At 34.5% G+C, this 118,509-nt stretch overlaps 11 protein-coding genes and 1 long non-coding RNA gene across 19 annotated transcripts in view; 7 read left to right on the top strand and 5 right to left on the bottom strand.

The window, feature by feature from the left end:
* The first annotated feature begins 6,393 nt into the window (after nucleotides 1-6,393).
* Nucleotides 6,394-9,977, top strand: LOC120330945 (microfibril-associated glycoprotein 4-like). Its single transcript, XM_078113680.1, has 7 exons — nucleotides 6,394-6,412; nucleotides 7,507-7,776; nucleotides 7,990-8,073; nucleotides 8,190-8,341; nucleotides 8,669-8,765; nucleotides 9,010-9,106; nucleotides 9,426-9,977. The coding sequence occupies exons 2-7, from the start codon at nucleotides 7,524-7,526 to the stop codon at nucleotides 9,748-9,750; spliced, it is 1,008 nt and encodes a 335-aa protein (XP_077969806.1). The 5' UTR covers nucleotides 6,394-6,412; nucleotides 7,507-7,523; the 3' UTR covers nucleotides 9,751-9,977.
* An 880-nt stretch (nucleotides 9,978-10,857) lies between these two features.
* Nucleotides 10,858-13,340, top strand: LOC120331446 (uncharacterized). 2 transcript variants are annotated; one of them, XR_013476791.1, is made up of 2 exons: nucleotides 10,858-11,333; nucleotides 12,403-13,340. XR_013476791.1 is itself a non-coding variant. In XM_078113998.1 (2 exons), exons 1-2 carry the CDS (start codon nucleotides 11,093-11,095, stop codon nucleotides 12,663-12,665), a joined length of 324 nt encoding a protein of 107 aa, XP_077970124.1. In that variant the 5' UTR covers nucleotides 10,858-11,092; the 3' UTR covers nucleotides 12,666-13,340. The 2 variants fall into 2 exon arrangements, 1 of the variants encoding a protein (XP_077970124.1); XM_078113998.1 differs by having other exon boundaries at nucleotides 12,583-13,340.
* Nucleotides 13,341-17,897: 4,557 nt separating this feature from the next.
* On the top strand, nucleotides 17,898-21,591 carry LOC120330723 (uncharacterized). Its single transcript, XM_039397626.2, has one exon. The coding sequence runs from the start codon at nucleotides 17,994-17,996 to the stop codon at nucleotides 20,103-20,105; it is 2,112 nt and encodes a 703-aa protein (XP_039253560.2). The 5' UTR covers nucleotides 17,898-17,993; the 3' UTR covers nucleotides 20,106-21,591.
* A 37-nt stretch (nucleotides 21,592-21,628) lies between these two features.
* On the top strand, nucleotides 21,629-24,539 carry LOC120330722 (PRA1 family protein 3-like). 2 transcript variants are annotated; one of them, XM_039397624.2, is made up of 4 exons: nucleotides 21,629-21,813; nucleotides 22,710-22,793; nucleotides 23,095-23,228; nucleotides 23,390-24,539. In XM_039397624.2, the coding sequence occupies exons 1-4, from the start codon at nucleotides 21,629-21,631 to the stop codon at nucleotides 23,515-23,517; spliced, it is 531 nt and encodes a 176-aa protein (XP_039253558.2). In that variant the 3' UTR covers nucleotides 23,518-24,539. The 2 variants fall into 2 exon arrangements, with proteins under 2 accessions (XP_039253558.2, XP_039253557.2); XM_039397623.2 differs by having other exon boundaries at nucleotides 23,092-23,228.
* Nucleotides 24,540-27,770: 3,231 nt separating this feature from the next.
* Nucleotides 27,771-32,402, top strand: LOC120332085 (solute carrier family 28 member 3-like). The gene is made up of 2 exons (XM_039399289.2): nucleotides 27,771-27,952; nucleotides 30,516-32,402. The coding sequence occupies exon 2, from the start codon at nucleotides 30,546-30,548 to the stop codon at nucleotides 32,400-32,402; it is 1,857 nt and encodes a 618-aa protein (XP_039255223.2). The 5' UTR covers nucleotides 27,771-27,952; nucleotides 30,516-30,545.
* Nucleotides 32,403-34,529: 2,127 nt separating this feature from the next.
* Nucleotides 34,530-35,922, top strand: LOC120332086 (mediator of RNA polymerase II transcription subunit 30-like). The gene has a single exon (XM_039399290.2). It carries the CDS (start codon nucleotides 34,532-34,534, stop codon nucleotides 35,060-35,062), a length of 531 nt encoding a protein of 176 aa, XP_039255224.2. The 5' UTR covers nucleotides 34,530-34,531; the 3' UTR covers nucleotides 35,063-35,922.
* On the top strand, nucleotides 35,894-56,434 carry LOC120332083 (uncharacterized). Of its 3 annotated transcripts, none has more exons than XM_039399287.2 (28): nucleotides 35,921-35,997; nucleotides 36,749-36,902; nucleotides 37,679-37,793; nucleotides 38,139-38,308; nucleotides 39,071-39,182; nucleotides 39,998-40,140; nucleotides 40,839-40,992; nucleotides 41,683-41,883; nucleotides 42,188-42,300; nucleotides 42,888-43,065; nucleotides 43,814-44,014; nucleotides 44,579-45,227; nucleotides 45,618-45,721; nucleotides 46,678-46,807; nucleotides 46,954-47,081; nucleotides 47,546-47,756; nucleotides 48,571-48,634; nucleotides 49,246-49,360; nucleotides 50,160-50,409; nucleotides 51,399-51,576; nucleotides 52,656-52,861; nucleotides 53,449-53,559; nucleotides 53,982-54,154; nucleotides 54,513-54,594; nucleotides 54,875-55,025; nucleotides 55,591-55,723; nucleotides 55,874-55,942; nucleotides 56,225-56,434. In XM_039399287.2, exons 1-28 carry the CDS (start codon nucleotides 35,955-35,957, stop codon nucleotides 56,378-56,380), a joined length of 4,494 nt encoding a protein of 1,497 aa, XP_039255221.2. In that variant the 5' UTR covers nucleotides 35,921-35,954; the 3' UTR covers nucleotides 56,381-56,434. The 3 variants fall into 3 exon arrangements, with proteins under 3 accessions (XP_039255222.2, XP_039255221.2, XP_039255220.2); XM_039399286.2 differs by having other exon boundaries at nucleotides 51,396-51,576; XM_039399288.2 differs by lacking the exon at nucleotides 36,749-36,902 and having other exon boundaries at nucleotides 35,894-35,997; nucleotides 51,396-51,576.
* Nucleotides 56,435-57,566: 1,132 nt separating this feature from the next.
* Nucleotides 57,567-59,933, bottom strand: LOC120330788 (calmodulin-lysine N-methyltransferase-like). Its single transcript, XM_039397704.2, has 2 exons — nucleotides 59,377-59,933; nucleotides 57,567-59,102 (listed from the first exon to the last, which is right to left on the bottom strand). Exons 1-2 carry the CDS (start codon nucleotides 59,620-59,622, stop codon nucleotides 58,437-58,439), a joined length of 912 nt encoding a protein of 303 aa, XP_039253638.2. The 5' UTR covers nucleotides 59,623-59,933; the 3' UTR covers nucleotides 57,567-58,436.
* A 989-nt stretch (nucleotides 59,934-60,922) lies between these two features.
* Nucleotides 60,923-65,348, bottom strand: LOC120330787 (uncharacterized). Its single transcript, XM_039397702.2, has 7 exons — nucleotides 64,827-65,348; nucleotides 64,027-64,156; nucleotides 63,339-63,427; nucleotides 62,713-62,841; nucleotides 62,501-62,621; nucleotides 62,015-62,178; nucleotides 60,923-61,741 (listed from the first exon to the last, which is right to left on the bottom strand). The coding sequence occupies exons 1-7, from the start codon at nucleotides 64,989-64,991 to the stop codon at nucleotides 61,565-61,567; spliced, it is 975 nt and encodes a 324-aa protein (XP_039253636.2). The 5' UTR covers nucleotides 64,992-65,348; the 3' UTR covers nucleotides 60,923-61,564.
* Nucleotides 65,349-66,145: 797 nt separating this feature from the next.
* On the bottom strand, nucleotides 66,146-88,173 carry LOC120330786 (VWFA and cache domain-containing protein 1-like). 2 transcript variants are annotated; one of them, XM_039397701.2, is made up of 26 exons: nucleotides 87,968-88,173; nucleotides 87,620-87,682; nucleotides 86,436-86,594; nucleotides 85,810-86,015; nucleotides 85,059-85,221; nucleotides 84,675-84,819; nucleotides 84,105-84,179; nucleotides 83,782-83,931; nucleotides 82,991-83,070; nucleotides 82,477-82,621; nucleotides 81,494-81,646; nucleotides 80,936-81,053; nucleotides 80,641-80,752; nucleotides 79,870-80,035; nucleotides 79,133-79,266; nucleotides 73,438-73,616; nucleotides 71,920-72,030; nucleotides 71,539-71,667; nucleotides 70,777-70,960; nucleotides 70,393-70,554; nucleotides 69,442-69,545; nucleotides 68,394-68,548; nucleotides 68,200-68,282; nucleotides 67,791-67,835; nucleotides 67,351-67,401; nucleotides 66,146-67,090 (listed from the first exon to the last, which is right to left on the bottom strand). In XM_039397701.2, exons 1-26 carry the CDS (start codon nucleotides 88,133-88,135, stop codon nucleotides 67,001-67,003), a joined length of 3,330 nt encoding a protein of 1,109 aa, XP_039253635.2. In that variant the 5' UTR covers nucleotides 88,136-88,173; the 3' UTR covers nucleotides 66,146-67,000. The 2 variants fall into 2 exon arrangements, with proteins under 2 accessions (XP_039253635.2, XP_039253634.2); XM_039397700.2 differs by having other exon boundaries at nucleotides 66,147-67,090; nucleotides 83,782-83,934.
* Nucleotides 88,174-93,092: 4,919 nt separating this feature from the next.
* Nucleotides 93,093-106,041, bottom strand: LOC120330729 (VWFA and cache domain-containing protein 1-like). Its single transcript, XM_078113517.1, has 24 exons — nucleotides 105,830-106,041; nucleotides 105,342-105,404; nucleotides 104,546-104,704; nucleotides 104,017-104,228; nucleotides 103,545-103,704; nucleotides 103,192-103,333; nucleotides 102,530-102,604; nucleotides 102,242-102,424; nucleotides 102,086-102,159; nucleotides 101,516-101,654; nucleotides 101,147-101,299; nucleotides 100,946-101,063; nucleotides 100,646-100,757; nucleotides 100,109-100,277; nucleotides 99,723-99,856; nucleotides 99,232-99,410; nucleotides 96,120-96,230; nucleotides 95,758-95,856; nucleotides 95,244-95,427; nucleotides 95,011-95,163; nucleotides 94,761-94,861; nucleotides 94,212-94,372; nucleotides 93,894-93,970; nucleotides 93,093-93,297 (listed from the first exon to the last, which is right to left on the bottom strand). Exons 1-23 carry the CDS (start codon nucleotides 106,013-106,015, stop codon nucleotides 93,900-93,902), a joined length of 3,138 nt encoding a protein of 1,045 aa, XP_077969643.1. The 5' UTR covers nucleotides 106,016-106,041; the 3' UTR covers nucleotides 93,093-93,297; nucleotides 93,894-93,899.
* A 10,912-nt stretch (nucleotides 106,042-116,953) lies between these two features.
* The window catches only part of LOC120330730 (uncharacterized), a 5,080-nt gene continuing 3,524 nt past the window's right edge, over nucleotides 116,954-118,509 (bottom strand). For all 3 annotated transcript variants that reach the window (XR_013476624.1, XR_013476625.1, XR_013476626.1), the window contains exon 4: nucleotides 116,954-118,134. This is a non-coding gene — a long non-coding RNA (uncharacterized LOC120330730). The remainder of the gene's footprint in view (nucleotides 118,135-118,509) is intronic.

Here is a 118,509-nt window from a genome sequence, read left to right as displayed (position 1 = left end):
TACCTGAATATCCCGCCTTCTTTTCCACAGACGGAAACAACATCTTCGCCTACACGAGGCAATATAATGATGCCGGAAACCGCTGCATTATTAGCATAATCTTGGACAAAAGTGATAGCGATAACATAGCATACCCATTTTTAATTACCAAAAAAAAATTTTTTTGGCCATCTCGGTAACTCTGCAGTAGGCTTATAGTCCGACAGAATCGGGCTTTAACATTGTTTTGGGACATAAAGTTTTTTTTATTGTTTTTTATTGTTTAGATATAATGTAGATGCCATAAATAATGATACCCAGGTGAGTGTGGAGTATATAATGTTGAGCAATTTTTTTTAAATGGATTTAAAGTATTTGTACCAAAATGACGCACAACCTGAATCCTAACCTGGTACCAGGGTTGCCATATTGGCTTTTTTAACGCCAAATTTGCCATTTTTGGCTTTTTTCAAACGCGTTTGGCGTCAGAATTTCCGTTTGGCTTTTTGGCGTTTTTTTGGCTTTTTTCAAGTCTATTCTAGTGTCTACTGAACAATAGTCTATTACTTGTACTTATTAGCTACTTAATTAACATTAGGATTTCCTGGAGCATCGATTTCCTTGTTTGTTACATTAACTCTTAACCATACGCAATAAGAAATAATTGCAGTTTCTGCAGCTGCTCAGACAGATGTTCAAGCAGGGTTGTAAACATTGCCTCGTTTTTATAGTGTTGCGTGTTATTTGTCAGTTTTACGTTCTGTTTCCAAAAAATAAAATAGTTGTGTAACTTAATTTTCATTATGCCTGATATGGTTTATGTGAGCTTTAGTTTAATTCTGCAATTGCAGTAACGATGTGATTAACTACGCTAAAATTACTGAATTAGATATCAGTGGTCCACCTGTGAGCGGCAGGGGGTTAAATAATTTTTCAATAAAATTGATGGTTTATAAATTTTAAAAGTGAAAAAATTTTCAATCGTAAATTACGATATAGGAAGAATTTTTTGAGGTATATCACAATTTTGGGTAGAAACATGTAGGTATATTACATCCTGACAGAATGGTAAAATAATGCTGTCCGTTTGATATTTATTTTACTTTCTTCAGTTCTATAGGAACTTTACTTTTAATTCGTGTGCCTCACTGAATGAACTGATGGCTCTACATCATCATCAGTACGTTGCCAAGGGCTTAAAATCTGACAAATCATGGGGCTTTTGTACTTAGTAAAATTGTTGGCTTTTTCTGGCTTTTTTTATGTCTTGATTTGGCTTTTTTTGATCGCTGGGGTCTGGCAACCCTGCCTGGTACACATGCAATGTTCAGGTTGTGCGCCATCTTGGGACGAATACTTCGGGAGCACATTTTCGTTAAAAACAATTATTTTATAATTACATGGGTTAGTTTTGAATACATAGTAACATTGCATCTCCTTACAATGTCAGAAATTCAATTTTAGTAGAATAAATGATAGTTTATTTCACTAATATAAGCCAAGATCCATCGACAGCATTTAGCCACTTTCTTTTGCGCTCGTCAAACTACATTTGTGTTGCTGCGGGCATTTCCTTTTCCTGCTCAAATCTTAGGGACTTCGGAAATATTTTATTAGTTGAAATGGATTGGAATATTCGACCTCGTCTTTTACTCCGAACAAGGCCATATAAAACCATCCACTGGTATCTAACGATGTGTAACGTGTTTTCTTTTGGAAGAACCGTAACCTTTCAGGTTTATCATTGACTTTGGCCAAATTAAGATATCCTTGTGGGGATAGAAGTATGCATATGCGAAACCGAGATGTGCACCTGTTATGCCAAAATAGTTGAGTCAAACATTTTGATCACTAGTACATCACACACATTTTCCTGCGTGCTTGGGTTGTACGTAGTAACGCGCACATTTTTGCGAACAAGCATCAAATTCCACTTGTTTATTGAGCTATAGGTTTTTGACGAGCTTTTGTGTATGATTTCATTCCATAGAATTTGTATGCTGTTTTAAAGAATACTAGTTTCAGCTTTTCACTCATTCAAACCGCGTGTTGGAAGTAAGTTTTGTAATTCTGCGTGTTGGTTTTCAAATGGTTTATTTATATCCATCACTTGACATCCTTAAATCGGTGATGCCAGTAAATCTTAAATACAAAAAAATCAGTATCATCTGCAATAAAAACAGCAGTAACTACCTAAATGACAGCTGGGGGATGGGATACTCATATCATCTGCTCCATCGCGTGCCTCTTACCAGTTTACATGAGTGCTAATTGGTATCTAAGCTCAGCCAGAGACAAAAAGTTTCGGACTGCGGTTGGCGTGACGAAATGTTTTTAAATATATATTCCCCAATAAGATTATTTGATGCATATTACTGAAAGTTACGCCTTATATGTCTTTTCCCATTGCACTATTCCTTTACTGATATTCAATAATATGACGCTCATCTGACATAGTTTTTCAAGTGTGTAGATAGGTATAATCTTTTCCACGCTGTTCAGATGGGAATGCGCGAATATATCTGAGAATCGCTAATATTAGTTTGCAATGCGATGAAATCCCACCTTGGCATTTCTGCCTCTCGCAATTGCTGCGTATATATATCGGAGAAGTTCTGTGGCGTGGTTATCAAATGAAGAACACATGGGAGTATTTTTTCCACTTCTTTCAAACCTTGACATTTCGTCAAATCATTTTTCCATTCAACCTTTTTTTTTGAAACATCCCCAACAACCACAATTAATTCACCGTATATATATCATTCATTGTCGAGAATGATAATGAAATCATAAAATCTAAAACCCGTTTTCGTGAATTTTTTTGTTGTAGCTGAATTCGAGGGACAGCATGACAACAGGCAAGAGAAGCACGGTAGCCTCTCATAGTTTATGACAGGGTTTCCTAAAGAGGGGACCACGGCCTCCTTGGAGGCCACTGATCGGTTATCTGGGAGCACGAACAAACAGATGGAAATGAGAATATATAATAACAATGTATTTTTATAGAAGAGAAGAAGCAAAAGTGTTGAAAGTCTTTGGTAGTTTGAAAAGCATTGGCATGGAGCATAAGAATGAACTACATTCTTTCCCAGGGATATACTATGACATGTAGCAATTTTCTCATTCTTGTTCTCGTGATAGCATTATCTTTCACTGCATCGTCGTGATCATCAATCGCTGCATAACAATCCTTGCTAGCAAATAATTGACTGTTTTCCACGGGGTGTATATCCACTTGAACCACTGCCGACTGCATTAGCAGGCTTGTATTGTTAATTGCAACAAAAGCGGGTATTTTGAAATAGTACTCTTTATTTTACGCGTATGTTTCAACAGTATTTCCATATATATGGGTCGCGACCCAAAGCTGGGTTCAAAAAATACCTAAAAGTTATTGATTTTTATTTCCTAGTAAATTTGGTGCTTCCGTAATTTGTGCACCAAGATGGCGCACAACCTGAACATAGTATTGTAACAGGATAGGTTTCAGGTTGTGCGCCATTATGGTACAGAGATTTGATGAAAAACACTAATACAAATATCAAGCCGTAAAAATAATTGCTCAAGGTTGCAAACTCCACACCCATGTAGAAATGATGGGCAATAACCCCAAGATGAATAATCACACATAAAAAAAACTTTATGTCTGAAAACAAGGTTGGACCCAAAAAGGTCCCTCATCTGCCGGACTATTAGTGCAGGCCTCAGAGAGGCTTCATTCGGAATTTGAAGACATTGAAACGGTTGGGCAAAGGTTATAATTTAATTTTGGGGGGAAATAATTCTTTTTCTCCACAGTCACGCCCCGGGGATTTTAGGGTATTTCTCGAGAATGGTAACAATATAGAGATGCCATATTTGGGTTATACAAGGCGACTGAGGTCAACTTCCGCCATTCGCGTGCGACTCTCCTATGGATTCCCTCCCAGATTTTAGTCAATAAACTGTGAATGTTGACATAACTATGCTCGTTTCAACGCCCGATATTGATTAGGGGGCCCGTTTGAATAGCCGCCCGTGTAAACAGGACATATTAATGAATAAGGGCCGGTGCTTGAATACCCGCCCGATGTAAAAGCTGATTTTTCAGCGGTAGAGAACAATAGGAAATAAGAAGCGCCTTTGTCACAACGCTGTTGAATTGTTGAATTTTCGAAATGTAATTTGCAGTTTTTGTTAATTTGTGAATGGCTCCCAGACCTGGATGACAAATAAACGCAATTATTGATGGTAATTCAGCCCTCGACTCGGGGAAAAAACGCTGTTTTTGCCAACGTACGATTGCCTTTTGCTAAAACCGCCGAATGTTTTCATCGTTGTGACGTGTATTTAGGCCATAAACGCCTTTACGTTGACGTTTATTGTCTCTAAATCACAAATTTGTACCACGATTACAATTATATATTTTATTTGTTACTCGCACGGAATTGTGCATCCGGTGAGACTTATTATACGTTCATCGGCGGCGAGATTCTAAACTAAAGACAAATCAATGAATAAATCCACGACCTAAATTGTTCGATTGAGAAGCGGCAATATTAAATACTGAAAATAAAACCGTAAACAAGTGTTGTTGAGGCCCGCGACAGTCTAAAAACGCTTTTCTAGGCATTGAAAATCGTAAAATTTCGTCTGCCTATGGCATACATTGTGTTCGCTCCGCGTTTAGAACATATCGTCACTAGAATCGAAACACGATGAATTGTGAGCGGGATTTACCTCGTTATCCATTACTTTAAAATTGTTGTCGCAAATGTTCGTGTTAACATTAAACAAGGTTGAGAACGCGACTTTTCCCGGTTTGTGATGATGTATAAGATAAATTTTCTATAAAGTACATTCGAACAAAATTTATTGTACTGAAATAAAATTTATCCGTGAGATTTTAAAGCAGAATTACGGATTTTTCAGAACGTTTTATCTTTAAAAATAATCGGAGTGGCAGCATTGGGATTGAAAGGAGTCAGTGTTACAAGTACACAATTTGTGGAATTTGCAAAAAAGCAAAAATACGGATCAAAACAATATATAATCGGGCAGTTTATCACACATTTTTATGCCCGCGGAATGCCGTGGTGGTTTAGAGTGGCTCTTGTTTTGTCGACACAACCACAGTTTAAATTGATGACAATTAAATTAATAAAGCAAGACATTTTAAATATGCCCGTACCGGTCATGGATTGATTACTTTGCACAACAGAAAATTCATTTTTCGTTAAAAAAAATCGGCTCTTTCAACAAGTGGTGTTACCGCTGCGACGGTTTGACGTGGATTTCGAGGCGGTGAAGGCGGGTGAATATGTGTATTTGATTTACTGATATAACCTACTTTATATGTATTTTCATTGTATGAAGTAAATTTGTACTACACGGATTTTATAACAGATATTAAGATTTTTCTATCGGCTATAACGAGTTCGCAAGATTGCAAAATTACGTATTAAAATTGAATACATCAGTCAGCTTATCTCATATTTTTATGTTCACAGATAGCCATGGTATTTTAGAGGAATAATATTTTTATTTTGACGTGAGAAGTCGCAAACGCTAGTTACATTGGACACAATTAAATTAATATATATATGAGGACATTTTCGAAATTCGTAGTTGTCATGGATTGAATAATTTAAGCAACAGAAAAATCATTATACGCTGAAAAGGCGACTCTTTTAACGAGCACGTACTTACACACGGTAATTGGAATATCCGATTTTGAAACCCCACCCTTTTGAAAGTCCTGGCTGCGCGGCTGATTACTTAACACCATGGTTCTCAAACTGGGCGTCGCGACGCCCAAGTGTCTCGTTTCAACATTGATAGGGCGTCGCAAAACTTTATCTATTATTTATTGTAACGATCGAAAATAACAAGCGCCCATGCTTGAATAAGGGCAGGTTTGAATAAGGCCCCGGTTAGTGAGTTGGTTGAAAAAATATGGGCCCGGGCTATAAAACGAGCAAAAACGGTATTTATAATGTTGCAAACAAAAAATCGTGCCCCGACAAGAGCTATCAAGAAAGCAATATCAATTCATTGAAGTTAGCAAAAACTTGCGCCAGAAATTACAAACATGATTTCATTGGCAAGAATCATTTAGGTAAAGGTAAAGGTAAAGGTTTTTAAAATTGCATGGGTGCTGTTATCTGTGATAACTTGGAAATGCAACTCAATGTATCTATCTGTTTATACAGCTGCAGTCAAGCGATGATTGCTGTGGCGTTTTAAATCAGACACCAATCATTGCTGTGCTGTAGATGTAGTGTGTTAATTCTTTCAACTTTATTCATTTAACTATTGAGCCGCTTGCTGTTAGAATCAGCAATTCGATACGTTTTTGTTTTCTTGTTTAATAACATTTACTTGTGTTATATTTTACTTTAGATTCATTCTAAAGAGTGCTTCAAATTTAAGTTGAATAAAGCCTTATATCAAGGTACTATATTTCTCATTCATTACATTATCAATGTACTTATAGCGTCTGAGTAACAAAATAGAGTTGATAGAATTGTTTGCCATGATTACTGTTAAACAGTTTCGTCTACGTTAAATTAAGCTGCAAATTGTATCGAAATTTATTTATACGTGCGGTCCACGAGGAGTTTTTGCCGATCTTTAGCCAGTGATTTATAGTAAAACCAGCAACATTTTCCGAGTAGGCAATAGCGTTGCTCAGATAAGTCACGGTGGCGGATGGTGCTTGACCTTTCCAATTTGAATGGGCAGTACCACGTAAGAGGAGAATAAAGCGGTCCTGAGATTTAAGCAGAGTGGGGAAAATGGCCCCACAACGAGCCGTAATCAGCGACACAACAATGATTCGTGACAAGTGATACCAGAGAAACTGTCTGTTGCGCTCATGATTATCCCAACCGATTCGATGAATTTTTGATTTATATTATTCAATAAAATAGGTAGATTTTAGATTTATTTTTCCGATAGATTAATTTGAAAATCTTATTCGTCTTCATTGAAATCGCCAAATTAAGAACAGTAGAAAATAATAATAAAACTGTCGGTGTTGTTACAAAAATCTTTATTTTGAACTCAAATCTGCACGTTTAGTTTGAACGTTGTATTAAATTTGGCTGACGAGGTCATGAAAAAGTTTAAAATCGATTGATCCTCATTTTCATTTTCGAAGTAACCGGATGTCTTAAATCAACTTAAATCTGCACGTTTAGTTTAAAAGTTGTCTTAATTAAATTCGGCTGACAAGACCGTGGAAACGTTGAGAATTGCCAGACCATACATTAGTTAGACAGACTGGATTATAGGGCGCATGATTTTTGAAAATAAAAAAAGGATTTGAAGTGCGACTTATGGCCTGTAAAATACTAAAATACGGTACATATTTATTACGTATATATATATACTAATTGTGAGTGGGTTCGGTGAGGATTCATATTTGATTATTTTATTTATCTTTTAATTCCAAAAATCCTGATGATTTCTATCTACGCGGATACGCTTTATTTCTTATCAATTGTAATATTTCTATGAGGTTCAGGAAAATATAAATCTCTACAGAAACATACTGTGTCATTATGCTACTTCGGTTTGCGGCGATCCTTTGGGGGATATTTGCCGTAGTAAATGGCAATATTTGTCGGACAGCAGGTGAATTTTGTTCACAAGTCAATCAGTTTTGCTTCCAACAAAGTACAGACCAAATAGAACCTTCGTTTCAGCTACCAAGGGTCGGAAAAGCAGGACCGCAAGGCATAAAGGGTGATCGAGGACATCCTGCTGTGGTAAACTACACTGCCATTGAAGAGAAAATAGAAAAAAAGTATCGAGGTGATCTTATAACTTTGTCTAACTTGTGTAAAAAAGATATGACTGATTTTTGTTTGCGTTTGTTTGGTATTTTAATTAAATTCTAGTTATCATGCAGTTGATAGCTGAAGTTGGGAACGAAATTCCTTTGAAGACAAAACTTTTGTCAACCCAATATACGGTATTTCTCCTTCGGATGCCAAGTTTTTACATAAATATATTTCATAACTCCAGAGATAGAAGATCGAATTGATGCAAAATTATCAAAATATGACGCAATGCTAAATGAAAAAGTTGCAAAAGAAGAATTTAAATATGGTTTGTTTATATTTCAAATTATAGTTTTATTTGAAAATTCGTATCTGCTTTTTAATTAATATATCGGATTTTTGACAAAATATATAACATGGAACATCTATTTTACAATGTAACAGAGCTAGACAAGCACCTGCACCACGACTGCAGCGAGGTGTCAAATGAAGAGGCAAAAACTTGGAACAACAATGGTGGAGTTGTTGATATCTTTCCTAATATAAACAAGTACGAAGTTTATTGCGATATTTCCACTGATGGTAACAAGTGGACGGTGAGGACATATTCAAATTTTCTCGGCTTATATATTATAGCATATCTGTATATAGTAATTGTAATAGATACCGTAATGCTAAATACCTAATGTATGGTAGCATATTACTCCTCTTCACACTTTCAAAACGGCGGGAGTGAACGTTTTAAATTATATATATAATATATATATATTTAAAATCTATACAAGTTGCTCCTCTTCAATCGGAGAGAGTGAAAGTCATTAAAAATATTATGAAATAATTTGATCTATCATGTAACCCATTGATTTTCGGCATAAAGTCAGATAAAAATATTCTGATAAATTTCAATAACAACCAATTTTTAGGTAATTCAAAGAAGACAAGACGGTTCGGTAGATTTTAATAGGAATTGGGCGGACTATGTCGCAGGATTTGGAAATAGAAGTGGAGAATTCTGGTTAGGTAAAGGATTTAAATTATTTTTAACAACTCAACATGATATTATCACACGAGCAGAAGAATAAATAGTTAGTTGTACACATGAAGATATTTGGGTCGGAATATAGCGTTTTTGCAAATTTATCATAGTCTTGTAATTTCGGATTTCAGGATCTCAGAAATCTAAATTATATATATATATATCTCAATTAAAATAATAAAATTGGCAAAGACAGAGTTTTTTTAATTTACTTTGTTGCTCTTGAAGGTCTGGAAGCCATTCGCAAATTAACACAAACTGCAAATTACGTTTTAAAAATAGAGTTGACCGACTGGGCCGGACAAACTAGATATGCCGAATATGGGTAAGTCATTCCCATTACTTCTTGCTGATAAAACCAGTCAGAAAACCCGTAAAGCAGTTGTCTGCGTAATATATGACAAATCTATCTATATTTTTCGTTTTTTGCTAATTCTTAGATGATTGTCAATATCGAACATAAATCCAACCAGATGTTACCGCTTACAGGCCAAATATCTTAGACACGACTGTTCATTCGATCTATGCCTGCCTTATATTTGCACGTTAGCGGATTGTTTTTTTAGAATAGCTATTAAATATTCATTAAATTTTTACACTTTTAATATTTTTATTTTTTAACATCCTCAACGCTTGCTTTATAGATCTTTCGCTCTTGGGAGTGCTGAAACAAAATATCGCCTGTCTGTCGGTGGTTTTTCGGGAACAGCAGGTGACAGCTTGTCGTACCATAATAAGAACAAATTTTCAACTGCGGATCAGGACAATGATCAACATTCGAGTAATTGCGCTTCAGTTCACGGTGGTGGATGGTGGTTTAATGCTTGTGATCATTCCAATTTGAATGGACAATACCACGTGGGTGGAGCATATAGCGGTTCTGAGAATGGAGTAGAGTGGGAAAAATGGCCCCACAACGGGCAGTACTCGATGAAAAAAACCGTCATGAAGTTGCGACCAAAGATATAACGGGACATTCAGATCATAGACATTTAATAATTAAATGTAACCCACATGTGTATAAAAACAACGCAACAACCTTTATACAAGATAAATGTGATAGCTTGCCCTATTTTAGCTATCTTAAATACAAAATAATATTTTTCATTCAATTACGTGTTCTAATTGACGTCAATTCTAATTTTTTATAGGTTTGTTATTACCTGTTCGTATTGAATATATACGAACATCTCATAGGATTTGAATGCACTCTATTGGCTTGATTTCCTACACTAGCAAGACACTCTACGATGGCCATGGCTCGGTGTTCAATTTATTCATAAATCGCCCTTATTGACTCGCTCTGTCTGTGGCTACGATAACTCTAACTGTTGACGATAACGATAACTGTTGTGTTGGGATCGTGATAATGCAAAATAAGTTCAAAAATGAATCAACATATTTTATAAGTCTACCAATCTTATAGATTTTCGTCTCTACGAACAGGCGAATAAATTTTGCATATATATATATATATATATATATATATATATATATATATATTTGTTGACATTGTCTTAAACAAACGAGTAGCGATCAGATATTTGGATATGAAGTTTTAGTTTAAAACACTTGAGTTTGCTGAAGAGCTTAAAAATGTTCTCTTCTAACTAATAAAACAGCAAAATATTGAATAAAATAACGGGTCCAATATGAAATATGACTCGGACGAAATTTGAAGCACTCGTAATAGCGTTTTAACGACTCTATGAGTAGTGACAATTTGAAATGGCTAGTTCATTATATTAGTATTCGGGAAGAAAAACGTTTCTCACAACAACAAAAACGATAACTGCAACAAAGTTAACAACAAAACGAACGATAAGTCTATTTCGTATCCAACAACTTGAACAGTTGCATTTTATGTAATAATGACTTCACAATAGAGTGTAAGATATGGTTATACTATTACGTCACTGATATACCAGACTTATATGACTGGCATGGCTTTGTTAACACATATAAAAATGCACGGCCCTGTTGGTTACCGGCACTGCCTGCAAGACTCTTCCGTCGCCGCCCGATAGCGCGTGATTGCCAACAGGTGTGTTCATATCGATAGTAAATAAAGCACAACCGGTGTTAGCAAAACTATATAATTGGCAAATTATACCGTTTTGCTAACACCGGTTGTGCTTTATTTATTATCGCGTGATGATGTTGTAGGGTCACGGGGCCTACCACCAATCAAGGCCCGTTCGTTCAGACTATTTTTGAAAGGGAGTAGTTAACCGAAAGAGAGAGACCTGGAAAATATGAAAAGTCGTATTCTATTTGGTCACAACACTTCAATTTTTTACCTTCTAGAAAAATGCTAAGAAAAAATAGCAGGAACAAAAATGTAACGATAATTAACATAGGCAATAGAACCATACCCCAAGAAACAGCTTGGGTTTCTCAATTCGAAATCATTTTTGTGGGGGCTATTCTGATGTGCCTCCTGAACCTTCGATTACAAATTATGAAGAATTTGAAAGATTTTCATCTTTATAAGGACTACGAAGATTGGACGATAACAGCGAACGCTTTTATCACAGTTGTTACGATAGCAGGTAGGTCTCATTGTATTAATACATTGAGCTTAATGTTAAAACGCAAGTTACAGCCAAATAATTGACGTCTCATGCTGCATCTGAATACAAATACCCGTCAAACTAATCCCATATCTGACATGAACTAGTAACCGGACAAAAGGCCATGGCCCGCCATATGCTTAAGCCATCTTATCGGCTTTTCTCTCATTCGGTATAAATATGTTAATCCTAAATCCAATATGTTCGACAGATAAACCGAGAATATCAGTCAGAGACCGGAGACTTATCGATCGAAAGTTAGGGTTCCCCCAAAACAGCGCTCTTACTCCATAGTGACACTTTGTGTCCCATCACTAATTAATTGATAACTCGCTAATTATACGACATAATTCGCCCAAAATCAAGGGCTTCTGGTACGAGATATGATGAATGCACATGCAAAATCTGCAGCAGATCCAATCTCGCTTTCGTGAGATATCGCGTGCATCTAACAGACAAACAGACAGACAAATACCTCTCAACATACTTACCGATTAAAATCGATAAGTAATAAACTACTGACTGACTGACAATCCAAAGCAGAATTTCATAACCTTGAAGTTTACACCATGCCAAATTCCAAAAGAGAAATTATTTCTCATTTTCTTTTTATGTTATCACCACCGCAAATGATGCAATGAAATCGTTGAGCCTATTTTTGTAGTCGGGAAAATGAAAAATGTGAATTTCTTGCCTCCAAAACTTACCCCCAAGGCGGATTAATTTATCCTCGATTACGAACCCGACTCTGAGTTATGAAAACTGTTTGCAGTTCAATGAAAAGGGCTATTACTGGCACATTTTGTTAATCGCGTACAATCCATTCAAATCAAGGAAACAATGTTTCACGTTATTTGTTAAATAACATAAATTCACAATAATGAAAAATTTAATTTCTTACAATATTATTTGATGAAACCTTTATTATTTTAACTGACCACTTAAGGTCATATCTGTGTCTCGAATATAAATCTCATTATCAGCAATGCATGATACATATAAATATATATATATCAACTCGATATAATAGTTGTTGTTTATATTTCAGCTGTAATTTCATGCAGAATTGCACAAAAAAAGCGTGGAAAAGTGAACAAAATTATTTACGTCTGCATTGGAATCTTAGCTATTTTTGGACTGATCAAGTTAACTACATTGTATTGCACGTTCAGCTCAAATTACTTGCTCGTGTACATTTCTATTATTGACTTTATTTTATTATTCTTAGTGGTGTTCGCTGGTGGATTGATGGCATTTAGTCAACAATACATTCTAAAATTTGATGACGGACCAGAGACATTTATTACATAGATTCAATTTAGCAGGGTTTTATATTTCACTCTTGTTTTTTCCGAGTCGATTTTAAAAAATACATATTTGTCGTTTTTTGAATGGCAATTTATATATTTTGCGTCAGTTTCGTCGTTTTCCGCCATTCTCTTTCACTCGTTCAAATACAGTTACAAATAGATTCTCGAAATGGGATCATTACGTTACATGGGGTTTTTCTGTAATAGCTAACGCAGTGTTCGTCAACCTTTTTTTTTTATTGCGGTATACCTTTTACAATATTTCAAGAGCTTTGTATACCCTACAAATACCAATGTTTATTTATGGCTCGAATAAACATTAAATTTTAAGCACATATTGTACTGCAATATCATCATGCAATCTAATAGGCTAGTGTTCGCAAGTTAAAAATTTGACTGACGTCCTTGACGTCAATGGCAATAATGTATAACGTAAATCAAACGAAGTGCATGGCAGCCGAAATCACCGACACGTGACCGCATTATCTATACAATTTGTGATGTAACAATGTGCTCATGTCGGGTGTACACCCTTCGTTTACCCTTTATCAGTTGTATACCCAACTCATGGTCCGGTATACACTTGGGTATATCGTATACCCGGTTGAAGAGCACTGAGCTAAAGTTTAGTTCAGTGAATAAATAAGCTTATAAATGGATAAGTTATAAAAACTGCTTAAAAAGATGAATATCCTTCTAACTGTTTTTTTAGGTATTTCATATAATTCCTAATTGTCTGCATGGTCAAGGAATGTCTTCTTGATCCTCAAAAATCTGTTTACACTCTATCATTGCAAAATTTTTGATGCTCATTTTGAGATTGTTATCACAAGTTGGCGCTAACAGACTGTGTTAAACCAAAGTGACTATACCCCCAAAGTCCTTTTGGGTTAAAGTAAACCATTCTTTTTATTTATATTAATCACCTACCTACTATTTAAAAGTAGGCCTACTGATCGGAATTTATTTTGATTGCTGCTGAAACCCCTCGGAAGACAAAGTTTTGACGAAAAGATAGCAAACCGAACAGCACGTCAGCAAGCTACACTTGACCGCAAAAATTGTCTAAAACAGCGGTTCCCAAATGGTGTGCCGCGAATATTAACAGGATTGTGTTAAACATAACTAAAATATGATTCAATATTTTACATATTGTATTTATCATAAATGTGTTATTGTTTCTTATTCGAAAACGCACATAATTAACCCCGCATGTGATTTTGCGAACCCACGCAGAGTAATCAGAGGTGCGGTGGCGAGCGGGTTTATTCGCCACACCGCAGTGCTATAATAATAATGTAATTTGTGAGCTGCAGTTCAATTATCCGCTGAACCGTGTTTGGCGAACATGGGTGATTTTTTTTAGTGTTTTGAAGAAAAATCGGACAAAGATGTCTTTATCCCCTAGGCTCACATGCTTACTTTAAAATGCATAAAAGTAAACATTAATGATCAGGAATTGCGATTCAGTTTGCAAAAAATCTACTTAAACATTATTCAAAAACTTGGCACTGAGTTGAAAAAGATAATGAAAAAAATTAAAAGAATTTACTTCACAATTACACTATTTGAAATCCCCTTGGATTGAATGCACAAGCTATTGTGCCTGTTGTCCCAGCATAAAAACTGACGTTTGTGTGTTTAAAGTAAGAAGACTTTACCTAATTCATTTATTTCTACGATATGTTTTTTCATATTTATGTTTGTAAAGAGACACATGGTCTGATAAACCATGGACTTTTGCAAAGGTAGTTAATAATTTACCGGTTAATCGCTTAAGATGAATAGACAGGGTTGATGGAAAAGGCCAAATCTGACTGAGTATTCTAGTCTAGGTTGGTCCCACGATATTCAAAAGTGGGATCGGAAAGAATTTTTAATTCTTTGCGTGATGTTGCAATCTGTTATCACTTTAATGTCATCTCTTTTGTGGTATTTCTTATATGTTGGGCTTTATTTCGAGAGTTTGAGGTGTTGAAATACATCTATCATCTAGAATTCTATTTGAAATTCACATCAAATATAATCGTGATATATAAATACCAAATATGGTTGAAGTAATTTTAGCATAAATAAAAAATTTACATAAAAAGAATATCCATTATCTGAATTCCCGAGGTGTGTCTTTGTGCTGATTTCTGAATTTCATTCAATATCTCTGGTATGTCTTCCTGAAATAAAGCAAATATAAAAGTAACAAAGTTGAAAACCACTGTGATTGCAAAATACAATATATCAAATCAATGCCACTAAATTCCTTCAGTACGACGACTAGTCTTGATTGCATATTTGTAGACAAAGTGAACTCACTAGTTCAACTTAGGCCAGATGCAATAAAGGGTTCGTGCTACACTTAACAATATAATTTAGGACGTGGCGTATCTAATCTCAGGCAGTTTAGGTGAGTAAGATACAGCAAAATTTTCATGCAGAAGAAATACTAATCAATCTGTAAGCGTGATAGTTTATACATACTGCATTGGTCGAAGGTCATGCATTGGGATACCATTGGCAGATTGGTGCAAGGGCAAAAGTATTTATTACCTTTGGTCTGAAAGACAGATTTTCAACTGTTTGGGACCAAATGTCCGAAACTTATATTATTCAGTGGCTTGCAGCAAATTAACAGCATAAAAGGCAATATGTTAAGTGTTCCCAATTAACCTCTGAATCATTAAAAATAAAAAACAAAACGTGGTAAAAGTATGCAACAAATTTTCTAACACAGTGTAAATTTTCAATACAAATGCATTCTGGCCGTTGACAACAAGCTTGTCCAATGCCAATATTACTAAGAAATGTATAGTAGCATGTTTGCTGTTGAAAGGTTTCAACAGTAAAATACACAATAATATTGGCACAAAGAGACTAGGACACCATCTGGTGAATAGATGATTGAGGTTGGATGATTGTTTGTTTTTTATTTTGTGGTGTGGGCTTCATTGATTGGCATTAGATCATCAAATTGTAGTAAAGTATTTGGAGTTGACATTTCTTTCTCACCCGTCAAATTAATTGCAAGTTCCGTTTTATTCTCCTGAGCTGGCTCAGAGTTTGATAACAGTAATTTTCTCATTCGTTTTTCTGATTTCAATGAAAGTTTCCTTCTCTGTATTTCCGCTCTTGTGCGCTGCACATTATCACCCATTTTTGGTCTTCAAATATTGTGCTACCATTTTTTAGTGTCCGTCTCCCTCTGGTCAGGAGTAACTCTATCGAGTCCTGGTTAGTCTCTGATTTATTCTGTTTGAACTCTATCGTTGCCCAGTGTGCCATATACTGTCGATCTCTAAGATCTTCTATTTTGTAAATAACCCGGACAGTGTCACGTGTCATAAAGATTCAGAACCTTCTGTCTATGGATAAACTGTTTCAGAGTCGGAGTTTGCCCAGGAATCTCGGATGCCATTCAAACACTATTTCCAACCTAACTAAACAAATCTGCAAACTCAGACCACTGGCGGGACTGCCAAGAAAGAGAGAGAGATTTTATTTCCGCAAACAATGAAAAACAATATTCATAATTTTATAGAATTATCCAATTTACGCATTGTTTTTGTGTTGGCCAGTATGCAGGACCGTTGAAGGTCGTCGAGCCGTTTTGAGGCACAAAGCCATGATGATTAGAATGAGATTTTCCGCGATGAAGAAAAGGGTTTATGTGTGGTGTTGGTTTGGAGGTATTGGTATTTATTTACGTTTTTGACGCGATTATTGACTTCACTAAATTTCATTTTTTTCATCTAATTTGATAATGTTTTTGTTGATTGAAACGATTTGAGTTCAATATTCTTTTATATTCTTTTGAGTTCAATATTCTTTATACTTATACTTATTCAATATGCGGCGCCCGAGAGCTGCATGATTGGCCCTTTTTCACGTAAAAACCCTTCCGATTGCCATTTGTTTGTCTTTTGCCATATCGAATTGAAGAGCAAATCCAGGGTCCGTGAATCAGAAGTTTAGGTTGTGCACGTTCAAGAGGTTTTGAGTGAATATTTCCCAGCTTCGGCTATGGTGATTACGGTATCTCTACCCAAATATATATGTTGTGTCTGTTTAGACAAAATCTTAATAGCGCCGTATACCTACCGTACCTACCGTAAGTACCTGTACTACAATATCCGTAACTTACAGGAATAAATTTAAGGTTTATTTCAATCATAATTTTATTAGGTCCAACACCAATATTCTGATATTACTCTCGGACTGTCGTGTTGGTTTATGTCAATATGTCCGCATGTTGTATTCCTAACTTGGAACTTATTGCAGTATTGTGACTGATGTTTGCTCTCTGATTTTGCCTGAACTTGTCTTATAGTATAAGTTAAACTATTACTGTATTAATTAGTTTTAATATTGTTAATCCTCAATGTAAATATCATTCAAGAAATGCTCTATATACAGATGTAGTGTCATCTAGCCTCATGACTGTCGAAATGCTGATTTATTTATTCACTATTTTAAATAAAAGTAACATTCAGGATTCACACAATCACAAATTGCAGAGTTATCCATTTAATACGAAAATAACACGAACACCATAGAAAAACACAAAAGATATTGCGTAGCATTCAAGATGATTCAGTGAAAAATACAATTAAGGTCCCATGAGAGTACGGCGCACTTTTCAGATTGAGAGACATTGTCTTGTTTCATAGAATCCCATTTTGCCGATGAATGAACCCCCCTCCTTTGGGGGATGTCTGGACATTGTTGTCCGTCAATATTGGTAAAAATACAGTAAAATGAAGTTGCGCAAATACTACGCAAAAAAAGAAGCGCAATCTAAAAACGTCATCATTGAATTCCTCAGGAAAAAATAATCGGATTTACAGAGGAAAAAATATACATCTGTGATGTCGATCGTCGAAACGACCGCATTGCCCAAACAATCAGCGATTACGATGAAGTACAACAGAGAAAAAAACACGCTATGTTACAGACTTCTTAACAGACTTAATGTTTCTTATTTATTTACAATAGGAGTATCGACCTTCCATGTCTGCATGTTCCAGACTCCTGTTGTATATTGAAAATATTCTTTACTCGACTATTCAGTATTCGTTAAAAATAAATGGTAACCAGTGAATTTTTAGAGATAATACTTGAATTGGGCTCATATAGGGTGATTCTAATATTAGGAAAAGTTGATTTATCTATTTCCATGTAGACCATGTCTTCTCCCCTGCATTCCCTCCCACATATAGTGTCATAGTTCATCCATCAAGTTATGATTTTGATAATTATAGAATATTCATCTTCTAATTTAAAATTATTGGGATTTTAATACTGATATTTGGACATTTTGCCCATAGTTTCGGGCATCATGTCGGAACCTGAAAAAGGGATAGATGGCCCAGGAGAAAAGGAACAAAAATCACAAATTGAACCGGCAATTCCGCTCGAAGAAAGTCGTGAAGTTCAAGATGTTACACACGATTTAGAAAAACCTTCGCAACAAGATGATGTAGACAAAAATGCAGAAGTAGAAGTTGAGCAGAATAAAACTGATGAAAAGAAATTGGCAGAATCTATGAAACGAAAATTAGAGGATGATAGCAATTCTGGTGATCCAGAAGAGGACGCAAAAAGAATGAAAGTAGAAGAAGTGGATGTGGATAACAATCAGGATCAAACTGTTGATACAGAGGAAGGATTCTTGGATTCTGATATTTCCAAACCGGAACAAAATGATAACGATTCAGAAATAATTGCAAAATCAAATCCAGAAACTGAAAAAGTGCTGGAAACTGAATCTACCGTTGCGAAGGCAAAACCATTACTAGATGAAGTTACAAACTTAGAGAAGAAAGAAAAGGAAGTTGAAGACAATAAGAAGCCAGAAATGACTGATATTGAAATGACTGACAAATCCGTAGAAAGTATTGTTGACTTGAGCAAATCCAAGGAGCCAAATGAAGATAAAGAAAATGTTGTGGTCAAAAAATCTGACGTTGATGGTATCACTGATATTATAATTGCTGATACTGGAGATGCTGATGTAATTGTTGTTAGTGATGATGAACTTGGACTTAGTCCAGGAAAGAATAGCAAAACAGAAACATTGATAAAGCTTGCAAGAATGCATAAAACGCAAGAGAGTCGCATTCGACAACTTCGTGACTCTGTTCGAAGAGAAGAAGCCAAGTTGGTACTACTAAAAAAACTGCGGCAAAGTCAACTTTCAAAATATCAACAGTCGACTACAAATGTCGCAAGCACAAAACCTAGCACAACACCTTCTCAATACAGTTCGTCTAGCAATCAACGTAGCACCAATGTTTCTACAAACTATTCTTCGAAGCAAAAATCTTCGAGCACTATCTCATCGCAGAAATCGCAAGGATATAAAACATCAAGTTCTAGTAGTAGTAGCAGTGGAACTAGCAGTGCTCAATTACAAGCAAATCGCAATGCGCTCGCGGCCATGATGCAAATGCCTCAGCTTATGCAAGCGGGAAATCTGTTGCGTGGCTCACATGGCAATAATCCATTACTTCTTGGACAAGGTGACTTGGCAGCTAATATGCAGCAATTTTTATTACAACAGCAAAAAGCTTTACAGCAGCAGCAAAAACGACCCATTGCTCCTGCAATGTCTTATAAACAACAACAGGCGGCTGCGAAGCTTGCTCTTCGTAAACAGCTTGAAAAAACACTTCTTGAAATTCCTCCGCCTAAACCACCTCCACCTGAAATTACATTCTTACCAAGTGCTGCAAGCAATGAGTTTATATGCTTGATGGGTTTGGAGCAAGTCGTCAATAAGATTCAACATTTGCAAAATAAAAATTTGCGCAAGGAAGAAAAAGAGAGAGAAGAAAACATTCCTGTTCCGCATATTTGCATGCAGTGCAAAAAAGATTTCAGTCCACTTTGGAAAGCAGTAAAAGATAAACCTGATGAGGTTATATGCTTGAGTTGTGTCAATACTAATCAGAAAAAGGCACTCAAGGCTGAACACACCAATCGACTGAAAACTGCTTTCGTCAAAGCTTTGCAGCAAGAACAGGAAATTGAACAGAGGATGCAGGAACAACAAGCGCAGATGCAACAGACTCAAGCCAGTCAATCTGCCCAGGTCACCAATCAAAGCCTGACTGCCGCTGTTGTAGCCGCGGCAACACAACTGCAACAACAGCAAGCACAATTGAAGAAACTTCAAGAAGAACAGTTGCGTCGTCATCAGAAAATACTTCAAAGAGCTCAACAGGAGTACCAACAACAACGCTCTAACACAAGTTCTGGTAGTTCAAGTGGGGGATTTCGTCCTCAAAGTCAATCAAGATCATCAACAACGCTGCCTTTTCCATTTAATACCAGTTCATTGAAGCCAGAAGAACGCCAATTGCTTCTTGATATGATGCCACCACGAGCTCGGGCGGCAAATACTGGAAGTCAAGCCGATAAATGGAAGCAAGGCTGGAAATGGAAATGATATGTGCCCTTGTCCTATTCCATTGTGTGCTACAATTAGATCAAATCATGAGCATGCGAGACACATAGCCTTCAATATAACTGGAAATTCAGATGTATTTCTATTCATTTTTGATCAGAAATCAAGTGCTTTGATGTCATTTAAATGGTGGATTGCTGTTATGCATTACAGATCAATGTTAATTGTAAGGAACTTGTGTATTGTTTTTGATTGTGGTCCTGTTCTTGTGCATTGCATTCCTATTTAGTGAATATGTATCACTTCAATTCAACAAACTGATCTGATACACATTTATTTAATATTTTTATGTGTTATATAACCAAGTTCCCCTGTGGAAATATTAAATTATGTTGGTTTGTGCAACACATTGAATTATGTAGATTTTATTGGGTATATGTACTTATTCTCAAGCGGTGCCAAAATGTGGGTACTTTGTGGGTATGTAATAAACCTATTTTTCACGCCCATGCAAGGTCTGAGTCTTCACTGATATTGCAAACATTACAAGTTATAGGCAAGACTGATTGGCTGAGGCCTATATAGTTGTTGATACATATTGATGATAGTTTGGAATAAATTTACTGTATCAGTTACAGTATTTTTAGTACTAATAAATTAGTGTTTTTCTGGGTGTTGTATATAGTGAGAAACCGATTTATTAATGAGATATTGCGTTAAAAGTCATTTGTTGATGTAAAGATGAACATGGTATCAATAGGTTATTTCTTTCACACTCTCGTATTTTCGATTTCTGTCGGAATGGTTTATGCATAAATTATTAATGCCTTGTGAAGCTTGTTTCAATAACGCTTTGATTATTTTTTGTGGTTTTTCTGTACATAGCTAGGAAATTGTGGTGGAGAATTTTGTGTTAGCATGATATATGCTACTGGCTTGATACTATTATAAGCTAGAATTTTTTTGTAAGAAATTGTATATGTTTTTGCCAGAAACTCGAACATACTCAAACCACCGGTAACCTAATACATTAGGCCCTTTTTTATTACAGCCTGGCAATTATCTGGTAGTAATCTCATTCGATTGCCGGTGGTGATTGCCTGCCTTAGAATCGGAAGTTTAAGCAATGCTCAAAAATGTTATTCAACAGTCATTTTGGAAAGATACAGACAATAAAAATAATTTACTAGTTGCATTATAAGTACATCATGTAAACCAAATCATAATGGCTTTTATCGTGATTTTGGGGTGACAACAAGAATTATGTTGCTCACCTTAAGTTTTCTAGAAAATTTGATTTTCTTTGGGCTAATCTGGTTTGTTCTTTCAGGGATGTTCAACCAAGTGGTACGAAAATTCAAAACATTTGAGCTTATTTTTGAGTGAAAAAACGTTTTTTTTTTAACTTCCTGAGACTCTGAGAGGGCCTTCCTGTTGGCTGTGAACATCCCTAATTTGTGCATGTTTATAAGCATTTCTCTCTAAATGGAATTTGTGAATTGTGTTACAGTTTTTGTCATTTTTCCAGGTTTTTACTTAAATTAAGACAAAAATAAAAACTCAAAATGGCAGGGAATGATGTACAGTTTGCTCCTATTCGTACCTTTCAAGATTATCTTCTTGGGTCTGCAAGGTTTGGGCTTCCCGATTATCAGAATAAAGAAAAATGGAATTACAGAATCGTGAATAATTTATTGTATTATCAAACGAACTACATGATATCTGCACTTGTGATATTTTTGATCGTTGGGTAATAGCAATATTATTGTTTTTTTCTAATATCAATTTTCTATTTTAATCAGTAGGAATAAAAATTTGACTTTGAAATGTGGTGTACATTTAACAACTCGAAATGTTTTGATTTTTTCAGGCTTTCCAACACTTTCATGTAAAATCGTATATATATTTTGATTCTCCCATAACTATCAGTATGAAGTATTAACATGATATTATAGGGCAGGGCTACTCAACTGGCGGACCGCGGTCCGAATCCGGACCTTTCGGGTATTCAATTCGAACCGCGTCTAATTCTTTATTTTGGATCATTAGCCCCACTTTTGAAGTTTCCTTTTATAAAATCACTTATATAGATTTAAATATATATGGGGAGGAACTATAACACCATAATAAACAATCTTGATTAGCTTATAATCATTAGTCGACCGAGAAAGTGCGTGTTTAAAGATGCCGAAATATAATTTCTGGAAAGACCGGACCCAAATATTTTTGAAGTTCTGTATGCGGATCTTCGGTAAAAATAGTTGAGTAGCCCTGTTATAGGGTACTAGGGTATTGCAGATGTTATTGTCATCAACGCTCTGCCCGGCAGTGAGGCACATCGTGCTAGACGTTAAGAATACGCTTGCTACCGCCACTTTGATTACCTTGTGTGAATTCGCAGGTTCGAATTATGTGGGAGAGGATTTCTAGATTCCTATCCACGCAGGGTGAGTTACTGCTTGCTCCACTGTTCAGTTGATGGCTGATGCATCTGAAGACAAACAATAACTGGCTAATTAATCCCATGCCTAACATAGACTGGTCACTGGACGAGAGGTTGTGGTTTTCCGTAATATTAGGCGTTCCTCCTGAAATAAATATGTAAATTTTATCCTAGTATCTTAAATTGTACTCAAATTCTTTCAGTTATGTCAGACCATACGAAATGATACTCGGCGGAATTTTGGTGGGCGGTACATTTGCAGGGACACTGTATGTTGCTTCAAATAGGTAATTTCACTGCATTGCTTTAACAAGTCTTTTTAGTCGATTGTACAAACTTCCCATTTTGGCACATCGTCAATATTATACAAAAAAGTAGGCTAGGCTGACCTGTATCTTGCAATGAGAGTATAATAACAGATGTACAAAGTGTTTGATAACATGCAAAAAATGAAACTAGTAGTATAAAAAATGAATATTTCCTAATGGTTAAATTTACCATTGATTTAGAACTACTGGTTTAAACAATAACCTACAATGTTAAATTGCTCTGTAAATAAAACATTGCTTTTCTGATCATTTTTAGCAGGGCTGAAATTCGAGATTTTAAAAGGAAATATCCTGGCGTTGTCATTGGGATGATTATCACAGTTTCTACTATGCTGATGTATGCGTTGGGATCTGTACTCGTGTTCATATTTGGAATTGCATTACCAATGTTCTGTAAGTTCAAATTTATATTTTTATCCTTTTTATTATTTTTTAGGTGAAATATTCCAGTAGAATATCCGTTTTTTTAGTGATTGATTTCAAAACTTTCATTGGGCTTGCTTCGATCTTTAATTAATCATTTGTATATTTATATATTTTTTTTTTATTAAAAGGTATTCTTCTTCATGCATCATTGCGGATGAGAAATTTAAAAAACAAAGTAAATAATAAAGTGGAATCTGTTGGCCTTAAGACCACTCCCATGGGAATTTTAATGAAAGCCATGGATCAAGAATTCTGAGGATTTCTTTTTACGTATTATTGTTAAGCATGCTTGGTATAATAAATTTGGTTAATGTAGACAATTGCAAGCTATTTCAACAGATTTTTCGCCAGTAAACAATCATTTAGAGATATCAGAAATTTATCATTTTCTGGAAGTCTTCGTTGCCATATTCTTTACTTTATTGTGATCAAAAGCAACCACTCCAAAGGATTTTCTTTGCCCATTTCTCATAAGTACACTTGAGTATAATCATCCTTCTTTAATTAGTTGGGACTTTTCAGAGTATATAAAAGTCGATGGCTTTAGGGTATGGTGGACCACAACCTCTTGTTCGGTGACTAGATAGCGGTATCTGATTTGTAAGGTATGTCAACCATCTGACCTGCTGATCCAGGGATGTCCAAAGCGAATCTAATATTCGATTACATTCAAAATTCATATATATTTAGGAATAATTGACAGTATTTTTATTTCAAAATTAGATATTTTAAGCGGTCAGATAAACTAATGACCTTTATATTTATGTAATTTTCCACAATAAATTAGCCCCAATTTTGAATGTATACCATAGTCGAAGATATTTTCCCAGGATATATTCGAAATAGTGAAATATTCGGTTTTGGTCATCCCAGTGCAGAACCAGTATTTTTTTTAAATTAGATATTTTTCAAAAGCAATTAGCACTTGAGATCATTCACAAACGTGGCGATTAATTTTCTGCCTATAATTCTCTAGACTAGATTATCCTTCATGTAGTCAATCGTTTAGATATATCTTTATTAGTTAAGTAATTTATCAACATTATATTATTCTGGTTCTTTTCTTTATAACCTTACTTAATAGTTGCATAACTCAACGCTTCTTATTTATATATGGTGCTGCAGTATTTTTAGAGGTGTTCACTGCTGATTTTCCAGCGGCAATATAGATGGTTGGTTTTTGTGTTTCTTATGTATTTAATATGCATAATATGGTTGTTTCAGTTGTAATTTGATATATACATATCGTAATAAAGATGGGTTGTATATTTTCTTTCACACTCGGTTATTGAAAGATGATGGTATGTTTTTTAGTTCTTAGGGAATGGAATTTGAAAGCGTCATTCACCACAAGAAGTAGCAACATTATTCAATTGGAAAAATGCATGTCATGAAATTTATCTGCTTGAATTTTACTTTGGTACACTTAATTGTTTACTTGTATTACGCCCAATTTCTTGTTAGAAGCTAGCCACTATATATTCACTCATTGTCGCAGGGGAACCATATACTGTAATTAGCACACAGTTATGAAATTTATAGGCTTTGTAGTGCAGCGATTTAAAAATCAGTCAAAACTTTTGTGCAGTCCTGGATTCAACCGCCTTGGTCTTGCAACTGCGAGTAAAGGGACGCGATATTACATGAAGATGTTGCTGGTTATTTAGCATTGACTGAGTCATTGAATTTGGACATTCTTAGGATTTATTTACAATCTTGTTTTTACATTCAGGCCAGCGCTGGTGGTATATTTTATTGTAAGTTGTGCTTCAGAAAGAGTTTATCTGGGAAGACCATTGGCGTGAAACATACTCTAAGACTATTTAAAAATTATATCGTACTCCCGAGTCCAAAATCGCCGTTACATTTCATATCTGGTGGAAGACTGGTGACTGGTGCCACGGTGAAACTTCATGAGGTGTTTTTCGCTTCTCTGGACGTAGAAATATCTACAAATCTGCTGTCTCATTAACGAGTGGTGCTGGATTTCAACTGCTTCAAGGACTTATAGGGTTGCCAACCGTCCTTTATTTCAAAGGACAATCCTTTATTTAAGATTTTTGTCCTTCTTAAGATGATAATTGTCCTTTATTTTTTCCAACATCGTTTTGCCCGATAGTTATAGTACTGTGTTTGATATTGTTCCGTTCTTAAATCGTCTCCGTTTATGTATTTCAAGCTTCCTATTATTCTTTTTAATTTCGCTTTGGTCCGGCTCAAATGGCCAAAGAAAATGGTTTAGCTTGGAACATGGCACAGTTACTTATATTATTGATTTCTTCTAGAATGCAGATGAAAGTGCGGATGGAATGTTCACTTGTTTGAAAAACGCTATGAACAATTTACAACTTGATTGGAAAAGAGTTTCTTGTTGAGTGCAGATTGCAGATTTGATTGCAACTTTGGAGAAAAACATTCTCTTTATACTAATGTTCGCACACTAAATGATAGTATTAATACGGCTAACTGCAGTGCACACATTGTACACAATACATTGAAATTTGCTTTAGGAAATTTGAATGTTGTCTTGAAAATTTACAGTCATGTCTCAATGTCAGCAAAAAGACGAGAAACTCTTATAGACATTCATATATTTGTAGAGACGGAATTTCATAAAATTCTGCGTCATGTACCTGCTAGGTCGCTATCTCTGCACCCATGCATCGAAAGAATCTTACTTTCTTGGAAAGCCCTATAAGTTCTTATTTCCTGAGAAGACCAGCTGAATGTTCCAAACAATTACCTAAACTTCCTAGGATTGACAATGAGTCAACAGAAGTTCCTCAGCTTATTGAAATGTATTTGATATTCTCACAAATTAGCTGTTCAAGAACTGGAAAAAAATGAAACTTCAACAGCATATGTTTTCATCATTCTTACTAAATTAAGAAATAGGTTAAAATCTTCATCTGATGAAGAATTTTTTGGGTATGATGTTCACCAACTTCTTGCAATTGTGAGTGCTGCTGAAGCTCGAGAGGCAACTGAAGATTTTAGATTATTTCTCAACTCTGCAATATCGTATTTAGAAAAAAAAATTTGACTTTAATGAAAATTCAACATTTGGAAAATTATCAAAATTATCTCTTTTGGATAATCTTTCTCCAAAATATCAGACACTTGTAAAAATTGTAGAGCATTTGAAGCTAAAAGACAAACTTAATTTGAATATGAATGATCTATTTGATGAAGTTGCACGCATTCAAAAAACTTTTGGCGCGATTCAAAGCACTAAACCAGGGTCGTCCAACCCGTGGCCCGCGGGCCACATGCGGTCCGCCGATGAGTTTTGAGTGGCCCGCGCTGTATTTTCGGAATTAAATGAAAAAAAATGAGTAAAACTTCTATTTTTCGAGTGATGTAGTTAATATAAAGTTTTGATACAAACAATTTGTTCATTTTCCTGAAATGCGCTCTGCTAGCCCTTTCAAACCAGCCACGAGTGCGCCATTTGGAATTGAAACCAACTGGAAGATATCGATACATAAATAGTCGCTTATACACTTGGGCAGAACGGCAGTTTTAATGACCTCATTATTTGGCAGCACTTAGCCTACTTGTACAAGCAAGTTTTTTCACAGATGAACCATGTCAAATCCCCTGTGAGATCACTAATTTCTAGCATTCATATGGAAAATTCGCTTCGCATTGCTACATCGTCCATTTCAGCGAATATTGACAAACTTGTTAGCAGAAAACAGTGCCAAACTTCACACTAAAAAATCTACGTGTAGAAAAACTTTGTTGACTTAACTGTATCTTTGTTTTTTTATTGTTCTTATTATTGAGAAAGTTTGGTGCGAGGGTTTTGTTTGTTTTTTCATTAACTTTTAGTCAGTGTAGCAAAACTAGAACATAATTACCATGTTAAGTGGCCCGCGCAATTACTAGTGAACAAAATGTGGCCCGTCGGCCAAAAAGGTTGGCCGACCCTTCACTAAACTGTTCACAGAATGCAAAACAACAAGCAGTAAATGCCGATCTCAAGTGTGTTAATGTTTTCAAAATAGTTTCATTTGTGCCCTCTATTCCCGGAACCTCAGCTTATTGTGAACGCAGTTTTAGTGTGATGTCAGCTAAATGGCGCAGTGAAAGGAACAGATGCTCCATACAACTAATGAATAGTGAGCTTTCAATATACTTCAACTTGAAAGACACGTGTCGTGAATTTTCGGAAAAAACAAAACGTGACCCACAATTGCTGAAGTCAGCAAAGAGTCAGAACAAATATAACTTTGAGAAATATAAACTTAAGCAACTGCAAAATTAGAGCTAGATTGGGCCAATGTTAAATGAACACTAAATGAAAAACACATGAAGATTTTCAATATATCTTTTTAGTTTGTATATAATTTGTATTTTATTGTTTTATATTGTTCTTTCCTGCAAGTTACGAAATAAATGATGACGGTGATCTATGTCCTTTATTGAGACTTTCCATAGTTGGCAACCCTATTCAAGGTGTAGTTTTGGATTAAGAGGCGGGGGATTGCATGCGCCAAACTAGTTAACATGGGTGATATGCGATTGTGATCCCAATATGAATCGATGTATTTCGTTTTTTACTGGTTGGAAAAAAGTAAACTCTGGCCAAATACATATTCTGAAAAGTAGTAACTGATCATGCTTGAACACCTCATTAGAATAACAAAAAAAACCTTCGTTCGTGATCAAAATTCAAACAGAAGAAGGTATGTTCGTGTTGCTATAAAAAGTAGGATAGCATATTTGTTTATCTAGGCTGCACGTGTTGACCACATTCACCAAAAATGTACAGGTAATGCAATTTTTGGAGTCATGTAGTGTAGATGAAGAAGTACAAGGCTTTTCGATTGACCTAAGGCAGGTAGTTTTATTTTATGCCACTAGCTGATGTACATTGCTAGAAGGGTGTCTCATTCATCGCGGCGCGCACGTTGTTTCCCGCTTGGAAAACCGGTTGAAAATATGGCGCGGGAGGTTTGGATTGAATTCACAGAATATATAGGCGGTTTTGTTTTTTGAGAATTAGGGAGTGATGTTGACTGTTGTGTCTCGGTTTGTTTCATCTCTGCCCTTCTGTTTTCAATTTTTATGGCAGTTATGGCTGTATGGGATTAGTAGTTATTTGTTCCAGATGCCTGGATTTAATATTGCTGTTATTATACATGCAGTGATTTGTCATTGTGAGAAAGTAGGTACCGTAATCTAGTAATGCCGAATGCAAAAAATGTTCACTCTTGTTTGGGGATTTTTACAAAATTATTAAAATGGTGTGGCAAACAATTCTTGTTATTTATTACATTTCTTATCTTTTTTTCTCTCTTTTTATGTGTTTATTTATTTATTTTTTTGGTTACCATATAATTTATCTGAATCTTCTCTCTTTTTTCTAATTTCAGAATTTTATTAATGCCCTATGGTTGGTTGTGTGCGTGTGAATGATTTGATTCAGTAGTTTTAGGTGAGTGAACATGTACCACTTCTTTTTGGCAATACCTTCCATCTTTTATTCTGTACTTTTTAAACCTTATCTAAGGTTTTGTTTACTCTCCTGATTTCATAATCAGTTTTTATTTATTTGTTTTTATCTACCGTTTTATCGCCTTTCTGCTGATTATGGAGTCGAAATAAACTTATCTTATCTAGCCTATCACTGAGAAAATTCAAATATTATCAAGTAATTCCATATTCCAGTATTCCTGTATTCAGGAGAACTTAAATCAGTACCGTAATTTGGTATGCAAATATCTACGGTAGATAGAAATTTTATATTTGAAAACGATTAACTTCTGAACTTATAGCAATACAGACTTAACGTTAGACTGTTAGGTGTGTATCATACGTTCGTACCTATGTAGTGCGCGGCGGTGTGGCTCAACGGGCTAAGCGTTAGGAATACGCTGGCCACTGCACCTCTAATTACTCTGCGTGGGTTCGCAGGTTCGAATCCCATGCAGGGATGGTTATGTGCGAGAGGATTGCTGGACTCCTCGTCGTCGTTGGGTGGTTCACGTAACTGCTGGTCGGTTACGGCTTCCTCCACCACCAAGTCCATGCTTCCGAAAACAAACAATATAACTAATCACATACCCGACTTGGAATGGTAACCGGACGACAGGCCGTGGTTCGTCATATGGATAAGCCGTCTTATCAGCTTTCCTCTCCCCCGGGATAAATATGTAAATCCTATCCTAATACAGTATTACAGTAATATCTAGAATATCGATTTTAACTAATTCTTCTCTTATGTTACGGTATTTTTCATGCTTAAATTAGAAAAATTGAATGAAATTTTGGAACCTATATATCAATAATGATGTCAAATATGGGATTCACAGATTTACAACAACTGCTGAACTGCTTCATTGTCCAGATGTAATGTGGATCCAAATCTTCAATTTACAGATTTAATTACAAAATTATTATGTTGATTATCTTCAACGTAATGATTTAGGCTATGTTATATTATTTCTGTATTTTATCGGTCTTACAGAGGCACTTTATCAGTAAATTGGCCTCATTCAATTGGCACACTACTTCGGTTCCAGATTTGGGGCTATCAAAAAAAGCATGTGCGTCTTCGAAACGAGGGGCTTAGATCGGGCAGGAAGCTCGATGCATGGGAATGTCTGGGTTTATGTCACAGAAAGTCATACACAGAATGGCGTGTCTCTCGAATTTTGCTAATTTGATTTTCGCTTTTGCCCTATATTTCTGAACCATTTTTATTCAGTTCAATGTCGATAGTCTCGGCGATGCCTGTCAAAATAATGGTGCGTAAATACAAAAGTCGGTAAATACAAAAGTCGGTAAATACAATAATTAGATCAAAGGGATTCAAGATTATGTGTTTCGATTTATAGGAGTCGAACTGATTTTTTATAAATTTTTGTAAATCCATGACATCAATTAAATTATCGTATAACGAAGTCAAAAAGAAGCCCGAAATGGACAATGGATTCCGATATCATCTAACATGGCAATTTTTATTTTATGGACACCTAAAATTATAGAAAAGTGAATGCCATTAGGCTTTAAAATTTCAGTGTATTCCGTTTTAAGTCGAAATGAAGTCTCATACTGTCTCGTGAAGGAGGGATTTTCCTCCACTTCTTCCTTCCTGTATAATAGATGTTTTTCAATGTGGAGCTGCTCTTGGAATCGGAGAACTGTGCCCCACTGTATTCCGTGACTTTTAGTAGGCCTATCCAAGTTTATGTTAAACTGAATTTTTTATGAATTTTGTTATTATTCCTGTTATTGTATTTATAGCGTTGAAGTCATTTCAATATAATATCTAGCATGGATGGTAAAGGAGACGGAAGTATTCCAAGTTATGGAGAAGTTATAAGTGATGAAAAGAGAAAAGTTTCTGAAGGGAGTGATGATGTTGAGATAGAAATGGATGACAAAAGCATGGAAAAGGCTCCACTCGATTCTTCTAATAGCACCGAACCCATTGATGAGCAGAATAAAGGAAATTGTTTCACTCAAATGCTACTAAAAGGTGTTAATGAAGCGACCACTTTTGTAAAGATGAATAAAACCATTTTACGACATGTTTTTTTTGGCTTATTATTAGCAGGATATTGTGCTTATTTCATTGGTGCGATGGTCTATGGATTCCAACAAGCGATACCTTTGATTGTATTAACAGTCGTTGTACTTGTCATTGTTATTTTGGAAGTATGCTCTAAAAGAATATCTGGATTGCTGAAGAATACATGCAACTTGAAAGCATGCACAAAATCTGAAAAAGTGAAAAAAGTTCTGTTCTGGTTGCAAGTAGTTTGTGTCTGTGCTTTTTTTATTTGGCTGCTTGTTAGTATAATAATTCAGAGTCCTCGACAATTAGTTTCCTTACTCGGACTGTGTCTTATCATCTTTGTCTGTTTCATCTTCTCCAAATATCCAAATGATGTATCCTGGCGTCCTGTGCTTTGGGGAATCATCATGCAGTTCATTCTAGGCTTGATTGTGCTTCGTACAAAGGTGGGATTCAATGCTGTTAAGTTCATTGGAGACCAAGTGGCAACTTTCATGAGATATTCCGACTATGGATCAAAGTTTGTGTTTGGTGATGCATACTTTGTTCATATGTTTGCTTTTAAGATTCTTCCCATGATTGTTTTCTTCAGTACTGTGATGAACATGTTGTATTATATAGGAATCATGCAATGGTTCATTGGAAAGCTATCATGGGTGACGCAAAAGACTCTTGGTACCTCGGCTATCGAATCAACAGTTTCTGTTGCAAATATCTTTGTTGGAATGACAGAAGCTCCATTAGTTGTTCGGCCCTACTTAAATGATTTGACAAGAGCCGAAATACATTCCGTTCTTACATGTGGACTAGGTTCGATCGCCTTTTCTGTTTTCGGTGCATTTGTGGAAATGGGAATTGACAGTGTTCATTTACTAACAGCTTGTGTAATGTCTGCACCTGCCAGTCTTGCAATATCTCGGTTGCTGTTTCCAGAACGTCAAAAATCTAAGTTTATAACAACCCATTCCTTGAAATTAACTGAAGGATCTGATCGAAATATAGTAGAAGCTGCTGCTGTAGGAGCATCAATGTCTATTGGCCTAGTTGCCAATATTGCTGCAAACCTCATTGCATTTCTAGCACTGCTTGCGTTCATCAATAGCAGTCTAAATTGGTTTGGAGCATTTGTTGGTTACCCTGATTTCACTTTTCAAGTTTTATGTGGTTATCTCTTCATGCCTCTTGCTTTTTTGATGGGTGCAGATTGGGAAGATTGTGGTACAGTTGGGGAGTTATTTGGTGTAAAAACATTTTTGAATGAATTTATTGCTTATAAAAATATGAAACCACTGGTCGAAAATAGACTTCTTGGTAACGTTTCAAAATTTAACAATGGAACTGCAATGTTTATGTCTGAGAGATCTGAAGTTGTCGCAATTCATGCTCTGTGTGGTTTTTGTAACATAAGTTCTCTGGGAATCATTATCGGAGGATTGGGAAGTTTGATGCCGGAAAAAAAAGGGGATTTAGCGGAATTAGCAATGAGAGCTTTCATGGGAGGAATTTTCACTTGTTGCATGACCGCTTCAATTGCCAGTTTGCTATTTGTGGAAACCATATCTGCACCTACAACTGGTAATAACACTCTCGGCATGAATAACACCGGATTCTAACATTCGTTTCTTAGTTAGCCCATGTTTTCTAGAGTAAGAGGCATTATGATTCAAACATGTTGCATTAGTCCCGAATGCCTTAAATGCTTTGCTATTCTTCTTTGAAAGTTATGAAGATTACTTTCCAGTCAATGTTCCAATTTTTTGTATCTTTTTAATTGAATCTGTGTAGGTTTCTCAATGTGTTTGTTTGTTATTTGTAATAATTTTGTATGGAGTAAGTCTGTGAAAGTTTAAAACTTTCTGTGAAAACACTAAAAAGAGATTTTATTAAAGTAGTCACCAGAATGAACATTTCAAATCAGGATTATACTAGCCAAATGAAGCATATTGTTTTGGAGTTCATCATTTTATGATAATATTCCAATTCATGCTGGGTCATGAAGTCACCACACCATTGTGTTCGGTGACTATCCTGAGGAATGGAAGCCATCAGAGACCCCAATTTACTTGATCCAAATACCAGCATTGCACATTATTTAAAACAAACCACTGATTTTTGTGTATCTTCTTATCATAAATTATTTGCAAATTTTGTTGTTTTGTCTCAGCTCAACTTGAAGGAAATTCATTGTCTTAATCTAACTTTTGTACCTTGACACTATCATGATAGCATTAGATAGATTTTACTTAGTATCTCCGTTGTATACCTTTGTGCTTTAAATTGTCTTTTTTTTGTCCAATTTTATTTGTAGCATTCTTGTATCAACAGATAAAATGTTCCTTATAAAAGCAGACCACTCGTGATAAGAATAAATTCTTTATTCCAGTCATTGGCAAATTTATACCAGATGACTTATAAGCAATCACTCACCATTCCCATGACTTCTCTTCTAAGCCATACTTTGAGATAACTTGGATAAAAATAAAAGTTTTCGAAGCATTTCATCATAGTATATTGATCCTAAATATGAGCATCTTAAATTTATCTTGATTTCCATGGTCTCCAATTTTTTTTGAATATCTTGACATGGAATTTATTTTTTGGAATACCTATTTTGGTAATCGTTTTTGTGCAGAATGATCAGCAATCGTTAAAGCTATTTTGGACATTGAGATTTAATTTTTTCAATTACTATTTTCTATACAGTTTCATTTTATCTTGATCAAACAAACAAAAATATTGCATAATGAATCATTTTTTTGCCAATTTTTCAAAATTTGATACCTGTGGGATTTACCTTGTACTGAACATATTTTATGATTTTCTGGATGTTAAATAACGATCTCAAGTCGTGACACTGCCAAGCAGCTATTTTTATTGAAGCTCATATGTTTGATATTTAGCTATTTGGATTAATAACAATTGACGCATTACAATTTTGCATATATAGTTTTTTGGATGTAATATTTACCAGTAATTAAGATTCAAATTAGATTTCTGAAAAATACATAACATCATAATGAGTGATTTGAATGGTTATTTTGTTTCTAGAATAACATTGCCACATTTTGTTTTTAGAATAACATTGCCACAGTTGTTTAATTAAACCAAGGCATAAACAATATTCGAATCAATTAAATTTAGATTATTTTTCGGTTGTGTTTATCGGGGGCTATTTATTAATCACTTACCGTACTATATTTTTCAATTTTTTTCATGAATATTTTTTCATTACTGAAAAAATGAATGTTTTCATGACATGATGTCAATAATTGGCATTTGTTGTCTGTGCATAATAATTGCTAAGCATAGAGGGATTTGGTTTGGCATAAATGAGATTGAAATGGTTGCCTTCACATTTGAAATATTGCTACCTGTTGGTTACTGTATATATTTGTTTTTGATATCAGCGATACAGCCTATTCAACAATGCCACTAAAGTGCCTTTTGTTACTGTTTCTACCAAATTTTCAACTGCCATTTTATTTTACTGACAAAGATACACAATTTTAATTTATTCATCAAAATATCAGTTCCAATATTTTCTTGTCCCCAATATTATTTATGTGTTCCATTAAGCTAAATCATTAGCTTGTATCGAAATTTTCAAGTCAGTTTTTTTTGTTTTTTATTCTTCTTTTGTTTCATTTTTTTGTATAGATGGGTGCGAACTTGATTGTAAAATACTGCAAAAAACTGTCACTTCTTAAACACAATTTTCTTTTTAGAAATAATATTATACAATATGGCTAATATTCCGGGTGTACCCCCTGGCCATCCTGAACCATTAGGGCCTAAACAACCACATGAATTGAACATAGCATCTCTTTGCCAAATGGGGCAAGATACAGTGCAAGAACTCGTACAAAAAGTCAGTGAAGTCTTCCAAAACTTCAAACTAATGCAACTTCCTAATGGAACCCAACCTAGTATGAGAAACACACAAAATGTATCGAAAAAGATTGCAGACAGTCTCGTGCAAATTGAATCCCATTTTAAAAGACTGAAACATGTATATAGAGAATGCCAAAAGAAACTTCCAGATGACGTAGATCCGTGTGTTTTAATTCCTCATACTAATCAAAATATGGATTCTGGTGAAAGTTTAGCCGATGAACTTCCGAGAAGTCAGAAAGAAATTTTTCTTGAACAAAAGAAAAGTGAACTTGAAACCATTTTAAATACCAGAAATGAACAATTGAAAAATTTATTAGAACAAATGAGAAATTTAGTTTGGGAAGTTAATTCAGTATTGTCAACGTTAGACAGTCTTTGATAATCAGTTGATTTGTGGGTTTATTCTATTGCTTTGTCACCTTTAAATTTGCAAATTTATTTAGTTTTCTATTAATGTGATTCATTGGAAAGGTGGTTCCCAACCGGGGGCAGGTGGTCTTTCTAGGGGTTCACAATTTCTAGGGGGTGCCAAAATGATTTTAATGTGATTTTGTTTGCATACTTTTTCTTTCAAAACAAATATTTTATTGTTTCATTATTTACTGAAAAGGTTATTTTCGGTCACAGGAGTTTTTCTCTTTATTTGTGCAAGAATTGTTTGGTCATAATGGGATTTGGCATCTACCAATCACAATAACAATATAAATTCTTCTGTGTTCTGCAAATTTTAATTAACCTTTGTAATTGGTTATATATTAACCACCTTTGACTTTTTGTCCTTTGGTTTATAAATATACCAGTCTCTAGTAGGGGGGAATCAATTGGATCAAAATGGCAGCTTTATATTTTATCATCAGCATGAGATTATTTGATCATGGCAACCTTTTTATCTTAACACTTCAATTCTTTGAGTAGTGGAGAAATCTGAACCCCACTGATTTTAAATGGGAAATTTGATTAATATCATCTTTCGGATTAGGGCCATTGCAAGTCATATGATGGATAAATATGTTCCACTCCATACACCGTGTTGAATTTACTTTACTTTTTCTTAGTGATTGTGATTTCAAACTTGGTAAATACATCAGTCCTCAAGGTGCTCGAAATGTGTTACAGCGATACATTTATTATTTGCCAGTGCCTACTATGATTACAACCTTCCTACAAGATGCAAATTTGATTTGTAAGTCATCTCAATCATATATAATTTACCATGTTTTCATTCTTTTTATATTACAGCATTCAATGTATTAATAAACTGTGCATATTAAATGTTAATAAAGAGAAATATGGAGAAATTTTCAGTTGGTGCAGGTGAGGTCCTGACTTTGGGATTAGTAGGTTTCTACTCGAATTTAACTTGAATGTTCGTATCAGAGCCTGACTATCGAAAATGAAAAAACTCTCACAAAATCTCATAGTTATCAAAAATTTTACTACAATGAAATGATGATTTTAAATGGATGTATTCAGATGAAAATACTCATCTCCCATTGTAAGGTTGTTTCATCAGTTATGGTGGCTAATTTAGGACCATTTATTATCTGACTGCCTAAAGTGATGTTGGCAATACTCATGAATGGGGATCTCAAAAAAAATCTAATATGGTACAATTATACATATATACAATACAACTGCTAATTTCAAATCATATTCCACACGTTTTCTCCCTCTTACGACTCTCCGAGCATTATCAAAATAGTTGGTACAGGGAGAAAGATTATTCTAGAACAGAAGTGCGCAACACATGGCATGTTGGTCATTTAAGCCGGCCAAGGATGGCCGAAACTGGATATTCTAGTAATTGAAATTTCATATGTTTAAATCTGGTAATTCAAAAAATTAAAACAAACAAACAATTATTTGACTGAATCCTCGGAAAATGGAAGGGTTGGAAGCTTTTTTTGGTTTTGCCGGGAGATGTAGTAGAATGGAGAGGTTGTGGAGCAACAATTTTCAAAACGCATGAGCAATAAAAATATCAGTTCAAGTGTCTATGTGTATACGAACCTCTTTTCACTCTCGTTTTAACATACCTGTCAATTGAATATATAATATTTTATAGACTCGTACCATCTTTTGAATGATAATGAAGTTCCATTTGCTTCGAGATTAAAGCTCTGTCGTGTCCTTTGGATTTCAAATGAATTCGTTTTGGCAAGAAAGTATCAGTTGCTATTGAATTGGCTGGGCACTCAGTTAACATCTCTTGTATCAAAGTGAGTTTATCCCACCTAAGGTGCTACTACCTAAGATGCGTTGATCAGATCTTAACTAGTTGCTTCATGATAATTCCTATTAAAAAATTGGAAATTTTTAACATTATTCACTGGACCCTTCAATGAAATTTTTCTGAAAGTAACCGATCTGATAAGTATTCAAGAAGTGTGAAATGAAACATGTAAGGCATTGCTGATTAAAGACATGAGATGATTCGAATGATAAGTGTTTAAAATAAGAGAATCGAATATACTTTTGATATATTCCTTTGTTTGCCTATTTTGGATTCTTTATGCCCTCCCTGCATTACTTTTTTAATCTTTATAGCATCATTAACTAGTGTTACATGTACCTTGCACTCCAGCTTTCGAATAGTTTATAATGTGTCCTTATTATTAGGCTTCCCGCTGCTTGTCAGCAGGGAACCTATTGTATTCCTGTGTTTTATTATTATTATTATTTATTTATTATTATTTTTTCAAATTGGTCCTACAAACTTGAAATTCACCTCAAATGTGCAGAAGTTCTCAGCTAGCAATAAAATGCAAATTTTTTTTTACGCGGGAAGCCTGTTAAAGCTGCACGCAGCTCTAGTTAAATACGTATTACAATAGTACTATATAACTACGGTAAACAATCTTATTATGGCTACACCAATTACAAAGTATTTTTGTAGTTCCTCTCCCAAAACAACAAAATTTCTCACGGGTTGGGAAACGCTGAAATATCCGAATGTTACAAATAACAACATCATTATTCAACTTTATCTTTGTAGTTCTTCAGATTTCACTGCTGCTATACACACATTTAAAGATTTTTTGACTTCAAAATGTCTTGTTGAAGAATTGCCTGATTTAAAAACTGTGACCGTCAAGCCTGCTGTTACACAGGTGGTTTTGAAGACACATATTTAATTCATCCATATTGAATTCGCAAAATGAAGCATGAATGAATGCATATTGTATAAATTCGGTTCATGGCCATAATTCATTGAAGTCTTTTAATCCTATTGTGATTTAAGTGAATTCTTTTAGTGAATAAACACTGTTATTTCGCGATATCCCTTATGTTTCTATTTTAATAAAATATTTCCTACTCAAATTTCAGTTACGAATTTTTTCTAGACTGTGGGGAACAAATATAATAAGATGAGGGAAAACCATGTGGCAATAGATAACTAGATATATAACTTTCAAAATACATTAGAAATATTGTTTATTACATATTTCATTTAGACTATATCGGAATATCTGCAAAATCAAGATAATAATTTTGGCGACATGAGAGAATGTCTTCGATCAATTGGGGAAATCTTACTGACGAATGATAAAATAATATGCAATATCTCATCACAGTTTGAGGCGTTGTCAGCCTATACTTCAACCTGGATCAATTTTGTCAAATTGTAAGTTCTAAAGTTTTCCTTCCAAATTTTCAGTAATACTCTTTTCCCATGAGTAGTGAAGTAGATATTGCTTTTTTGATGCAGGTTTGGTGAAATCCATTCTTTTCAAGTGAATTATTTATTATCTTGTATCTTGAATAGGCATGATCTAGTAATCGTTTCACTTTGAAATAAATTAGATTGAATTTCCAAAGCTTGATTTTTACACAAAATCGCTAGTATGTTCGTGAGATTTTGATGAGTTATATTATGTTTTTGTCAGACAAACAGCGTGCGGCGCAGCTACAGAGGCTATAGGGCTGATTACCGTCAGTTGAAAGACTAAATGCCCATCCCCCTACCAAGGGTGTAGAAAATTAGGTAAACAATGCCATACTGGAAAAAAAATCCAAACTGAACTAACATACTTTTAATCAAATCACTTTTTATTTGGTCTTGATTGGAGTGGTTTAGATGGATGGATGAGGTAATATATGACATAACAAACGTGCAGTTCAGTAAATAACTTACAATAAACGCAAGTACAACAACAACAATCACCGCTCGCAAAATTTAATGTGGAAACCTCATTTAAGGTGATCTGCGGTTCTGATTTATCGTTATAATGACAACCACATTTCTAACGCTCAAAGATTTCTGTCACTGCCATCACCATAATCCTGAATATTGAGAAATATACCTCATTGGAAATTGAAGTCAATTTTATAAAAATTGTTTTTCTGCCTTTGAATTCCATTGTTCATCTTTAATGTTACTATTCAGACAAATGAAGAATTCTACAAATCACACGGAACTCAATGACTTTTTAGATCATGTTAGATTTCTTTTGGAGAAGAACTTGAAATTGATGAAAGGTTACAATGCCAATAAAAAAGTAAGGTTTAATTTATCTTCATCGTAGGGTTTTCCAAATTAGAAAATTCGAGCTTATTAAAAATTTATTTGGTATTTCTATAAGTTTTTTCAATTTGATTTTATTATTGTTGGTAATAAAATTTTAATTCAAAAAGCTTATAAAATAGTGGGGGTATGTTATGGGATGCAATGGTGGAAAAACATCAAAAGGTTATTAAATCATACCACATGCCTGTATTTCTTGAAATAAAGGGTGACCCCCAAAAAACAGCACCCAAGTCATTAGAAACATATTCTAGAAATAACTTAACTTTATATTTCATGCACAACTTCCTAGATCAGTGGTTTCCAACTTTTCCACCCCCACAGACCGGTGACATCAAATTAAATAACCTTACGGACTGGTAACAAAATATCGAAATATATAAATAAATATCCTGAGTAATATACATATTTTGGTACAGAACATGAAAACAAAGAATAACAAATCACCAAAAAAATCTCAATTTGTCAATCAGATTTCAAACAAATTTTGACGATGATGAATATTGGTGCATAACTTTTAAAAAATTCGAGCGGGTCCTCCAGCCATGATGTTTTGCAAAAGTGAACTAGAGTTATGTGCGAAGCTTGGTAGCTAGAATGGGGTGGAGATAATGACCAGCGGTTAGGAAACACTGTCTCCTAGTCCTAGATTACTTTAGGGTACGATCACCTTGTAAATTTGATTGTTTGCTAGTTTGTGTCAAATTATTTTTGTATATACATAGATTACATTCTTTTAACCTTATGTAGTGTCATCATAATGTTATGTTAACTTCAAATATTTTTCAGTCTCTCATGCCATTTTGCAAGCATCTGTTGCTGCTTGTGTTGGAACTGCATTGTGATTGTACTAATATAGAAAAAACAGAGCATGATGTCATTGCACTTTTATCAGTGTTGGAAAAGACCATTTTAACAGCATTATTTTCAGAGTTGGTACTTTATTGTTAGAATGATAATAAAGAAAAATTTATGTTCTCTGAATAAAACATGGATATAACCAATTTTAGTATTACATTTGTCACATAAATTTTCTCACAAATATTACAGTTTTTCTGCTCCTATTTTGATAATCCCATAATATGTGTACCAGGTTAGGGTTAGGTTATAATTTTATTCCAATTTTCCTTATTTTACTTCTATTACGGGTTCGGGGACTGTCTGTGTTAGCCAAGTGAATATCCCCCCTGCCCATAGGTTTCAGTTCCTTTACACAACTTAATGTAAAATAGGCGAATAAAATTACCTCCATATCGGTACACATACTTCTGGAGCGCCCTTTTTTATCAAATTGCAATCCCATTCACTTCAAAACAGTATACTGATTGTCATATGTCAGCCTGATGTCTTATTTCCGTGTCACTATTTTTCCATATAGGAAAACAGTTTATTATAAGTTATGAAAATTAAGTCGCTGAATGAAGTGGCTATCTCTATCCCCATACCCAAAATCAACCGCAGGCTGGAAGAAAGGCTGTGGTTTGTATTCATATAAGGTTCTAATCTAATTTTTTATGTCATCTGACATCTATATTATAATGTGAGATGTAGAAATACTCAAATTGCTTTTAGCTGTTTAGTATTTTCTTAATTTGCATATGAAATTGTAAATGATGTTAATAATTTTCAGAGAAAATATGAAAATCTATGATGACCTTATTTCTGATGAATTTGGCACAAAAAATGATGTTGAAACTGATGAAACGAGACGCAGGTCGAAGAAATTTCAAAGATCAAAGAGACTTAACTTGGTTATGGGTGTGCTACAAAATATATCTCAAAAGGTAGTTAGCTAATTTGATTTTATTGCGATTTTGTTTGTATAATTTACCCTTTATAAGAAAATTCCTCGTTCTCTATAGTTTTATCAACTGGAAAGGTAATTTTCGGTCTGAGGGTGTTTTCACTTTCTTGTGTAGGAATTGTTTGATCATAATGGGATTTGGATTCTATGAATCAAAATATCACCTTGGATATTTCAGTGCTCCGCAAATTCTAATCTTTGTAATTGGTTGGCACTGGCAGGCTATCTGACCTGCAGAGAGATAACCATTATAAATCTATTATATTCGTATATAGGAGAAGAAATTTAATTTCTAGAAACGGAAATATGACGACAATTACGTTGGCTTTGGCTTTATCAAAGTAAATAGAGATGGCTTAGAATGTGCGCAATGTGTGCATTGCTCCATTGCTTGTATATTTGTAGTGGTAAACAAGGGTCATGATCTTATAAAGCCTTCGAAAGAGGGCTATGAGACATAAAAGGTTGGGGCAACACTGTATTCGAAAATAATATTTTAGGTTGTATTTGGAATCGAACATTATTTTGTATCGGCCAACTCTGGTCATCGTACACACTGTGGTATGCTTAGATGTCCCGGTTTTCGGTTTTAGTAGTTTTTGTTACACAATTTTAATTTTATAAAGCATAATTCTGTATAAATTTCTATCTGTTTGTCATATTTTCAAAGGAGCAAACTGATGGAAAAGTTGGTGAAAATTGTATTACCTTATTCTTCAAACTTTTCCTCATTTATGCTAAAGTAAAGTCTGAAGTGAAGATCAAAATGTTGAAGGAATTGACTAATATTGCATGTGTTCATCAAACAAAATGTCGTGATATTACTTCTTGTGACAAATTGAATATTGCCCTGCTTTGTGGACTATTAAAGGTTTGTCTTATTTTCTACTCAATCTAGGTAATAATTTACGCTAACTGTCCTGCTGTATCAAGGAATAGTTTCTGAATTATCAATTACCGGTAGTATGTCTCATAGGGTGTTCTACTTTTAGGTCAATGTATGCTGGCCTCGTTTTGAACTAAATTACGCTAAAAAGGCTATCAATCGTTTAGAAACTTATTATCCAACATGATTAATAAAAGAAAATGAAATAAGTTATAAATTATAACATTCATATGATCATAAATAAATTTTACATACTTTCATCGGAATCTCTATTATTTTTAATTGATAGATGGCAGATTTATACAGATTATATCAACCTGCTGTCGATAAAAAGCTAAGTGAAGATTTACTGCAATGGATGAAGAAAATTACAGAATCTCTTGTCACTAATTATAAGCCGTGGTAAGATTAACAGTATTGGTGTTTTTGGTTGTATGAAGAACATTTGTAATGCAAAAAGTGCAAAGGGAATTTATCGGTACCATGTAAGCAGTGGTTTCCAACTTTTTATGCCTCGTGGCCACCTTCCAGTTGGTTTTGGCACTTATGGCCCCTCTATTTATCATTCCTGTGGTATTTGTAGTGTGATTTTGACTGGTAGATTCCAAATCCCATTATTTTCAAACAATTAAAACACTTGATGAAATAACCTTAGCAAGAATTTTATCAAGGAAAACGAGGGTTTTCTTGCAGTAAAAAGAAATATCAGTTTTGCGCCTAAATATGTTGAGAACTGATGTTAGTAGACTTGATGAACACCTTGTAGAGTAGTGTGAAAATAACTTGTTCACAAAGATACAGCGTGCAATTTTTATTCAACCATAAAAATTACCTGGGATTTTAAATCTTTTTTTGAAATTAGTCTAAGGGAGATCAAGTTCATATACTAAACTTATCGATATGTTATAGGAATCCCGGATGAAAATCAACTTTCCTAATGTGTTTATCCTGTCAAAGTTTACTCAGAAAAGATCACTTTCTTTTTTCAGTTGCCAGTGGTTGTCTTGTATGATGGTAATGGCTGAAATTGACAAATCAATTGTTGAGCCATGGATGAAGTCAATCATAATCAAATCCGTCAGTAAAGACTCATCCAATAAAATTCCTTTGAAAAATATTTTTGAAATGGTTGACTGCTTTGTTGATGTTTATATTAAGATTCGACAGGTATGCTTGTTTGCTAGTATCCTAATAAATAATGTCTGTTTAATGGATTTTAAATTTAATATTGATTTTTCCTATAACTGTCTGACCAATCTTTTTCAAATCTTCAATAGACCAAGTACTAGGAGGCTATTACTTTTATATTTTTTTTCTAGGCTCCTCATATGAATCATTTAACAAATATATAATTTTTCCATCTGTTATGTTCCGTTTTTGAGTACTGATAAATTTTTGATTTTCATTGTAATACATTACAACATTACTCTAAGACAGGGGTGTGCAAACTGCCGCCCAAATGCATCTCACAAGAAAAAAATTTGTGGCCCATGGAGAAGTGCTAATTTTGAATGGTGTGCGGCTAGTGAATCGAGTTTTAATTTAGTTTAATCTGGTACGTGAGAGTAATTCCAATCCCATTGCTTTGCAAAGCCTATACCTAAGTCCAGTTTATTATCTATAACATTACAATGCCCTAACAGCTAGTTTGTGCGAAGGACACATGTCATAAGATCAATAACTAAAATTTTTGTGCTTGCAACTACTAGAAAGCCTATGTTAAGTAAAGGTGCGGCCTGTTGTTTCGCCCAGTTATTTGTATCTGGCACTCCTGTATTAAAGGTTGCAGACCCCTGCGCTAAGGTATGAATATTGACAATTTCTGCTTTCTAAACTCGTATGTAATTGAAAAAGCGATGGTTTTCACCAATCCTATTATGTTTTTAAAATACGGACTACGGTATTTCTATTTTAGTCTGTCAGATTGGTCAACATTGTGATACTTGTACTTGAAAGTGCTGTTGAATATGATACAGCACGAAACATTGATACGAATCGTTTAATAAACATTGCTGAGGAATTTGGCAACTGTCTCGGAAAAACGTTTACTTCAAAGTTGTCTCCAAGTTTAGTTATTGAGATTTGGTCAACTATTCTTGTAAGGATTTCACAAAAAGTGAGTATTTCGATTGTTGTTTGTTTCAATGATTTATTCTGCTCTTTTATTGTACAGGAGTGTTACAATTTCAATTTTATTATGAATTCATTTCTAAATATATCTTAACCAGGATTGTTTGTTTTAATAATCAGTTTTCATTTGGGTATTTTTACTTTATTTAATACACCTATAGGTGCAGATATATATATTGGTAAATTCCCTTTGTAAAATTTTTAAAACTTGTACTGCTGGCTTCAGGTTTTGTTCTTGTGATATCAAGAAACGTCAATTCGAATAATTAATTTTTTTAATTTAGATTATCATTTTTCATAGTAACATTATGATTTTTAATATCATGCATGATACATCCCTGATTCTGGTTAAATGATTTTGCTACTCGTTAAATCAATATATTGAATTATTTTGAATATGACTATCATTTTAAAATTCGAAAAATTCCGGTGCAAGTTTTTTGCTAAAGCATGCAAGCATGATGCTTACTGTTAATAAGAAACTTCATCCACCGGTATATGTGATACTCTAACAACCACACCCTCATTACTTATTTTTGTCATTGAAAAGGTTGAAGAAATTTCGAAAAATCCAGTGGAAGGTTACAACGAAAACACTCAATCTTCCACTCTTGGATTCCTCAATATGTTGTTTAAATTACTTCACAAAGTTGTTTCAAAGACACCTATATTTACTCTTTGGAATCATTTGACAGTTCGTGAAAAATTTAAAGAAAACATTTCGTCTTTGAAATCATCAACAAAGGCTTTGCAAGAAATGGTTTTGAAAAATACAATCGGTGAAAAATTGATTGGAAATTTTTTATCAGCCACTTTGATAGAAACACAGTTATCAAACGCACTGGAAAAATATGTTGTTGTTGAATCTGATGAAGTGTTACCGGGAATTCAAAATGTGCTATACAACAAGAACAACGACAAAACAACATTTGCATCCAGCTCGCTCTTCACAGATGACTTCCCTTTGATCGAGTTTTCTGCGTTATCAACGAATGACCCAAAACTTAATTTTGTTCTCCTTATTTTAATAAAGATTCAAAAATTAACTCAAAATCATAATGTGATAGAAATATCACAAAAATCAAAAAAACTTACACTTGTGGAAAATGCTGATGCAGTGTGTGACGCCTTGAATGATTTATTAAAACAGTTAGAATTGTATTTGCAATCAATAAACACAGGAGAATTATCACAATCAGGTAATTGATGACTGGAATTAAATTGAGCCACTTAACTCCCCTTTTTCTGTGATGCAGGCCTGATATTTCAGCCAAATTTCGCTTTTTCAATTATTTAATTCAAGAGAACACCATTCTGACAGAAGGCTTTTTAAGCCTATGTATTTGAGCATTATTTCTTTGTTCTATTATTGTTTCCAGTAGGTTTATTTAAAATGATTTCTAAATTGATTTTAAGAGTTAGAGTCCTAAAATACTAAACCACTGGTATTCTGTAATAGATATTGCTAGTTTAAGGTATCTTTTTTAATATAAAGCAGAATTTGATTTGACATATAAAAAAATGACAGACTATTATAAATTCGTTATTCTCTTTTTTACTTATATTTTGACAAAGTTTTTATTTTCTAGGTGGCATTTTGATTCCTGTATTCAAACATGTTGTAGACTTTTCACCTGTACTTTTGAATCATAAGGTTATAAGAAAGTGGATGATCAATGCAGCAGTCAGTTTGGTAAGTACGACTATGCAAAATATTGTTCAGGCCTTATGTAAGAATTCTGAAAGTTATAGATTTTATGTCGTATTTTATCCTTATGCGATTAAATTTTGATAGGATTAATGGCTGATTCGATTATCCAAGTGTTTAACCCTTTCCGTGCGGTGGGCATGTATACGTACCCACGACAAAAGTCGCTAGATTGCGGCGGGTACGTTGATGTACTCCACTGTTTTATTTAGCAATCGGTCGCAAACTGTTGGTCTAGTTTTTCCGGATTTTAGTTTATTGATAAGTCTTCTTCGAGATTAACATAAGCGACGGTAAATCTCGCTTTCGCTTACGACGGGAATTTTATTTGCGGCGGATCGAGGAAGTGTTTTTGAAATTTATGCAAATTTCGGTGTTTTGGGTGGTAATAGAAGACATATTATCCATTCCATCTACCAAAGTATTTTGAGTTAGATCACGAAATTGCTACAGCAATATTATGCTATTGTTTGCCAACCACGAAGCGGTAACAGTAAAGGATTTAGCGAATATTTCTATTTTTTATCACGGTTTGAAGTTTCAACTCCCAAGAAAAATAAATGCCTTTTTTCTATCCGGTTTGTGACTCAGACCACCACTTTTTAAAAAACTTTTTTTTTTAATCGCCAATTGCAAGCTCTTTAAATAAGCTTCCCAACGAGCCGTCAGTGGGCAGCAGAGGATCATTAGTTTTTTGTTAGTCGATCGATTAGTTGTGGGGGTACAAATGCATAAAATCGGCGTAGCCAATACGATTATTTAATAAAAAATAAAAATCGCATGGAAAGGGTTAATATATATTTGCTTGTGTATATTTTGCTGTTTTGTGTTCAAAGAGGGATTATTCTCATAACACTGGACTGATTACAACTTCCTATGTTCTGATTTTTATGTATCATCTATTGTAGTCTACTCCTAAATGTGATCTATATTATATTCAGATGTTCTGTAATCTAACCTGGTCAGATGACTGCAAAACATTGCTGGAGAAGGCTTTCGATTTTTTCCCAGATTCTTCTCAAGATGGAATTTCTTTCTTGGTGTTAAAGATTGCTGCCAAGAGGCTGTCAGGTTTGTTCTGAAAAATCTTTTTTCAAGAGCAAATGTTGAAATTCTAAATTTCCTGCTTTTATTCTGGTATATATTGCTCTTCAATAAGCTAACATGAAATTACACCTAATCCTTTTCTAAATACTGATTCAATAATATATTTTCAGAATACATTCCTAACAAGATGCTGCCGCCATTTACTTCGCCACCACCAAAAATGGATCCTGCTAAAATGGTGACCGGCATCCTTCAGAATAAAAAGCTGTTGAAAATAGACAGCTTTGATGAAGTGAAGGTTAAATATTATAATTTTTTTTAGTTATATTTATTTTTTATACATTTCACACACCGTTTTTCGAGTTTACTAAGATGGAGTGACCACACCGTAAAGAATTTTCAGATGACATAAAAATTTCTACAAAAAAATTCAAATAAAACAGATTCCAAAAGAACACGAGTTTCGGATTTCCGAACTAGACTTTGATAAGTATTGAAAATAACAAGCATAACTGTTAGCAAACTCTTGGAAGGGATCATTGGAAAACATAACACATGATTACATTCTCAAAATTTTTATTAAAAATGCCTCTTAAAGAAGGTTAGCAATGCATTTTGTGTGGGTAGAATATTTTATGCAGGGATTATTTTCAGGGAGAAGTTTTTCTGGGTGATTGTTCCCATTTTTCGAAATGGTAGCTTGGTAGGCAATAGGCATGCTTTGTTACATAATTAAATTTGCTTTTCTCCTTAAATTTTCAGATTGCGTTCCAAGGAATAGAAAAATACATGCAAATATTGAGAAAAGTCAATATTGAAAGTTTGTCTTTGGAAGAAACAGTGCCAGTCTTTGGTCATCTTTTATCCTGTTCCAAGATTTTGGAGAATATTGTAAAGAAATATTGTGAAATGGCTTCTACAGATGATTTTTCAATTTTCAAACAGCTGATCTCATTCATACTAAAAATAGTCGGTATGTAGAATATGTAACTTTCGCTATTGAAAATTTCAAATTACCGTATTTGCTCGTTTTGTAGCCCGGGCCCATATTCTTTTAACCAAACTCACTAATCGGGCCCTTATTCAAGCACGGGCGCTTGTAATTTTTGAAGTGAAATTATTCACAAGTATAATTATGAAAGTATGATTCAAACGAGAATAACGAAAGTTTTGACTTTTGGACGCCTAAGGCGTGAGTGTTATCTACCAGCGCTTAAAATTCAACAGCATTGTGACAAAAGCGCTTCTCATTTCCTATTGTTCTCTACCACTGAAAATCATCAGCTTTTACATCGTGCGGGTATTCGAGCACCGGCCCTTATTTATTTTTATGTTCTGTTCACACGGGCTATTCAAACGGGCCCTTAATCAGGATCGGGCGGTAAAACGAGCATATACGGTATTTATAGTAATTTCCTGACCCTCCTACTATCAGGCCTATTGTTGAATTATGATTTTAATTGTGGCGTACCATCAATAATTCCATATTTAATACAGAAGGGATCTCGGTAACCAGCTTTAGACTGACCACTTAATATTTTTTTTGAGTGCACAACCCAAAATTTTGGCAAATTACTGATTGTGTGCAAGACTCATTTTTGGAGAGAATTGAAGCATTATTTTCAGTGGGATATACATTATACAATAATAAATGTTTTCTGATAAGTTAGTAGTTATATTTTCAAACTTTTTATTGATTCTGCTCTGGTTCAGTAGTAATTCGGACAAAGGGCGTCACTTGTCATTCATCAGCACTCTTATCTTGCATGTTTATTTGTTGGTTTTAGGAATTAAAAGAATTGATTTGCTTCAATGTTGTGAACCTGTAGAAATCTTGAAATATTTTATCGGGTATGTTTTTATTATATCATTATAAATAAAAGATGTGGGTGGCAAAATCTGAATGATTGCCGCGATGGCCTTCTGAAAAAAGTGTTGGCTATGCAGGCTACACGTCATGGTTTTGAATCCCATCCTCACCCAGGGAGTAATGATTGAGATTCCAATAAAATGACTCGTTACATATTTTCGGATATCAGTGCTTTTTTCTATCCAGCTTGAAGAGAATGGTGTGAATAAGAATTGTATTACCGGTATATACTTGCAATAATAATATTTTTGAATTTTGAATATATGGTCATGCCTTACAATGAATTATGACAAATCATTGTATATTATGTATAGAGATTGATTTTAATAAACCAATAAAGTTAAGAAAAACGGTTTGGTATATTTTCTATACCTAAAACAGTCAGGGCAGACCTGAACCCAAGATACCAAATGCACAGAATCATTTATTTTACAATAAAAATATTCTAAATTATTCCTCAAATCAAAAAATTAACTACAATAAGTATAACTATTTTTGAACGTATGTCAATATTAAAATTACTTTTGACATAACTGATAATAGATTTATTTTAATATATGATTTTATTTTACTAGATTTTTTTATTTTTTAGAATCAAACAGTTAGTTGATAATGATCTGCAGGACTCATTAAATGCATTGCTTCAAGAAACCATATTTACGTGTTATCATAATTCATCAACCAATGCCAGGGCAATATTGAAGACCGTAAGATTTTGTAATGACACCTAATATATGATAGGGGTTGGCGAACCTTTTTTAATGAATGGGTCAAAATTTATATATATTCGTTTCGTTAAAGAAGACTGTGGATCCTAGAAATTCATTCAATGTCTGTACCAATGAGAAACTTATTGTTGAATTTTTTTCTTATAATCATTGCATGGTATTATGTAGTTTTGAGCACTTATAGCAGGACTATTCCTTCGCGAAAATACGGATTCGCAAGCATATGAATCATCTTTCCATTCTTCTGAGAAAAAATTATATTTTTTGATTGGCTTTTGACCGCATTAAACCGATAAACCAAATAGCGATATGCTGAAGTAGTTCGCCTCTTATTAAATCGTCCATCACTAAAATTTTGGTATATTTCGTAAGTCGTGTCTTAGCGGGTCACCGAAAAACCATGGTTTGAAAAATAGTTTGAAGCAGATCATGTCAATACAATAAGGAATACAGCTAAATACACCTTTAATGTGCTTATTAGTAGTGCTCATTCACTGAAAAACAAAATTGATAAATTACTCCATTATATTCATTTAATGTTACGGCTTCCCTTGTTTATTGGCAAGTAGCTGTTCAATGTCTATTGGAATAGTGGATAATGCGCGATGATGTCAGATAACATCAAGTCATATTCATGCTTTAGATGGGATTTTTTATTATTTTTACTCGTGCATTTATTTACCCCTGTAAACAAAACAAAGAAATTCACCCCAGATGTAATAATGCTGCCTACTCTTATGATGCTTATGGTATAACTTAACGAATCCTTTTCTTTTAGTTTTCAAAAGCAGCTGACAATGATGTTTCAATGGAATTAATTTCTGTACAAATCCGTGCTCTGATCAGTCTTTTATCATTTGATGATGGAAATGATTTTTTATACGGAAAGAAATTTCAGTCTGGTTGTAGGAAAAGAAAAATGAGAAACGAAATTCAAATTTGTAAAAAACTTAAGCTTGATTCCTCTGTAGAAGGCAACAATTTTTCACCAAAGATTCTTTCAGATGATTTGAACTCATTGTATCAAGGTTAGTATATGTATTCCAAAACTTATGGAAGTTTCGTGATTGCGATGAATTGTTAGTTAGCTTTATGAATCAGAGCAAAAAAGAACAAAGTTTAAAATTATTGTGGTTTAAGAGTTTTGCTGCACACTAACACAAATGTATTTACACATCTGACCAAGACTTTCACAGACATACATAATTCAACTACAACAGAAAAACTGCATTTTCAAATAATGAGTGTCACTCCAAGGCGGTTTTGCATGTTATTGGATCAGTGAAATGAGTAATTTGTTGCTTGATAAGCAGTGGGAAGCGAAATATTGCAGAAATATATCTGTGTTAGTGTGCAGCAAAACTCTTGAATCACTTAAAGTAGTTATCTTTACTCTTACTTCAGTGCCGTTGCATTGTATCCATGCAGATTAATATTCAATCTATGGATCGTGAATTCTTTATGAATTGATTAATAAAAATTTGTTTTTTCCCCCACCCAATACATTTAGTGTCAAATAATGTATGAGCTACTGTAACATTAATGTAAGTATCGTACTAAGCCTGACTCTACAATTCCATGTTTACAAATTCAATCTAAACTTTGAACTTAGTACTTTGACTCTAACTATGGCATGTTAAAGCCCCGTGACCACTGACTTAATAAAGGTTTATGACTGATTAAGTAAGATTCTGATTCTGGTTCTTTTTTTACATAATAGTCACAGGCCCACTTATATCCACTCAAAAGGGTCACTCAAAACAGAACCCATAAATTTCCTAATTATTTATACGAAAATGAGGAAAATTTATGGCCTGCGTTATTTAAAGCTTTGAATAAAGCGAAACTCCTCATAAAAGAGAATATGAAAAACACATTTTATATGGAACATTATTTGCGCGGAAGCTAAAAATGAATTTCATCAAAATTTAAGTGAAATTGGTTGGATTACGCCAATACCATTCAAAAAAAATTCAAACATTGCACAATATGATTTTATTATCTTTAAATTTAGAAGTTTGTCAATTGTTTAACAAGAAAAGAAAAGATTTGAGCAAAAGCCATTTCGCTGTATTATCATCTTGTATTGATGCTTACAATTTACTGATCTCTCATGAAAATCAATACCAAGTTAGCATTGATGACAATGTTGTTGAAATTTTCAAATCTAATGTAAATATTGGAACTGATGACAGGTATACTTGGTAAAAGTTTCGTTTTTTCAATATTATCAGTTCTTTGATAAATTCCTGTCTAAAAGATATACCCGTTGGCCGTTGTTCATAAAGTCGTAATTATTTTTCAAATTGCAAAGGAGGTTTATCAATACCATTTATAGTTTGTTGGCTCCTACAGTTATATTAAAGTAAAATGAACATAAATAAAACTGATTAAAATAAAAATCTAGTTAAGATGTTGAGAATCGACTTCGTATTGAAATTGTAATGATATGTTATGAACGCTCTGTATATTCAAATAAAGTATTAGGTGAAAAAGTAGCCGAGTTATCTAACATCAAGTCGTAGATAATGATGCATTTATGATCATCTTCTCTCATTTTTATATCTAAAGTTTTTTTAAAGAAAAGCTTGGTGTTTGGAATCTCTGTCACTAAACTGCTTGTTTTTTCTGCCATATTGACTTACATCAGTTTAGTTTTAGAACATCAAAGATTGAATAACTTTGTTTTGAGCCAACACTCTGGAAGAAATTTTATAGACCTGCGATATTGTTCGACCCACCACTCTTATGCTATCATTTTCTATATGATGATCATAATCCAGCCGTCTTTGCTGAGGGTCGTCTTTGTGTGTTGTGCCTTTTAGAACTTAAATTTTTTATAATTTGGTTTGATTTGCAATACTACAGATCATTTATTATAAATATTCTTTTATTGTGCATGAAGTGTAGCCTACATATGGATCGTTCCGATAAATATTTTGATAAAACTGACTCTTTAAAAAAAACTCTTTTTAGTACTGGGAGAAATTTACTAAATGGCTATATTGCTCTCTATTTTATCCAAAATAAGTATATTGCTCCTCCGCATGGCATTACATCACATGTGTCCTACAACTGTTTGATGCCGACTGTGCGCACTGCTCAGCTGCGGGACTTGATTTTCAATTTTGATTTGAAGCTATTGAATGATCAGATAGATATTGGATTTTAGTATAAATCCCATCCACTACCGGTACTGCTGTAAGTCAATGAACCTTTATGACCATACAATTGACCATTCCTTTTTCTAATATGTGATCATATTTTAATGCAGTAAAAATCAAGCCTTCATTGCAAAGCTTCACTTTTTGGGGTCCTGTCTTCAGTTGAAAGAAATAGAATACACGTATGATAAATCTCATATTCTGAATCTGGTCAAATATTTTGGAAAGGATTGTCAAAATGCTCATTTCCAACATGCGTTGAAAAGATGTATTTTATGCTTCTTATGGAAAACACCACTCCAGTATATTCAAAAAGGTAAACAGTTATTTTTGTATTGAATTTAATTTTTGTTTGCGATTTTTTTAGTAATGCCAAAAGCAAACCATTTTTTTTTATAAAGGTTTTTGTGGTATATCGAGGGTCTCAAAACTAAAAGGCAAATTCAAAAATTTTGAAATATATATGCTTTTGAAGCTGAGAACTCCACATTTTTTATAGCTCAGTTAGTTTTCACAAAATTTTGAAAAGCGGGAATGCAAAGTCGAAAAAAATGCAAAATCAATTATAGCAATTTTTCATTTACCCGAAAAAGTTAACAAAACCCATGGTTTAATAGAGGCATAATTAAACACTGTAATTTGGGTATTTTCACAAATTTGGCTCTTGTTGCGAACTGTCGATATCAACAAAAACAATGTGTAGCTTGATATGTTGCTACCTTTGTTATATTCGTTTAACTGTTTTTTTAAAGTCTAACGCATACTGTGATGATAGCTGTTTCTTCGAGGTATTCAGTCTATTATTTCTTTCATTTTTGTATACCATTATTGGTATTACTATTACTAACTCCAAGCTACTGAAGGCTACTTGGCATTTTTGTAAAATAATTTCAATTCATTCAGATGTTTTTGATGAGGTTATTTTGAATTTGCGATGTGGAGATGATGAAAATATTGAAAGTAATATCAAGTTTGCTTCTCTTCTGCTCGATTCTGGTTTACTCAATGAAACTGGTGAGATCTTATTACAAATATCCCGAGAGTAACTTTCTAGGTCAGATATGAGGATATATAAACAGTTGAATATTTCATATACATGGATGAAAATATATCTCATAGTAACCTTTTTTAACCACTGCAATTGCGAGATAGATAAAGTTAGATATGATATGATAAATGAAAAAATACTTCTGTTAATATCCGTTACAATAAAATTAAAAAATTGTAAGTCAATATATCATAAATTTGCTTGGTGTCGGATTGCTGGAGGTTCGGGTTGATTGTTTCATGACTCGGGGGTACTTAACAGGAAAAAGGTTGAGAACACCTGCCATAGACCATCGAACTGGGAGGATTCAGCGTAAGGCCAGTAAACGATTATGACATCTTTCATATTTTTTGACCCTTTTTTTGGTATTCTGGTTATGCATCACAAGGTCAAGATGATGATCAAAAAGTATCGAGAATTATCAGTTCGAGATTTGTCAAGTCATTACTCGAGTCTCTCAATGTTTACTCAACTAAGGTCTCACTTGACATCAACACTATGAATGTTACAACATTGATTTCCGCAAATCAAATTGTTACAAAAATTGTCAAGATTAAATGGGTGAGAAATTGTATTTTTAATAGTTTTTTATTATTGAAATTACTCTTCTAACTATAGTTCGAGAGCGACATGCTCCTCTAAAATAAATAAATTGATGTATGTTACGTCTACCAACAAGTTATTGTTCATGTTTCTTTTTCTCCTGGTACAAAACATTTGTTTTAATCGAACTACTGAACCTCTGTTTGTGTATGATGGTACTCAATAGTTTCAGAAATCTTTAATGCTTTGCACAAAAACTATGCTCTATCTAGAATATGTTCCGAATGACCTGGATTCTGTATTTTTAGGTTATTATTGTTTTTTTGCATCAAATTGCGATATATGTAATTTAAGATCAAACTTGTAATGTTATCAGGTGAGACTTCAGGCAATCGAAATTTGCAATATTTTTGATGCAATTTTTGGAATCCCTCTCGAAAAAATACATGAGTTGAAAGGTTTGTTTACTTTTCATTTCTGTAAAAGACCAGACAATTATTTTATTACCTACCTTGAAGCATAGGATTGAAGTAGAATAGATTTACTATAAATCGGCTGCTTCGCTTTTATTCTTTTTCATTTTGAAATATTTCAGTTTTTGTACTTGTGAATAACGTAATGCTCTTTGTTATTTTCTACAATAAGGTAACGTGGACCTTGCAAATACTGCATTGACCCTTTTTTGCTCATCAAATGTTCCTGTATATATTACTAAAAAATACTAAATACCATTGGCAGGTGCTATTGTGATGTATGAAGCATTCCATTCATGCTATGACGTCATTCATTGCGTAATTATCCATCACAAAGACATCGGACACCTTGCTGCTATCTGTAATTCTGCATTTAGAAAGATGTTGAAAGCTGCACTGCATCTCGGAAAACAGAAGTACTTTTTAAAAATTCTTTGTGATTATGATTTATCATATTTGTCTTGATGGAGACAAGTTGGTAAAATGGTGTAATTTTATTGCAAACCATGGCCTATTGTGCAGCAATCATCCCACACAGGATTCAAACTTGCGATCCAAGCAGGGTAATAAGGCTTGCAATGGCAGGTGTATTCCTAGCACTTAGCACAGTGTACACACAGTCATCCCCACAGGATTCGAACCTGTGAACCCAAGCAGGGTAATCGTAGATGTGATGGCAGACATATTCCTAACACCTAGCACAGTGCATCAACAGCAGAGCCACAAATTGATTTCAAATTTTTAATTTGTGAATATGGTTTCTCTGGGCCCTGTGGTACTAGTTATGTGAACAACTTTCTAGTTTTTGTATAGTTTCCACTCACACTCTATTATTTCAAACTAGACTTTTTAATTTACCTATTCTTATATTACAGATTCCTAGCCATAGCTTATTTTCTGTATAACAGTTCACTATGTATTTTACTTTGCAAAGCCAACAAGATTATATTCCAATCGTTATAGAATGCATAATCTTTTTAGGTCGGATTCCATTATTGATTCTTCTGAACTTCTGCATGATAATGAAAATTATAATAAATCAATAAAATGTGCAGGATTATTGGAAAAACTGTTTCAACTTGTTGCTGACAATTACAAGAAAGATTTTTTAAAGGTAACATGAATGAGCCTAACAGTTTAACAAATTTCAATTTAATATGGCCCGATATAAACTAAAGCAAGAACTGATCATCTCTTCATTGTATAAGTTGTAATCACAGTAGAGACTAGAGAGGAAGGGATAAAAATATTGTTTTACTTTCAGTGCATGTCATATGTTGTGGCAGATTACATCTGTATCACTACTTCGGATACTATTGTTCCATTTGTGAAAGTGAGTATTACAATAATTTGGTATTTCATTAATAATCTCTGCTAATGTCCTCCTGTGATCATGATCTTAGTATAACGATGTGCGGAATATAGTTTTGATGTACATCAGTGATCTGTTGAACCTTGGGGTAAATCATTGATTTACAAGGAATAATTCTTGACCCCTTCATCTGAGTGGTGGGTGTTCATGCATAAAATGTATCTCAATCTACGTCTTCCAAAGAAATATATTTGAAAGGGTTATAGTAACGAACAATCAACTATAATATATAAAATGTTACAGAAATTCTTCACTAGAGCAATTTACCATCTCATATCTGTGATGGATGAATTTGATGTTGCTATGATTCGGAAGGCTTTACCTGCTGGTGTTCGCGATGTTTTTCAGACATTGTATATTGATTATGGTAGAAACTTTAAATACAAGGGATTTGTTTGAAAGTTGGTTACCGATATCTTTGGGGGCCGTAACAAGAATAAATTGGTTCCTGTAGTCGTTTGTGTTTAAATTATGTCGTTTTAGAATGCTAAAAGAAAAAAAACTCGCGAGAATTGGCAGTGTTAGACAGAAATGATAAATGAGTGTTTTCAGACTTCTCACATTTCAGTTACACTCAACACACCGTGTATGTGGTCACAGACCCAAATTTCAGCAGCTCCCTGACTGTATGTTGCTCCAACTGCATTTACATGCAAACCTAAAGTCACCAAGACACTTTCAGACTATCATATTTTGTTGCACAGCACTCCTTTTTCCATTCTAAAAAAAACCATCATATTTTGTTGCACAGCACTCCTTTTTCCATTCTAAAAAAAACCATTCTATATAGAAATTTTATTTCACAAAGTTAAATACTGCAGCCTGTAAAATTGACTCGTTTGTGATCTATTTCATATTACAGGAAGTTGAGCTAGGTTTCAAAAACTTTATTTCACATTTGCCATTGTTAACAAGCCTTAAGTTTTCTGTAGCAGTCTTAATTTAGCAGGAAATGGCCGGTTGATAAGATATATATTAGTAAAATGTAAAAAAACAATTAGTTATTGTTTAGATAGCAATAAAAATTCACTAAAATTTTTACAGTAAAGATCCTGTTTTGACTCGTTTGTGATTTATTTCAATTGAACAATAAAATAATTTCATTTTGCAGGAAGTTGAGCTAGGTTTCAAAAAATTTTATTTACCCTTTATATTTGAAAATATTAAGCAGGCAATTTTGAATTACGTTGACGAGATATATAAAAGTAAAAAAACTGCGGCCTGTACAAGTTCATTCAAATTTTTACAGAGAAAATCCTGTTTTGACCAGTTTGTGATGAAATCATTTCATATCATTTTTATTCACACTTTATATTTGAAAATTCAAATATAAAGTAATTCTTGTCAACGAGGTCAACAAAAAATAAATTTTCTTTCGCAGTCTTGATTTTACTCGATAATATATATGAGGCGGCAGAAAAGCGTTTGGCAGGGAATGATTATATATATAATTTCGCTGAAACTTGCTTTCTGAAAGGAAATCACAATCTTTGATTATAAATTTAATCAATTTAATAGCAGTATAGACCCAAATTTCAGATTATATTTTTCTTCAAAAAAAAACATGTGTTTTTAATTTATTTAATAGAGTTATAGAGAATAGTAGATAACAATATATATGCATGTGTTGAAGTGTGTAAAACTATATTTATTATTTTTCATATGTGCCCTACTGAAAAGCAACTATAAAAAACCATAATAAACGCACAATGACAAAATTCAATTGCCACTTGGAAAAAAAAATACACTCTTCTGACAAAACTGCTAAAGGGTTGAAATAATAATGATTGCAAAAAATAAGTAAATATTGATATGATTATACAAAACTGCATTGACACTACAAAAATTAGAACTATATTTTATTACATTTTTTTTTTCATTTTTAGAAATTACAGTAAATAAAGTGCATAAGTCCAACTTCTTTTATTTATATATATAAGGAACGCAAATTTAATCTTAATTTCATGGTTAAAACTCATATGCACATGCTTGAAACGAACTGGAAAGAAGTGGCATATCAAACTTGGGTTCTAGAATGTCATTAAATACTGGGTTATGGGTCATAATCATGAACACAAATCTATGTACTGGACATACAATTGCAAAATCACAGTGCAAAGCAAAATTATAGAAAGGAATGTGAAAATAATCGAAGTGCTAGATAATTATTGTATGTGATGTTGAGATAAGAAACAGGCATAATAAAGCAGCCTAAATCATATTATGATATGAAATAGAATTTAAATATTTAATTAAATTCTTAATATTGGGCAGTAAAGTTGATACTATTGCAAATTGGCAAGGCTTCTCAGAATCAAAATTACAATATTTAAGGAAGAAAATTTTCAATCAGATTAAAATGTTTAAGGGATACAAAACGAAATTAACCTTGTTATTATTTAATTTTAAAAAGGTACAAAAAAGTCTAGTAAAAGGCAAGGATTGGTAAAAACCATCATGCTGAGCTAGCTGCTGTAAGCAAACTAGGATTCTTCAAGCTTTTAGTCAGCTTGATAAGGTAGGGATAATGTATATCTTCATTATATGAGGAAACATTTAAATTAGACAGATGAAATTGCCAAACTTTTTCATCATATTTCTGTATGATTGACACTCCAGAAATACCAAACAATTCCTTAGCAAGCTTGAGAAAATCATTCATAGAATTTCCACGGCGAGGGGCAAAAATGATAGCTTCGCCTTCTGATGTAAGCAGCCTAAATATAGCTAGGGCAAGATGTCGTCTAATATCATCTCTGAACAGACAATCGGCACAAAATAAAAAATCGAATTGTGCGGCGTATTGGACGAGAACTTCTTCATTATCCCATTCAATTTGTACAGCTTCAGGAATTTTTAAATTGTCCATTTTATTACAAAAATTCTTTCTAATGATGGAGTCTACATTCATGATTGCCCTATTATTTCCATCAGACAAAACAACCCTCGATGCATTGCCATATTTTGCAATGAATAATCCAGCTAGACAACTCGAACCTCCTCCAATTTCAATGACAGACTTGTTATAAAACTGCTTCATGTTTACAACACAATATCTTGCCATCACTTGCTCTGAAGCCCAAATGCAGACATTTCCAGTGTTGTCACCTTCGATCAAATCCTAAAATATATAAAAATTAAAACATGCCACATTCACGAAATTCAGAAATTTAGCAAAGAGCATTTTTACACTCTACAGATGTGAGATATAGCAATTGTCTCAAACTCGATCTCCTATGAGAAATTCATTTGACATCTTACAATTATTTTAGATCTGATATCTCGATATAGTTTGACATCGCGGTATTTCTATTTTCCCAGCATCAAGAGTTAGATTTGTACCGTACCAGAAGTCTAGTTCAAACAAAAAAATTATATCAAATACAATACCGTACCTCCATAGACAAGATTGAAAGAGGTCTTTTGATTTGTACAGTCAGCGGTGGTGTGCCATCATGTTTATAATCCATCCATGATTCAAGGTCGCAATTCCTCGTTTCAGTTATGTGAAACAATGCGACACTGTTGTGAACGCGGATGGATCCTTTGCTTGGAACGTCAGAAGTTCTTCTGCCTAACAGGGCTTTTCTTAAAATGAGCCACCGATATTTTGCTAGATTTTTCCTTTTTATAGGATCCATGAGGCAATTTACCGACAAGTCAACGCATTGCCGCACAAAGTTTTATAGAATTATAATCTAATTCACGCTCTCTAGGACAACACCCCCGCCAGCCAAGTCACAAAAACAAGCGACAGCAGATCAGATTTAGTTATTGATTATTTTTATCACGCGCATTTAATTTGTGTTCACATTCATAAAATAGTGCACGAGATAAGACGAATAAATAATAATAAAAAGGCAAAGCACATTAATTGAATTAAAATGGAAAATTCAAAGCGAGACGACAAAATTCATTAAGTCCTATCGTGAGCAACAAAACTGACTGAAGATGATCACTGTTCTTATATTTCTTTTATCTGTGCCGCCTTTCGCTTGCTACTGTTTACGAAAGCGTCTTCCGCAATTCGCATGCAGCAGAGCCTATATGGCTCTGGCATGCAGTGTACGCAGAGGCGTTGATATTCGAAGCTCTTTCTCGCGCGTTATGCATATGGATATGTTTCCCCGAGCATCAACATCAATCAATTATTTATTTTGGTTCTCTGACATAAGCAATACAAAAAGTAAACAGACAAAACAAAACAAATAGATACATGGGAGACAGACATAACTAAAAATAAAGTTAAAAAGCGTTCAATGGACCTTTCCTCGATCTTTGACCCACGAAAAATTATTCCTATACTTCACCATTGCAACATTTTCGGGGCTTATTTTGAGAGAGGTTCCGCGAGTTGGCCCCTGTAAAATAGGTATTTGTTTCAAACCATCAATATGATTCATCGCGTACAATAATTTGTTTTTTAGAAGTACCGGTAAGGAATTTTAGCCTAGTCTATCACTCTTTCTACTCAATTCTTTATTACTGTGATTAAATTAAAACTTCTAAAAAGACATGGTGAACATTGAAGTATTTGATTTATATTTAAATTTCCGAAACACAACTGTCAAATATGAAGTAGATAATTGAATGTAATCCTTGTTTAACTTCGTAACACTGGCTAATCATCAAGATGCAAATCGTGACGTAACAATAGAGATTTAGCGGCCACTCAGACAGATTTTTAGACATGATAACATTACCTCGTTTTCGCGTTATTGCATGCTATTTGTTAGTTTTTAGCTGTGTTCCGGAAATTCAAATATTAATCGAATAGCGCCATGAACAGTTTGTGTTTTTAGGGTCTTAGTTTAATTGCAGTAATCAAAATTTGTCAAGAAATAGCTATGATAGCCTACTAGGCTGAACTTTTCCACCGGTACATTTGAATGTTTTAATACCATACAGTAATTGTCTGCGTTATCGATAGTCAAATCTTGAGAGGATAGTTTTATTCATTTCATGCCACATACAAAACAAAACCACAAACATTACAAAACCGCGTATTTTCGAGCCTCGTCGGATTTCCACATATGATTGGATTTCCTTTTACATAGGTGTAACTTGTGCGTTTATCTCAAAGGCTTGATTACTAATTGCACCTAGCCATCCAAATGATTATTTTTCTCAATATCCATTTCAAATACAGACAGCAAATCAGAGATAGCAGTTTTAATGTCGCACATGAGACAGCAGGTCGAAGAAAGTAAATTCATCTTTTTAATTGTTATTTAACACACATCATAATAATAACTCCAATACGACTTTACCCAGCACTACCTTAATTAGCGAGAGTGATAAAGATATATACGTTTACAACTACTACTCAGTGTAAAAGTATTTTGAGAGAGAGACATTATATTATCGCAATTTGCATTTGAGTCAAAATAGAGATAATTTAACAGTAGATGGTCGGTCGTTGTTTTGTGTAAGTCAGTGTGCAAGACCGATATAGGTCATCGTGGTTCATAACCCAACTGTATATGCTGTCGGTACAGTGGGGCAAAAAATTAGTTCAAAATGACGTCGTTTGATCAATACGAATTGGTTGTGCTTGGGAATCAAAATCGGAACCAAAAATTTTCACAAAAATCTTTTCATCGGATTAGTAAGCGTGAGGGTGTATTCAAGATCTAATAATTCTGAATATGGTAGTTGCGGTCTGGATACAATTCTCTGTACGGCTGGATATGACCCTGGTGTATCGGGAGGTGTTCCAGTGATTAATATAAGACGATCTTCAAGTTCCATAACCGGAGTCTGAATAAAACAATGCTCAGTCAAAATAGTCTCACTTGATATGAAATGTTTTGTCTCTTATGAACTTGAATTTAGGGTCCACCAATTGAATGAAGTTTGTTTCAACGCTCACAAATGCTGGGAAAAAGTAAACGAAATCATACATGTTTATTGAACAAAAGTGGGGATTTCACGTAGTATTATACCTTCCAAAACTTAATTTTAATATGCATGTTTCGGAAAGCAAATGCATCATTAATATATATATATATATATATATACGTGTTTAATTACCAGGTAATTCAGCGTTCCATTCAGCAACTCCCGAATTCCGTCTTCAATTTCATTATCGCTTAAAATTTCAAGTTCCGTAGGAAATCTATTCCGTAATAATGCGATCCATTTAATCTTTTCCAGCACCAAAGGGACATGTTCCAAATCCCACCGGACGTCACAACCTGGCAAATAAAAGCTTAATCAAGTTTGTTTGTCGTTTGTAATATACGCTATAAGACCCTATTTTTGAATTGACTTTCGTTTTCGACTATATGGAGTTGCAAAAAGTTGACGGAATGCCTTGTGACCAGTAGGCCTCAAAGTTAGACCCCATGTATATTTAAGTGAGCTTAAAATGCGTTATCACACATGATGTTCCGAAGTCAACGATTAATTCATTTTTCTATCTATTATAATTACATCATATGAATAGTGATACCACTCACAGAAACCTATCATGAAATGTTATCAAACATTAAACTTAAACGATTTATCTCAACATACCTGTTTTTTGTAACGCTGTTATGATTTTCATGAAAGGGATTTCAATACTGCCAAGTATTTCTCTCGCTTTATTGAAATATGGTAACGTAGTGATGGAAGTTGGTCGATGTAATATCATTATCTGGTAAATGAGCAAACAACGGTAAATTTATATCATTTTCTCTATTGTTCTCAGCCACAAGCTTGACTAAAAAATAATTAGTAATTTATACCTTTCCTGATTCTTCGAGACATTTCCTCATTCTCGTAAAAGTTAATTCAAAATCGTTGAGGTTTTGCACGGAATTATTGATGAAAATTCGATCAAATTTTCTTTTTTGTTCTGGCAAATTCCCCGATGCCTATAGAACGCAAGATTTTTCGTTATGTCTTGAGTACGTTTACAACGTTACTTTTGTAAGATGGGATATAGCCAGTGGTGGGATCCAGCCGGGTCGCACCGGTGCTATAGAACCGTCTCGCGGAATTTTATGAGATCAGCAGACCGGTTAGCATTACTAAAAAAACATATGACAGAACCGGCAGAAAAATATCACTTATGTGATGGAACCGGCTGAATAAGAACTCAGAAGAATCCCACCACTGGATATAGCATAGGGTAGAGTAGACGAAACGTGGGTACTGAATACATACACAGGGAATGCGACTTATCAGTCACAAGTTCCTCATTCAACTGAAACAGTCTCATAGTGACAGTGACACCAATTCACAAAAAAAAAAACTGCGCGCCCCATTTCTATCGTGCTGACTCCATACCGTGTTTGGAATGATGTCCTAGAGATCGAATATCGCTTGAAGTCAATATTATATATATACATAGGTTAAGTATATAGCTTACAGATGCAAAAAATTCTTCCGCCGGTGTTTGCGATATTTTCAAAGCAAGTCTTCGTGAGTTTTCAGCAATGTCCTTGTATGTTACTCCCCCTGTGGAAAACAGTATTTCAAATTGATTTGAACATCTATAATCACGTCAATTCAATAACAATTGATTCCATTCAAAAACTCTTTGAGACTTTTGCCGTATTGCTTACATTTACGAAATTCGTTCTTCATATGCAAGGAATTTGCTTATGCAGGGTTTAACTTTTTAGTGGTTCAATGCCATCTTCGAGTACTTCAAAAAATCGTTATTTTATGTGTATATGGCGTAATTACTATATATCTGTATAGTGTAGAAAAGCGGTGCAGTCAAATAGCAACAAAATTCTATAGTTTACATTGTTATTACTTATCGATCTTTAGATCAGTAAGTATGTTGATAGGTATTTGTTTGTTTGTCTGTCTGTTAGATGCACGCGATATCTCACGAAAGCGAGGTTGAATGTGCTCCACATTTCGCATGTGCATTCATCGTATCTCGGACCAGGAGCCTATTGATTTTGGTGTTAATTAGTGATGGGACACGCGGTGTCGCTATATAGTCATGAATCGAAACCGCATTTTCGATCGATAGGTCTCTCTCGTATATACTCTTACGTAGAATATCTTACGCTGTACAAGACTTTCATTCATACAATTTTCACCTGGATATAAAACTGTAATAGGAGTAAGTAAGCAGAAGTGTTTCTCCATCTTCTCGACCAAGTTTCCTCTCATGTGTCCGACATAAGCAACTGTATGATGTGCATCCACTTCTAAATGTGCGTGGATCAACTGAAAAAAATCACAAAAGCGTATTCTCTAAAATGAAATGCACCAGAATATAGCAAATATGATTTTTTGGACGCATATTGTTCAGTTATTGAGTCCTAACCCGCCCACCTGCATTAGAAGTATTGCTGAACTACGGAGAGCGAAAATTATATTTTAGTGACATAATCAAAAAGGACCTAAAATGTAATTCAAATTGGAATCGTAATAAAAATTAATTATTATTCCTAAACCACTATCTATGCATTTCGTAGGAAACCAATTTTACAATTTAAGCTTGCGGAGATATGTTTTTGCCCAGTCATTATCAAATTGAATTTTCTCTCACAAATTATTATCCATCAGATAGAAATGTAATTAATCTACGTTCCAATCGGTACGACTTAAAGAATTCGTTTATTATTATATATTCGCTTTTTGACTAAGGTGTATGTGATCTTTTAAAGAAGGTGTATTCTGCATATATCGTTCGAAAACTACAATAAAATCAAAAAAAGGCGTTTTAACGTCGATCAAGTAACTTCGAGGGTAAGCTACGGACGGTGACCGTTGATACAATATCGGTTCACGAGTGTTGGACAAAAACTCTTGTCTGTTAATCCTGGGATATCTCATCTAAATTCTGGTTGACGAATCAACAAATTGCATGTAGAACTATTTCTACAATGTTTACCTGTAGTATATTTTCATCATAATCGTTGCCAAATGACGAAAGCTCACGTTGAGGATATCTTGGTGTAGTTGGTCTTGGCGAAGATTCAGAAATTACGCTGCAAGGTGCGGTTGTAATCGAAGACCACCTTATTGCCACTTCTCTAGGTTCTCGTATCGCCAACATCTTCTTGCTGTTCACCTTTTTCTGTTTTCCCTCTAACAATGTGTGCCAGCACGCGTATCTAACTTAAACCACTAGAAGAATTTGGCTTTCAACCTATCGAGTCTATTTTCAAACACACTTTGATACAACTAACGCACCGAGAGCACGAGCAATTTTTTATTACCTGCTCTGTCACCTTTAATGCTATTATACAAGATTTCAAAGCACTTTGATTTGTTCTGCTATGATTCATGGAAACCTGAGTTATGATAAATTAGATTTTAAAACTATTCAGTTGTTAATGTTTAATCCAATCTTGTTTCAACGAACGTGAGATAGAAACGATAACTTCACGGGTAGTCTTCGAAAGTGCCCTTCAATGGAAATACCTCGCTATTATACTACACTATACTATTATTTGATAGCCCTTCACATCATCTCAATACACAGCAACGTATATGCATCATACTGGTACGAAATATGATACCATCTTGAATTACCGTGATGAGTTATCTTATATTTAAGCCTTTGTTATGTAATAAAATTGTACAGTGAATATGACATCCTTTTTCTAGTTATTCGACTATCCAAATCACGACATATCGAATTTATAATATTAGAAGAGTATAGACGTTTGATAAAGATTTTAATCTGGGCATGGGTTGACAATTAACTAATGAAAGCAAGTTATCATTACAGAGTTTTTCAATTTTAGGGTATTAATTTTTCCATACACATCTCACATTGTTTTGTTTGTGGGGGCTAATAATGTCGCGTAATAGAAATAATGGTTTTGTAGAACAATTGCACTCTAGATTTGTTTCAGTGACCTGTTGACAATGTCAACAAACTTGTCTACTCGTGTCCTGCCACAGAACAAAGCTTTAGCGGTGTTTTGTTGTCATACATTGAGCGGCGATCGGAAATGCCTTCAATTCACTCGCGATTTTTTCCTTTAGTTTTTTATCGCACCAAGTTTACCAGGTTAAGGTATTTAGTGTTTATTTATTCGAGTCAAGGGAGAACTGTTATATCTCAATTAACTGTTATAGCAACAAAATATACGTCATGGTATCCCTATTTTTTTCATATATACGACGAGTATTTCTGCCATTCTATTTGAACAAGGCCATATACAATTGGCCAATGATACCTATCTATATGTAAGGAAGGAATCTTTCGGTTTCAACTCTAAAATTTGTGTAGAAAGTATTTTGCTGACATTTTTCTTAAAATGACCTGATTTCTTTATCCTCAAGGTAAACAGATATAAAACTAAATCTTTTTTGTTGCTTACTCCCAATCATGTTTAATTTGGGTACGATTTTGCTACACGATCGGAAACAAACTATATAATATAAACATAGTCTTTCATGCTTCACAACGAATTATCCTTCTTCAGACATATCCACCCATACTTCTCAGATTAAAATTAAAGTCTTTAGTAGATGATAAAACAGAGAAATTATATTCACATCCATTCTCTGCATAGGTAATCAACACTCAAAAAAAAGTATTAACAGGATTTAAGAGAAATTAAAATATAAATAAAATTGCATTAGTTAGACTTTTTAAAAAGGAAATAAACAGGCTTTAATTAATTGATAGGATAAAATCAAATTTATTTAATATTGAATCAATAGGTAGCTACACCTTCGAGTTATTTGGAATTTATAAATACTTCGAGTAGAATTTCAGTATCGATAACATTTTCGGATTCAATCAAATTTAAATTTTGTAAAACAAAAATATGAGCTTCATTATTTTGGAAGAAAGTTGCGTTAAAGGCGTAAAACTCAAGTCTATGAATGTCAATGTCTATGAATACACAAACCCTAGTCTACGAATATCTGGGTCAGTCTTGTAACAGCGATCTGCTGTCAGTCAGAACTTTGAATTCAGTATTTGCCTTTGTAAAACATTATCTTCCGTGTCGTTCTTTGATACCAATAACATAACGCTTTCTGTCGACAGCGATTCCTCGGACCTCATATATAAATTCATATTTTTGAGACTATTTAAAATGATCTTCATACTTTTCCAAATGGAGTAACATTCGCGTAATGACTTTCTTCGGGTGGCGCAGGTGGTGCAGACGGCGACAGTGGAAAAACCATAGGCTGTAGAATGATAGTGAAAAAGGCAATGAATTTTTTGTTTTCTCTTAGTATTTCAAATCAGAATCTGAAGCAAATTAACTTTTTTAAGTCATGTGTTTATTACTAAATGGACATAATCATGCTATAATTTCCAGACTGAAACAACCGAAACTTAAACATGAATTTCGCTATGTGTGACGAATGTAGTAGTACCAACATCTAATAATCCAAACTGGTTAATCCAAGATTGATTATTTTCAAATCAAAATGTTGCAACTTACATGAACATATGTCTCATGATCGCCATTTGCTACTGGCGGTGGAGGCAGAGGCTGAAATATATATTTATATATCATTAAAACAAATTCTCGTCAAATAGTAGAATGAATAAATTGAAAAGTCCGGTAACAACAAGAGTCAAACAAGGAGGAATGATTGGCATTATTTATAAGTATGTGTTCCAATGAAAAATCCTGATATGTATCAAATATAAAATATACCTGAGTGGCCATGATATTTTTCTTCAAGTAGCTCATATATAGTATTTTAATGTCTTGTTTAAATTCTCTGAAATCCGATTTTCAAAAATTAGTGGGCATGGCCCCAGAAACCGCAGATTATCCATCACAAATCATTTAGTTTTTTGAATGTTCGGCTTTTTGACCCAAGTTTGATATATTAAATATCGCTTGCTTTGTTTTAAATATTAAATGCTTCTCACCTCATTTCGTATGCTTTCAGAATGCCGTCTGTTTGCACTTTTATTCTGTTAATGTGGAATGCCTAATTAGTCAAATAATAGAGTATGTATTTGAATAAATGCTACTTTGATATTTTTCAATTGCTTCAAATTAGCCTGAAGATAGATACCGTCCCAACTGGGCATATTACATGAAGGGATTTTGAATCTAAAATGTAATGTATTTGAGTTCTTGACTTATACAAAGTTATAAAATGATGAGATTAACTACTCTCAGACTGGATATTATGGGTGCAGTTTGATAGGCTTTATCACTTTCAATATTCCAGCATTACAAATTCCCATTACAAAATGAAGTTTGATGGAGAATCATGAATAACCAATAGTATAAAAAAGTTTCAAGATATCAACAGCAATAAAAATTAGTTACCTTTTTATATACAAACTGGTACACGAGTACAATGATAATAATTAACACAATAATTGCAGCGACACATCCGCCAACTATTGCACCTGAAAAAAAACATTGACTGTATGGTATGTATTTTTAAAGATTAGAAGACGAATTAATTCTAGTCCGGACTTATTTCGATTTCGAGGAGGCTGAATATCCAATTAACTTACCTATACCTGCACCTTCGCCACCAGGCTTAGGCGGGTCATCGTTATTTACTGAGTATTTCGTACACTGAGGAAGATGCCCGATATTGTATTCATTTGTACCTAATTCCATCAGTTTCCTGGGAGATGGAGTACATGCTCTGGGTACTGTATCTGTTCTGTAATAGAATTATAACATTTGAAAAAAAGGGGGGGGGGGGGTTGGAATTTCACATGATTATATTTTTTCACCAGTAGTAAAATATTATATTGAAAATTGAATTATAATTCCATTAGATTTCAGAAATGAACAATATAAAAATACAACAGTACTCCTTTAGTTACTTTATTTTTTAAATTGCATAGGATGCATTGAAAATAAATCAATTCTGGAACGATTTAAAATATATACAACGTTTCTTCGAATATCCCAGAATACAGGTGCAAGTCTAGTCAAGTTTTTTCATTTTTTTTCAACTAATAAAAAAGGTTTCACGCAAAATACGAAGAGGAACCAAAGATGGTTATCGAGCAGCGACACCCGTGGATTCAATATCTAATTAAGATGATCGAGAAGTTCAGTTACTGTTTTTGACGAGAGTATAGCTTTTATACTGTATAGAAAATTATTCAAATAATATATTTAGGGATGAATAAATATTTGAGAATATATTCGAAAGTCATCTGATCATAAGATTATCAGGGTATTCTCCATTTCAGCTACATCGCTTAAAATAATAGTTCGGGGAATTTTGAAGGTGACCTGGGTTAGTAGGTATAGCCACATGTTTGTAATGGTGGAGTTTTGGACATTGAGAACTATTGGAATACACGATGAAGAATGTATAATAATAAAAAAGATGTAATTAACTGAATAAATTCAACTGAACTATATGTTCAAGTCTAGCAGATTGAATATATTGCATATTCTTATAAAATATATTTGTTCTCAAATAAATGATCTAAATCTTATTAGGACAATCTGCAAAACCAGCTTTACCCCAAATGAATTCTCTCAAACGAGCGATTCTATATTTATATTCTATATAGATTGTTCGAATATCAATTTTACCCTGATGATTCAAATTTGTTGGTGCATGTGTTGAATGCTTCATACAATTTTGTACAAGGACATTCGCATGTTTGTGTATTCGATACGCATCCACGAGTCTGATCCTGAGAAAAAGATTATAAAATGTTTGATTCGGATATTACTCTTTTTATGTGGAGTTTTTACATGTCCAATTTCAACAAGGATGGGACAAGTACAAACAAATACGACAGATACTATTTTATATGGTTTGGCGGTGGAGTCTAAACCGAGATCTTTTACCTGCGACGAAAACAGTTAAGACCAGTGCCATGAGTAATTTGACTTAAAGAAAATTGATCTAAACTAGAGACGATTTCACAGTAGAGATATGTGCTTTTCAAACATATCTAAAAAATTATTTTCACGTATGATATTTCTGGTACCAAGTACAAAAGGGCGGTTAATATAGCATAATTATGTAACCATTCCTAAACTTCCTGAAAATAGCTGACAACGATTAGCTCGATTGCGAATTTTCCTATATTCGTAGGTTTAAACCTACTTAAGCAGATAACTTTACAAGCACATTCATGTATTATTCTACCAACTAGTTGATCATTTCAATAAATACTTCAATACTGGAGATATTTCCTTGTCTCCAGTGTTAATGATGACAATGCTTTTGAAATATCAAATTTTTTGGATTTGGCTGAAAGGTATCACCATACTTGAAAAAGATTGAATTTTGTCTTTTATCATTAGACGAATACACTGTATCAATAGTCAGAGAGAGTGGATTGCACGATTCTAATAGAAAATCTCAAAATGTGCCTTCCCATTCAATATTGTGCGTAGTATTTCTAAAAGTTCAAGGAAACTTAATTCTTCGAATCATATGTTTCTTGATTTGCTCTCGTCAAGTTTATAATTATTTGTGTACCTCTTCTTTTGATTATTCCTGAAATAGATTCTTCAAAAACATTATGTTACCTTTGAGAAAAAATCGGAACACACACAAGATGATTGGCTTGGGCGGCACGAACTTTGCACTTGACGAACTACCATGTACACATTTGTTCTAGGTATCGGTATAAATTCGTACTTGAAACAGTTTCCACTTGCCTCTCCAGCGAAGTTTTCTTCTCGTTGAATCTAGATGAATAAAATTCGATGGAAATCTGGACGTGATAAATATATATTCACAAATGAATTAAAATCTATGCTTTTATAATTCTACGATGCATTACTTTAGTGACCGGATCGTTTCTTCTTTTGTAATGTGTAGAGATAGAAAATATTCTTGATCCGTGTTTAATCCCTGTGTTTATTGAATCTGGCAAGACATTTATCCAGTTGTGTGTTACATAAGCTTACCCTGTACGTCTTTTGTACAGTTGTGCTTTCTATCACCATACAATCGGTATGAGCCATTATACCATTTTCAACAAGTGACTCGGCCACCAATGGTTCTTTCTGTGTAATATGTTCCGGTAATACTGTCTCATAGTTAACGCTCTCTCCATACATCACAAATCCACCGGAGTCAATCAAAATGCATCTATAATGTAGTATGGGAATATAAAATGCACTTAATACCAAGCTTTTGCTTCATCGCTTTACTAAACCATAATTTGATGTACACCACATATGTATGTGTATCTTAGTCAAAGAGCTGCCAATTCTATCAAATGAATGCTTAGTTTCCGACAATGTGATCAGCACAAAAATGGATTCATACAACAATAATTTTCCTATGGGGTTTGGTGTGATAAACAATTAGTATTTCAATAAATTCAAATTACATATTTTGGCATATCACCAGACTATCCAATATATTTATATATATATATATATCAGTAGGTCGCAAATGCCAATCCGCGGCGGCAAAATGCCAAAAATGATGCGCAAAGAATATTGCAAATATTTGGATTATTGGTGGACAAACATACCAAATTGAAAAAAAAATGGGGAAAAGGGGTTTGTTTGATCCTATGCTTTTCCAGCAATATTGACGGGTCAATGTTGTTAATCTGCACTTCATTATCAACCGCACCGCACCTACTCATCTGCTATATCTGTCTAATTCATTTAGGTTGCGTAGCATTTTTTGTCTTGAATATCAAATTATGTACTAACCTATAATCATCGCTTTCAAAGCAGAGTGGGAATGTGCCCTTTATCATAGTTTGAAAAGCCGAATCTAAAATATCGACACCCATTACAGCAACAACTTCGTCTTTCAGGTAGTTTCGCTCTCCTACGGGCCTGAAAATTTGTTCAAGTTATAAGTTTATTCAAATTTAAACCATACAATTATGTTAAACATGCAGTAGAATTTGATTTAGGAGTTTGTAAACAAAATTTTGCACAGCAATAACTAGATTGGTCCTGATTAAACACTTCTTGCCTTGAACCAATCGAAGGTTTGATTTAGGAACAGCCAATAATCATCGAATTATGTTTGATTTTTTAACAGCTTTTGTATAGACGACTTGATCAGATACAATTTTTACTTACTTCGCCTCATAAACTACTTTTGTCAAGGTGAAGATCAACTGTCCACTGACGGCGTCTTTGTATGGTAACGTGAAAGTATTTTTCCCTTTGTTGGACATTGAGTTTTGATACCTGGATTTAAAGTCAATATTAAAAAAATGTCGGTGTTCACAAACTACCAGTGAGCAATGCTCAAATATATGGACACAGAAGCCAAACCAAAGTAGTATCCATCAAACAACTCCCGACGTCGCTTACCATCAGATCATTGAAATGCGATCGACCCACGGTACGCAATTTTTAATTTTGTTGACGTGATCGCACAGTGAAAAGCGAATCCCATTAAGCCAGTGGTTCTCAACCTTTTAAAGACCGCGTACCACTTTACTGGCGCGGGGAAAAAGACACAAGAAACATGCTATGTGTGTATTTTATAATGTGGCACTACATCCTTTGTGGCGTAACACGCAAAACGAACAAAAACATGCCCATTTCGCTTCATTTAGGGTGGGCAATAGCGGGCGAGGGCGATCTCTAAAGACAAGGACCGATAGCGCACCAGTGCTATGGACGTTTCCCCGACCATTGACCCCGGAAAAATTACTCTTATACTTTACTATTGCAAACTTTATACTTATTCTGAGAGTGTTTTGGTATGTTGGCGCATATAAACTGGTTTACGTGTTTGAAACCATAATTTTTATTAAAATTAATCAACCATGTGGCGTTTGCTGGTACTGATATAGCTAAGTTTAACCTTGTGTCCATCGCAGCATTTGCGAGATTCAATTTCGATCACTGCGACTAAAGTAAAGCTTCGCGGAAGACATAAGGACAATTAAGTTAATTATTTCACTATTATTTTCTTGAAACACAACTGAAAACTGACAAATATCACTCAATACTACAAAAACGAGGCTATGTTTGCAACCATACTTGAATATCTGTTTGAGCGACAGAAGTGTCTGAGCGGCTGAGTGCAGAAATTGCAATTGTTACGCGTTGCGTCATTATTGACTTATTGCTGACTGGTTATAGTTACGGGAATAAACAAGGAAACTGATGCTTGGGGAAACATCCATAAACGCTGTTCAGCGAATACATACAGTAAGAAAGATAAAGCGTTGTCGGCATATTTTCTGAATGGTTAATTGTTGCAATAATTCAAATCTGCTCGCGTGCCACTTGATAAGCTCTCGCGCACCACAAGTGGTACGCGTACCACTTGTTGAAAACCACTGCATTAAGCCAACAGCAATTTGAAATCAATTAGTCCGCTATTTGTAGATTTTTGACATTAACAATAAAAAAAATACCAAGAAGAATACTGACAACAGTAACAATTAAACAAAGCGATTCATAAGTTCACTTCATGTGCAACAAGACTGATATTAAAATTTGAAAATAAAGATACCAGTAGGCTTAGACTAATTGACTATCAATGGACTCTGACTCTGCCCACTCTATCAATAGCATTCCAACGCCTGTCTATTGCTCCTGCACAGTACTCGTGTATTTTTAATAAAAATATTCCATTACCAGGGTCGAACTGCTGGATCGAAGTCTTTCGGGAATTGACTACCAGGGTACATTCTTATCATTCCTCCATTCGTTGCGACATATTTCCACATAACATATTTTTCGAGTTCGTTCTCTTGATGTTCTTTCCAAAATCTTTCAGCTTCTTGAGTTGCCCATACCGCGTTACGAACTCCATTCTAAACGAATAAAATATGCATTTTTCAGCACAACAATTCATCCAAATGATGTGCTAACAAGACAAATATATCGGTTTCAAACTCTTGCCCAGATCCCATCTACCAGGTGGACTATTTCGAACGGATGAGATTATGTCGTTTCAAAAGCACTAGTTCAGTGCTTTAGTGGCGGATTGAACAGTACTTATGCAGAAAATATGAAAAAAACGAAAAGTAACAAATATTGACCAAATGTTGTTTGGAGCATAAAAATGTTGGCTCTATTGCAAGTTAGTTAATGCCCATTATTTCATTATACATGTTCATATATAATTTTCTGATTTGTTTACATATTTATTCCACAGGCGAGGAAAGCCGATAAGACGATTTAATCATATGGCGAATCACGGACTCTTGTCCGGTTACCTCTCCGTATCGGATATGGGATTCAGTTAGCAAATTATTTGTTCTAGGTGCATGGTTACGTGAACCACCCTACGGCGGCGAGGGGTCAAGCAATTCTCTCGCACATAATTATCCCCACGCAGAGGCGGATTAAGCCCCTTTGGTGCTTTAAGTACTGGAGACTTTGGTGCCCCCTTATGTGTAATTTAAATATAAAAACAATAAACTACATAAGTGTATTATCCAAAAAATCACAACCAACAGTAAATAAAACAACTTTTACGAACATTTTTAGAATTTTTACCTGGTATATATAGCCGATATATATATCGGCTGTTTACTGTCGATATGATATATCGGCGAACACGCAATATCGGGCCGATATATCGGTTTAGCTCTAATCCTGGGGGAATGTGACAATGAAGATTCAAGCCTCCAGTATCAACGTGAATCGAAATACCAAAAGATACAAGTCACAACTGTAGTTTGAAATTTTACCGGTTTCTAGTAGTCTACCTCAGAGTGGTTCAAGGTTGCTAGGTTGAAGGACCGCAAAAACTTTTGGGGAGGTCTCGCGGGCCGCAAGTCGGAGAAAACCCAAAAGTGATCGAAATATCGCAAGTTTACTTACTTTAAATTTAATAAACAACGAGAGTTTACCGTTCTAACCAGTTCTTTTAAAGAAGATATATAAAGCCTTCAGTTATTTTAAAGTTAATTTTCCTTATCTCACCTTTCTTGTGACACATTTTATTACGAATTGTTATATTTGAGTAATTTAAAATCTTGCAGCGTGAGCAAGCTTAGTGCCATGGTCAAATACCAACTAAGTCCGTCTAAGTTGGTATTTCGGGACCTAGCTAAAAAAAATGGATTGTGCGGCGTTAAGTCGGCTCTGCGTTTCGTCACTACTGTCACATGGCCGGCGCTTGAAAACAGAGAAGTGTTTTTACTAAAATAAAGTCACAAAGCGTTAGAAAAGTTGGAATAGCTAAAAAAAAAACTTAAAAACGTTCTTCTATTAGATACAAATATACGCTAAATTTGTTTTGTGAGCCGCACGGAATGTATCAGCATGACAGGGTTTGGACCACCCTGGTCTACCTTATCAAAAAACTCCCGACTTCGCTGACCACTAGATCGTTGAAATGCGATCGTGGAACCGCCACATAATGCAAATAGTTCATTGGTCCAATTGTTGAAGAAGAAAAAAAAAATTTTAAAACAAAAATGCAGCAACAAGGAGAATACCAGGAGAAAAAAAAAAAACAATTTAAGAAAACGACTCATAGGCTTATTTCGTGTCCAATGAGTAAGTTTCAATGTTTATTTTTAATGGACCTTTTCCCGACCTTTGACCCCCGAAAAATTATTCCTATACTTTACCATTGCAAAATTTTCGGGCCTTATTTCAAGAGTGGTTTCGCGGGTTGGCGCCTGTAAAATCAGGTATGTGTTTCAAACCATCATTATGATTTATCGCATACAACAATCTGTACTGGGGAAGGATTTTAGCCTAGTCTATCACATATTTAAATTTCTGAAACACAACTGAAAACTAACGAATAGAGTTCAAAAACGCGAAAGCGAGATAATGTTTACGACCACGCCTGCAAATCTGTCTGAGTGAGAAAAGTGTCTGCGCGGATGCGAAAAGGGTGCATTGTTACGATACTTTTTGCCTCTCGCTGATTGGCCAATGTCACGATGTAGACATGGAAGTCGATGCTCGGGGTAAGGTCCATAACGAAGATCAATATGATACTTGAAGACGAAAAATGCGCGAACATTTTTAAAGTCTGAGTCGTCTGGTGAACTAATAATATTTTGTATTTCGTAACAGTGGCGGCGCGTCAATGAGGGCCAACCGGGGCAATGCCCCGGTTGTTTTTTCGGTATAATGAAAAATATTCGAAAAATACCTCAATATCAGTTGCACAGACTGTCTACACTAGCCATATTCTCCCGACATGGTTGATTTTTCGCTCGCAAAGCCTTCGCCGAACGTCGACGGGGCGACGCCGATTTTGCCCCGGTTGCTCATTGTATATCGTATTCTCTCTTTTATCTTCCACTCGCCGCGTTTGTCTCGTTTGTTTTCTGTTTCTTTTACTAACTCATCGGGGCCGATCGGGGCTAGCCCCGAAATTATGACGTCACAACGCCGACGTTTCTTACAACAACGTGTTGACATATTCACGCATTCCTTCTCGTTCGTTGGTTGCTTGAAGAGTTGATAGTTTCCTCGCCTTCGTTTTTGTCGCTTGTTTCGCTATTTGAATCAGTTAGAGACCTTTAGTCCATTTGCTTTCGATTTTCCACATTCCTTTTGAGCTCCTCACTTCTTTCCGGCTTCGCATTTCTTAGCCTTAGACCTCATAATGAATAAGGTTGATGCACTACTTCGCACTCCGTTTTCGCAGCTGCCGCTGGAACAAAAATTAGAGGTACAACGTCTTGGGCCTTATCAATCAAAAAATTGTTCACTGGAACAATCCCATGACGGAGGAAAGCGTCGGCGTACATTCTGGCGTACCTTCTGCGCAGAAACTTGGTATAAAAAACACGAATGGTTGTGTTACAGCGAGGACAAAAATGCACTTTTTTGTTTTTATTGCCTACTTTTTGCTACCGCCCGTGACTCACGTTGGTGTAAATTTGATTTTAGAGATCTTAAACATCTTTCCGAGCGTGCCAGGGATCATCAATCTTCTATGGAGCATCTGGACAATGCAGTAAAATACTGAACATTCGGAAATGTTAATATTGCAGCACAGTTGGATGAAGGACGCGCGGTTTCTATTCGTCGGCACAACCAAAACGTCGAGAAAAACCGCCATGTTCTCGGTCGATTGATAAATGTTTTGAAGTTCATTGGTTGTTACGAGCTGTCCTTCCGTGGGCACGATGAACGGGCTGGCTCTTCTAATAGAGGGGTATTTTTGGATATGGTGGAATACACCGCATCCCTAGATACAGTATTGAGAGATCATCTTGATGCCGCAACTGTTTCGAAAGGGACATCTAAGGATATCCAAAATGATTTGCTCGACTCAATGTATAAAATTTATTTACAACATTTGGCTCTGGAAATTGAGAATTGCCAGTTCCTTTCGATTCAGTCTGACGAGACAACTGACATCACGTGCATTTCCCAACTGGTAAACCTACCGAGAGATTTCACAGCTTTGTACCAATGATGTTGATCGCACGGCTTGGGGGATATCGGCTGTACTGAAAGAAGTGTTACAGCCTTACAACGAGAAGTCAAAATTGATAGCTCAAACTTATGATGGCGCGGCAGTCATGAGTGGGTCGAAACATGGTGTTCAAGTTTATATAAAAGAAGATTTTCCTCATGCACATTTATTACATTGTTATGCACACCAATTTAACCTCGTTATTAAAAATATGTGACTTGATACCCCTCTCGTCCGTATATTTTTTGCAAATGTTTCGGGGTTTTCTTCATTTTTTTCCGTTTCGCGAAGCGCTCTGACCTCCTTTGCCAGATATGTAGCCGCCGTCTCCCAGCTTGTGCACCAACACGTTGGAACTTCCAATCACGCGTGGTGCAGGTCGTGTCCGAAATTAGGTTTGAGCTCATTGAGTGTTTCAATGGCATTCAGAGCCCTCCGGTTTGGGACGAACGCTCTGTGAGGGAGGCGGCAGGTCTAAAGCGTCTGCTAGAAGATGGTGAGTTTTCATTTTTTCTCGCTTTTTTCTCCACAATATTCTATCACGTGGATGTATTATACGGCGCATTGCAGTCAAGGCTAATGGATGGAGCGTCTGTGCAGTCGTGTATTTCAGACTTCTGCGATGCTGTATCTCGTATCCGGGAAACAATAAAATACGACGACACATGGAGTGCTTCTTTACGCCGCGGGCAAACAACGCAGCGTTTGATTTTGTCTGCAAAGGAATGCTGTGACATTCTGGTGAATCATATAGGCGATCGTCTGCGCACTGAACACCTTGCCGCGTTCTCTTTGATGAACCCCAAAAATTTTTCAAAATTTGCACGTTAATTTCCCATCCATTTGTTGGCTACTGTCTCCAAATTTTACCCCATGATAAACGTGGGTAAATTGGAAAATGAATTGCGATGTATATACACCAATCAAACTTTATTGAACATCAACTTGCGCGCTCTATGGGTTCCTCATAGATAACACTCTAGTAACTACCTTTGCGGCGTCTGCAAAATTTCTGGACATCATTTTGACGACGCCTATTTCTTCCGCCGACGCAGAGCGAACATTCAGCACGCTGAAGCGTATTAAAACGTATCTCAGAAACACAATGAAGCAAGATAGATTAAATTCCTTGGCTGTTTTATCCATTCACAGAGACGTTATTTCTGGGATGCATGACTTTAATCAGCGCGTTATTGAGCATTTTGCTTCCAAGAAACCGCGGCGTGTTGCATATATGTTCAAGCAGTAGAAGTCTAGCAACATATATATCTATGAGTGAGCGACGCATGTCCTTATCTTTGCATTAACTTTCCTTTCTTCATAGTAACGTTTTAAACCTTATTTTAGGTTTTGTCTGCTTTCCCGAAGTTTCTGTTAATATGTCATTGTATTTATCTGGGTAAATATTGCCTTTCCTTTGAAAGAGGTTTCAAAATAAACTATGTCTAAATTTATTAATCCCTTGACTTGGACCGGTTTTAAAGACACTTTCTTATTGTTAAAAATTGTCGCTTTTGCCGATTGGTTGTTACCAATGGAATGGTTTTTATACTCATAAAATGATGGAAGAACTTACAGCGCTCATCCTGTCCTCGTAGATGGGGGTGACTTGGTCCCGCAGTAGCTTGCCCCGGTTGTCAAAATGACCACGCGCCGCCACTGTTTCGTAATAATAAACATCGATAAACTACCGTATATAAAATCTTGCTCTAAAATTTCTATGGTGTCCTTCTTTGCTTGGTGCCCTGAGCACGTGCTTATATAGTTTAATGGTTAATCCGGCGCTGTCTCCGCGGAATTCGAACCTGACGTTTAGAACTATGCGCCACACTGCCGAGCAATGCAATGAGATTCTAAATAATGAAGTTATATCAATTATCATATTGTCTACTTTGTCTGGACGTGTTTTGCAACGGCATATTTATTATTTACCGTTATTAAACTTCCTCCTCGGCCAGTAATCATGTAATTTTTGATTGACTTTATTCCGTCGACTGTTTCTTTGCTCATGAGATATGCATCTGTGTCAATGAATCCACGTGGTCCAAGTGATACAGCCGACTGATCTGCAATATAAATGTTTATATTGTTGTTATATTGTTTATATTGCTAGGAAGTACTGAAACTGATTAAAAAGTAAACTAAATTATCTAACTAATTCAATACATTAGGCTTAATAATACATATTGCAAATTTAGATTTCGTACAATGAAGTTGAGATTCATTTAATTAGGCCGTAGATGTGCGGGCAACAAGTGCGGGCTTTACCCCAACCAGTATATATAGTGAAACCATAGTTTCATTGCATCGGTACTTAAAGAGCAAAGTTATAGTCGCAAAATTGTAATGTCCTCGAAGTAGGCTATTACTATATTCTGTGCCTTCCTTGTATTTGATCTGTGATGCAATAATATTGAGACATCGGGTGATCAGGTGTGTGTTGAAGTTTGAATTCCTTCAATTTAATATAAATTTTGTGAGTAATTGAGGCCTGTGTTACTTGACGAGCCATTGAAAATTACAAAAATGATATATACTTAATTAGCCAGGTCTGACAACACACAGAACGCAGTAAAGAAGTGTCATAAGCGCACAACATAACTACTCGGTTTACAAAAATTAGAACGTTTATGCTTGAAAGATTTAAAACAGTAAAACAAAATACTTACTCATGGCGCAATAATTGTTATAATGTTTGCATGGATTCTCTGACGGGACAATATCCAGTCTATGATAAAGAAAATCATCGCCGTTCCTTGGTTGAACTGTTTGCAAGGTTGACTCCACATCACCTTTGGCGAGAATTACGCACAGAGAGAAGTCTGTGTGTGGAATCTATAAACAACAATCAAAATATGTTATATTATAAACAAATAAAAAAATGATATATATGCTGTAGATAAGTCTTTTGCGTTTTTTGAAAAAGGGGAAACTTTCTGTTTCAATATATTTTAACTGAAACAAGAAAGCAATGCTCAAATATACGAACAAGAAAAGCAAAACAAAGGAGTATCGAATCTTTCGCAATACCGGCAGTCCTCAATATCAAATAACTCCCGACGTCGGTGACCACCATAGCGATGGAATACGATTGCGGAACCGCCACACGGTGCGCATTTTCAATTTTGATGACGCCATCACTCCATAGATCAAAGTGAAAAACGAATCCCATGAAGCCCACAGACATTTTTAAAATACATAAAAGTTTTAGTCTTCTTGCAACAATAGCAATCTTTAACCGCTGAAAGTTTTAGAGCAATTTTTCTTGTAGTTAAAGACAAGAGCATTTTTTTCACAACAACAACAACAACAAAAAATACCAACAACAAGAATAATTCAACAAACTGACCCATAGATTCACTTGATATTCAATGAACTTACGGTGAACAACTCGGTACGGTCCAAACTTCTTAATATTGCAAGATTTGAACTTGAATTACCTGCTTCCAGTACGCCTCTGTTGTTGTTGAAAACGTTTTTATACCATAAAGTTTATTGCTTCCTCCAGGAGAAATTCTTTGCGCAAAAAATGTCTTTGATCCGGAGCCACCACTGAGCGATGAAAATAATAATGATAGGTAATTAAATTGCGCTTATTCAAGCTATCAAACTAAATGATTGTTCAACCGTTTTATCAAATTGCAGAGAATAAATTTATGGATATAAGTAAATATGGATAGAAAAAGGAATTGTTCGTTAAAAATAGATCCTTGTATTGTGTTAATGTCAAAATACCTTTTCATATCATCTATAACGTCAGCCATACTTTTGTCAGTTTCAAACGCTTGTATGTCGATGTATTTGACTTCGCCATCGTCAGGATATTTAAATAATGGATGGTAGAGAACGTAACCTGTGAGCAAAATATGCAACTTTTATGAGCTGATTAAACACAAAAATATTTTGATGTTCTACACAACAGCGGCCATATCCGAAGCTATTACGATTAGAAAATAAATGTATTTGGTATATTTATTCAATATAGCTTGGCAATTGTTTTGTGAGATGGAGAGAAACTTGTTAAGTGGAGTACTTTGCCTTGTATTTCACTATTGTTTCAACGAGACTGTGTCGAATCCACAATATAAATAAATGGTAGAGCTCATGATAAGAAACATGTTTCTCAACATGATAACTCAATTTCTACAAAATATATTATTGAACACCCTGTAAATTGGATACAAAAAGAAAAACAAACTATCGTATCTTACAAATTGATAAAACAGGTCGAAACACAGTAATAGTATTCAAACAAATTGTAATCAGGCACAGGAGTTAAAACATCCTTCTTACCGTATGAGTCTATTATAAATATGTATGACAATTCCGAAGGTCTGAAATATACTGCTCCAGAGAGCAAATCATCCAATGTGAGATCTGTTGCAACAACACCAACTATATTGTCACTAGCGTCGTGCACAGGAAGAGAAACACTCATCAAAAGTCCTTGAAATAAAAGTACAGGATTTATTATCATTGCCACATTATGTACATAAAAGCAAAATGTATATTAACAACATTTACGGCTTTTTAAAACAATTTCCTCATGTTGAAATTATACTATTTAAGAATATCTTGTATGACGAATGTACTATAAAACAAAACTGTTCTTTCCTTTATTCAAAATTTAGTTCCAGGAAACCTTGGAAAATTTTGTATGTATTTGGTTGAAAATCAGTAATCAGTAATTTATTTCTTCACCATGCTGAAGGTACAAACTATACATACACAAATTAAAGAAAATACAAGAAAAAACGCATTGCAGGGTCAAAGGAGACGCCGAAGAGCAAAACTGGTTATCGAGCAGCGGCACCCTTGGGGAAGTCTAACAGTAACGTGATAAATAGAATAAAATCAAATTAAATATTTAATAAATAAATTAAAGAAAAAAGCAATAGGTACGTCATGGCGAACTGGTATATACCAAGCAATCGCCGTTTCATACAAAAGAAAGTCAACTCCATGCACCACAGTCTACGTACCGGTAGCCATGGAAATTAAAGATAAGCATTTATTTAATGATTTATTGATACTTCCTAATGATTATTTCTTAAGTAATAACCAAATGGCAGAGAATTACAGGTAATCCGAAAATATTCACAGTTTTGTTGAAGTATATAAAGCTAAATTGGTACTCCTGAAGTATGCGCACCAAGATGTCGCACAACCTGAACCCTAACCTGGTACACAACCTGTGTTCAGGTTGAGCGCCATCTTGGTGCATATACTTCAGGAGGTCCGCTAAACTTATTTCTATAATCACTATTCTTGCTTACCCATTCCCCAGGCATCCTTGTATGGTAGAGACCAAATTTCTTTGTCAAGAGTGGTTTGTGTCGTTCGTTTTGAAAAAAATCTGTAATACGAAGCCATTTCTTGGCGTAGATTCGTAGGATCTTTTACGAGAGTGAAACTTCCGACCTTATAATTAGAAAAAATAGTAATTTTTTTAATATCATTGGATTTGTGATGAATGTTTACTAAAAAATTTTACGGAAGACATAAACACATCGTGTATCAACTTCATTTGTTTCTAAACTCAAATTAATTTGTGTCGGAAACAATACAAATTTAAAATATCTGCATATATAGGCTTACTCACAAAAGCACATTCGTTACACAGACATTTAAAAACCGAAAGATACGAGTATATATATATATATATATATACTCGTATACATATTCAAATGGTATTTTAACTGACGAAAATGTATAATTTAACAGAAATACGATCGTTGGAATTTAATAAATTACGCTCTGCACATTTTGTAAATAATATCATTTATTCACCTTAATAGCTTCTGCTGAATCACCTTCTATTCCATATTGTGTACCATTTTGTGACGCCATTGCACGTAAGATGTCAAAATCTAGATATAATTTACAGTTAGTTCTGCTAGCCAATGTTGTTTATGATGTGGAAAAGGTACAATTGTTGTCCACCGTGTATTATTTGCATTTAAACATTTATGCAATTTATAATGGGAGATATAAACAAAAATTGTTACAGTCAAAACTTGAAGGGTGATTTTTATATAGATATATTTATACGTCGAACGAAGCTCTGGGCCTGTGTTACGTAAATGAATGTTCTACTTCGGAAGTACCGGAATTGATTCTTTTCGACATTTTCACCAAATTCATTACATCCCGGGTGGGTGATGGGGTGATGGGAATGGGATTTAAACCGTGATTTTACTCTAAAATGGAATCATAGTTAACTCCAACAGTTTATCCACTAGACAAGGCCTGTGCATACGCCGGTGGTATATGCAAAGTCTTGCCAATCATATTATAATACCTTTTATAATATATGTATAATTTCATTTATGGTAGCTATACAGACAAATGTGGTGCATAATGACATCTCACGGCAATTCGGCCATTTGATGACTTTAAGCTATCGTCGATGATGCTTAACAACAATCCCGATTTGCTCGACTAGTATAGTATATTAGTAATTATTATTAGTAAGAAGAAAATCATGTTTACTTAACGAATGAAAAAACATCTGTTTTCTGAAGACTGTTCCTTACACTTACAGTAAGAAAACAAATACAGATTTAGAGAATGGCACTCACCGTCGTCTCCCAGTCCATACGTCATTAAAATAACAGAATTATTAAGATTTTTATTTCTTTCTTTCAAATCGGTGAAAATGTATCTCCCACTTGCGAGTTCAGTTGGTTTGTCTGTTGGTTTACCGTCGGAGAGGAATAGTATCACTCGCTCTGCTTAAAATTAAATATATATAACCTTCAACCACCAGTTATTTTTTGATAAATTTACTACAATTGTTTCAGGATATGTTAGCTTATTTTCTTAACAAATATTTTGGGGGAATTTTCTCAAGTAGCTGCTGAAAAATTTTGGCTCATGTTCGAAAAAACTTAAAAACACTTACCACGTTTATTTTTAATTGGTGTTCCGTCAAAGAAATCGAAAGCTTTCGACAATGCCAAGGCATAAGAGGTCGTTCCTGAAAAATTTGAAGATATATATAGGTAATCAAGCATGTATATGGCATCTGCGTTCTATAGCTGCAAGTAGACTGCCCACCCACAATGATACGTGCATCGTTGCATTATTTACTTTCAGAGTCATATTTATATAAGATTCTTCAGGCACATCACGTATTTCCTATCATTGCTATTTGATAATAATATTTTATTTATCATTTAGTTTTACCTTCTAGCAGGAACAAAAAAAAATATTTTTTATGAAATTATTACTATTACGTCATTATAACGTTATTTTTCAAATAGCAAAAAGCACACTAAAACTCAAGTAGCTAGCAACCATAAAAACTGCATGGAAATCAACGCCTTCAAAATTAAACATATCAACAATAAAAAACAGGTTGTATGACAAATATTTATAAAAAAGAGCATCCAAGGTGCACAGTTGTGAATGCGTGCATGTAAGTCAATATTTTGTATGTAGAAAATGTTTGGAAGGTAATCAGAACACATACCTCCATGCCTGATTTCACTAATAAATTGATTGATTGTTTGAATATTTTCGTTTGTTGCTCGGGCGAGTTCTTCTCCAAAACAAGACTCAATCGGATTGTTACTTCCCATCGCTACGATTGAGTCTGAAAACCCGATAACGGCGACCTGCAAAATGTGTGGTTTGTGATTGTTTGAAGCTGAATTGAGAATGAGGAAAGGCGAACGAGCGATCAGACCAAGCCACGGGCTTCAACCCAGTGATGTAAAAATCAATGCGAATGTTTGTGCGCTGTGACCTTTTAGCAAACTAACATAAAATCAGAGTTAAAGAAATAATACAAAATTCAGCATTGCGTCGTGTTTTTCAAAATCATTGATCCAATATCTTTATGTTTTTGACTCACCCTGTCATGGGGATTTAAAGTGCTGACGACTGTTTTAGCTGCTTCTTTAGCGATGTCCATCAGTTTTACTCCCGAGTTATCTATTTTCCCCATCGATCCACTTTTATCAATAACGATGACAATATCTTTTGAATCAGGCACGTTTGTTTGTACGTAAAAAGGCCTACAAGAAAATTAATTCAATTCAATTTTTAGTATTAACCATTTTGCGAAACCAAGTTACCACTGAGTGTCGTAATCCATTTTTGTCAAAGTAAAATAGCCTAATAGCCTTAGTTTCTATTACGAGAAAACTTTATGTTATCTCGGTTGATATACCTGATCATATGTTCAAATTATTCTAGACTCACAAGTGCAGCAGCAACTATAGGCTTAGAGCAGTACAACTGATAAAATCTTCCAATAAAATAAGTATTTTTATGAGGTATTTGTTGTTCAGCGTTCAGGCAGCCATTGAAAGGTTATGTTTTTCTCCATCAGTCACTTTAATGAAGATTTAGAACATAGTTTTGGTATATACATTTTTGGACCGATTGCCTGTGGCTTGGTGACAGAATGCGATTTGTTTTTTCACTGTTGAACTTCTTAACAGCCTTTTCTCAACACCGTCTGTACAACATATAACAAATTTCACGATGTATTTTTTTTATCCACGGCAATGTTCCAAAATTTAAATAAATACATCATGAAACAGAATGACTGTGATAATGCTTTGCGGCACCTCGTGATTCTTTTGTCTCATAAAACTCACCTGTATCTGGCATCGTAGGAACCACAATCCTCAACTTCGATTCCGGGATAGAGCGACGTTATTCCTGACTCACTTGCAAAATACTGCCATGCCAAAAAAGGCATTTGACCCAAATTTTCGACGCAGGCGTCCTCGAATTTTTTAGACAAAAAACCAAATGTTCTTTCTGCGGTTTTAGATATTCTTTGACATCCACCTTGTCCAATCTGTAATGAAAATAACGGAGCCTATATGTGTTTTGGTACTACATCAAATATAGACTTTATTGTAGATTGCTTAACGCCATCACACACATAAAAACAAATCCCAAGCATAGATCAAATCAAAGTTTTTGAACTAAATAGAAGTAATAGCTTTCTAATGACAATCTTCAACCACTAACAATTCCAAAGCAATTGGTCCAGTAGTTAAACAGAAAAGCGATTTTTTCACAACATCAACAACAACAACAAGATAAATACCAAGAATATCAACAACATATTAATGACAAAACGATTCATAAGTCCACTTGGCCGATATCAACAATATAACGACATAGATTTTGTTTTCTTTCGTATAAAGCAGTTAAAAATACAAAAACTACGAACTTAAACTTCGCATAGCATCTGAAACATATTATAACTTACAAGTTGTTTGAATCTGTCATTCATTTCCATATTGCTTGGATTCAGTGTACAGCATTCTTCTAGATGACTTGTCAATGTTAGGGAATCTTCAACAACTTTTTTCAAACTTTTCACAACATTGTTTCTATCGAAAAACTTTTTTCCAAAATTGTTCGCCATCTTAACAGTTTTCAATAAAATAGAAGAAATAAAACACAATAATATATATAGCCTAAATAGTATTTAATGTTTTCAAAAATAAGCGAAGCAATGAAGCAATGAAGCAATGAACGGAATACTAGGAATTAGAATTATACTTTGACACCACAAAATACGTTTTAAACCGGCGTTTCCCAACATTTGATTGCTCGTGGGTAATTTTAGCACTCGTGGCCCCATTGTTAATTATTCTAAAAATACGAGCCATGCACATTGCGCACATTCTAGGCCATCTCGATTTACTTTGATAAAGCCAACGTAATTGTTGTAATATTTTCTTTTCTGGGGAATATTAGAACTTAAAATATATTTTCCTGTATCTATACATTACGTTGACGACGACTACGGAACCTCGCAGTTCTGTGAAACTTTGGTCAAAGGTTGGTCATATAGCGTGCCAACCAACAACGAACGTTATATTTAGAGTAGCAGCAAGGTAATCACCGTGTTATTTTGATTGGTGGATTTCAAATCCCATTATGATCAAACAATTTACGCACAAGATAATGATAACCCTGTTGGATAACCTTATCGGTAATGAAAATAAGATGAATGGGGGATTTTATTATAAAGGAAATGTATGCAAACAAAACTGCATTAAAGTCGATTTGCGTCTAGTATCATGATCCCTCTAACTGTTCTGTGGTCGCCTTACGGGGAAGAGGGCACGGGCCTTGAACTGTATTAGAGTTTTTCAGAATTTTGTTCGGTTGGGCGAAAAAGTATAGCTATATGTTATTTTTTACATTTGAATAAAAAACTAAGTTTAAAGATTGTTCTGCAAAATCAAATGGAAATCAATTGTAGCATGCGGTGTGACCTAGACGGCCTACGGCTATCACGAGGTTGTGTTCTACAAATAGCAGATTGATACCAATGTTGAATCATTTCGTCATTTGAAAATTATTCAAATTTTTATTCAAAAAATAAAGCGGCCACGAGATATCTCTTGTACTGCACTGGTGGGATGATGTAAAATTACTCACTTTTACCAGTATATCACTTCCGTCAAGTTCTCTTTCGCTGAACGATAATGTGTTATAATAATCCTGAAATGTAAATCGAGCATAATGAGCTTTAAAACTTTGTTTGGCACCAAAACCATGTATATTTCACTTGATTTTTCAAATCATAACACAGAAATGAAGTATCATTTTTCTTCCATTGAGTGTTAATTTTGGCAAAAATTAAGCGACTAATAGTACAACATGGTGGAACATAATCAACTATTTTTCAAAATTAAAAAACTCGAAAAAATAAAAGAAAACTAAGAAGAAAGGACCTGCAGTTTAATATACAACATCCTAGTATTCTCCATTCGAAAAAAAACTTACTTGGAAATTCTTATATCCCAACAAATCATCGAGTATTTCATCAACATTGTCTCCTAATTTTTCTGCACTTTTTAAGGCTTCATTTTTCCATTCTACGGTTTCTGAACTTGTCAATTTACAATACAAAATAAGTGTATAAATCACCGATACGTGTATATTTCTGTGCATAGTTATATTTCATAAACCTGATTCACAATTTTTAAATGAATGCTATTTTCAAAATGAAAATAAGAGATTCAATTATTGGATTCGATTTACTCTAAGTTCTAGTTACAGGTGACAATATTACACCTCAATTTTTTTTTTCAATTCTCAGGCACAGTTTCGTACAGCTTTTGGTACAATTTATTTCAATTCGTCTTGGATTTTGCTGATATTGCGGCGATCATATTAGTCATTTGATATATATATCTCGTTATTTTTGACTAAAATATTAAAAATTTATTTCAATTCATACTTTCACCCCCAATACATTAACATGAATAAATTTTATGTTTTAAGCAAGGTATAAGGTTCCTGCTATCAATACACTGAATGAGCTATCTATTTTGGCTCTTTCGCTGTGATGCATTCACTAGAATGGAAGGATTGTATAAATATCATGTGTTGCTCAATCTCACTGCAAAGAAATTAAACGCAATAATTGAAGCCGCTTTTCGCAGTGTGTATGGGATTATGCTTTCTTTAGCAATGCATACTATACTGATTATTCTTATATATTGCTAAAATTGTCGCACATAAGTCAGAAGACCCGATGCTAATTATTGATTAACCTGCTTGCACTAATTCTGCCATTCCCATGTCCGTTTTCATTTCAAAAGTCATACAAACAAGCGACTTCAAACAGTTCAAAGTAACTGTAGCGTATAATCTAACCAAAAACATTCAGCTCAAATAAGGTGTACAACCCACGCTCATAGCCGGCGGCAATTGCGAAGAATTACCTAATTTAGAAAATAAATAAATTATATGGTCAGAGGAAACGCCAATGTCCGCTAGAGGGCATCAAATGTTCCGGTAATCAAGTTGATCCGACACATGTCTGGCTGGAGGTAATGTACCGTTGGAATATATTGACCAAACCCATTTGATATCATATTGGCCAATGTTACTATTTTTCTGATATCAATAAATCAATATTTTCATACATTGGTAGCGTGTGTAATTTTCCTATATTAAAATAAAGTAAAATTTAATAAAAGGATACCTCTCAAAATTCAAACACCACTATACTCCATTGTCCTGATACAGAGTTAAAAACGTTATTCTATTGAATCTATAAGTTTTATTTATCCCACATAACTCGATTCTTTATCGATAACATCCGGTAAATCCGGTCTAATATACCTTGGTGGAATTTCAGTTTACAGTTGGATTTGTAGAAATAATGTAGAAATGTTTCTTTCGAATTATTATTAGTATCTACCCTTTATTAGTATAAAGCAAGGTTGCAAATTCACATTAATTTCACCTCATTTTAAGACATATAACAATCAAGTCCGCTGATGACTTCTCAATTACATGACATTCGGCTTGTGGTTGACTAGACACGCGCCATGCTAGTATCACGAGTATCATCAGCTCATGTCTGTTCATGCTATATCCTTACTCATAAATAATATAATATTGATATTTTCTAAACCTATTATACAGTATCTATTTTGATTCTAGTCGCCGGATGCAGCAATCATTTCTTGTATAATTAATAGCAACTGGAAGTCAGAATTCCCCCAAAATACGATTTAGTTTTCCGAGATTACGACAACAATCATTAATTTATTCTAAACTACCTGCAACTGTAAATAGATTCTCAATTTTGAACCGTTTGCTATAAAATTGAACACAGCAGTTTCGAAAATTATAGCGATAAGATAGTGACATTTATGAAAATTTTGTTTTGTACTTTAGTTTAGTGAAAATTAATTACAGATTACTTAAATTAGTAACAGCCATATTCTCACTTTGTGATCACTATCCCAGGACAAGCCATTTAACATTGCGTATGTAGTCTCGTTAAATGGCGTTTGTCCCATAGAGATATAAAGTGAACAATTCTAGCAAATAGAGAATAATGAGTATAATAATACGAATTCGTGTTAATTATTTATCAAAATCTTTTTTAAACTCAACGTTATTTTACCAAAGAAACTTGAAAAAATCACCAAATTGACTTCGCTTTACATTTAAACGTAATATAAGTCACGCCATGAGAAATCGTTGATTGCTCTGAAAACTTTAATGAAGTCTTAAGCGTAATTGATTCAAAATGCTAATTTTGAATTCTTCGTGATTAATCAATTAAACTGGCATGCTATCATTTTATCTGCAAGTGAGACAATAGTATCGGTTTTCTAAGTGTCATGTGATCTCACTTTATGCCTCTGGGGCATTATAGCGTCAATTAAATTTATTTTTTGTTCACCAAGTACAATTGAAAATTATCACCCAACGGATTTAGCTTACTTTTTTATAAGCTTACTTATAAAACGTGACTTACTTTATTTTTTATTTTTTATAAATTAATTAAAAATTTTGTCCAATAGCTTGTTTACGTTTGTTCTGTGAACGTATTTTTTATTCTACATATGAACATATGAATATTAGTTGGTAAACTAAACAACTGTTTTGCAGTAAAAACACAGTAAATGACAGTAACTGTGCTTTATATATCAATTTACATATTTTTTGTCGAACTTGAGTTCCTCGGCTGTGTATGACATTTTATATATTATTTTATAAATTATAATCCCTTCCTTTAATCATTATGGTGGTAATGCAGAGAGTAGTATAATATATCTACCATTCTCATTTCGTCGTCTGCAAAAAAATGAGTGAATTGCGCGAAAAACATCCAGTAAATTCTATGTACTCGATCCAAAATTGACCTTTGTGAGGGAAAGACATTTATGGACCGGGACTGAATGGCTTACCATTGATTAAAAATAATTAAAAATAAAGGTTGGACGTATCAAACATACTTTGTTGAAGCGAACCCACTGGCATTATGAGGTAATTCGATGAGTAGACCTTAAAGATCGCCTTCTTTAAATTATTACAATTCGAAAACGTGCAAAACCCCCTCAAAGTTTCAAAGAATGTGGGTATTCTGCCTAATCACATTTGATTAACTTCGAAGTTGGAATAATGTGCCTTGATCACCGAAAAAATCAAGGCTGAATATGCTTTCATTTTTAGCAATATCCAAAACTTAGTTGAATATGATTCGGGGTAACCAAAAATACATACACATCCCAGACACACTGTAGGGATGGCGTTTGCTTGATATAATAACAATGGTAAGTAATTTCACCTGTACGTCATTACCTAAAGTTCAAAATCCTGCTCGCAATAATTGAAATAAGAACTTTAACTTTGATTAGTAGAATCCAATTTTGACTATATTCACACATTTCATTATAAATTCCCGACTTTCTACCTACTCAAGTCATCTCATGGCAGCTACTTTTTTTACAATCCCTGAGGCTTCAAATTTTGAACTGTTTCTCCAAATACCTGATGTATGCTTAAATTCACCCAAAAACTCTATACGTGTGACGTCATTAAAAGTTAACGAATCGTTACATGAAAAATGTAATTTGTATTCACCTTTATTTAAATTTCAACTTGTATTTAGTATGGAATAGCAATAATATTTTTAATCTTACCTGATCAAGTGTGGATAGGAGTTATAAAAACCATTGGAATGTTGTTTTGCTGCTATAATAATTTGGTTTTCCCCCGTGGTCTGACTATTGTTGCATGACGCGACCACAAGCGCACGTAAAAATTTTGAGTAAAAAGACGATTTTAGGCGTGTGGAAAGGTTCTGTAATTTTTTAAGATCGTTTTTCAGGGTTACTGATTTATTGTTAAGGTCGCAATGGTTGGCTAATTTTATGTGAAAGAAAGTTAATTTAATATCAAGTTAACTCTATATATAGTACAATGGTGAGAAACTCCTCAAAGAATTAGCCCAGTATAGGTTGATACAAATAAAGTACAATTAAAATTTCAGTATGCCGATGGATACGCTCAGTACCACAATCACCCAACTAGCCTTTGTTAACTCTTTTTTGGGGCAAAATATTATGTTAAATGACACTGGTGACGTGATAATCATTATAAAATTTTCTTAGTGACACTGGAATAAAAATATTTGATCTTTCGCTTTTTGTGTTGAAAATTACAGTCGATAACACATTCACAATTATTTTACGTAAGAGTGACAAACTACAGATGACGTAAATATAGTTAAAAAAATGTTATTAGTGACACTGGAAAAAAATATTCGATCTCATTTCAATAAAAAATATTTATGATTTGAAATCAAATGGTAAATTTCAAGAATGGTAAATTTCGTAATTATTTTAACCATGTTATATTTATGAAAGCTCTATGGAAAATGGAACGTTAAATATTCGCAAATCCTTATTGTTTTTATGGTTAGAGTTACCGGGATAACTAATTTTGTGTACACAATTTGCATTGAGACACGCATGAATACTATAAAAAGAAATTGTCACATAAACGTTTCGTGTGATTTAAATTATTTACGCCGTTAGCCTTGAGTTGAGTAGTAGAAAATAGAACTTACGAGATTCCACAACACAACCCAGTATTTTTACCATTCCTAAACACGAACATTTTTACCCATTGATCATAAATAATTTCTAATTTGTAGATGAACGATGATTGTGGAAAATTTTGTGTAGTTTTACGCTTATCTTCATTGCTGGGTTGTGTTTTGAGAATGTAAATAGCATTTTAATGCGTGTGTGATGTCATGAAAACATGGCCAATTGCGACTGCGCTTGTAAACACAGTTAGAAACCATTATGGCATTGAATGGATACTTTTTTTTAGCAAATAAATAATAAAATGACTATCTCGGGTAAACACTCATTCAGAAAATATTTATATTAATTTTATTTCCTTTTACGCCAAAAAAAAACAATATTTATCGAATTACTATTGTGATTTATTGTGTTGTTATGTTATTAATAACATGAACCATAAATTGTAAATATAACATTTCATTTGACGGTTTTGCTAAGAACTGGTATATTTCAGAAAACTCTTATTTATTTCAGTGAGGTGGAATCAAAGATAACAAAAAAATACTCAATTTTCCAGATGTTTTGATTAGTTTATTACGAAAATCATTCAAGTTCCCTTTTTGTATCAGAAATAAACTTTCTAATGGCAAAAGTAACAATCTAAGACGATGTGAAAAAACTAATTGACATTGATATATATTTATAGATTTGACTTCTTCCTGGGTTGTGTTTTGAAATTGATTTCATCTTGATTGTTGATGCCTAAATTAACGCCTGAAAAATTCAAATCACTGTATTAAAACATTTGTATTTTTCTATATTATATTCTATAAATAATCGATGAATAGCTTCACCACCGATTCTGTGAATTGTGTAGACATGATCTACCACAGTGTCGACATTACTAACTACACACGGTGGAAAACTAAATATTTACCGGAAATGTAGTAAGGCAGGGACGGCAACCTTTTGTAGCTCGTGGGCCAAAATTAAGGGTTGCAAGTCATTAGCGGGCCGCACATATTTTTAGAAAGTTATAAACCGAACGGATGGGCTACAGATCAGAAGTTAAATTTTCAGCAGCGCGAATACAGTGACAACTCGTGAACTCAACTGGGTCGTCTTACTTCAAGAAAAAAATTTGGTTGGTGTTTTGTTACTATAAGTCAGTGAAGCGTCGCGAGCCGGATCCGGCCCGCGGGTCGTAGGGTGCCGACCCCTGTAGTAAGGTTTCTCAAGATAAAAATTATGGTACTCATAGGGCCATAATCTCCTTTTATTATCCGGAGTCGGAAGCTGAGCTGAGCTCGGAGTTGGAAATGGAGTTGAATAGTTTTACCCTAACTCCACAGTAATTTCGAGAAACATACCTGCATCTACATGCGTATACGAACAGCAGTCAGCAACAAAGCCAAAACGATAGCAGCGGATCCACCGGCAGCCACAGCTGAAATAAAAATTTAGATACTGAGATATGATCGCATTTACAAACATGGGAAAATATTTACAAATGCGAAGCCGCATACTGTTGAAAGTGTGAATAAGATGAAAATTTCGAAGGCATTACAAGGTATTCCTGAACTATGCGCACCAAGATGTCGCATAACCGGAACCCCAACCTGGTACACAACCTGAGTTCAGGTTGTGCGCCATCTTGGTGCGCATACTTCAGGAGGTCCTTAAATCACCTTCAGTCGAAATTCCTGACTTTTCATCCGGTTTCTTATATTCATCATCTCTATCTTCTCCGACAATAATATATTTACTGCATTGTGGAAGTCCGGTTGAATCGCTAGATGACACTGACATGAATGTTCTTGGTGGAGGAGTACACGCCACGCTATTTACTCTGTAATTTCACGTAACTTTTTTTTTATATTATTGTGAACTAATGTGTTACAAGTAGAAAGGCAAATGTATGAAAACGTAGTTGTTGAAAAAAACATTCGTATTTACCATCCTATTTGAAGAAAGTAGGCGCAAAGTTTACGGTGGTATTTTTATTGCGTCATAATTCGCTTTGCTACTCATGCGAACGTTTTCTCTTGTAGTAATAAGTAAGCAATGAACTGAAAATATATCTCTGTGGTAGTAAGTCACGTTTTTGGGGTTGTCGATAAAGTAACGTCGTTGCATTTCTGCCTGTCTATCTTGGCGTTAAGTGTATACGAACGTTAAAGTTGGCTAGCTAATAGGATAATAAACTTCAGTGAATTGTTTCAATAATGGCTACTCACCCAGTAAAATCATATTTGTTGGTGCAGGTATTATACTGTTCGAATGGAGTTGTGCACGGACATTCACATCTTCCGGGACCACCGCTGATGCATTGACGAGTCTGAAACATGGACAATGACAACAAGGCTACTATCATATTACTGTACACTGATGTATTTTACTGCACTCAATTGCATTGGAATGGCAGCATTGAAGCTCAATACGATTCACGCGTGTACAAACAAAATGTGGAAAATAAAATTTACAAACCGTTGAATCGACACTCGAGCAAACGCAAGATGTGGATGTTGGCCAACATGGTCCTTGGCGGTGAATGGCGTACAGGTTAGTTCTTGGTATTGGTACAAATTCAAATATACAACCACCCGATGTCTTGCCTCTGAAGAACTTGGTTCCTTCGATCTAACGTTTGAATAAAATATAGCATTAATTAGAAAATGAACCTTGCATCAAATCGTGAAAATTAGATTCGTTTTACTCACTTTGTATGTGTGTTGGATAGCTGTTTCTTCAACTATAACACATTCAGTTTGAGTCATTATATTATTGGCAATCAAAGAATCAGAAATGGATGGTTCTGTCTGAGTGATATGAGTTGGTAAAGCAGATTCGAGATCGAGGTTTGCACCGTACAACACAAATCCAGTTGAATCGATGAGAGTGAGTCTGAAATTTATATACAAATGCATAAATACAACAGCATTAAACACAATGCACAAATCCATCTGCACTTTTGATGGGACGAGAAATAATACGAGTCTAGCCTGGTGTACTGAATAGGGCACACTCGAAAAGTCTTTCCGTAACTATACTTTAACGAATATATATATATATATATATAAGTGAGACAATGTTACAATGAAAATTAAGAATTCTAATACTTGATTAATACTAATTTCACGGCTTAAATTTGAAAAGCTCATTTTCTCAATTAATTCAATAATTTCTAATTTAATATAAAAGGATTATGTCCGTTAGGTTTAATTTAATACTTGCCCAGAGTTAAACCATCCAGGGAAGTTCTTCTCCATCAGCATTCCAATGAATTCAACTCTGAGATCAATTCCCATAACAGAGTTCACTTTGTCTTTTTGTCTAGTGTGTTTAAAATTCAAGTTAAAATAGAAGAAAAGGAAATGAATAGTAGCTATTGAGTGAAGAAAACATTCACTTAGTAATCTTTTTTCATTCATAGATATTCTTTCATAAAATATTGAATACCAAATTCATTAGTACGTGAATTGTGATTGTGTCCAAGTTAAAGACTAAACAGAAGTGCTGGTATTGAGGAAAAAGTTAATTACCTAAATAAATTATTAACACCAAACAGAATATGCAACAACAAAAATTGATCTTACCCTCCGCCATATATTGCTTTACTTATTGTGAAAAGAAGCTCTTTGGCAATTGGATCTTTGTATGGTCGCGTAATTGTAGATTTTCCTTCATGCGCTATGGCATTTCGGTACCTAAACGACAAATAAATAACGTTCATTCCGATTTATCTTATTTCACGAGTATTTGAAATATTTCATTCAAGTCCCATATCGAGGGAGATAAAAATCTACCCCGGATTGTGTCTGAAAAAGTTTGCACGCTGAGGATAAGTTTACATAAGATTTATATTATAATAGTTTACTGAATATAGTTCGCTCACGACCGGTTCGCTACGCATGAGTGATGCGTTACTACGTCATCAGTATGCTATATTATGAAGCGTACGGAAAAGGATTCAGTTTGAATTTATTTGCGTATTTGGAATGGTTTTGTTGCTTCAAAGAAATGAAAAGATATACTGAAGCATTAGGATAAAGTAAGGGGTCGTGGCATCTGCCAGTCATCTTTTCGCCGGCACCATAAGTTATCAAAGTAGAGTCGGGGCGGAGTAATTCTGCTGTTCTGTGATTGCAATTATTGGATAGTAAAAAAAGGTTTATACCAGGATTACAGCACAAAAGTAAGAATCCAGATACTCCCAGGTAGGGATGAACGATATAGAATACCGAATCCGGGGTATTCGAATTCCTGTGACTCGCGATCGGTTTCCGCCACTTCGCCGCTTGCGTCAATTTTTGTATTTCGGATTTATAATTTATCAATCAAGGACGAACGTTATTCTCTCGCGACGAAATCTGTCTCGTGTGATTATACTAGTGTTTTCTCGCAAAGAGCCCGCAAAAACGTTTGCGGCAGACATCAAACACCGTAATCCTACCTTGAATATTCAGAACGCGAAGGCGGCGTTATTGCACCATTTTATTTACTATTATTGGTGCCGACTGCCATCTTACAGACAATTTTCCGATTGCAACAATCCTAATTTTTTGGAATAGTGAAACATTCTTCATTTTAAATTAAATGACTTTTCGAGTTCTCCCGGGAAATGATGAGTAGGCCTACCCGACGTTAGATGATAAAATATTATTTGCGATTAATTTAGATCAAATCTTATATTTTACGACACCCAGCTTCCGAAAATACGAAGTTATAACGCAAAACAATGCGTTTTGTTAGATTTATTTTACGCTCACAATAAACTACAATATCTTGGATTTCGAGTCGCTGATGAATCCGTTCCTATCGCCCACGCGCGACATACGCCGGGTCGAGTGTCGGGCGGTATTTTAGTCGACGATACATTAAAAAGTTGCCACACGTGGTATGTAATGTGTAACGACGATAACTGGAAATTAAAATTGGTAACAGTTTGTTATTGAACATTTGAATTTTTCTCGAGATGTTATTCTATGATGAGTTTTGATGAGATGAGATTTGCTCGTAGAAGCAATCGATTTCTGTCGAACGAGACATTCAAACAATATATAACGATATCATATCAGTACTAGAGATGTACCGATGTATCAGTATCGGGTATCGGTATCGGCAATATCGGTCATTATTTCGGTATCGGCCATGTATCGGTATCGGTTAGATTAAGGCCGATATTTCCGATATATTTCCTTTTTTGATTTGGTCCAGAATGTTTTAAAAGATAATTGGAATACTACTTTTCAATTTATTTTTTGTCTGGAGAGATCGTGAGCTATGAGCCATACTTGTCCCCATCCCCGCGAGAGAATAGGATTCACCTGTTTTTAGCTATTCATCAGTCAAACTAGCTTAACTAATTTGGCTATTTTTGCTGTCAAATTTGTATACTGACATTTTTGATATTACATAGTAATTATGAAGAAATATATCAACACAGCACATAACGAAAAGCAAGTAGGCGCCCAGTTTTAAATCATACAGTGGAATTGGGGTCCTGAATAACGGCACATGCACTTTTGGCACGGATATAAATTCTGACTGTTTGTCGTCAATTACGACTATCATTTATTATCATTTTAGTCCGTCGACGTCGATAAACTAAATTCCGACACAATTATCAGTCTACGCAGGTATTAACTTTAATTTTGTTTAACTACACAATTTCTTTATAGATATTTTGACATGACCGCCTAGAGTTAGACTAGATTGTCTCAAAATATATGATAGCAATTGTAAAATATTATAAAATAGTAAAATAAAAAAAAAACTCCTCGACGGTTATGGGTAGGCCTTCTTCTTGTCGGTGCTGATTGATATTCTTTCATGTTGGCTTTGTTTTATTGCGGCGATGATTACGATTAACCACAAAATAAAATATTTGTAAAATGCTTTTAATTTGAACGTAGGACGGCGGCGCTAGAATGTGTGGGCGATATTCTTTTAAACATAAATAACGATATTCGAAAGTCGCGATATTAACAATAAATTCGAATTGGACATCCCGGCTCAGGATTTTTCTAATTGAACACCGAGATTACTAGCGTGTATCTTAATCAGTTAAAGCATCTGGATGCCAAACATCAATTTCATATTATGTGATAGATCTCTTTTTCGATCTGAAATAATGTGTGCTATGAACAACGCTCAAAGACCATTGTTTTAACCCGTCTGCCCTACACAGCACACCTAATTATATAATAATTACATAGTATCGGTATCGGAATATCGGTAGTATCGGCCTTTTTGTAGTATCGGCGTATCGGTATCGGTATCGGCGTTTTTAGCTGGTATCGGATCGGTATCGGTATCGGCGAAAAGAGTGGTATCGGTACATCTCTAATCAGTACGATAACCTACATCCTCCTTAGACATCGGCTACATCCAGATAGCTGAGGACTACACGACGCACCACAATATCGCGTTGAGAGAATACCATGACGCAACGCTCAAGCGTAACGAGAGAACTGTGTAACGTAAACAAACAAAGACGAAGAACGCGTGAGCGAACTGTTAACTATGATAATTATCCTTTCAATATCACAAATCATCGGACAAACTGGAATCAGCCAATCAATTTTGAGGGCACTAAAATATTTTTGTGCATCAAGCGGGTCTATGATTTTTGGAGTCACGTGCAGCTCTATGTGAGTAATATTGGTACATATTATAGATAAAAAATATTTTCATATTTTTTCTCACCATGGGCGATCAATAGCATCATAATCTTTCGGAAAAACAGCGCCAGGGAAGAAACGAACTATTCCGCTAGATGTTGCTATATATTTCCAAAACGTGTATCTCTCGTATTCCGTATCTGAATTAGCTTGCCAATATTTTTCCGCTGGTCTCGTAGCCCAGACATCATCACGGATTCCAGGCTGATTTAAAATATAAATACCATTCCAGATTGGATACTCATCTTTACGTATAACTAGATTAAATTGTTTTATAATTTGCGAGTTAGCGCTCGAAACTATCAGTCAGGTACAGTATATAATTAATCGTATACATTCTTTGATTTAATGTCTCGATCAACGAATTATCCGACGGCTCGTAATTTGTTTTATTGCTGACACAGATTTATATCGGAATTGTTCCTAGCCAGACGAGCTCAGGCACAGATGCAAAATGTGAATAAACTCTCCCATTAATGTATATTTAAGTGAAATGAACTGCAATAGAATCCTTACTCTAAATGGGTTGTATCCTTCTCCAGTCATCATATATTTATCGATCGAGTTTATAAGTTCAGAAGTCTCTTTCCTTTCCAAATGATGATCCAACACTACAAATGCTCGTGGTCCCACAAATACCACTGATTCGTCTAGAGATAACAGAACATTATTGCAGGAAAAATTTTAATGGGATTTATATATTTCGATAACAGCTTTTAATAATGCTGCTCAATTAGGTATTATTTCTCTACAACAACTACGTGTGATAAGTAGAAGTTGGGTATGTGAATCTGAATGGTATTTTTTGGTAAATTTTTAAATAGAGGTGTTTTTTTTCGGAATTGTGCCTTTATAAAAGTCTGTCAAGACGTCCCTCCCTCGATCTGAATGCACAAACTTACTCATTGCACATGGGTTGTCGGAAAAACACTGGCATGGAGTCTTAGGTTTAACAACATCCAGGCGATGATGTAAAAAGGTTTCGTCCTTTTTTGGTTCTACAGTTTGCAAAGTTGATTCTTGATCTTCGTTTGATAATATGACACAGAGTCTGAAGTCACTATTGGGTATCTGATGAGAAAGAAAAATTTGAATACTTTTATGTACCGATGCCGTTTACAGCAATCTATACAGTACTCCATAAAAAAAACGTAAAGTTACAAAGATTTTATTGCAAATCAATTAACCAAGTATTTCTTGTTGCTTGGTAATGAGATTGCCAAGCTTGCGGATCTTTAACGAGATCCCGTTTAATGATGGAAAGGACTCATTAATTAATAATTTTGTCATTTATTTGTAAATTTGGTTTCGCGAAAATTCTGACACTTTCGAGAATGCCACATTGTTCTCCTACCGACCCTTTCGGATATTTGACCATCGCTCCTAAGTGGCCACTAGGATAAGCACTGGTCGATAAGAACTAAAGTATAATGAATTACTTTTTTCCAGTGTGCGTTCGTTGTAACAGAAACTGTTTTCATTCCAAGAAGCCTGTTTCCGCCAGCTGGAACTACTCGATGCGATTTGAAAGCTTTTGATCCGGTTTCCCCACTTTGTGTAGAATGTTAACGAGAGTTAGATTAATGGATACACGATACATTTAAGAATATACAAAACGTTTGATATATTAAATGGTGTTGAATGCAGGAATTTGGCTATGTGCATTTTATAAATTAGTTTTTTACTCTGTGCTATGTATATGGTTTAATAGAATTTCGATAATAGAAATTATAAATCACCTCTTCATGCTTTCAATGACATCGATCATGTTTGAATCAGTTTCAAATGCTAAAATATCTGTTTGTTTGACTTCGTTGTCATCGGTGTAAACAAATAAAGGATGATAGAGCACATAACCTAGAAAGTAAGAAAATTGGGTTATAATATCTGTTTCTACTATAACGAAAAATAGTGTAAGAGTATAAAATTATTACACTTACCTTGAGGATCAATAATGAAAACATACGATAATTCAGAAGGTCTGAAGAAAAACGATCCACAAATCAAATCGTTCATAGTCATATCGACTCCGACCACTCCAAGAATATTGCCTTCTTTATCATTGATTGGTAGAGAGCCAGTCATCATAAGACCTGTATAATATAGATTTATATATATATACTGTATACATGAACGCGTATAGCATTTAAACAATTGTTCCCGCACAAATTTGTAACTTTTATTATGAAACATAAATATACTTTTTTATAGCAAAACAAGCTTTTCGCCAGTACGGATCATGTTATACAATCAAGAAAGTTAAGTCATGTCAATATGTGAAAATATTCTATCTTTTTATCATTACGTACCTAAGCCATACCAGTCCAGATAAGCAAGTGACCAAATGGGCTGTTCTACGATGGGAGTGTTTTTTGCGAAGTGATTGTAGTATGAAACCATTTCTTGTCTCAGATTTGATGGATTCTCTACGTGAGTGTATTCTCCTGGCTGAAAAAAAAAATATTGTTATCTTGTGCTGTAACAATACTTTGCAAATGTAGATGAAGTATATAGAAAAAGTCTTCAGTCGTTCGTCAATCAACAGCATTCGACTTGAATGATAAACGTGCGCAACTTCAATTATAAAGCAAGTTAAAATATGAGTGATTGAATCAGTGCCGTCGTTCTGGAGTTTGTTATGTTTTCACCAGAGTCGAAGCCGGGGTCGTATTTTTAAACTTTCCGGAGTCGAGATTCTGACTTGTTGGAGTTGGCATTTTGGGCTTCAATGATAATAAAGAAGACTTGCATAAGCCAATGATTTTGATTGTTCGGAAATGGGATTGGACTTAATTTTTTGTCTAGAGTATAAAGAGGAATTTTCCCCGAGTTCACAGCCTTGACAATTTCAAAACTCTATATATTTGATGCATTCATACCTCTGTAGTTTTACTCTTGTCAAAATCGTACAAGTCACCTTTCACATTTGCCATGTCCTCCAAAATAGATTTTTCTGGAAATGTTCAATAGAGATTTTCAATTTCTATATATTGCACTTTTATTGAGTAGGGAACCAATATCAACGGCCTACATACCTAAATTTTTGAGACCATATGTCATCACCATTGCCATTTCACCCAGTTTTCCATTTCTTTCTTTAAGAAGGTTTAAAATATATTCATTTGTCTCGTTATTATCTTCCAGAGGTTGGTATGATTCAGTCATTTGTGCTGATTTATCAGTTGGAATTCCATCCGAAAATAATATTACGACTCGCTCTGAAACAAATTCAATATATATTGAAAGTTTTAACGTGTTTCATGGTATTTTTAGTTTGTAGTTGTTCAACATATTTGGACTTCTGAGTGAAAGAATGTATTTACCACGTCCTGCCAACGATTCTGTATTTTCAAAGTAATCAAAAGCCTTAGACAACGCCAATCCATACATTGTAGAACCTGTGATAATAAAAAATGACTGATAAAAATTTGTAGCAGCCACATCACACAATGATTAAATGGACGCCGTTTCTAAGTAAATTCAGTTTTCCTCCGAGTTGGATTTGAGTCCAATTCAACTTAGATTTAAATTTGAGAAATTATTAAAGTTTTTCATAATTATTATTACATGTCGTTTAAAGTATAGATAGGTGCCACGTGCTCAATTTGATTCCAAATTGTGAATTTACTTCAAATATTTCAATAAGATAATTCAGTGTTTATGATGGATTCATGATTAAAAATAAATCCGCTTAGAACCCGCAATAATCTAATATGGGATTCAACTTTGTGTTTGATTTTCTACATAACACGCATGCAGTATACATAAGTTATAGAATATTTTACACAACCTCGCCTATGAAGTTTAATAATATAGCCTATATACCGCCAATAACACCCAAATAACCGCTTTATCTGTTGCAATCATATCGTGGGCTTTTTTCGTCAAGAAAAACTTAATAAATATTTATGTTCATGCGTTGAAATTGCCATTAGGTATTGAAAAAAACATTTTTATAATGATATATATTTATAATAGTGCACACCTTCCAAACTCATTTCATCGATAAATTCATTGATTTCATGAATATTTTCATGAGTTGCTGCAGCGAGTTGATTTTCAAAGCAACTTTTATCTGGCTCGTTTCCCATTAATGAAAGATTATCGGAAAACCCAATAACAGCCACCTTGGAAATTAAAATGTACACAATATGAAATACAATAATCATTAGACGTCAAGGATATCGATCTCTAATGTTAATCCAGTTTTATTAATATCAACTTTTTCGTTCGTTAAAAACCCCAGCTAGAGAAGACATTTATTGCTATCTGCTATTTATATTAGTTTATTACAATACCACATGAGGATTGTGAATAAGTTATAACATTGGAAATTACCCTGTCACGTGGATTCAGTGTGCTGACAACAATTTGCGCTGCTTCTTTTGCAATATCCAACAATGTTTTTCCGCCGTATAAAGATCCCATTGAGCTACTTTTATCAATTAGAATCACGACATCCTTTGGCTCTGGGACATTTGCTTTCACGTACCATGGTCTGTTGGTTTGAAATAGTTATTGGCTAATAAAATTAAACTTACTGGCAGATGTCTACACTTAAACATGTTGAACCTGTTTTCCGAACAACAAATAAATAAGTCGACGTAATAGGCCGAGAAAATGAAAATTGAGTCATAGTGATATCTTAATTATATTTTTTGTCTGTTGCTGTCAATTACTATGGCGAAAAAAGTTTTAAAAAAAAGACAAAGCAGAAAGCATGGGTTGGTACACAAATAACTTGAATATAATATGTAGTTTACGATGAGGGCTGACAAAGTAAACCAGTTGAGCTTCGACAAATATTCACCTCAGTCTTGGATCATACGCATCACAATCTTGTTTTATCGCTTTAGGGTATATTGTCATTATTCCTTTTTCACTGCCGAAGTATTGCCATTTTAATGAAGGTGTGTCTCGCATATTTTGTTCGGCAACTTCTTCAAATTTTCCAGCTGTCAATGATCCGCTCATGGCCTTGGTATTGATGGCTTTTTGATAGCATGCGCTTGACACCTCGACCTAAACGTTCGACAAAATCTTAATAATTTTTTGACGAACACACATTATATATTGATTTATTTCATTAGAATAGGTTTCATTGACACAAAAGGCAAATTCTACTTTAAAAACAATAATTTCCATTTTTAAATTATTTTCAATAAACCCAATATTTTTTAGTTCATTCAATTTATTGCGTATTCTAGGGACGTATATCCATGCCGTGATGCCATCTTGATTTTGCCAACATGCTAAGTGCTCTGCATTTGCCCCCTTAATAAATTAGTTCTAATCTTGTGAAATATATTTACATATGTACGATACAAATTGTCAAATACCGGTTGCTTAAATCTGTCGTCCATTGTCAGTTCACTGGCATTCAGTTTGCAGCATTCTGTCATAGTAGTTGTATCGGAAATGGATTGTTCTACAACTTCTTTCAATTTTAACAGTCTGGTGTTTCTGTCCATAAACATTCCTCCGAATCTGTTGGCCAACTGTGAAAATAAAATAAAAGATTTGTGCATAAATAAGTTCGCTTTCGCTTGGCTATACATATTGGTCAGTTTAGAAATGGGAAGTTCAAAAAACTTTAATCTTGATTAAATTCGTTTGAATACCCGAAAACGTCTTTGATGTCAGAGGGAGCGTTAAACTTTATCGGGCAGCAGACAGTATTGTGTATTTTATTTCGAGTTTTTCAATACATGCCCTTTACATGGAATTTTGCATCAGATAAACACTGACGCACAAGGGCTATATGTTTTATTCATCTTCATTTAATGTACAGGTTTATAAACCAAAAGATATAGTTCTAAATATTGCGACACGAGTTCGGTGAAAATCGACGCTGTTAAAAAAATAAGGTCAAAGCGACCTAAATATTTCTGATCAATTTTTATTCCGGAAATTTTCCAATATATATTGCAAAATACCGGAATTTTTCCTCATTGCACAGAAATGGAATCCACTACTTTACAAAATTTTTGCATCATAAATATGCGATTATGGACTTGCCAATGAGATATGCCAATCAGAATATGCCAGGTACTGAATGTCTACTGAATGATACACATTAGAAAACGTTAATAATTCAATATGATAATACATTAGTCTTATAAACTAACAAAGTACCTTGTCTAACACCGCATCTCCGTCTTCTGTATTAGGCGTAAATGAAAGACCGTCAAAATGTTTCTGCAAAAAAAAAGGATAAAGTGGAAAAATTAAGCTTTTTATATCTAGTAATTAATATATTTAATTCTGGTAAAGTTGACATTAAATTATTATAAATACTGGCAGCAAAATTACTGGTATTTTCATGTGTTTCAAATCAATACAAAATCGGAAAGGTTCCGATTCTCAAACTAAAAGATTACTAATAAACGGTGACGAGCCTCCATAGTCTGAACAGAATATGTCTACGAGCACTCTATAGTGTGCAGTTTATTAGAAAATATAGATAAATAATGCTTGAGAAATACCTCGATAAATCGATGTGGTATTTTAGTGTCTTAGCATATTTCAACTTTTGATGGTGTCGATATGGTGAATGGTAATGGGAAGCAAAAACTAGATAACTCCGGCATACTGGTAGAAAATTCATGCCAAACTTCCCTTACCTGAAAATTATCATACCCAAGTGTTGTCGTTAAAACATCTTCAATATTTCTGCTCATACCTTCAGCAGCTTGTAAGGCCATTTCTTCGTTAGTTTTTTTAATCGTATTTGCATTTCCTATTGCGAATAAGTAAAGCCAGGCGATAAAAGCTTTCATCATTTTGGTTTTCTTGGCACAATGGTTCATATAAACTTGTCTCCCTTCGGCACAAGTTTTCTTAGTTTGAAGCCGATGTCCGGGAAAGTCTTTTTATACCACATACGTGACATGTGATACATGCGTTTTGCCTTTTTTCAACTCATACCTTACGTGAAACCTGATTTTATTATTATTGGTTTATGATGTAATCTGACTGTTTTTCGTTGAGAAAAATTAAATTTTAAAGGATAAATTTTGATTTAAGACGTACATATCATCGTTATTTTATTTAAATAATTTAAAATCATGAACCGAACTGCCTTGGAGCTATTAAAATGATTACTTGCGAATGCAGAACGTGTATCGCCTATTGTAATGTTTTTTATCGTTTTGTTCTCTTCGAATTTTTACTGCAGAACTGCAATTTCAGTCAATGTGCAATAATTTAACCAGTGAGACTCAGATATTTTTACTTGAGTCCACAACTCAGAAAATGCCTCATTTTTTATGTTTGGTTAGATATAATATTTCCCACATCAGCAAATCATGCAAAAATTTACAATTACAATACCGCCCTCCGCCTTAAATAACCCAGTAAACCAGAGAGAGAGTTTCTTGCTTGATACTAAGGTATTAAAACTCAAATGGATTCAAATCGTTTTTTTTTAGTTTTCAAAGACAAGAAAATAATGACATTAGACAAAAGAAATAAATTGCGTTTCAAGAAAATTACAGTCTTACTCCAGACCTAGAAGATGCATAAATCCCGAGGCTTGTCCTGAGCCAAAGTTCGGAAAACTCATCTAAATGCACTGAAAACTAATTGAATAAAATTTCAACCTATAATAATGAAGCCAATTGAAGAAATCTGGTTCATCTGAAATTTTGTGGGAGATTCCGTTCACTTTATTGAAAAACGTAAAATCTTCGGAATTCCGCATAGTCTGTTTAATAAAAGAACAGATAATTATGCATGAAAATATAGTTCATTGTTGATTGCAGAAATGTACATATCGAAATCTGAACAAGCAAAGCAAAATTTAAATAAACTTACTTGTCAAGCAAGAATACCTTGTCAAGCTATTAACATAAATTTCATTGTTTCATTAGCCCGTATGTGATTCCTGTCATATAGCAGTAAAATTTGTTATTTAACCTGCAACATCATACCTCATTTGCATGCGCATACCAATAACAGCCAACGGCTGAGTTGAGGCGATAGCAGCAGATACACCGGCAGTTACAGCAGATATAATAATTTAATCAAAATGTATTCACATTTGAGAATTACAACATTTAATTGTGAGTCGCAATACACATATACATAAATAGTTTCAATAAAACTAAGATTCGAAGTCACACTTTTCAATTTAATCTCTCCAAAAATTTATAGAATTTACTAACAGCGGGGTTCTTTGGTCACGAGATGTTAATTAAAACCCTAAAACTCCGGAAAGGCATGACTGTGACAACTCACAGGTATTTTCTTTCACTTGCTTAGATTTCTTGTTAATATTCCTGTTTCACCTACACAAAGTCTAAAAATTGTTCACCAAGCAATGACATTCCGATGAAAAAAAAACCTATATACTGTATTAGTAGATTTGTTCAAAACATGTCGGTTGCTTAAATCTGTCGTGCATTGTCAGTTCACTTCTATTCAGTCCGCAGCATTCTTACATGATAGTTGTGTCGAAAATCGGTGACTTCTTCCAATTTTAACAGTCTGGTTTTTTGTCCAAAAATTTGCGCGGCAAAAACATTCCTTCAAATCTGTTGACAATCTGTGCGAAAAAAGGGTTTATGAGTGTATTGTAGTTATGGAACTTTCAGGCAATAGATTTTCATCTTATCGATTGATAAAAAACGTTCAAAAATATATACATCAACTGAAGTATGACTTGGGTAACAGCTCACAGAAATGGTATTTTGCTTGTATATTAGGATTAGCTTTTTTCTGTCAGATTGTTAGTCGTTAAGGGTGCCACATGTTTATAGCTATTTGACACTAAGTTGTGCTTTATTAAGCATTTGCGGCAGTAATAACGAAATGTGTGTGGTTGCAACATGGCTTCAGGGTGTTCATTTTATGCCTCACTCCGTGGAACGTAGGATCAGATATTTATTGATAGAAAGCAATATCACAGCAACGAATCCTATTCAATATGCATATCACAACTCAATCACATTCTTCATAAATATTGTGGTCGATTGTTTGAAGATTCTCATCTACAAGGTCCGTTACTCGCATCAAGACAAAGCACATATTTCATGTGTCTGTCTGTGTTGCATTGATTTATTTCTATAGCCGATGGACAGATTGTAATCAACCTGCAACGATGGAACCCGAGTATTTTAAATTAAAATTTGAGTGACATTGTCACAAAATTGTGTATCTCGTAATAATTTAGTCTTCATTCTCAAATCCAATGACTGATAAAATTTACACAATATAATCGTAATATTCTTTTTCATACATTGTGTCAAACAAAACCATTTTATTAAACAAAGTTTTGTTGCATAATTAGGTCCCAAGTTATTAGGTCCCAAGTTATTGGACACGGTAGTGGACATAACGATCGTTTCAATATTATTTTGTTGTTGTTGTTCTTGTTCTTTAACACTTTTTGAACACCCAGTGGAAAATCTAAAAAGTCGCTTTTCTCTTTGATTACTGGACCAATTGCTTTGAAATTTTTAGTGGTTAAAGATGAAATATTTCTCCAGAAGGCTCTTACTTTCATTTCATTCATTCATTAAAGATCGATCAGACTCTTTTCACATATCTGCGGACCCTCTGTGAAGTCATCATAGGTCCCAGGGGCCGCGGACCCCTGTTTGGGAAACCCTGTTCAAATGTTCTTTCCCCGAGTATGTGAGAATATTTTGTACAAATATCAAAACAGGCTATTTTTGATGCTTTGTGTTGCAAACTAGAAAAACAAGATGAATGTTTTGAATATTTTACCAGCTTTAGTCTTTGCTAGACGATAATTTGAAAATTTGATGTCGACCTCAGTTTCACAACGCATTTGGCTTCCCTCTAAAGTAGAATAAGAAAAATTCAGTTTTAACAAACTACCTATGGCAAATGCTTACATCTACTAAAGTACTCTAATCGATATAATGTAATATATTAACAGGACTTCAAGAATCTTCAACTTAAAACTTCTGAATCTCTCCTTATGTACCTTGGTTATGTTATCTAAAAAGTATTAAATTAGTGTTAGTGTTCCCTTTTATCAATAATTTATATTCCGATATGATCGAAATCACCCATCCAATAATGTTGTTGATCATTCTTCCATTGTGAAAATCTATACAAAGAAAAATAAAGGAAAAATATAATTATATACCAGGGAGTCAAGTGACAAGTGTCTAATATTCTTTCCCCGAGTACGTGATAATATTTTTGACAAATACCTACAAGCAATTTTCATAGATTTGGAACTAGACTAAACAATGATGATTTTGAATGTTATACCTGTCATAGTCTTTGCAAATGATAATTTGTAGATCGGATGTCGACCCCAGTCTCACAACGCTTCTGGCTTTCCTCTGAATAAGAATAAGAAAAATTCAGTTTTAACAAACTACCTTTGGCGACAGCTACTAAAGTGCTCTAATCCAGGGGTGCGCAAATTGCGGGGTACTCCCGAAGTATGGGAACCAAGATAACGGACACCGCTATAATCGCTGAATTTTTAGTCGGTGTGATTATTTCGTCTGTCGACAACATAACGTCGGTAAAGTACTACCTTTCTAAAAAAAAATTTTTTTTTCGAGTATTTATACATAGCCTATATATATTTGTTCTTTTCATTTCTTGCATAACTATGCGTTCAGTCAGACAAACGCAAAAGTTAGTAAGCTTTCATCGACGAAGGACGTTAAAAGTAATTACACAAATTAATTTATTCGATGTCGAATATTTGTAGTCATATCAAAATGAGTAGTTTGAATTCACAATGATTGATAGATATTTCGATTTTGCTCTAGATCTCAACAAGGAACTCGATTTTCAATCCTTCTAACTTATTGAGCGTCTTCCGGATAGATATCGTAAAATTTCCTGCAGACTCGGGTTGTGACAAATTAAGTGAACTTAGTGAAAATATCATCAGTTGGTCATGTGATTACTAATAACCAATAAAAAAACATCTTCATTTTGCGGTCTCCTCCACCCTCATTGTTTCTTTATTATACCTACACTTTTTTTACTTGCCGCGTCGAAATTTGTCTGCGCTCAGGCGGTCTTTTCAAATTTGACGCCGTCAGGTGAGCACGGATTTTATTTTTCCGAATTTTTGCGTTTAATGGTTTATGTGTATCTTTGTGTCGCTAACCCTCTTATAATCCAACTTTGTATTACCTCACAGACATTTTTAAGACTTTTGTAGCTATACTAATTCAGTTACGCTAAACCTAGGCCTGCAATTATTCATTCAAATATCTACAATATTGAGATTACCAGTTCTGAAATTGGCGAGGCGAATCTAAATTGGAATCTGCAATGAATATTAGAGATCAACTCATTTTCTCAGATATGCCCTATAGAATAGTACTAAATGATTCTTAGTGTGTAATTGTTGAGCCAAAGACGACGACGTAAACAACACATATTAAAAAAAAATAATAAAATAAAATAAAGGCAATCGAGAACAAGAAAATATTCGAGTTGAAACAAGTAAGATACTTTGTATTCAGATTTACAATTTAGATGAATTCAATAATTACAAATTGCCCGATTATGGCTTTCAGCGTGTGTTAAGCTTTTATTCAGCCTAAATATTGTATCTTAGCTATATCATGTATTTCAGACCGTGTTTATGCAAACTGACTGGATGTAAACAAGCTGCGAATGTTGACATCTGGAACTGCTGGAGCGAAACAAACTACAGAACTACGGTTAAAATACAGATTAAAGTAGGGATTTCAGTTAGGCCATAATGTAGCACCAGATTGGTAGCGAAGAGAGTATTTGTGTTGTATCAAAGACCCTGGGAAAGATGCGGCAGGACAAAGATGTGTGGGCCATTTTGAATGTGAGATCTACATCATTGTTGAATTAAAAACTCGACAAAGATGCGGTTGTGCTGAGATGTTCCTGAAATAGTACAGGTGACAATACTTTTTCGTTATTTTAACGGTCATTTCCTTTGCATATTGGTGGCTTCTTTTTGTTTCTTTATTATATCTAAAACTTTTTTGTCAGGTCTTGTTTTGTCCATCTATATTCTAACGTTTTTCTTTTAAAACCCGCTTTTCTAAGTCTTTTACAGCTTTACTAATGCAGTTAGACCTAGGTTTAAGCTACAATAGTGGATTCAATTGTCTACGAAATGGGACTACGAAATGGGACTGAGGGAAAACGAAAACGAAAGATACATGACTAATGACTAAAAGCTAAAGGTAAACTAAATATACAATACAGTTAGGCCATAACATATAGTATTAAAGCGATGATTGTTGCCAAATCCCTAAATCGAAGATTCGCGCGTAAGTTTAGTTGAAGAGAGGCGATCAAGGATTAATGAAGTAACTGTTTTACATTTATTATCATTGTATTATCTTCTTATTTACCTTTAACATGAATCTGATTACATGTGGAGGTTTTATACTACTGGGCTCTTGCGCTGAGAAACGTATATTTGTTGTAAGTGCATTCAGATTTACATTTTGAATAGTTTTCCGATTACTCGTCGTTTCGGCTGTTTGACAAATTCATTTATTCTAACGGCAACTAATAAATGATTTGGCTTCATTCACAGCTTTCTTGTTTCTTCCATATTTCGTTAAACCAAACCTTGTAGGATTTCCATCAAACGTTCAGATTATTTTTGTTGATGAAGGCAATTAGTTAGATAGGAAAAAAAAACTCATTAGTCTCTTACCCAAAATAAGTAATTCACCCTTCGTAAGAAGTGGGCCAGACTCCATTTTACGTCTTATAGCAATTGAAATTGCAAAATTTTCCACAACTAAATTACCCTTAAATTTTCTGTTGCAGTAATATTCACGTGCATAAAGAAGCGGATAGGAGACGAATCTTCAGCATAACTGGACATGGTAGCTGCAAGTGAGTTTTTATTAACACATCAGTCATTAAATATAGACTTAGACCATGTGACGACTGATAGAGACGGGGTAATTACTTGTCATTGGTTTCAAATTAATTGAACACGAAATGTACACAAGGATCCATTATGTTATTAAATTGCGAACCTTGTGGTCCGCTGGGACAAATTGCACACCCGGACTACTTCGTTTTAGCTTTCGTGTCCAAATATCTGATCATCGCTCTTTTGTTATAAGTTATTTGGGAAATATGGAGTAACTCATTTAAATTATATTTTTCCACGTTTTGAATCATGATGTCCGTGGTGTCTTAGAAAATAAACTTAGTTCTGCTTTCGAAGTGTTTGTCGGTGTGAAATTAGTCTTTGAATGTATTCATTGAAAGCTAAAACATAAGTTATTGAACAATTTTAAGAAAATTGAAATTCATTTAATAAACTTTTCAACGTACCTTATTTTTATCAAGCTACTTTCCCATTTTGCTTCAGGAAGTGTCGAAAAGTCTAAAATCAGTGCTTGAGAGAGTATTCAATGCAAGAAAAAAACGCGTAAAGCATGGTACGGCTTTCTTGCGTGTCACAAAGCAAGGTAGGTTAACCTTTTATCATAGACAATTTTAAATTCATTTCCCTATGCACACATATGCCATTTGAATTGTACAAGAGCGTGACCATGATCCATCAGGAACAAATAAAGTAGTTTTTATGATTTAGATATTCATTTCATCACGCAAGAATCAATATAAAGCAGAAAGAAAACTAAAAAACGATGGGGAGGGGGCATAGTGAGGGGGATGAGGAATTCCGAGATAGTCGTATGGAGAAATTTAACAAAAGGTTAGGGTCGGACCACTGCTCAAATCATTTTATGTATAGAATTCACTTCACACTGAAATTAATTGCTACCATTTATTCCGACACGAAACATCCTATCCGTGCAAGCATTATGCGCCTTTTTGTTACGTGAAAAATGGATGTACATTAAAGACTGCTTGCTAAAAATTTTAAATTGAATCTTACACTTGTTGTGCCGGGAACAATGAAGAACATGAAAATATTATGCAGATAAAAAACACATTCTAAATCCAATATTGTACTTCGTTGTTCACCTATGCATATGTTCTCATTACAGTATTTGCACCCATATACTGTTTTGCATCGTTTCGGCAACTCTTTGTCTTTAGCAGCTGGATTGGCTTTTTTTTGGAAATACTGTAAATTTTGCCTTATACGACGCATCTATTATTTGAACTGGCGTTTTGCAGTTTATATATGTCGTGGCGTACGTTTAGTTGCAGTCTTTTAATATCTGTTAAATCATCTTGTGGTTTCACAATCTTGCATTTTTTCGTCAACATCTAACCTTTTCCAGTGAGATCTTCAAATGGTTGTTCTAGAAAATTGTAGAATGTGAATACTCTTTTTCCTCGTGTTGTGAGGTTTGACAAAATTCATTAGGATGTAGGAATTGTACGTCGCCCACCTGAAAAGCTGCATGACTAAACATCTTGGTCATTTATATTGCCTCCTGCACTCTTGTAGGCGTGTCAACTAGTCGTTTTTATCAGTCCCTCCTATGAATGAATTATAAGCTTTCACTGCTGCTGGCAACGTGTTGATATAGTTCGAAAATCAAATGAGACCGAAACAGGTGTAACACTTGCCAGGTGGGTTTCTGGTCCCAGCATCACGTCGTCGCGTTCATCCAAATTTGAAGGCTTCCGGGAGTGAACGATCATAAGTTTGACTTGCTTCGCCTAACATTCGTACAATCTGACATTTTGATCTGCAGAGCAGGCAAGTACCTATTTTGGTCTATATATTTGAACAAATACTGATGAGCGAATAAAACATTTTCCACGGGAAATTTTACATGACGATATAAACTTACCATTACTGCATGCATTACTCGACGTCGGTGCTTCAATCCATACTGTGTTAATATCATATCGAAACTCGGCGACGATGTCCCGCTGAGAACGTCGTCGTGAAAGTTATCTTGCACATTTTTCCACGCAATACGAATCGAACGTACGTATCAACATCTTCATGACGTTAGTCACGTGATCGGCTTTTGCGTAGCCGCGTTATCAGTGCGTCATGGCCACTTATCGAAGTTGTTAACCCGACACAATGATACACAATTGAATATTTAAATATAAAATTGGTTATACTGCACCCACAATAATAATTCGAATATCAACAGAAAGCTTATAAAGAACTGTTCTGAACATCAAATATTGGCAGTATATTTTGTACCAAAATCACCAAATTTGGAGCCATAACTCACTTACATGCAGAAAAATCCAAATTAGATTAGAGTCGATTTTATTACTTTGACAGAATGTATTTCAAAAGGAAAAATACATTATGCATGCACGATAAAATTTTCTTTCGATTGAAATGTCACACAATGTGCTACCTATAATTGGTAAAAAGTTATAATGGCCAAATGGTGCCAAATGGCTCAAAGCCATAGCTCAGAGCCGTCAGAGTTCAAAGAGTTAAGAATATATGCAAAACACCTTTGGTGGGGGTTGAATCATGTGTGAGAAATCATGAAGTTGTTTTGTTTTGGCCTGAATATTTCTGGTTCGGCAGTTTCCTAACTTTCCTAACTTTTATCACGCAGGTTATGTCCTGATAACGAGCGTAAAGAAATCGAGATTAAAGCGAAGAAGTAAGTATAGGTAAGAAGATATTTTACCCGAGGAAAGCGATATGACTGTTTGCATGGAAACACGGCCCTTTCGTCCGGTTGCATGTCCATGTCGGGTATTGGAATAGTTACCAGTTGTTATTAGTTTAACTTGATGGCGGGGGAGCTCTGACCGACGAGCGGCTACGTAAGCCCCCCTAGCTAGAGTCCAACAATCTTCTTTCATATAATTCAAACACAAGATTCAAACCTACCGAGTATTTAAAGGTGCCATGGTAAGTCTGTTTCTACGCTTAGTAGTAACCTGTAGAGTTGTATATTCATACCATATCATGGTGGCTTTTTATGTCAGATATAATTTACTTACTCGTTGTCATGTTGCCGAAATCCCTTTTTGAGAAGTGCGCGTAGATCAACTTAAAGTCCTCAATCTTCAAATATGTTCCTCCTTTAGCCTATTCAAATTTCCACCTTTATTTATCGTTGCTACGGGTAAACGAATCGGTTTTGGTTTTCATGTTACATTAGACTAGTTATTTAAATGAACAACTCGCTCTCTAGCATTTCAGGGTTTAGAAACTTTAGATAGTAGTCTAAAATGTATAAATATTACTTACAATATTGCCAAAATAAGTAAACATTGAAGTAGGTGATATCCTCAGCTATGGGCACGTTCTCGTTCAAGTGCGTTCTTGATTTTGGGTTTGAATAAGCGTTTGTGGGCCTTGTGGCGAAATTCGGTTGGGTCAGTGGTTCACATTATTGTGTGAATTTAAATATATATATATGCTTCATTTCGGAGGTTGTCAAACTTCATTCTCTATAAGCATTTCGGGGGTTGTCAAACTTCATTCTCTATTTCAGTCCCATTTTTCAATTAAAAAAAACTTTCTATGACCTGAAGGGCAAAACGTATTCAATGTAGAATTGTCCAATGTGACGAGTTCACAGTAAAGTCTGTAGCTCGTTTGTAACCAGAAAACGGGGTATCTTCGTAGTGAGAGCATTATAATCTCATCCCAAAGTAAACATACCAGCGTTACTCGCCTTGTTTTTTTTTTGAAGTTGAAGTGGACTGTAGAATTTCTTGCTCGCCAATTTACCTCTGGCTAAGTTTACCCCATTTCATAACTAATTCACAATATAGATTTGAGAAATTGCGATTTCAAATTCAGTAATTAATTACTCATTATCCAAGCATATAATATTCTTCAAACGAAACTCTATTCAGTGGTTCACAAACTTTTTGATCCGCGCCCCTCTTTATAATTTGTCTCGCGCCCGACTTCAAAATAACCAGAAACTAACAATAAACTGCAAATAACAAATAGGAAGGCGAAAGTATGTTTTATTAAAAAAAAAAACGTTAAAATACGTAATTTCGGGGCTCCCTAAGTATGCGAACCAAGATGGCGGACATCGGAACGTAACATGGGTAACAGGTTAGGGTTAGGCGATAATTATTTTCCAATTTTCCTTATTTTAGTCCTATTATCAGTTCGAAGACTAGCCAAGAGCCTCCCGTAGTATTTATACCTAAAACTATGGCCTAACCCTAACCTAGTAAAAGGAACGTGATTATCTAAAATAAAGAAATGTGAATATCCAAGATCAAATCTAACAAATATTTATATTTTTAATTAGCCTAACGCACCTTCAAAACTTTGTCTACGCTCCCCACTGCTCTTTACGATCAGCAACTATTCTTATTTAAGGCCGATATCTAACTTGTATTTTATCATGCAGATTATTATGTCCGGATTACGGAAAAAGCTGATTGAAGCTACAACGGATCTCACAAATCGTCTGTCTGTTCAAATTAGGTATTCTTATAATTGCGCATAGAATGGTATCAGCTAGAATTTTTGAAGTTCAATAGTTTCTTATGACTGAAGTCGTATGCCATTTCATTTATTTGGCATTCTTGTGTACTTGTTGTCTTCACGAAGTCCTAAAACTATATTCACAAGTCATCAGATTCAGTCAATAATAATAAAAATGGCCAAAGCCCAGTAATTGACTCGATGTAGTGATATTGGTGAGCTAATATTCCGGTTGCAAAATTGCAGATTTTTTCCTCATTTATTGCTGCTTTTCCCCGAACATGTATTTTACACCCACGAAAATAACTGTATTTACTGTTGGCATATGCGGCCTTATTAAGTACTCAAAAGCCTGCAGAAGAAATTTAACTGGAGACTGAAAAAGTTAATTTTTGCTGTTATTGGACACAAAGCCGACGTACAGATCGTTTTGTTGTTTATAACTGATCTGATTGTGAGAAATCGCCATTGTGAGAAATCGCCTTTCTCTATTAACTACTGGACCAATTGCTTATTAATAATCAAGCCATTTCAAGGTTGTACTTTTGGCTAAAACGCTACTACACATTTATTTCAAATTATATTAAATTTCTGGACTATGAGTGATTGGTCTGTGCGATGACGTCATCTAAATAAAAAATTGTATTAGCACATGTTGTATCAAGTTGAATATTTTTGAATTACATATATATGTATTCTGAAGTAAGTCGAACTTCTTAAATAATCAATATCTGCTTCTCATAGGTAGTGTGATATGTAATCTTTTTACATCGCCCTGTCATGTGTTGAATCTGTTTTTATATTTCATTCTGAATTGAAAGGTCAAAGAAGAGGTAACAGCCAGACACGTCAAACATTTGAATGAATGGTCCCATCTTGATTATATAAATCGTGTATTTCAATTTTTCTATAACCATCCTTGTGCCCGGGTTTGTCGGATATCAAAGTTTGAATCCGTCCCCTTGATCGTTTACTGAAATTTTAGCTACTGTTTGTTGCTTAAGATACTTTTTACGTGAGTTGTTTTATCGAAACGAGGTTTCGCTCATGCGCGTGGCAGGGGCTTTGTTAAAGGCGAATGAGAAATGGGATTCTGTGTTTACGTGTCGTCGCTAGGCAATGACGTCATGCTGGTGGGCCGCGATTTTATGGGACGCGCTGGCGCCGGATCCAGTCCGAAATTACGCGGAGTCAGCATGGAAGGTATCTATCTTCTTACGCATTAATTCAAAATAAAAATGAGAGTAAGCGCGATTTGGATATACTTAGCGCTTGCGCTTCAAACGCGATTTTTCAATCCAATTAGTCTATCAACACAAATCAGGCGTGCCCCATTGCGGGTCCCAATTTAAAGAGTGTTACTCGTATTTTTAGATAGCAGTCTCTCGCTCTGTAACCAGGTTTTAGGTCAGCGCGCTTGCCGACTCGGATATTCACTCCACGGCAGATGACAAACGTGGGCGATGAGTACCGGTTTGCTCAACTCAATTAAAAATGAAAATACATATTGTACAATTCTAAAACACTCTCTATCAAGATAAAACTGCCATCCTACGTCTGCTTGATTCGAGATAAATATTTTGTTTTTTTCCTCCGTCAAGAACGTACCTGAAATATAAAAAAAATGGTTTGGAATGGTTTTTTAAAAAAAAATTTTTTTAGCATTAATAAATTCTGGACTAAAATCGCGTCGCCAATTACATATTCATCCACAACAATTATGATACTACAACACCACATTCTTGGAATTGATTAACACTTTGTCTCAAAGGACCACTTGGGACAAGCGTGTTCATATAATTCACAATATCCAATACAATAAATTTATGAAAAATATTTTAGGTCATTCTATTTTTGAGTCGTCAGACAAAAGCCGACCAAAGCGTGTGATACTCCCGAAGTATGTGAACCGAGATGGCGGACACCGGAGAGTGCGTGTACCAGGTTAGGGCTAGGCCATAATTCCAGGTACAAATACTACGG

This window comes from Styela clava, chromosome 6 (assembly GCF_964204865.1).
Source record: "Styela clava chromosome 6, kaStyClav1.hap1.2, whole genome shotgun sequence".
Lineage (NCBI taxonomy): Eukaryota > Metazoa > Chordata > Ascidiacea > Stolidobranchia > Styelidae > Styela > Styela clava.
The sequence above is the reverse complement of the archived record's forward strand: the minus strand, read 5'-3'. Positions and strand labels throughout refer to the sequence as shown.

Coding starts and splice junctions, on each gene's coding strand:
- LOC120330722 (XM_039397623.2), top strand. CDS start 21,629: ATGGCAGGGAATGATGTACAGTTTGCTCCTATTCGTACCTTTCAAGAT. Junction 22,794..23,091: donor CTGTATGTTGCTTCAAATAG/GTAATTTCACTG, acceptor GATCATTTTTAG/CAGGGCTGAAATTCGAGATT. Junction 23,229..23,389: donor AATTGCATTACCAATGTTCT/GTAAGTTCAAAT, acceptor TTTTATTAAAAG/GTATTCTTCTTCATGCATCA.
- LOC120330787 (XM_039397702.2), bottom strand. CDS start 64,991: ATGTTGGCGATACGAGAACCTAGAGAAGTGGCAATAAGGTGGTCTTCG. Junction 63,428..64,026: donor TATTACAGTTTTATATCCAG/GTGAAAATTGTA, acceptor TGTTTTCCACAG/GGGGAGTAACATACAAGGAC. Junction 61,742..62,014: donor ATGGAACGCTGAATTACCTG/GTAATTAAACAC, acceptor TGTTTTATTCAG/ACTCCGGTTATGGAACTTGA.
- LOC120331446 (XM_078113998.1), top strand. CDS start 11,093: ATGCTAAGAAAAAATAGCAGGAACAAAAATGTAACGATAATTAACATA. Junction 11,334..12,582: donor CACAGTTGTTACGATAGCAG/GTAGGTCTCATT, acceptor TATTATTCTTAG/TGGTGTTCGCTGGTGGATTG.
- LOC120330945 (XM_078113680.1), top strand. CDS start 7,524: ATGCTACTTCGGTTTGCGGCGATCCTTTGGGGGATATTTGCCGTAGTA. Junction 8,342..8,668: donor CTGATGGTAACAAGTGGACG/GTGAGGACATAT, acceptor ACCAATTTTTAG/GTAATTCAAAGAAGACAAGA. Junction 8,766..9,009: donor AAGTGGAGAATTCTGGTTAG/GTAAAGGATTTA, acceptor TTGCTCTTGAAG/GTCTGGAAGCCATTCGCAAA.
- LOC120332083 (XM_039399286.2), top strand. CDS start 35,955: ATGTTAATAAAGAGAAATATGGAGAAATTTTCAGTTGGTGCAG. Junction 37,794..38,138: donor TCAAGCCTGCTGTTACACAG/GTGGTTTTGAAG, acceptor TATTTCATTTAG/ACTATATCGGAATATCTGCA. Junction 46,808..46,953: donor TGCTGCCAAGAGGCTGTCAG/GTTTGTTCTGAA, acceptor ATATATTTTCAG/AATACATTCCTAACAAGATG.
- LOC120330786 (XM_039397700.2), bottom strand. CDS start 88,135: ATGCACAGAAATATACACGTATCGGTGATTTATACACTTATTTTGTAT. Junction 86,016..86,435: donor ATGACAGATTCAAACAACTT/GTAAGTTATAAT, acceptor TTTTCATTACAG/ATTGGACAAGGTGGATGTCA. Junction 68,283..68,393: donor TGGCGAAGGTGCAGGTATAG/GTAAGTTAATTG, acceptor GTTTTTTTTCAG/GTGCAATAGTTGGCGGATGT.
- LOC120332086 (XM_039399290.2), top strand. CDS start 34,532: ATGGCTAATATTCCGGGTGTACCCCCTGGCCATCCTGAACCATTAGGG.
- LOC120330788 (XM_039397704.2), bottom strand. CDS start 59,622: ATGGATCCTATAAAAAGGAAAAATCTAGCAAAATATCGGTGGCTCATT. Junction 59,103..59,376: donor TTTCAATCTTGTCTATGGAG/GTACGGTATTGT, acceptor TATATATTTTAG/GATTTGATCGAAGGTGACAA.
- LOC120332085 (XM_039399289.2), top strand. CDS start 30,546: ATGGATGGTAAAGGAGACGGAAGTATTCCAAGTTATGGAGAAGTTATA.
- LOC120330729 (XM_078113517.1), bottom strand. CDS start 106,015: ATGAACCATTGTGCCAAGAAAACCAAAATGATGAAAGCTTTTATCGCC. Junction 99,857..100,108: donor CGACAACCCATGTGCAATGA/GTAAGTTTGTGC, acceptor TGTTATCTCTAG/ACGAATCAGTGGTATTTGTG. Junction 94,862..95,010: donor GCTCGAGTGTCGATTCAACG/GTTTGTAAATTT, acceptor TCCATGTTTCAG/ACTCGTCAATGCATCAGCGG.
- LOC120330723 (XM_039397626.2), top strand. CDS start 17,994: ATGTCGGAACCTGAAAAAGGGATAGATGGCCCAGGAGAAAAGGAACAA.